The sequence below is a fragment of the Lynx rufus genome, unplaced genomic scaffold, assembly GCF_022079265.1.
Source record: "Lynx rufus isolate CCGP_SWC_20201006 ecotype Redwood Valley unplaced genomic scaffold, mLynRuf1.p SCAF_5, whole genome shotgun sequence".
NCBI classification, from domain to species: domain Eukaryota; kingdom Metazoa; phylum Chordata; class Mammalia; order Carnivora; family Felidae; genus Lynx; species Lynx rufus.
Genome location: NW_025814867.1, coordinates 15,191,601 through 15,318,471, shown reverse-complemented (window position 1 = coordinate 15,318,471; position 126,871 = coordinate 15,191,601). Strand labels below are relative to the sequence as shown.

General features: G+C 38.0%; 1 protein-coding gene across 4 annotated transcripts; it reads right to left on the bottom strand.

The window, feature by feature from the left end:
* Positions 1-6,894: 6,894 nt before the first annotated feature.
* SLC4A7 (solute carrier family 4 member 7) lies at positions 6,895-112,692 on the bottom strand. Of its 4 annotated transcripts, XM_047100007.1 has the most exons (26): positions 112,596-112,692; positions 74,033-74,114; positions 69,670-69,816; positions 62,926-63,064; positions 62,191-62,351; positions 60,060-60,248; positions 57,140-57,508; positions 50,999-51,114; positions 48,861-49,018; positions 47,164-47,251; positions 45,277-45,423; positions 41,011-41,117; positions 38,642-38,816; positions 34,908-35,041; positions 33,486-33,731; positions 31,752-31,857; positions 29,434-29,595; positions 28,929-29,042; positions 25,882-26,043; positions 25,447-25,698; positions 22,026-22,094; positions 20,574-20,747; positions 15,866-15,997; positions 13,272-13,369; positions 10,259-10,366; positions 6,895-8,420 (listed from the first exon to the last, which is right to left on the bottom strand). In XM_047100007.1, exons 1-26 carry the CDS (start codon positions 112,641-112,643, stop codon positions 8,339-8,341), a joined length of 3,765 nt encoding a protein of 1,254 aa, XP_046955963.1. In that variant the 5' UTR covers positions 112,644-112,692; the 3' UTR covers positions 6,895-8,338. The 4 variants fall into 4 exon arrangements, with proteins under 4 accessions (XP_046955963.1, XP_046955960.1, XP_046955961.1 ...); XM_047100004.1 differs by lacking the exon at positions 57,140-57,508; XM_047100005.1 differs by lacking the exons at positions 57,140-57,508; positions 112,596-112,692 and adding an exon at positions 107,970-108,167.
* Positions 112,693-126,871: the final 14,179 nt, after the last annotated feature.

Genomic DNA, 126,871 nt, shown 5'->3' with positions numbered 1-126,871 from the left:
GCTGACAGCTCAGAGCCTGGGGCCTGCTTCAGGTTCTGTGTCTCCCTCTCTCTCTGTTCCTCCCCCACTCGTGCTCTGTCTCTCTCTCTCTCTCTCTCTCTCTCTTTCAAAAATAAAGAAACATTAAAAAAAAAGAAAAGCATCCCACTCTTGATTTCGACTCAGGTCACAATCTCACAGGTTGTGAGTTTGAGCTCCGCATCGGGCTCTGTGATGACAGCTCGGAGCCTGGAGCCTGCTTCGCATTCTGTGTCTCCCCCTCTCCCTCTGCCCCTCCCCTATTCTCTCTTTCTCTGTCTCTTTCTCTCAAAAATATTTATTTTTACACAAACTTTAAAAAAAAATTATTATACACAAACTTTAAAAAAAAAAAAAGAAGAAGAAGAAGCAGCTTGTAAGAGGTTAAGTAATTTGCTGTGGGCCACTTAACTAAAATGCTGAAGCCCGGATTCAATTCCTTGTATCTCTGACTCCAAAGCTTATCTCTTACAACCTATGCTGTAGTCCCTATTTCCCATTTGAAACATACACCATACAATAATAGCGACCATCCTAATGATTATGAAAGACTGTGAGTTGAAACAGTTTCCAATCACCAAGGGTCTTAAAATCTAAGTAAAACCCATCAGCTCAACTTTCGTATTTTGTACACAAAAGCTTCATTGGCCAGAAATCATTTCTGACTATTCTGGAACTCATAGGGATGTCATGAAGAACGGTGCCTTCTCGTTTTAGGGATTCATTCACTTACCCAGTCTTTGTTGAGCCCCCACTCTGTGCATGGGGCTGAGAGAGAGACAACAGTGCTGAGTAAGACAGGCAGAGCCCCTGGCCTCGCAGAGAGGGTCTAGAGAAGGGAGCAGAAAAGTAACGAGGTAACACACAGAGGAAGATTGGGGAGCAAGTGAGAACGGGGTTGGGGAGGCTGCAAAAACTGGAGTCCACCGTGGGCAGTGTGAACAACAGGTGCAATTGCCACACACGGGAGAGAACATGGCGTGTTCTGGGAACGGACAAGACAGAATGGCTGATGGAAGGCCTGACTAAGGAGGCTGCCGTAGGATAATGGAGGGTCTTTGCAGGAAGCAAGCTGGCCTCACGTTATTTAGAAAGGTCACTCTAACACTCATGGGGAAAACGGATTAAAATAGGGCCAGGCTGGAAGCGGGAAAGATGGGACGGCTGCTGAACTTAACCAAGGGACTGGTGAGAATACAGTGAGCATGTTGATGGTGATGTGGGAATTGGTTTGGCAGCTATTTAGAAGATATACCCTTGGGGCACCTGGGTGGTTCAGACGATTGGGCCTCGGACTCCGGATTTCAGCTCAGATCATGATTTCCTGGTTTGTGAGATAGAGCCCCGCATCAGACTCTGTGCTGAGTGTGGAGTCCGCTTGGGATTCTCTCTCCTCTCTCTCTGCCCACAACCCCCCCCCCCGCCCACTCACTCTCTAAATAAATAAATAAATAAATAAATAAATAAGTGTTTTTTAAAAAGGGTACAGACTTGATCATTGATGGAAATGAGGAAGAAGAGGTGATGTCAAAGATACTGCCCAGAATGGGATTTTGGTAATTGAACGGATAGGGCTGCCCAAGATAGGGAATCCAAGGGTGAGGCAGGCTGGTGGGAGTGGAGGGAGGTGGCTTTTAGGGTTACGCACGTGTGGAGTTAACTGGCAGCTGGATTTGGGGGTCTGGGCCTTAATGGAGCAGCCCAGGGCTGGAGATGAAGGGGGGCAGGCATGTGAGGCCTGAAGGCATGGAAGCGGACAGGCTCGCCCCACGTGGCGCAGAAAAGCAGAGGGGCAAAGCAGCATCACAGAAGGGGAAGGCGGAAAAGCGGCACCCATAAAGCCTTTCATGAATGAGGCGGCAGGCGTATCGGGAAAGATCGGAAAACACACACTCAGACGCCACGTAACCAAAATAACTCCTTCCTGGAGCTGGACTGGCCATCCAACACCGTTGATGCACTTGCCCGCCATCCCCCCGCCCGACACCAACCCACCTGCTAGGAGACGGGCTCTCGGCGGCTCGCCTACCCGCGACAGCCCGCACTCTCTGCCCCGAGCCCAAGGCGAGTGGAGCTTGACGCCCGGAGGCTTCGGGGCTGCTCCTCAAGGACCTGCGGGCCTCTCCTTGGAGACCCTGCCTCAAACCGCGCGCCGGCGCAGAGGAACGCCCGCTCCCGCCCCACTCACCGCGCCAGAGGGAGCGTCCCCCCTGTAGGCCAATTTCTAAATCCTCTTCCTCATCGTCCCTGCTGCTGCCACCGGCGGCTCCGGATCGGGGGGTGTCCCGCCCCGCCCACCGCCGGTCCCCTCCACCCGGGGGACTGCACCGCCGGCCGCACCGTTGGCACAATCAAATCCCGCTTTAGGCCACCAACCGGCGCCGGCTGAGCCAATGCCGACACCTCTTCTTCCGCTGCGCCGGTGCGCCTCGGCCAATCAGGAACAGCCGCGCTGCGGCGTACCGAGCGCCATGGCGACGGCATGGCGACGGGTGACACCTGCCCCAGGGTTACCGTAGCAACCATGGAACGCGCAGGTTCTAGCCCCAAGGCTGCAAGCTGGAGAGAGCAGCCAGTCACCGGGACCGAGAGCTACTAGCCTGGGGACAGGCTTCCTCAACTCGGTGGATTTTCCTGGACTTGGCGTGCCCAACCTTTTGCATTTGAAGTAAAATGGGTGAAGTAAAATGGGAAAAGAGCTGCTTCATCTTAGTTTCAAGAAGTGCTATGGACGAAAACCAATTCTCTCCCAAAGCAAAGGGTAGGTTAGTTTGAAAGGATCAACACTACATGCTGTGCATACGGCGGGACACATTTTTGGCTACTCGAGTGCACTGCACACTTCAGGCAATGAGAATAGGGTGTTGTGAAAATTAAAGGGACCTGGCATTCAAAACATCTGTGCCGCTCACCTAGCATAGGCACGTCTCTTCACCTTTTGTGAAGGTCTGAAGCTTCTTGGGGAAAAAACAAAAACAAAAACAAAAACCAATGTCATTAAAGCTTTCAAAAGATGATTCCCATTATCAAGCTTTAAAAAATGAAAAATATTCAGTGCTCCTCTTACACAATTTCACTATTCCACCACATCGTCTGGTAGTCATTATTTTTCATTCTAGTTTAGAAGTGTGAAATGGAGATGTAAGTTTCTTAAGCTGCCCGGCTGGTTACTGGCACAGCTGGCTAAGTGACGCAGGCAGGGTAGAACCTACATGATTCTACACAGTTCTGTGCAGTAGTACCTATACAGTTTGAATCCAGAGCCCAATTTTATCCACACTGACGCTCCATATTTCTTCAAATATAAGACCTACTCAATCTCATGTTAATATTGCTCAAAATGACCAATGAGTCAATTAGTGCAGTGACTACATCTCCCAAAACTTAATATTTAAAAAAAAAATTAAGTTTGAGAGAGAGAGAGAGCAGGGGAGGGGCAGAGATGGAGAGAGAGAATTCCAAGCTGTGCTGACACCACAGAGCCGAATGAAGGACTCGAACTCATGAACCGTGAGATCATGACCTGAGCCAAAACCAAGAGTCGGATGCTTAATGGACTTAGCCACCCAGGCGCCCCCAAAACGCTCATGCGCTGAGCATGGAGCCTGCTTAAGACGTGCGCTCTCTCTCTCTCTCTCTCTCTCTCTCTCTCTCTCCCCCTCTCTCCACCCCCACCACTCATGCCCTCTCTGAAATAATTTTTTTCAAAAATTTTAAGTAAAAAAATGTTTTAAATCATAATTAGCCATTAAAAATAAACAAAAACCTCCAAGTCTTCACTCTGAGAGAGTTCAGAATTTACACACTCACTGCACATCATGAAATGTGACTTGTGTTAATTCCACATCATATTGCAAAATTCTAAACAGATGTGTCTTAAATAATGAACCAGTCTATTCTTAAAGGGATTTAATTTTAATATTTCTTAATAGCAAAAAGCCGTTGTGAAACACATAATATTTTGTTTCACCTTCTTTTCTGTCTCCTTACTGAAATATATGAATATTAGGAAGCAGGAAACAGAAATCACCTATTTTTCCTTCACCCCCATCCCTCCACATGAAGAAGCTATGCAGCAATTCTAATAAACAAAGTACAAAGACAATATCCAACAACTAATTCAGTAGACTTTTATTGCTCTTTCAACTTCAATAACATCTCTAAAAAATAGTTTTCTTCTAACAATTATGAAACAAATTTGAAAGGCAGGATCATTCACATTATAGACTTGGTAGAGACTTGTACTTCATATAAATGAAAAATACCCAGTTCTACGTTTTAAATGTTTGATTTACCTTGGATTTTATTACAAAAGAAAATATTATCATTGTAATTATAAAAGTCATAAAAATTAGAACTGTACTGTGAAATTATACCAAGCTATCAAATATTATATAAATGAACAATAAAATTCAATTTCTATTTATTTAAACATATTAAACATTAGAAGATAACTCCCCTACAAAACAAACAAAACACCCCAAACTTTTAATATTAAAGCAACAAAAGAAAAGCCACAACACAAAAATCAATGCACAAAAATCTGATTAAAAAAACCACTGGGGTTTAACAATTGCTATAAGTCAACTGTAGAAGTCGGTATGTGCTAATTAAAGTTTAAAAATGATCTGTAGATGATTCCATTTCCAACTATATGTTTTCCTATTACTGATACTTATATTACTTTTTGATATGATAGGAAAAAAACCCGACTTTACATTAAAATTGTCAAATTTTGAATTCTGAACACTATTTTAAATTTTCAATGTCCTTACAATCTTTAAGCTTACTTTCTAAAACATAAATAATTGTTGGACTAAACCAAAAGACACTTCACATATCTGTACTGTGTATGATAACAATGATGTAATCTACATAAATAAAATTCAGAACATTAAGTTATTTGATTTAATCATGTTTGAATCACAACGTTATATCAATGGCTTACACATCCAAAATCTGAGCACTTTAAAATGGGATTCACATGTCCAAACTGTTGAGCGCATTTACAGAACTGATGTCCGTGATATGATCCTCGAAAGACAGCAAGCTCCGGTGTAATACCTCAGTTTCAGACACCATTTTATGTTTTACAGGAATTTTGAACCTGTCTTTGTGAAAGGAAAAACTTAGAAAGCTATTATATACATACATAAAGTACGAGGAAGAAACAGAAATGCTGTTTGGATGGAGAAAGCAAAAGTTAATCTTTCTGAATGGTAAAGAAATCTGCTTCATAAACACATGCATTAGCACATAAATTTTGTCCTACATGTTTTACAAAGACTTGGCAAATGTGAACATTGATACGCCACAGCTTTTTTCAACAACTTAAGAGATTTAAGATTTTTAACATCATTTGCGCGCGTGCACACACACACATACACACACACACACACACACACACACCCATTAGAAAGTTTGTATGCTTCACTTCAACATACCTAATATTATTAGAGAACATACAGAATCATCCTCTTATCATAAGGAAGTTAGCTCACTGTTTTCTCAAAAGCTGCTATTTTAGAGTGAAATAGCATTCAAAAGAAAGTAAATTTCAGATGGTCAACATCAGGATTTATTATAGTCTCTGTAAACAGACATCTATAAATAAATAAAACAGGGTGGAGAGAAGAGAATCCTGAGGTGGCTCTGTAGCCAGGATATTCAGTAGCACTAAGTTCCATCCTGGAAACCAAGGCATCTAAGAAAGTGCAGGGCTGTTTATATTAATTTATTTTGTAAATGGAATATGTACAGGTTTAATTATTTTGCACCTTGAGGTAAATCAGTACACTGCAATTACTACTGCTCATTTACACCTATTTAAGGCAACATTTAAAAATCAATATATGTAGTAAATTATATTTTTCACTTGTCTTGCAATGAACACTATCCACGATCGCTATTTTTCAAAAACAGTGGAAAAATATCATAACCATGTAAAACAAGCAGTTAATTACTTAATAAACATGAGTTACCTTTGCTCTTCAATGGAGTAGTCATATCAGATCATTTTGTAAGTCAAGTAGTCAAAAGAAAGCAGAAACCATTGACAATTAGAAACATAGCAAAAAAAACATTTTGAGTGCAACGTATTTTGCAAGTCATGGTTTTTCTGGCACTGGACTATCACTATACATAATTAAATAAAATTACAGAAACACTATGATGCCAGGTAGTTTTCAGTTTACAATTTAAAACCCCTTCCTGTAAAATAAGAACATTTGTGAACCCTATGGTGTCCAGACACAAAGAAATGATGTGAGGAAATCCCCCTTGTTCAGGTCCATCAGGGGAGTTTACAAAATGTAGCAGCAAATACTGGGGTCTTTGGAAATGATTATGCTGCTGTGGATAAACAGGAATCATTTCAGTGCAAGCTCACGAAGAATAACAAGCACCATGGGTAATACTCAATTATCGATTGCCAACAGAGTCTAAAACTCTTCGGCAGGCAGTACCAAATGATGCCGGCTATGTTTTCTAAAGAAACGTAGCTACATTTCCAAATTCCCATGTGAAGCAGAAGTCAAATCCCTTATTTTAACTAGAATCTGACAATATGGTCTCAGATGGGAAATGACATCTGAGTTATTAGTAAGTAGTTTAGAACGGATGAAAAACACTTCAGAATTGCTAAAATATCAGCTTTTGGCATTCCTCATGATCCTCTATAAGATCAACTTTTCATACTTTTGTACCTTAGTTACAAATGATGAAAGGGAGCATTGGAATTTCATTAAAATTTTCATCTTAATATTCATGTCACAATTTTGCTATTTCTCTCTGTGGCTTCTCAATACTCATTTGGTTTTTGTAAATTATCCTCTTGCCAAATCAGTTTCACAACCCCATTCATCCAGTCCTACAGGCTTAACAAGAACAACATTTATTTATTTCATGTAGAGCTAAGAGTATATAAAAGATGGCTAAAAAGATGTGCTAGAAGTTAAAAAGGCAGCTCAGAGAAGCAAAAACAACAAAACTAACACAAACTAGAAAGAATGCCATCAATCTGAGCTATACATAAAATGTCTAAATTCCTTTTAAAATACAAATATGGCAGTGCTTTATATCAAAGATGTAAAATCTGTCAACTGCTTTCAGATAATAAACCATAAATGCAAGTGAGCACCAACTATTTACATTAACAATTTAAATTACTCTGTATTTGTTATCTTTTCAAATGTTTATATAATATTTAAGTATATCAATTAAAATAAATAAAATATTTTAAAATGCAATCACATAACAATCTATTAAATAGTATCTATACAACAGAAATAACAACGTAAACAAGAAAATGAAAGGTAATTCTTTAGAATAAAGTAATACTGATCATAAACCCATTAAGAGAATTCTGACTCCTGATTATTTCCTCATATTACTTGTAATAGAAAAATAATCAAGGACCTGAACCTGATACAAACTAAACCACATTTTAAGTAAAAAACAGCAAAGGCAGAGAACAGAGTGGGCATTCTGGGCTCTGATAAAGCATTAGGATTCAGAAAATATTTCTACAAAGGCAACAAAGTTTAACTATTATAAATTTGCATTTTATAGCTTCTAAAATCCATAAAGTTATGACTGCTATAGGTTAAATTATAAAATCACCTGCAATTTTACTTGTCTATCGGAATATAAACCTCAATGTGGAGTTTTAAGATTTAAAATAAATTTTAAAAACATAAATGTCAAAACTATAGTTCTTAGCTAGAAAATTTCTATTGTTCCACCTTTATAGCCAAGAAATCTCCACTGCTTATGAAACATACAGATTATCTGCATAAATGAAACACACATGCAGAGAAGCCGTGACATGTTACATTTGTCCCACAACACTGGCATAAAGACTCCCTGTTCTTCCCATAAAGAACGAACAGAAGTGAAATAATATGCAAAAATTTTTAGTAACTCAAGTAAAAATTATAAATATATGGACAAAGTACGTCACTTAAGGTTGGTATGAATTACCACTGATGGACAAAGAGATTTCAAGGAAAGCAGATTGAATGCATTTCCCCACATCTTTCTACCGCAGAACACAAAATGTTCTTCCAACAAAATAAATATTTGAAGAGTTAAGAACCATGTACCTCATTTCTAAGAGACTATTTCATCATATACACAGTCTCCATGGTGTTCCTAGCAAACTTCAGACACTACCTCAAAAATCAGTAGTCACGCATTAAATAGCATGACATACAATATTGTTATATATAGTGACATGAAATACACACATTTTATATATATACATATAATAAAATATATATATAGCTGTATAGCTATATATATAGTTCCTCTTGGTTCAATTCTATAATGAAGTTTCAGCATCCATGTATTTCTTTGTTGGTTCATCTTCAAAATTTATTTTCACACTGACAGGCTTTTCAGGGCTGTTTAAAACAAAGAATGAGAATAAATGATTTTGAAATGGATACATACTACATTCTAAACACGGCCAACACTTAGCATCCATAATCACCCTTTTGAGATGACTATAAACACTATAAACTAATGACTTGTTATTTGTTACTTTATTGCTTTCTTTTAGTATCAGTAAATTTGATTGGAAAGACAAATATTAAAAATTCTTAGATTTTTTTCAATGGATATGTTTGCCACTGAAATTAATGTTTTTCTTACAAGTGAAGAGGAGTTTCTTAAAATGGGTCATTTTATGACTAAGTTTATTAGTTTTACTTTATAAATAAACAGTTGTAGCATGTGACATTTCACTGACAAATCCATTAAAAAAGAGTGATCTTTGCTAATATAGATAAGCATCAAATAACTTCCTGCAAAATGTAACACATTTACAAACTTTCTCTTCCCAAATTTGGTTCACAAATATAAGATCAGAACACATCTATTTTATATTTTCAAGTTACTATCAAATACAATGATTCCATGTACACGGATTTAATTGACTAACTCATAAATGAAAATACACTGTGGTTTGCTGCCTTCTCCAGATAAGACTGAAGGAGGACCCCCAAACATTTTTCTGTTAAATGACATAACCCGAACACTGTCTTTCTTTCCCTTTGATTTTGACTTGAGGAACAACCTGAATGAAAGGCAGAAATATAAAAGATACAATAATATTATTGTAAGGTCTTTACATTTATCAAAATAATCTCAGCCACGAGTGCTGACAAGGTGTGAAAATTAAGAGTAAAAAGAATATCAAGCTAAATTCTAGCTGCATGGAATATACAAAATGACAAAGAGTTAAACTTAAAAACTTTTAAGATCAAAGACAGAAGGAAACAGTCCAGCTTAGAGAATCAGAACTCAAGAAATGATTTAAAAAAAAAAAAAAAAAAAAAAAGGATAGAGATTAAGTAGGAGCAAAGCTCTAAGAAGAGGTAAGGAAGGAATGAACAAAACCTAACCAATTATTATCAAAAGACAGTGGTCAGAAAGATAATAGCTAATGAGGAACAGCTAGTGATTATTTGTCTGGAAAAGTTTTGATTGGATATCCAAGCAGAATACACCAACACAAAACGAGTCTGGTACAAAGTGACACAGAATACCTGCTGAGTATGAACGACTGAGTACACTGCTGGATAACACCTCATTTCTCCACAGACCCAAGGGAATCAAGTACCCTTGGGCACCTAACAAAAAATCTAAGGAAGGAGGTATGAAATAGTTATGGAGTCCATGCCCCCTTATAAAACTGAATGACCATTATATCCATGGATTAAATTTCTTCCAACTATCTTCTAGGAAAACATTACCTCACCTGAAGAAATGGCAGGCTAAAACAAAACAAGACAAAACCAAACAAGGAAAACAATCATGTCTGTCTTTTTGCTTGGACCATCAGAAAGAATGACTGAGGGAGCGTCCAATTATAGAATTTATGTAACCCCTAATAATTATCTTTCTGTACATGGTTTCCGATCTTTTATATACTCATTCCATATTACCATAGGTGATATTCACTTTTATTCTAAAATGGCTCAAATTCTTTTTGGAAATAGGCAACCATGAGTTTAAAAAAATAACTTCTTTGGCACTTATATCTGATTTCCAGTATTCAGCGAAATGATGGATAGACAGATGAAAGGAAGAAGGAAAGAAGAGAAGAAGGCTGGTTTTGTTAAGAGAATAAAACTTATGCAGATTGAGTTAAATGTAATGGTTTTATTAAATAGCTATCTAGGCAGAAGTCAACTGAAAATCGGCTACGGTTAGAAAATGCGTAAATAGTTACAGCTACCTCGTGTTAGGCCTGGTTACTTTGGCATTCTCAGTATTCATGGAAAGTGCCTTCCATTGTGCAGTTTTGGCCATTTCATCTGATATGTTAACAACTGAGGGATCAACACTAAAGAACAAATATACTTTTTGGTTAGTATTCAGTACTTGCAAAAGCATTAATATTGTCGCTCTTGACTATATAATATTTGTCTTCATCAACTTAAAACTGAGAAAGCTCTTTGTCTTGCACTTAAACCAAGGTCTAGAAAAACATCAGAATTATGTAGTTCTGTTATAAAGATATCACGAAGCATTGTATCTTTCTGCATAATCAAAGCTAGGAGTTAAGATTATAAATTGGCAATGATGCCCAAAGATGATCATCTTGGCTCTAAACGTATTACTGAAATAACATAAAAGACTACATTAATGTGCTTGTAAATATAAAAAATATAGCCTCAACACACTTAGAAAACTTTCATACCTGGCAAAAATCTCAATCTCATCAAATAAATATCCCCAGTTAAAGAAAGAAAAATTGAGATTATTATTTTTTTAAAAAAACTGATTTTTAATAGCTTTTAAAAAACCTTTAAAAAGAATGGTTGAAAAGGCAATCAAAATCAAAATCAAAAGAACGAAATACTGTCCTTTCATTGGAAGAGAAAAATGTAACCATTCCATGTCTTTATAAAATATTGCAACATTCCTTTGAGATGAATCCAATAATGATCATATCCATAAATAATCTGGGGCTCGAGGTTATCAGTCACAAGTCACAGGAAAGTGCTATGAAGTTAATAAAAATATATTTGCAAGCCCTTTTTCTTCACCAAAAAGTAACATTTCATGCATAGAAGTGACAAACACAAATGTCAAATTAGACCTTAAATTCACAATGTGATGGCAGCTATGTGATAAATGACTAAACAGCAGTCCTTTAGAAAAGTGCTAGCTTTGTTTACACTTTAAATCCAATATCGTTTAAAATAATAAGACTGCAGGGGCGCCTGGGTGGCTCAGTGGATTAAGGGTCCAACTCTTGATTTTGGATCAGGTCATGATCTCAAGCCCTATGTCAGGCTCCAAGCTGAGCATAGAGGCTGCTTGGGATTCTCTTTCCCCCTGCCCTTCCCCCACTCACACTCTGTGTGTCTCTCTCTCAAATAAATAAACATTAAAAAAATAAATAAATAAACTTTATTTAAATAAATAAACGAAGAAATAAGACTGCAGAGAAGTGTAACATGGTCCTTAAAGAATCTCTAGGAAAAGGTGCTTTACCAAGTCAATTTTTTTAAGGTGCAAAAAATTTGAAGGCCCAAATTCACAATGGCAGAGCCATTCCAACTTGAAACTACCTACTGTGACTAAACATTTCTTTGGTTTGTTGCCAACTTCAAATAACTGAAGAGAGACATCCCTGAAGCACTTTCTAGCTTCAAAATGTCCTCCTCTAAGAACTTTCCCATTACTAAAAACTAAGACTTTTCTGAAGACAGTACATGTTTTGTTATTCCCCAAAATAAAACTACATGGGGAAAAAAATCAATTCCTTTCATGTTTAATGGAGTTTTGCAGTTTCCAAATGTTTTCCTGCATTACCTCATTTGATTTTCATGGCAGGTAATCCAAAGCTACTTAAGACTATAAAATATGACAGATAAACAGATCAGCCAATTTCTGGCATTCCTGATGACCAAATTTTAAGCAAAGCAGCATTTATCATGGCCTGTGCCATCACTTAAAGAGACAAAAGTATATGTACAGATAACCATCCTTTTTGTTAAATATCAGACAGTGTAAGTATAGATTCCACTTAAATTTGTCAAGGCCCGTGTATAATCATACTGAGAAAGGGATAATGCAGACTAGAGAGACTAAGTGGCAAATAATTTCAGCAAATTGATGAGTCACTAATAACCATCATGGCAGCTCCTATAGTCTTAAGTCCAACAAAATTAATACACTAATTCATTGAACAAATATTTACAGAACCCAGCAAAGCAGAGCACTATAGCTGCGTGTATCAAGACATCTATACTTGGCATTTAATTTAAAGAACATAAGAAAGATTTGAGGGAAAATCATAAAAGGTGACACAGAGTACTTAATACCAACGATGAAAATTAACAGTAAAAATTATAGAGGGAACATTACTTATGAATTCATCTATCAAAACGAATCAACATGTACAAGTCTAAATACAACATCTATAAAAACTATAAAGATTAATTAAAAATGAAAAAAATCTGAAGTTAATAAATACCAACAAACCTTTTCTATTAAACGGAACCTATATACATTCTATACCTGACTTTTCTACTATCAAGCGCTAATCAGAAATAGAATAAATGTGGAACCAGAAATCAGATATGTGCATAAATAATATAGACTTTTATTCTTTAAAACTACAAAAAAGTACACAGAGTTTAAAGACAGAATTTACCACCATCTTTGGTTCTTAAATTTACATATAAACCACTAAAATCATACATTATAAACTATGTATGAAACGCAACTTGTCCGTGACATGAGCCCTCACTGACAATAGTCAAGTCACACCTTTGCAAAGTAGGAGAGTTCCAGGGCCTCTACACATAGTCACAATTTGGAAGGTTATCAGACAATGGATTACCAACGTTTATCTTTCAGCAAACGCTGACACAGCCCCAATAAAGGACAGAAGGGAAAAACCTATACTACTGAGAGAATGGGACTATTCTGAGTTTCGTGTTCTGACTATAAACTTCATTAAAACAGAAGGAGTGATACAAGACAAGTAGCTCTTGTCTGCTTGGCATGTGAGTTGGTTTAATGTTCTGGTCTAAGTCTGGCCTATCACCTGCGAAGGGAAGGGCCTTGCGACTCCCTTTCGAATTCACGCAGCCCCCGGTTAGTTGATATGCTAGATGCCAGTTTTGTCATCTTTTTAAAAATAAAGATTGCTACTTTAATGAAGCATTACATGGTTTATTCATGTACTTGAAGTGTATACAAAATACATTTTACAAGATAAAGTTTTATCTCACCTATATTTCAGGGCTTTAACCGGAATCTGTAAGAGACTTCCTCCTTCAAATGGAAGGTGCACAGTGTCGTCATCAGCTTGAAGCATCCGTTCGGCTTCCTTCAGGGCACATACACAAAAAGATTACTTTTCCCAGAATATTTCCAGGAGGACCAATTAATATGTAACATCTTCAAGAACTGGAAACCCAAACTGACAATATTATTGAAATATAACATATTTGCCATGGCTGGAAAAGTCCTTTTACTATTAGAAACATATACTTATGGCACAATAGAACACAACCATTTGGAAAGACTAAATTGTAAATGCTTATAACGTTCATTTAAGTTTAACCGTTAATACTATTTTAAAAATAGATTTAGCTACATAAATTTTATTATCAATTGTTAGCACAGAACAAGAGATAAAATTCTGTGAAACCTCATTACAATACACTGTAAGCAAAACTTCATTTGCAAAGGAAGGGTTTCTCGATCTCAGCAATACTGACAGGGCCAAACAGTTCTCTGTAGTAAGGGGCAGTCCTTACTACGACTAGTAAGTAAGTAACACTAGTCCTAGTGTTAAGTAGCATCCTAGGCCTCCACTTACTGGATGCCCCTCCAATTCTGACAATGAAAAATTTCTCAAACATTGAAATACGACCCCAGAGGAGAAACGTCACCCCAGATGGAGAGCAACTTCTATTGGAGACATGACCCAAAATCATGACGTCATAATCACTGGGGGCAGGGCTGGATGGACTGGGAGAGCATTCACACTCTTCTTCTTAACAACAGAAATCCCACTATTTGAAGGTGGCAATATGCCCAGCTTTTAAAAAGTCAGCGTTATGGGGCGCCTGGGTGACTCAGTCGGTTAAGTGTCCGACTTCGGCTCAGGTCACGATCCCACAGTTTGTGAGTTTGAGCCCCGCATCGGGCTCTGTGCGGACAGCTCGGAGCCTGGAGCTTGCTTCGGATTCTGTGTCTCCCTCTCTCTCTGCCCCTCCCCTGCTCGCGCTCTCCCTCTCTCTCTCTCTTTCTCTCAAAAATAAACAGTAAAAAAAAAAATAATTAAAAAGTCATCATCAAAAAAACCCCCAAAACCCAAAGCTCAATTTCCCAGCATCCCTTGCAACTCCATGTGGCCATGAGATGCACAAATAACTTACTGGATGACAGTTCTGGAGAGACTCCTTAAAAACAGGACAGTAAGGGGAGGGCAGGTTTTGCTTTCTCACCTTATCCCCCCTCCTCCTTCCTGCTGTCTCTCATGCTAATATGACAGCTCCAGCTCGGAATCCATTCCGACCTAGGAGGGGATGCTGAGTATGGAAACGGTGCTGAGGACGACAGAGCGCAGCCCAGGAGCGCCCGGACAACACCGTGCAACTGTCACATTAGCTCACCCCTCTTCTAAGACTTCTTCTACCTGAGCCCAGGAGCTCTTTGTGTTTAAGCCCCCTGTACTTTTGTCTCCTGTTATACACACTGACCCTTATTCCGACTTAATACAGAAAATAATACGCAGGCAATTTTAACCTAAGTATTTCATAAATAAATTCTACCGTACTTGAAAATTCACCAAAAGCTCATCAACATTTGCACATATAATATAGTTTTAAAGGAAACAAGAATCTTTAAAAAATTTTGGAGACTCCATTCAAATCAGTATTTCCAATTAGTATCCTGATTAAAGAGTCATGATTTTTCTTAAAAACTAATCATAAAGCCAGCAATTCTGCCATAAATCAGCACTGCATAATCAATCCAAACTATGAAAAAAATACCAACAAGCCTTAAACATATTTGTCCATGAAGTTTAATAAACGCATTTTCGTAAATACTACACAATATAAGGTATATACTACGTTGCTTTCTCTCAAAAATTAGGGGGAAAAAGTAAATTTGAGTTTAATTGTACTTTTCGTACAATGATATTTAAAGTCCTTTTTGTCATTATGTAGATGTCAGATTAAAATGTTAAAATTTAAATGTACGCTAAAATGTACTTATGAATTTAAGATTTCTGTTACCTATGTTTTAACACTGCTAAATTCTGTCACTGTTAATTAAGTCCACATGGGATACGTAATTTTTATTTATTTATTTATTTTTAACGTTTATTTATTTTTGAGACAGAGAGAGACAGAGCATGAACGGGGGAGGGTGAGAGAGAGAGGGAGACACAGAATCCGAAACAGGCTCCAGGCTCTGAGCTGTCAGCACAGAGCCCGACGCGGGGCTCGAACTCACAGACCACGAGATCATGACCTGAGCCGAAGTCGGCCGCTTAACCAACTGAGGCACCCAGGCGCCCCTAGATACGTAATTTTTAAAAGGCTGGTTTTGGGTCAGGGCTTTGAGGGGGCAAGTTGGTAAAATGGGTAAGAACTTATGTTTGGGACGAGTTACCTACTAACCTCCCTCTGCCTCAGTTTCCTTATAGGTAATCTGGGAATGACAAAAGTACCTACACTTCATAATGATAAGGTTCTTAGGAGGATTAAAGGAGCTGATTCCTGTAAAGTGACCATAAGAGTGCCTGCTACTTGGTACGAAGTATTAAGCAACAATGAATAGTGTAAATTTAAAACTCTGGTCTTATTACCTCTTTCTCTTTTTTCTTTTTGTCATCTTCTTTCTTTTTCTTACTTTCTGGCATGAGATCATCAAGCCAACTAAGTTCTCTCTTTGTGAAACACAGATCCATGAGTTTGCGTACAAAAACTAATGCGAGAACCTTAAAAAAGTGGAGGAGAGAATATTAACTAAAAATTAGCTGTATCATTTGAAGAGAAAAAAAGTATCAAATGATAAATAACCAAAAAGTGATGCATATATTTTATTTAAAAATCATTTCATATACCATCTTATTTCAAAGGACGTGAGTTACCTATTTATCTTTCAAACTTCCTGCTCAAAGAAAAGATATTAAAAATACCATTTTTAATATTTTCCTATATAAATCGCTTGCACTCTGCATAAAATTAGAAAGCAAATTAAGCATACATAGTATCTTCACAGTAAAACAAGATTATTAATTTTTATGACTTTAAATTATACACGTTATACAGATAGATACAATTTTAAAAATCTCCTAAGCAATGCATTAGAGAATCCATTTCCCAATATTAGGTTTAAACTTTTCAATTATATAATGTGCTTTCCTTTATTTATTTATTTAAAAAAAATTTTTTTTAATCGTTGTTTATTTTTGAGAGAGAGACTGTGAGCAGGGGAGGAGCAGAGAGAGAGACAGAATCTGAAGCAGGCTCCAGGCTCTGAGCTGTCAGCACAGAGCCCGACGTGGGGCTCGAACCCACGAACCACGAGATCATGATCTGAGCCGAAGTCGGATGCTCAACCGACTGAGCCACCCAGGCGCCCCTAATGTGCTTTCCTTTAACTGCTACTAAGGTTGAAGAAACGTTTGCAAATGTTCATTGACCATTTGGACTTCTTCCCTTTCTTCTTACCATCTTCCTTATTACTGTCTTTTCCCTGTTTTTCAATTGCTTTTTTATGACTTTTATTCATGAATTCGTAAGACCTCTGTGTAGTTTAGATAAAGGCATTTTATTCGCCTTATGTGTTGCAAATACTTTCTCCCAGTTCACAATACGAGTTTACTTACTACATTCATAGAAAACACTTAATTATCATGTGGTTAAATAGATCTTTCTTCCTTTTACAGTTGGGTTTCCCTATCTTGAGAAGTTATCCTCAATCACTGGACTATATAATATTCTTCAAAATCTTCTACTACGTTTTAACACTTACGTCTTGAATTCATTTATGGTTTCTTTCTGAATAAGGTAGTGAGTAAGGAAGCAACCTTAGCTCTCCATTCAGAGTCAAATCATCCACGACTATATACTACATTTTCCCATGTAGATGAGTTATCATCTTTAATGAAATGTCCCACTTATGGTATTCAGGTGGTAAATTCTCACATATATTCTGATAAATTCTATTTTTCTGATTTATGTCTACGCCCATGTCAATTCCATACTATGTTAGCTGCCCTCACCTGACAGCAAATTTTAAATATTTAGTTATCACAACAGTATGGTAGCAGCATAGGAAGAATCAAGTCCCTCCCTCACTCCAGACCCTGCCGGGAATTCTTAATTATCTTTGTTTTGTTATTCCTCTGGTATTTATTACATCTTTACTTTTTTATTAATATGCAACTTACATTAAAATAGAAAAATATCATATGTACAGTTTGATGCTTTTGACACATGTACATATTTGTGAAACCTACACCCGAACAACACACAGAACACTTCTACCATCCATGTTGTTATCTGTGACTCTGGCATTTATTTTTCTCCATAAGCTTTAAAATTACCCAGTTCACACTGACAACAACTTCCCCACATACACACAAACACATGCAAATAAACTCATACAACTCATTCCTGAAGTGACATCTTTACAATACTAAGAATGCAAAATAAAGAACATGGTATATCTTCCTATTTGTTTGGGTCTTAATTTTATGTACTTCCACATTTTATGGGTTGAATTGTGTCCCGCATGAAAGATGTATTGAAATCCTAACCCCCTGTACCTCAGAACGTGACTTTATTTGGAAATAGGGTTGCTGCAGATATAATTAAGAGGTAATACTGGAGTAGGGTGGGCTCCTAATACAGTATGTCCAGTGTCCTCAAAAATGGTCTTATAAAGACACAGTGATACACAGAACACATGACAACGAAGGCAGTTTGGAGTTAGGCAGTTGCAACACGCAGAAGGCCAAAGATTTTCAACAAACTGCCAGAAACTAGGAAGAAGCAAAAAGGATTGCCTCACAGGTTTTAGAGGGCCCCATCCACACCTTGATTTCAGACTTCTAGGATCCACAGCTACCATATAATACATTTCTTTGGTTAAGCCAACGGTTTTCTGGTAACCACCTGCCCTAACAAAATTCTTATTAATTCTATTAGAGCTTTTAGTCTTTTTTTTTTTTAATTTGAGTCGTTTGAGTTAATAAGTATGTAATCACATTACTGACAAATAATGTTATCTCTTCTTTTTACCAATTATTGTATTATTCTTATATCATAGTTAGAACCTTCAATTCATATCAAATAATAATAATAGCTGACTTCCCTATATTAAAACTCATTTATAAATTTTTATTCACAGTGATTGCATTTTATAAAAAGTCTTTTTATCTTTAATTATGTTGATAATTCTTGCTTGCTGCTCAAGTATCCCAGTCTATTTAAACATCATATATTACTTATAGAAACACTATAAATGTATTTATTTGTTAATATCTTCAGATTTTTTACACTTATATTGGTAACTGAGAAGTCACCATCGTTCTTTCATACTTTATTGGGCTTTGGTATTAAGACCTTGCTAGTGTTTCATGACCAAAAAATGCAGAAGTTTCCATCTTTTCCTTTGGTTTAGAATAATTTAAGAAGTACTGAAACTAACTGTTCTTTAAAACTCTGTTGTTAACCCATCTGGGGCCCAGGATCCAAGAGCAGATCTTTAACCATTTTCCCAGTCTTGTGTGCAATTGACTTCTACATATCCACAGATTTTATACTTCTCTTTGGGTTAACTCCCAGAAATGTATGTATAGAACGGAACTAATCCATTTCCTCTAGATCAGTGGTAGGTAAACCACAGCCCTTGGGTAAATCTGGCTCTACCTGTTTTGTATGGACTATGACCTAAGAATAGTTTGTAAAGATGAACATTTGGAATTGATTTGATAATAGGGAACACTAACTTTGAACCTCATTAAATGACAGAAAAATTATCCCAAATGAGAAAGAATTTCATTTTTCTCATTAGTAGTCTTTCATTTAAAAAAACTGGACAATTACTTTTTAGATTTCAACAATAAGAAACTGTGGACATTTCTCTCCTGTTATAGAAGTGCCTATATATCTTATGACCCACAAAGCTGAAGATAATTTACTATCTGACCCTTTACAGAAATAGTTTGTCAACCTCTACTCTGAATGTTCAAACTTATTCCTATAGATTCATGTAGCATTTTCTTAAAGCCCCTCATATCTCCTCCATAGCTATGGTTATGCATCTCTTCTCTCTCTTAATCTTGTATATTTTGCTCTTTTTTTCTTCTTTACTCAAGCTTGGAAGGAATTTATTTATTATCGATATTTACAAATAAAAAAATTGGTAGCGTTTAAGTTCTTCTTTAATAATATATATTGTGAAGGGTATACATTTTTCTACAACTTTAGGTATATCTTAGGTGTATCTCACAGACTTTGTTATAAGTTCTCCATTGAAATACCCACAATGTTTAACTCAATTTTCTACCCAGGGATTATTTCAGCATTTAATTTCTAAATACTTAAGATATCTTTAGTGTTTTTCAATATTCATTTGCAATGTAATTTATTTGTGATCAGGAAATATTTCCTGGATAATTTTTAAGCTTTTTAATTTTTTAAGATTTTCTTTGTGGCCATGTACTAACCAATGTTTACACGGTATTTACAAAAGGATGAATATTCCCCATTTGCAAAATGTGATATTCTATGATAATTTAGTGAACAATACTGTCTTATTAATATGATCTAAAAAAATTTTTTTTAACTTCTAGATCTCTCAATTCCTGAGAAAGATGTACTGAAACATCCTATAAAAGAAATATGTTGTTTTGGTTGCTTTGCTTTTTTATACCTGGCTATCATCTTTGTTCCATAAACATCTTAAATTCTGAAAGTCATTTAAAAAAACAAAACAGGGGGCGCCTGGTGGCTCAGTCGGTTAAGCGACCGACTTCAGCTCAGGTCATGATCTCTCAGTTTGTGAGTTCGAGACCCACGTCGTGCTCTGCGCTGACAGCTTAGACCCTGGAGCCCACTTTGGATCCTGTGTCTCCCTCTCTCTGCCCTTCCCCCGCTCACACTCTGTCTCTCTTTCCTTCAAAAATAAATAAACATTAAAAAAAAAATGTTTTTTTAATTAAAAAAAAAAACAGCATTCTACAGCCCAAAGACTAAAAAAACAAAACAAACAAACTTTAGAAAATAACAAGCGAATTCGGTTTCTAAAGTGACTGGTTTAATAGCTAGAAAGGGCCAATTCATATTTCAAAACACCTATGGTGCTTAAAATGGGCTATTCTCTTTCTCATATGTAAATATTACTAATACATTACTACATTATATTACTAATATAAATGTTAGTAAAATAATTACTGGGGTCAACAGAATTAATGATTAATACATAAATAAGTAAATTGATATGTAATTATTATAAATAGTGACAAAGTCCGAAAAAAACAAACAAAAACAAAACAACCTTACCATCATGGGAAAAACTACCGCAGCGGCTGAAGCTTTTATCACCCACAAAAGAACGAGACAAGTAAGCTGAATGACCGTGAAGATATGGACCTTCCAGAGAGGCACGTAGCGAAGGTATATCAGATCGGGCTGATGCTTAGCAGGCATTCCAAATAATTTTATACGGTCAAAGAACTATGTATTGAATGGAAAACAAAACAAAGCAAGACAATTAGTCAACAAAAATATCATTTCTGTTACTTAGGAAAAGAAATTACACTCAACCTTAAGAGTTTGTGATTTAAGCTAGAACTTCCTTGGTATGTTCTGAGAATATAGGAGAAGTTTCAGTACAGAAGCCCGGGACCCAGCAGGGTGGAATGGGGAAAGGGTATCAACAATCATTTTGAACTAACAGAATTAATTTAATGAGAAAACTCAAACCGAAGTGTCTTAATTTGGAGGATTAAAATATTTAGATAAATGTATCTGCTATAAGCAAATATGCAAGTCACTTAATCTCTTTGAACTTGTTTTCTAATATGTACAATAAAGGTAACAATTTTCAAGGCTCTTTCCAACTCTAACATAATCAAGTCTATGAATACAGCCTAAAGTACAATCACCAATTTTTTACCCATTGGAAAGAAAGCTATGAGCAAATTCCTTGGTCTTTTGGAGCTTTAATTTCCTCATTTATAAATTAGGAGTAAGACCAGACCTATCTACCTCACAAAATTGTTGTAAAGCCGGGGGGAGGCAAGTGAGTTAATGAGATCATTTCTTGACCAGTGGAGGAGGAGATCCAGGACTACTGAAAACAATAAGATGCTGCTGGCAACTTTAGACAACATGCTTTTCATGATAGGAGGTGGGCATGTGGTACTAACAGGGCTTTATGAGCTAAATGTTTTACACAAAGACTGAATTCAAATCTTTAAATTTCATCAGGTTTGTTTTCCAGGAAGTATTATAAACAAGACAGAGTAGGAAAAGCACTGGGTTCCAGTCTTGGTTCTGTTGCTCCTTCAGGGAGTCCCTCTATTTGTGTTTTCTAGTTGGCAAAATTAGTATTTCTTCCTTTCCTACATCCCAGTGTTGTTCCGAGAATCACAGATAATAAGACACACTAGGCTTTACAAACTGTCTCGCACCATACAAACAGCCAGTATTACCATTCTAGTCCTCGACATCCTCCCTCTCACTATACTAATCTTCATCAATAGTTACAAGGCCTTTCATTGGCTTCAATTAAAAATAGGCAAGGACCATATCAGTTCATGACCTCATTCTTGAGGGGAAAATGTGTCGTAAGCAATAATCACTTGGAAAATGTGGATCTGAAGTCACCAGTTAACCTGCCCCCCAAAATATCAGAGTTGAGAATACATCACTACCATCATGAAAACAATCTTTGCAAACTTAAAGTATTTTTAAGCCTTTCAACAAAATCATTAAGTACTTCAGACTTGCCTGGATTCCTTTTAATGAGGAAACTCCCATGTAAAGGAAAACGCCATATAGGACAGGCATGGGAATAAACTGCAAGTAAAACGACCACAGTTAGAATAAGAACTCATGCTACTCAAACAATTTCACAATAATAAATACACAAAAACATAGTGAGTACCTATGCAGACAGAATTAAAAGATCTTTCAGAGGTAAGACCTAACTCTTCTAGAAATAAGGAAAATGCTAGTAAACGGTAGCAACCTTGAAAAACCGTTGGGTCTTCTGCATGTTTCTTCCGGAAACGGGAGTATGTTCAGCGGTTAAGAGCATGAGCACTACAATTGGACTGCTTGGTTTAAAAAGCCAGTTAACCCCTTCTGGAGCCTCAACCTCTCTATGCTTTATTTCTGCAACCGACTGCATTAAGATGAAAGGATTTCAAATACTAAAATACTCAGAAAAGCACTTGGTGAGTACTGATCACTCACAAAGCATTAGCCAGGAATTAAAATAAAAACTTACTTTAAAAAACTAAAAATTAAAAAAGGCAGGAGTTATTATTATTGCTATCACTTCCATATAGTAACTATTATACGACAGTACCATTTACTGATACAATAATTGAACTCCACCCCCAAAAGACAGTCCATATTACTCTGGCAGTCAGAGGCATCCCCAACTGACTACCTGCCGTGCCTAGGCACCCTACAGCAAAGCCATGAACAGGCTCCAGTCATCTACTCAAAAACCACAAGCAGCACTCTCACCAAGACAGAGGCCTGTAAAGAAAAAAGACCTAACAGCTACAGAGGAAAACCACATTCACTTTACTGAACAACCAAGTATTTCCTTCCTAAGAAATGTGGGAGCAAAAAGTACTTCAGAAAGAGAAGAAAACAAGTTAAAAATCTAATAAGTACTAATAAATCCTCAGGAAATTTCAGGAAAATATTTTATCCATAAAGCAACTTCAGAATGCCAGGAAAAATAAATGATCAGAATGAAAGAGGGAAATCTAAAGATATAATTATCAAAATAATTAAAATTAATTTTGTAATGATTTTGATGAGACTAAAGAGATCAATCTAAGGAAAACAGGAAATTTTCATTAACAGTGAGGTGGCAGGACAGGAATGTGAGAACATATTCAGGTCTAGTATCTACCTAAGTGAAGTTGAAGAAATATCTAACAGAGAGAAGACAAAATAAACGGGAATTGGCAGAAAATTCCCGTAAGTTTCCAGAGAACAATGGCCCATCGAAAGACAAGCAGGATAAATGAGTCTTCTATCCATCTATTTACCTAAGTATCCCAGTGAAATTTCAGAACACCAGGAGTAAAAACGAAATTGTGGTAACTTCTAGAAAGGAAAAAAGTGCCTCTGAAGTTACAAAAAACAAAGAGATATCACACATATTATTCAGACCACTGATCTATAGGAAAAGATAATCTCAAAAAAAATTTTTTTGAACACTGAAATGCATGTCTATCAATCAAATATGAGAATAATTTGAAACAAGCAAGAACTCTGAAAGTTTACCACCCATGGCATCACACAGGAAAAAAAAATTACTCCAGGAATTCCTTTAGCAATACAAAGAAGAAATGTAAGAAAAAGTGGCAATTTTCTTTTTCAAAGTAACGGGAAGTTAACAGATACTAAGGAAACACTGGGTCCTAAGGCTTGGGCGCTTACTCTTAAGCAGCAGCGGCAGATTAGTGAAATAGGGTTATTTCTGTCTCCACGCAGGGAGATCACACACTGCTTAGTTCTCAGTGAACATATATATCATACCATCATAATGCTGATTATGTGTTCCCAGAAGGTTTACATTTTTATAATTTAACGTACAGGGAAAAAAGAGCATGGACAGTTTAACTGTAATTACAGCAGAGAAAGTAAATGTTAGTAACCATTACAATAAAGCTAAAAACAGAATCAACCCAACGCAGGTGACAGTTGGGACAGCGGGTAGTGGACACTGAAGTGTGCTAAATCCTCATGAAACATCCACCCCTACGTGACAGACTCCCAGGCTTTTTGGTCTCAGAACCCCCTTTATGTTCTTAACAGGTACTGTGGACATGCTCCCCCCAAACACTTTTGCTTTTGTGAACTCCAAGAGGTCCCTGGACTAAACTTTTGAGATTCACTGTCTTATAGGTAAAGAGATTCAGTATAAAAATAATAAAGCAAAAAGTAAAATTATGAAAGTATATAAAACTAGAATGCTTGTAGCCTCCAAAATAAGAAATAGAGAAGTTAAAAAGAGTTTACCTCTGGAGAGCGGCTTTTAGAAAGTGAGGGAAAACTGGGAGACTAACTTTTCATGTTAGAGCTTTCTTGCTGTTCTATTTGAAATTTTTTTCCTATATGCAGTCAATACTTAAAAAAGTTAAAAGGCAACCTACCTTAATAGGGGACAATATCCCCGTAAGAGGTACTAAGTATTCCTCCTCTTATGCCAAGTACTTCTAACAATACACTTACACTAGGCAGTAACTGCCCATTTACCTGTTTCACCAACTAACTAGACTGCCAAGGTCTTAAAAGCAGACAGTAATGTATCCTGTTTATTATTATTTCCCTAGTCCTAATAGCACAGTAAGTACTCAACAAATATTTGGTGAATTAATTGGTTACTAGAAAGTTCATGAAATGAAGGCCAAAGAATTCTAGTATTTAACTTTTTTTTTTTAGTTAATATGGTAACATACATATATGCTCTAAGTTTCTGCCCTAATGTATAAATGTACACAACTCTTAACTGAGTAATTTTCTTTGCAATAAAAATAACTACAACACCAAGGGAAAAAAAATGGAATTGAGTTCATCCATAATAAACAGAAAATTACAGATTAGGTACTTCACTACACTTGCTATTGTTATTGTTACATTTCTTAAACACTAGATTCAATAAGATATATACAGTAAAAGTCAGATACAAGTAAAAGATATTTAACATAAAGTTTAATTTCTTGCATGCTTCATTTATGTTAGTGGTTTTTGTTTTTCTAACGAGTGCTACTACCTCTATTTCATTTAGTTTATCAGAAATAACGCATTTATTTATTTAACAGCAATATTATTTTCATATTTTGGTCAAAGAATTGTTTCATCCATGTTTCAATATTACTTCCTTTAAGATGCCTATAAAATTCTCTGGGTATATTCTTCTTTTAGATCATAAGCTACACGGACTAACTCCTTCCAAAACTCTATAGTCCTTAATACTATCCTTTTACAATATTTCTAAAATGGATGCATCTAACACTGAAATGCCTACTGTACTAAATACCAGTTGCCAAAATATTATTTTCTAAATAAGTTCCAGAAAATGAAACTAATTTTAGCTATTTTAATGTTCCATTTTCACACAACCACATATACACTTTGTAACAAAGAAGATTTTAAAACACTGCGGTGAAGAGATTTTTACCTTTAGCACTGAAGTCATGAACACAGACAGGCCCATGAGAATAAAAATCATTAGCCCTGTAACTCGCTGTTCACGAATTCCCAAAAACTTGGGTTGTTCCCCTGGAGCAGAACATTCAGATTCAACTTTTAAGCTGTTGACATGACTTATTGACAACACTGTTGCAGCCACAAACCACGGAAGTCCCATGATAGAGCAGACGCCCAACATAACACCAACCATGAGCAAATCAAGGTGATAGCCAGCTCCTTTCTGGAAAGTGAAACGAACATGAATACTTGTAAGTCTAAACTGTTCTTTTGGGTTAAAGGACTAGACTACTTCATAAAGAGAGAAAAAATAATTTCCTTCCACCTCACATCTTTCAATTTTCTAGTTATTATGTAAACACCTCAAACTCTTGAAATAACACCTGACACAAAACGTAAAAATTACCTTCAATTTGTGCTCCTTTCTGTTTATGATGACAGCTGTAATCTGTTGATCCATAAAGATGAGAATGGTACAAAGCAGAGCTGGGATAGCGGCTATTAACAAAGTCCACCAAGGATTTTCTCCCAACGGGCTTATGATCCAGCCCCTACTTGGATCAGTAGGCTGTTAAAAAATTAAAGATGAATAGAAAGAAAGAAGTTTCCTCCTACTGCACAAATTTCCACATCATAGGTTGTGTCTATTCCAAGAAATGCCAAGGAATCAAAAAAGGACTAAATTAAATCTTGGGACATAGGAGGGAATTACTTGCAAAGACGGCCACAAGAATGCTTCCCATCCCTCGATGCAAGTCGCTAGTCCAAGTAATCAGTCTTTCCATCTAGAGGTGGGATCCATTTCCTCCCCTGGGACCTAGGATGTCTCTATGGTTTACTTCAGCCAACAAAATAAAGCCAAAGTGAAATGTGTGATTTCTGAGTCTTGATCTCAAGGGACCTTGCAGCTTCTTCTCTAACTCTCTTGGAAGCCTGAGATCAAGCTGTTGAGTAAGCCTGGATAAGTCCTCTTGAGGATGAGATACAATAAAGTGAGAGAGAGATGGGAGCCAACTACCCCAGCTGTTTCAGCCATCTGAATGGAGTATATTGCCCCATCAAGGCAATGGATGACTGCAGCCGCACAAAAGATCCCAAACCAAGAGACCCTACTCTACCCTACTAGGTTTAAGTACCAAGTGCCACAGATTTATGAACAAATGAGGGATTGTTGTTTTAAAGGCTTAATGTTTGGGGAAGTTTGTTATAGACAAATAGGTAAGTGAAGCAGAGTGTCACTTCAACAGGCTCCTAACCTACTTCAAATAAAGTGAGGTCGATCTACTGCCTAGATCAACCCCTAAACTAAACTGCTTTGAAGATCTTGCAGACTAGTGATCTCAGCAGGGTCGGTACTAAATCAGAACTGGGGCCTCAGGACATACTTTTCCAAAGCATCTACTGACAAAAACCTGGCACTTTAGTAGACACAAATACATTTTGATGCTGAAACATAACATCTGTTTCATAATAAAAATTTTAAAAGATCTTAAGAGAGTTTTAGTTTTCTTGGAGGGCATTGGATATATTGAAATCTAAAAGTGTTTTCACTACCTAAACTTCACCTTAAGCCTGTTTTTTCTTCATGAAAACATCTGTCAACACATAGAGGAAATTCAATATTTTCAAATGCAGGTATTCTAATTTTCCCACACTGATACACATTAAACTGCTTAATATTCAATACTGTACCTGAATAAAAATATTTTACCTATACAATGCACAATTCTTAAGTGTTCCTTGATTTATTTCCCCAATGCATCTTATGACCCTTGAAATCAGTTTGCTACTGGAAAGCTAGATCAATGAACGGATAACAAAAATATATTTAGGAATGAAAATAAGGCACTGTGCCCAGGATTGCAGGAAATTACATCAATATTTCGAACCAGTATTAATTTACAGTTACATTTATTTCTAAGACTTGGTAAAAATAAAATGAGTTCCATATACTCATCTCTTAATTAAGGCCTAAAATCTTTAGTGGTTCAATAGCTATGCTTTTAAATAAAGGTATCCAAATTTTATTATATACTTTCAACAGCAAAATTTTAAAAATTTGAATAAAATTGAGTATATCCAATGGCTCTATACGCATCTATGTGTTATGTTACTAATGGTGCTCCATAGTAAAATTCATATAGTAAATACTATAAAGCTGATTTTCTCTTATTTTTAAATAAAAATATAAGGAGACCTTCTATATAATTTTAGTGGATCATTTTCCACCCATGCACTTGTACTTTGGAGGCCACTCGTTTTAAAAATAATTCTTTCCTCCAGTGAAAGAAAAAACAGACTAAACTTATATTCACTGTATTCCTTATTTCTAATCCCCTTTAAATCTTCTATCTTTAAAAGAAGTCATATAATTTGCTATAAATATAAACATAACCAGTGACACAAATACTCAACTATAAGAAAACCCCAGAAACCTCAAAAGTTACCAACTCCTACTTAGATAGGGAAACAATTCTTGGATGCTGTAATACACTTGTGGTCTGTTATGTACAACATAACTACAGTCTGCCGATGAAAGCAAAGGGTTTCTAATTGGTCAGCTAAGTATCATTTTTCTCCTTGAAGAATACATTTGATTCTCTCCTGATTTTGCTGGAAAACGATACATGCAGAGTTCCATTTCATTATCAAATTCACCACCCTTCTAGAAATTTAGCTAGAATCTCTTTGTTACACTTTTAAATTCAAGTTTGAGTCACTTCCTTATAAAGAAATGAAGAATGTTTCTTCTGCCTGGAAAACACATCACAAACTCCAGCTATGACTGCAGGGTCAAAGTTTTTAAATGACTCCCAACTATTTACCATTAATATTTTCATTCATTTTCCCTCATGGGACTAACTTGGATACCTTCTTGCCTGTTTCCTAAGTAGATTCATTTGTCTCTTCTCATCTTGTCATTTTTTTTTTTCAACGTTTATTTATTTTTGGGACAGAGAGAGACAGAGCATGAATGGGGGAGGGGCAGAGAGAGAGGGACACACAGAATCAGAAACAGGTTCCAGGCTCTGAGCCATCAGCCCAGAGCCTGACGCGGGGCTCGAACTCACGGACCGCGAGATCGTTCATCTTGTCATTTTTTATGTATGTGAGAAATATATATATATTTTTATAAAGTGTCCCACTTTAAGAGGCACCTGGGTGGCTGAGTCAGTTGAGCATCCGACTTCAGCTCAGGTGATGATCTCATGGTTCATGGGTTCGAGCCCCACATTGGGCTCTGTGCTGACAGCTCAGAGCCTGGAGCCTGCTTCAGATTCTGTCTCTCTCTCTCTCTCTCTCTCTCTCTCTCTCTTTCTCTTTCTCTGCCTCTCCCCTGCTTACACTCTGTCCCTCTCTCTCTCTCTCAAAAATAAACAAACATTAAAAAAAAATTTTTTTAAATAATCTGGTATTCCCATGTAACAAATAACCAAATGTTTTAATCCTTACCTCAAATTTTTCAGGAACATGAAGTTTAGGAGATGGAACTCCTACAAGGTAGTCAATTGCAACCATTATTACTATTGTGAGAAATACAGCAAAGTCACTGATTGTCGATCGCACCTATGTTAAAAGGATCAAGTTAAAATAAACACAAAAACTGTGTGTCCTTTCTAAATAATTCATATCTTTCACATTAAAATATGCCACTAGAAAGTGTCAATAAGGTTTTTAATTAGTAATAATGTGTCAATGAAGTACATTTATTTCTAGTATACTTTCAAAAAGATAAAAGACACATTTCACAACTAACCTACCATCCCTCATGATACCATGATCTTCCTACTATTAGTTCAGACATGTAATATGCATCTTTCTCTAGAAGTAATTGCTTTACACCTATTTGACATCAAGTATTAACCTCAAACAATTTATTACATTTTTGAAATAAACCAGAGAAACAAAAACTAAAAACATGAATATTACCAGAACTCCAAAATCACATCCCAATTACCTTGGTAGGAAAATACCGCTTGGTCTTAAATTGCTTGAGGAATGAAGACAGAAAAAATGTTGTGAAAAATAAGATGACACTCCAAAAGAGCACATCTGGAATATAAGGTCCATGAAGACCACAGGCTGACCCTACAAACACACCATGAAAGGTTTTACATTCCTGGGGGGGAGGCGGGGAGGGGGGGAGGGAAGGAGAAAAAAATAGAAAAAGGAGAGAATAAGATTCTCAGATAACCTAATAAATTAGTAATGAACTCTATTGACTCTCAGATGCTAGTGACTGAAGACATGCCATTATTTTATATTTTACTTAGAAAGAAAAAACACTGCCAAGTCAACTTTAACACATCATCAACCGTAAGACATACCCTGAGTTCAGAGATGCTATAGTTTGAAAAATATATGAATCTTAAATCACTGAACGAAAATACAGTATTTTGCCAAGTTACATCACACAGTCCTTTCTTTCAACTCCACATACTCTTTAGTGAAAGCTTCAGAGTGAATAGTAATTTCTGAATACTTTGTATGCATTCTTGATGGTCCACAAGTTTACTATCTTTCCTTTACTTCTAAACAAGTTACTTAAAACAAAAGTGCCAAGTTCAAATGAGGAATAAAAAGTTGTTGGGCTTTTCTGACTTCACTCAAGACTCAGGATTAAAGCATGGGACTAGGAGCAGTAAATCAATCATTCAAACAGTATTTCCATTAAAAAAAATCAGTAACTTAATGATACAGCATAATATAAATGCAATAATAGAAATATTTTGACCAGATTTTCCTTTTGGGGAAAAAAAATAACTCAAAGTCAACCAGAGATTAAAAAGGACATATGCCTCTAACGTCATTTTTCTCTTACTTATATTCTAATGAGACTTGTTTTAACGACACAACTCAGGTTTACCAAGAGAAAAATAGTCTCAGGTTCCATTATTCTCAATTTCTATGTGCTGAAATGAGTAAAGCCTCAAATTTACAATATGGCTCACAAAAATAAAAGCTAAAAGTACAAAAAAAAAAAACCAAAAAAACAAAAAACAAAACCCAGGCCTTTTGAATATTAAGACACCGCAAAAAAGACCTGTATCTATAATATCAAGACCTCCTATTCACCATGGAATGAGATTTTTTTTTTTTAAACAAATCACTTTCATTTGAGCAACTCTGTTAACTCTACCTCTTTCGTAGCAAAAATGACTTTTTAAATAGAAAGCAGTCAAGCATGAATCTAAGTTGATTACTGATATATAATGCTTTAAGTCAGCAGTGTCCAACAGAACTTCCTATGATGATGGTTCAGTGTCTCCACTGGCCAACGTAGCAGTCAGCAGTCACACGAGGTGACCGAGTACTTGAAATGTGGCTAGTGCAACTGAGAATTGAACCTTTAATTAAATGTATTTAACTTCAATTTAAATAGATACACGTGGCCAATGGCTACTATACTGGACCATAGAGACATAAATTATCAATGAGATAAAATTTCAGATATCCTTCCAATGATATAGTTAGGAGTTATATTTAGTGAGAAAAAAATGGCCTACAATTGCTTACATAAAATTGCTTATATGATATAAAAAGCACCACAGAAACTCAGGGGATCTTGGTTTTGATATTGCTACAAGCACTTTATGACTTAATCTCAAATGTCAATCTGGGAAGTGCCCAAAACAGATATTCTACAGCTAGGACAATATACCCCAACAGAATATAAGAACACGTAATAGTATTCAGTACACAGCAGGTGCTCATTACATGTTTTTTGTCCTTCTTCCTTCCTGAGGCGCTTAAGTTATGTTAGTCTCTACAAGTCTCTACAAGTCTACAAGTCTCTGCAAGTCTCTACAAGTCTCTGAACAAGGTTTAGTTTGACACTGAGGCACGAGGAAAGCACTCAGGATCTTCTAAATAAGCTGTTCATGGAGCAGATGAACTGATACAGAGCAAGCAGGACAAGAAGATGTGGGCTGTTCTAAACTGCCAACTCCAGTATGTGCAACCACAGTCATAGCAAACACTTCCCGTGAATTTATCAATCTACGTGGAACGAGAAACCAGAAGTATGTTCACATCTTTTTAATAATTATACCTTGGAAGTCATATTTAGTCCGTTTTTATCCCCCTTACCAGGTTCATTCTTTGCAGCCTACTGTGTGATACATAAAAATGTGGTAACTCCTATCTGGTCAACACAACACTGTGTTCTGAAAACATACCATAACTACTAATCAAGAAGAAAATGTAGGTCTACTCAGAAAAAGCTAAAGAACTAGGTTATTATTTGCAAAATCCTTTATCTCATAATGTACTCACAGAAACAGTGAGATTCTCCCAGGAAATATCATGCGCTGTTAAATTCTTTTCCTTCCACACCTTGAGGGTTTCATTGCTAGGGTTGGAGGGTTCAACACATACACATCTGAGAAATGAGAACAGGGTAAAATTTTAAGGATCCTACATTTCATGTTTAGATTGTATTATATCAATCACCCAATGTGGTAGCTTTTAATCTAACTTTTCTCCCCATGTTGCAATGCATGGAGACTACAAAGTGAAAACACATCAGAAACAATGGAACAGACGAGGTTTGCCTTATATACACAAAATGTAACAAATACAAATATCAATACAATGATATTTTAAAGAATATCTTAATGAAACTTGTTAGATGTATTCCTTGGTGGGGGGGGGGGGGGCAGTGCTATTTTCTTTTAAAACCTGACAAGATACTACCATATTTAGTAAGGCCACTCTACTAAATCTTACCTACTTGACCCCCACGGGAGCAGCTCTGCCTCCCCAGGCACACACAAACAAAGCACAAAGCTCCCAATACAGAGATACTCCTATTTCCGCTTTGTACTCTGACAAGCCCTACCTACTCATGCTCATCCTTTATGGATCTTAAGTTTCATTCTTAAAGAAATAAATGAAAAACAATTTTTCATCAGGATAGAACTAGGAAAGTCATAAGGAGATCGGAAAGTTCAGTTTATATCCCCAGAACTCACTCGCCTAAAGAAAAAGAAACACACACACACACACAAGCAAAGAAATCTCTAACTGTGGATTTAAAAAATAAAAAGGAGAAACACACAGGAATATTCCCAATTAGATTATCAGCTGTTTAAGAACAGGCAAGAGGCTGGACGTTGGATTCATTCCATGCTCTATCATTTCCTAGCTGTGTTTGACCCAAGTTTTAACCTCCATGAGGCTGTTTCTTCATACACAAAAGGGGCTAGGATATGAATAACTAAGTCAAATGTGATATGAATTATGCAACAGCACTACACAGTTGTACCCCAGTATTTTGGTAACCACTTTCTCCTTGCAAGTCAATCAAATGCAGGATCACATTTATACTAAATGCTATATGCTACAGACAGCAAATACAGGCATCTACCTAGATATGTTAGACTTTTAATTGAATATATTTGTCAACCTTCTGTAACTATTATGATCACTTTTCAAATCCTATTTTATTCCAGAGTCTTAAAAGATGTTCAATTCATGCTTTTCTTATCACAAAGCAAACGGTCCACCAAACAGCATCAGAGTGTACTGAAATTACACCGTAAAAACAACTTCAAATAAAAATGATCAGACTTCAAAAATGTTAATGAAAATGCAAACTACGAGGAATATAAAAATCTCTGCGGCTTACATTCAGGACTTGGTTACAGAATACGAGATGGAACACAAGATCTAACAAAATTGCTTGATTCAAATATACAGTGCTTAGTTGCCAAAGAATTGCATTTAAATTGACTGATCCAATTCAAACAGAAGACCAAAAATACACACATTTGAGAAAGTTGTTTCTGGAAATAAAAATGACTGAATTTGTTCAACTGTATTTATGTTCCTACTGAGTGCGGCGGTCAAGTCTCATCTGTTACAAACAAGTCAACCTCCACATGGCTAGTTGGGTAAGTTACAGCTAGATATACCATGACCATCACATGCAAAATAAATGCTTTTAAGGCTCAGACATTGCTGCAAAAAATACATTCTAATAATATTGGGGAAAAGAGAAACACTTACGAGTAGCTGGTCAGTTTATCTAAGTTGTTGTGCATATTAAATGCATATATTTCTCCTAAGTGAAAGAGCTTCTCCAAAGCCTCGTAGATGAATATGATGCAAATAAGAGCTGCAAAAGCCTCCTCTGTAAATCGAGTGATATAGCACACAAGGCTGCTCGCATCTGTTGCAACCAAAACAATGCACAAGAAGGAAGTCCACAGACCAATACTGGTTCTTAAAGACAGATAGGAAAGCTGATAATCTCTGTTTAGGGAAAAAATGTGGACATGATCAACATACACACACAGCAGTGTATATCTGTAATTAAGATTTTCACAACAAGCAATAACAAGAGTCTAAAAACATAAGCTTCCTAAAAAGAGTAAATTACAGAATAACAATAACGACTAAAGAAAGCCCTCGGTATGTCTCTGCTGCAACTGAAGATAACAGAATTATAACAGCTTACTTATATAAAAGATTTACAGTGAAAATCCGCTAGGCAATCAGTATTTCAAAAACAAAGACCTCACTTTAGAAATCAGTTCTGAGGAGTAGAAGACAGACGTGCAGTCTACAGAACTACATGGGACTCTCTAAAGACCCGGAAGCTCTACGTTAACATGGTAACCACACCCCGTCCCCTCCACAGCCATCACTAACATCTCCTCTGCCACCAGTATCGCCACAGAAAGTGACTTCATTTTGTAAATTCAATTTCAAATAAGAAATTACTTTAAGACCACAGAGTCCAGAACACTTCAGGTCATTGCATTCTGTCTTAGTCTGTGCAGCTGGCATGCCAGATTGGAATCAGAATCAGCTTGTTCAGTGAAGAAGCAATCAGAACAAGATGAGTCAGATGAATCAGATATTTTAATAGGATCAAGTGGTTTCAGGCTAAAATATTCAATGGCATTTATCTCACAAAAGGAATAGTATTGGCCACGTCAAATTCCAACTCTACCAGCTACAGTACCCAGAACTCATTCCCACACTGTGAACCCTGCCAATGGAAACTGACATCTCACTCCGACAGCTAAAATTCATTCTGCTAAATAGACCTGATTGGCAAAGTCAGCTACAGCCTCCAAGATCCACCTCTTTTTAAAATTCCTTTAAAAGACCAACATACCAGCTAATCAACAATTAGATTAACTCCTTCTTGCTGGGTTGATACTTGCCAGCACAAAGGATTTTTATTGCACAAGTGATTTGTTGACCAGGACTCAAATCCACTGATTTTATACACACGGTGACGGGGTAGGTACAATAGCAGGGATGGGAGTAGGGTCAACCACACAGTAGCCCCCAAATACTGAAAATATATATACTGTCTTTTTCAGCTACTGAATATATAATGCACTTAACTAAAGTTAATAAACAATATAATTATACACATATGTAGACACATGTGGTAAGTAAATAACTATTACGTACCTGCAGAACTTAAATAAAATTTTTTCAAACACTAAAACTGGACCTGTGCTCCCCAATATTGTTAGAGGTTGCCCAGCAAACAACGAATAGGCAATCCCAGTTAATGATGCTCCAAAAAGAGACTCTATTGCACTCTGTTTAAGGAAAAAAGAAATGAATAGAAGTAATACATCATAAACATTATCTCTGACCTACTGAAATACACATAAGACATCTGAAAAATAAAAACACAAATCAAGTAGTTAAACACACAAAGCAGACACAACTTTTGATTCTTAAATTTCTATTTTAAATATGGACAATTACAAACACATCTTAAATACATAGGGAAAACTGCTTTGTTTTCATATTAAAAGTGAGCTTTTGCAATCAACCTTTATACAGAACTCAGTATTGTGGGAGGCAGGAGGGAGGAGTAAATGGAAGAGAAGCCTAGATTCTAACTCTATCTATACGTATTTTATCTCTTAAGTCTGTAGGGAGTACAAATACACTTGTTATTGTGCATATTTTTATATGTCTGAAATAATTCATTAAAAAAAATAGGAAACATTAAATACTCGATATGGTGTGCTACAAAAAAAGACTCCTTCAGATAGGTAAGTCAGAAATTAACAACTGATCCTATCAGTCGCAAAATGATTTCTAAAGAGCAATTTTCCACACGTTTCAAAGAAATTACTCTTATATGATAGGCTTAACCAACAGACATCAAAAATAAAATGCTTTTGACATAAAATAGATGGAATATCTCCTTTAAAAACTCAGAGCAACCATTCAATGAAGAAGTATGTGACTACTAAAGCTAGGTAAAAAAAAGGTAAAATAAGAAAATCAAAGACTCAAGAAAGTGTAAATCAAAGCTAGTACGTCAGCCTCTACCAATAGGACATCTTAACTCATTAGTTAATTAGATGATAAGGGGTACAGGCTATGCCACTAGACACAGGGGAGGGATCAGAAAGAAAAGAACAGTTCATCACTCACAACATCAAGGTCAACTGGAATGCACTATCAAGAAAGGGGAAAGCCCATCATCATTGGGAAAGGCAAGGAAAAGAAGCTCGTGAGAAGCACCCCGCCTGGACGTGGGAGGCAGCACAGCAGCAGAAGAGCAGGGCTTCAGAACCAGATTGGAGCAGACGACCCTTTACTACCAGATGCTAAGCCACTGGCATTATTCAAACTTTTCGAGCCCAACCCTACTCATTTTTCAGCAGGAGCGGTAAGAGCCAGGGGAACTTAATGAAGCGGTGTTTGAGAAAACACCTAGCCAGCCTACCGGCTGACACACAGAATGCACTCAATAAATGGCAGAGATTCTCATCAGCAGCAATAACAGCATCTTCCAAAATCAAAATCACAAAATAACAGTATGCAGTAAAAGTATTATTCAACTATTAGTATAAAATAGGACCAAACTCACATACATCGGCCAAAACAAAGGGCCCGTATTAACTGCTAAGCCACTATAAAATCCTTGGTTCAATCAGAATACGCATATTTAAGAATGAATTGAAGCAGAGCTCAAGGCAAAGGAAAAAAATGTCTACAGGGTGTCGAGAGAGAGCAAAAAACCGAGAAGAGAAGCAAGCAGATGGCAAATAAAGAAATGCTAACTGGGGGCAAACAGGCACAGAATAATAGTTTCCCTTCCCAACATGGCGTTAAAAAGGCAGAACCTGTCGCAGGAAGCCCTTCCTTTCACCACTGTGTCCACCACTCCTCTCCCAAGCCCTTTACTGGCACATTCACTAGTTCCTTCACCCAGATCTAGTCTTATCCTCATTTGTAAATGGTTTTTATGTTCATTCCCAAGCAGAACGGTCTCTCTCCCTAAGAAACCAGAGCCCTACCACACTGCCTTCCTCTGGCCACAATCAGAAGCCTCCATCTTACCCACCAGAAGCCCTACCAGTGTCTTCCCTGTACCTCTCCACTGCACAGCAGTGACCACTCCATGCTAATCTGTCTTCTTTCTCAGAGCCTCTAGTTTGGCTTTTGCAAACTTACATCATCCTGATTCCTCTTTTCAAGTTCTGGTGGTGCTGTGTCTCATCTGCTGGGCCACTTTCCTCCGTAGTCTCATTCCTCCTCCGGTCCACAAACGTAACTCCGTACTTTTCCCTCTCCCCTCACTATGAATGATCTCCCCTGTCACCGTCACCTATTCCCAACCTTTATTCTTGCTCCTTACAAACTTGCTCCACTGTACAAACTCTGGAACTGTACCTCCTACTTGACGTTCCGACAAAGCACCTGAAAACAAACGCATCATCTCTGTTTCACTTTCCTCGGTAATACTCCGGATTTCCCACTGTGGTCCTTCCACCTGCTACAGCTCCCCCCTGATCTCATTCACATGTGCCACAGCACACCATGACGTATTCCCTAGGTACACACTACCGTATCTTCTTGTCTTGTTTGGAGCCTTGAGGACAGAAGACACATGCTCATCTGACACTTGTCTATGTCCCCCCGATGCCTACAGCACCATCACAGGCACAGGGTATATTAAACAGCAGGATGAGAAAGGCAGGCAATGCAGGAAAGTCCAAAAGCAAAGCAGCATTGTTTCCATGATGGTAACAGGTAAGACACATTTCCAGGGGGACCAGCAGAGTTACATGTATATTTTGCAACAACGCATAAAAAGCAACTTATTAAAAACAGATTTCCTTGATGAAATGATTGAGGGGTAAAAGAATCTAAATAACCAAAAATAAATTGAGTTCAAAGGAAATTTTAGTTGTCAAATTTGTCTCACGTTCAGATCATGAAATAGTTTAACTGAATAATGATCAATTAGCTTCTGGCTATTTTTTTCACCTTTTATCTGGAAAAAAATGAATTTCCTCCTAAGAGTAAATGTAATTAAATAAAATACACTTAAGAACTGCAAATCATCTCATTTAAATTCCATTAAAATTTAAACAAACAAACAAGTCTTTTTCAACATTTTACAAGGCACTGGATACTCTTATCATGCCTCCCACAGCCCCTCATACAGCATTACCAAGAACAAAAAGTCATAAAAACTTTCATTTTAGTCATATCAAAATACGGATGCAGTTTTCAGTTACACTTTCCAATTAAAACGTTGGCTACTTTTACACAAATTTAGTAACAGCAAAATAAACAACACTAGAAATCCACCATTTTTCTACAACTTGCAAAGGCTACTTATCTAGTCTGGGCCTACCCACCAGGGCTGATGAGTTAACATTAATCCCAGGGCTCTAACTAATCCCATGATGCCTTACAGGATATGAAGTAGCCCCACTGATAAATTCACCCACCCTTGACCCACCCAGAACCAGTTCAATTTGTCTCCCACCACCAACCCTTCCCCACACCCCACAACAAAGACAATACAAGCCTTTTACTCAGTTTATAAAACCATTCATCCAGCAGGCCAGGATCAACTTTGTTTTTTCTTTTTCTTGTTTTCTTTCTTTTTTTTTTTCTTTCTTTTTTTTCTTTTTTCTTTTTCTTTTTTTTTTTTTTTTTTTTTTTTTTTTTTTTTTTTTTACCTCAACTGTGCATCTTCTCCTGCTCAAATGGCTTCCCCATGTTTTCCATAGCAATTACCCTTGGGGGAAGTCTGCTTTGGGACAGGTTAATCATGCTGTGGGTAGACTCTTCAAATAAAAGTAGGAATAGTGAGACAAATGCACACAGACACTTGCCTCTGAAGAGCTAAGAGCCTGGCCACTACCAATCTTTGTACTCACTATTCTGCCTTCTGTAGCTTCTCCAAGCAGCCCTCCAAAAGTGATTACAGGAGACATACAGGCACAGTATAGGAAAAGAATCGAGGCCAGGCACTGTAGACTTAATGCATCCTTGAAGTCACTCAAGAAAAAAGGTGCTTTCCTTTTGATGTCAAGTATCAAACCACCAAAAAGCCTAAATAGGTGAGATGAAACTCGTCAAACTGTACACTAGAGGCTTCTAGCTAGTTCAAACTAAATCTATGGGCTACATAAAACTGCTGGTGCCTAGTGTTTTGTCAACAGAAATTAATATCCTAGCTAAATCACGATATAAATTACAGAAGACACACTCATTTAATCTCATCCACTGACAGAGGAAAGGCAGATCTCATTACATTAAACGACACATAAACATCTGTATTTTATGGACTATATACTGAGAAGACTGCAGGCAAATGATTTTATATGAGTAAATGTAATTTCAGACACAAATGTACAAGAAAATATACAATAAAAATAAATAAAACCTAACAGTCCATTCAAGAAAATATGCATAAGCAATTCTATCAGTTAGTATCTACATTATAAATCTTAAAGGCAAGTGTCAGAAATACCAGGAAGGCAATTATAATATAAACCGTAAGTCCTCAAATACCCTTTACTATGAATCCAGTATGCTGTGCTTAGACTCAGTAGCGAATTGAATAATTTTAATTACTTTTAAAATTACTACTTCAATCACATAAATATTTCTGGTCCAGGTAAAAAGCCTAAAAAATTAATGCAGGGTATTTAATTTACTGGATATGTACTCAAGTTCACATGCATGTGGAGAAAACTAAGGTTTAAATTGGTAAATTTAAAATGTGTATTTGCACATCAGAGCCTTAGCATTTCAATGTAGGTGGTTTTTTGTCTTCTTTTTTTTTTTTTTTTTTTTAATTTAACTTTTGGATACATCTAACTTGAAAGCACTCTACTAAAATATAAGCCTCAGTGAGGGGCAGGGACTTTTCCTTGTTCACTGCCATTATCACCAGTGTCTAGAACACTGCCCAGGACATAGTAGGTACTCAGTAAATAGTAACAAATCAGTAATTCAAAAAGGTTTTGTGACTCATAAAACATACATTCTGCAGAAAATACACCAAAAAAGTAATCTTAAGCTTTAAAATGTTTTGGATGTTTCAAGGTTTACCATTCTACCTTTTTAAAAGTTAATATTGCAAACTAAATACTAAATACACATTGACAAGTTGACAGAAGTTACTGTGTAAATAATCTGACAGCGGGGGGAAATCAACTTGCAATAAAAAAAGGTGTCAATGATCATATCGAAAATGAAACCACATCATCAAATCAACAACTGATCAACAGTTTATATGAGGCTCTCATGTGACGGACCGTGAGATCAGTGGGGGCCTGACTTGGTATTTCTCACTGACTAACCCGATCTCAGCCTGAGGTCCGAGGAAGTAACAGTAACTGCTAGTGTTCGGGGATACTTGCAGAGACTAATATATTAGACCATGAACAAATTGTGTGTTCAAGTTTCTCTAAATTTTATGTTCAGTATGCCAGTTGTTCTTTTTCTCTGATAGCGTCCTTTAGGCATATGTCATCAATACCCCTAATAATGTGGCTGTTATCAAGTATCCTGATGTCTTAAACAAATATAGAAGGTTCAAAATCTTAGTTTCACAGCCACCACCTGTGGACAACAGTATCAATATCCACATGCTTTTTTCTACAGTATGGAAATACCGTAACATTTCTCTATTCTACAAAATATTTTCAGACAATGTTTGCACCTAGCAATATTTCTATTTTTTATTCCCAAAATTAACACCTTCAACAGTTTTTCTAACTAGGTTTCCAGGGATCATTACCATGGTTTCATTAGCTTTGCTGTCTCATTTTACACTATCTCATGATACAATGTTCACTTAAGAGTTTTAAATCTATGCACACACACACAAACTATTGGTTGTAATTCCTCTCTGTTCCCATAATTCTGTAACTTTATACGGAGAATTTTAATAGCACTCCACACCTTCTTCAAGAACCTTCTGAATGGGTAATGTAAATTACACTATATTCTATGTAACTGCTCAATATCCTTATCGTATGGGCCATAATATTTTCATTTTAAATTAAAGCCTGATATAAAGAATCCAAGCATCTACTAGTAAAATTATTTTTAAATAATTTTCCTCAACAAAATACACTTACATAATGATGCATTTTAAATATAGAAAAAAAAAAAAAAACACTGTACAAGATTAACTTCCATATACTTGCAAAGAAAAAGACTTTTTATGCCTTCTTCATCAAATCAACCCCTAGTCCTCAAAAGACATCCACACTGAATCAGTATTTGTACCCACCGTCCGGTCCTTTGCAGCTCAGGCCCGGCATGATGACCGGCCTCGTTAGGTGTCTCACCCGAGCTGGGGGCAGATCCATTGGGAAATACAGGAATCTTCCTCTTTTCCTGAATTTCACAAAAAACACATTTTCAGAATTCTGTTTTCAAAAAGTTCAGATGGCACTCCTGAATTAGAGGGAACAGGAGATCTTATGTTGATTGCATTATCTAATCAATGCCCTTGGAAATAATGATACCTCATATAAACGTCCACTTGAAATGAACTGCACATTAGAACAGTTATGTAGTATTTGTCTCCATTAACATTTCAACTTTATGACTGATTGGCTTTTTATATTTTGTATCCTAAACCAAATATACTATATACAAAACATTCATACCCACCATCTCAAATTGTCACTCAGTAATAGGAAAATAAATACCCAAAAGCATCTCTCTAACCAGAATATTTAAAATATTGCTCATACTAATGAAGAATACACTTTATGTTAATAAAAAAGTAAATGCCATTTTCCTTTTACCACAATACTTCCCTGAAGATGAAAGTAGCACAAGAGTTGTCTTTTAAAAACACGTTTTCATAAAAATCAATTTCCTATTACATTTTATTATTACTAATCCAAGACTTGCGTGAGTGATAAAGGCTCCCCCTCCCTTCACTTGAAGATCAAGGAAGTAACTTCTAATCTGTTACCTCCAGAGGTCAGCGGTCAATGGGCTGTGTGTGACACACTGTGAGAAGGAAAGAAAGACAGGGGAAGGGTGTCCATCCCAGGAGATCCCCTTGGTCAAAAACCCTGGGTGAGCTACAAACTTACACTACTTGGTTTATATGTTTGACATTTATAGCGTAGCAAGACTTATCTATAATCATAGGATTAGCGCTTGAAAATGTCAAAATTAAAACTAAATTACATCTTAGCTCAAAGGGGAAAGAAGAGTACAAAACTACAGAATTCCTAAAAAACAAAAGAAATGGAAAACACTACATAACACAATCCATGGGATATAGCAAAACCATCATTCAAGAAAATTGAGCATTTATATTAAGAAAAACAAAAGGATACAAATACATGAATTAAACATCCAGCTCAGGAAATATGAAAACAGATTCTTTCCTGAAGTGAAAGTAATGAAATGAAACCACTAAAAGCAGAAACAGAGTTAGAAAACAAAACGCTTCTTTAAAAAAGGAGAACTGAAACAAGCTGTAAAAGCTGCTCTATTTCAGAAACAGGATAAACCATTAGCTAACACACAGTAAAAGATATGACAAGGAGGCAGCTTCAAACTGAAGGAAATTTTGTACACACACACACACACACACACACACACGTACGTACATACACCACCCTATGCAAATAAATTAAAAACCTTAAAGAAATGGGTAATACAAAGGAACACATAATTTCCCCAAAACTGAAACCAGAAAAACAGGAAATAGGCAATTTTCTAGGAAAATATAATACTGACCCCAGAAAACAGAGAAAGCTTACACAAACCAATCACTGCAGAAGAAACAAGCAAGTTGTAAAGTCCACCATACAACAAAATACTCAGGCTCAGAAAATTTTCCAAAGGAATTCTTCCAGACTTTTAGAACCAAATTACTCTAGCTATTTAAAGTTTTAAAAAAACAGGGAAGGGAAAATTTACAGATATGAAATAAATAGAAGAAAGATATGAAAGCCAGAAGACTGCAAAAAAACTACGGACCAATCTACTTACAGTGATGCAAACAACTTAAAATATTAGATGTAGGCGACCAGCATTCTGAAGCCAAATTTGGGTTCATTCAATGCAAGAGTGTTTTCAAATTAAAGAATCTATTAATATGGTCTACCACAATAAATGATCAAAGGTCATACAATCATCTCCAGAGATGCTACAAAGCCATTTTTTTTTTTTTTTTCAACGTTTATTTATTTTTGGGACAGAGAGAGACAGAGCATGAACGGGGGAGGGGCAGAGAGAGAGGGAGACACAGAGTCGGAAACAGGCTCCAGGCTCTGAGCCATCAGCCCAGAGCCCGACGCGGGGCTCGAACTCACGGACCGCGAGATCGTGACCTGGCTGAAGTCGGACGCTTAACCGACTGCGCCACCCAGGCGCCCCTTTTTTTTTTTTTTTTTTTTTTTTTTTCAAAGCCATTTGAAAAATTTAACATCCACTTACATTAAAAATTTCAATGAAACAGACTTTAATTGGATTCTTTCTGAGCATGATAAAATGTGTATTTTGGCTTCAATGTCAGTAACTTAATGAAAGAAACATTAGGGACACTAACTACAATTGGGAACAAATTAAGAAATGCCCATTTAAAGTCAACTGCCACTCAACATTACTAGAGATTTCAGCCAATACAATCAGACAACAGAAAATACACTAGAGCTGTAAGGAGAAAAGGAGGCATCAAAATATCTTACTGCAGATGACATGGCTGAAAAACTATTACATACAATGAAAGAACTCAGAAAGGGAGGAGAATAAGAAAGAAATACTCAGTAACAAAGAGCCTTTATATATAAAAGTAACAAAGTGAAGATATAACAGAACAAAACCTCATTTACAATACAGACCTTAAAGAGAAAATGCCCAGAATACATTCACCAAGTATATAAAGTGTAGATAAAGGAGAATTTTATGGCATTCCTTAAGGACACAGAAACTAACTTGAAATCGGAAAACAAGTAGGGGGAAACATACCATGTTCTTGAATGACTCAATGTTAAAAGATGTCAACTCTCCCTCAGTTCATTTACAAATTTAACCGCATCACAGTTTTTTAGAAATCAGGTTTTAGCTCTGGAAATTAAAAGCTCATTTTAAAGCTTACATAGAAAAATAAATATACAAAGACAGTCAAGAAAATTCAGGAACGCAAGAGTAACAGAAGGCTCAAGAATGAATCTAGACCTACTGGGTATTAAAATATGCCAAAAAGCCTCAGAAATTAAAGTATGGAATTGGTCCATGAACAGAGAGACCAATGGAATGGAAAAGAAATTCCAGAAGGACTTGAAAGCAAAGGGAAATTTACAAAACGATAAGGCAACAACACCAATCAAGGGGAGTAACGCTCAACTTTTTAATAAACTGGAACAAACTGGCAGCAATGTAGGTAAAAGATAAAGCTAGATGCATATTCCACATGATACACCACGATAAACTCCAAAGGATCAACGAATGATTTAAATGTTAGGAAAAGGTGTGGTTTTTGTGTGTTTCGGGAGCAGGGGGGTTGCAATGAACAAAATATATCCAGGAATATTCGATTTCACTAATTATAGCAATGTAAATGAAAACCACTTTAAAATACCTGACATAGTAGGATAAAGATACCTATCCACCTGACAAGTATCCAAAAGTTTGATAACACGCTGTTAGCGAGGCTGTAGGGAAAGAGGCATTCATCACTGTGGGTGTCCAAAACAGCACAACCCAGTAAGAAGGGATTCTGGTAATATCTACTAAAATTATAAAAAAGGTTCCACGTGAGCCAGCAATCCTATTTCTGGGAACCGACACTACAGATACACCTGCACAAGACTAAATTGGCATACAAATATTGTGATACGGCTTAGAAAAGGAAAAGACTGGGGGCGCCTGGGTGGCGCAGTCGGTTAAGCGTCCGACTTCAGCCAGGTCACGATCTCGCGGTCCGTGAGTTCGAGCCCCGCGTCAGGCTCTGGGCTGATGGCTCGGAGCCTGGAGCCTGTTTCCGATTCTGTGTCTCCCTCTCTCTCTGCCCCTCCCCCGTTCATGCTCTGTCTCTCTCTGTCCCAAAAATAAATAAACGTTGAAAAAAAAAATTTAAAAAAAAAAAAAAGAAAGAAAAGGAAAAGACTGAAGACAACCTGAGCCCAGAAACAGCATAAACTATAGTATATCCATAAATGAAATAAAACAGAGCTGTGAGAAAAATAAGACATATTTCTGTGATGTCTTCTGATCCACATCTCCAGGATATACTGTTACACTAAAAAAAAGCAAGGTGCAGAACAGGACATGTGGTATGTTGGTAAGAAAGGAGGAAACAGGGCTATATTTGCATCCCCTTGCACTGAATACAAACTAGAAGGACAATGATGCTCCACGGGAGGTGGGTACAGGGGTAAGAAGGTAAAGGGAACATGACAGGGACACAACCGCTCTGAGTGTACCTGTTTATACAGTTTTGATTTGTGAATCATAAAAATGTATAACCTATCCAAAGATATTTTAACTAGGACAAAGCAACTCACAGGGTTGTGTGCAATCTTACCTGAGAAGGAACACTTTTTGGTGGCTCTATGCGTATGGAAGGGTCCCACTCTCCTGGAGGTAGGACAGTTACTTGATCTAAAAATTCATCAATTCCAGATAAGAGGTCGTTTCTGTCTTTTGCTTTATAGGCTACATCATGAAAAATCTACAGAAAAAAAAAATTGAGTGAAAGGATTTTAAAGAAGAAAGAAAATTCTACATATAGTAAACCTACTCTAGATATTACAAGTAAATCTGAAACAAAGGTAATTACCTAAACTCTTATCCCAGGCAGGTCTCCATTCCACCCAGGGTAACAACCATAAAAAGTAACCCACTAATTGCGTTATCAGATGAATTAATAACAATCAACCAACAAAAGAAAAGAGTGATGCATTAAGACAGAACAACTTTTTTAAAAAGAGTATTCTGGATGAGAAATGGTTACTAGTCATTACAGAATAAAATAATACTGTAGCATGTCATTTCGATTTCTATGACATTTTAGGGTCATTTATCCTAAGAAATGAGCATGGATCTGCAAAATATTTTACTTAAAAAGTCAGGTACTTGATCACTTACATTTACTGTCTGGCTACCATTTGCTGGGCACAATTTTAAGCACTGTGGATAGTGCACTGGACATAGACAAGGCAAAGTCCCTGCATTCAGAACTCTTTTTTTTTCCCCAGGAGGAAAGACAGCAAAACAAGTAATTACATAAGTATATAACTGCAAGTAATAATAAATACTCTGATAAAAATAAAGCAGGGTTAAGGAAAGAAAGTTGATGGAGAAGAAAAGGGTGACCGAGGAAGGTCTAAGAGGAAGTAACACTCTAGGAGAAACCTGAATGAAATGAGACAAAAACGGTGCAAATGGTGGGATGGGGTGATGGAAGGACACCTGGGCAAAGGGAAGAGCAACTGTATTTGTTCAGAGGCAGAAATGAGCATAAATCATCAGAACTAATAGGAAGCTAATGTGGCCAGGAAAAAAATGGGGGAGGAAGGGTGAGTAGTGGTAGTAGGATAAAAGTTTCAAGAAATATGCAGAGGCTTGATCAGGGAAACCCTTTGAAGACAATGGTCAAGAATTAAAAAGAAACATACATATACAGCAAGATACATCTGGATATTAACGATATACTCAAATCTGCATGTTATTAGCAGTGTAGAGGAAAATACTGTAAGAGAAATATCCATAAAGTCCAAGTTAATTGCCAAAGAAAAAAGGGTGAGAGCATCCAAGCCAAAGAAATGGCCGTGGAGATGGAAAGGAGATGGCAGACTAAATGCAAAACACATTGAGGTAAATCAGTAGAATCTGGTGACTAAGTGGTTGAGACAGGACAGAGAAAGGAGGTCAGGTTCAGATATGTGGAATTTCAGATGCTTTAGGGACATAAGGCAGACATGTCTAACACCTGATTACAAAGCTCTCCCCCAAAGAGAAACAAAAGTCCTGGTCAATATAGGCAAAGCTCAATGAAGGGGCTCAAAAATGGGAGAGAGAAATTATGGAGAAAAAAAAGCAGGAAAAGGGGAAAAGACAAAGTCCTGAGCAAAACCCAAATAAATGATATCCTGAAATTCAAGATGGAGAAAATTTCAAGAAGGTAGTCAATAATCTCAGATGTGGAGGGGCTGGGGGACAAAGAGTATCCAGTGATCTTGACAGAAAGGTCTTGAAGATCTTACCAAAGGTAAATGGTTGAAGAGTGAATAAAAGAGTACAGACAGCAAGGACAATTTTTTAAGCTTCACTATGAACAAAAAGAGAACTGTAATTGACATATATGTCTTACATTCAGTGCCCATTTCGAAAGGATTGAAATTCCACTTCAAAGGGATTTTATATTATATACCACGTAAACAGTGTCCACCTCATAGGGCATTTTAATTACCTCATCTGTCATGAGAGTGGCTATTGATCTTCCAATTTCATGGTACTGTGGTGCCTTGCCTGCTGGACCCAATAACAGAAACAAAAACCTAAAGAAACATTAAAATACACAGACTTCAATACAAATAACATACAAACCTAAACACAGGCAGTCATAAAGAAATCATTCCAATGTAAACACGGAAAACACATTCAGCCCTCTTTTCCATCCCCGCACACCAATCACCAGAAAAAAAAATGACAACAATTCTACTCACACTAAAGCAGATGTCAAAACTAGGCAAGGCACTCATAAACTTTCTACCGACCTCCTGCTCCCCATCCTCCTTACGGTAAACGAGTGATTCAAGAAGTGAGTGTTCTACATTACAAGTTCCCATTCCCTTTACCTTTTTGAATTTGAGTAAATAATTTGATCTAATCTGTATTGAAAAAAGGTAAATGAGTAAATTGAGTAAATACCAATCCTATTAAATACTTACAAGTAAGGTTTGCCTAGTAAATTCAGTGTGTACAAATAAACAGTCACAACCCCTCAAACCACAGTCTGGATAAAGACTCTAATGAGTAAACAAGGGACTATGGAAAGAAAAATAATTTTTATGTATAGCTCCACAAATTTAACATCAAACCTCACATTTTATTTTTTTATTTATTTGTAAGTGTCTAAATAAAAAAGCATTTAGCTGCCTACCACATTCTCATGAACACCACAGTAAAATATTAATATTCACACTTGTCCAAATTGGAAGCATTCACCTTCTTGTTTTATGAGAATTTAAGTGTGAATCTATGGAATTATTTTTTCTCACTTACCTTAACACTGCACCACTAATGCAACTCAGGAAAGCATACTAAAAATAGGCACACGTATTCCAATCAAATGGCAATACATTCTTCATATTTAATATTATATGAATGATTTTTTAAAGATTTTAAAAATTACTCTTATTTACAATTAAGTTTATAATTAAAGCAGTTAACTAACAAACTGATCATCCTCTATAACACAACTTGCTAATTCTTATGGATATTCCCCCTTTTTAAATTACATATATTGAACAGAAAATTTTGGTCAGGTCAGAACAAAGCATTTTGCTTAATTCAGAGGTACTTATCAATAATCAATGAGGAAGTAATCATATCCTCATTCTATAAATGAAAAATTAAGTCAGACTTGACCTTTCCGGATTCAACTCCATTCTGACTCCACAGGGCATAATACATCTGTCTGAATCTGAGCCATTGTCTTTTAAACCAAAGCTCCTAAAACACCAAACTTCTTATAAAGGTACAAATGCTAAGTATTATTTTTTAAATGTCTATTTATTTATTTTGAGAAAGAGAGAGACAGAGTGCAGGGGAGGCGCACAGAGAGAGTATCCCAAGCAGGCTCCCCACCGTCAGCCCAGAGCCCGACACAGGCCTCGATCTCACGACCTGAGATCACGACCCGAACTGAAATCAAAAGTCGGACACCTAACCGACTGAGCCACCCAGGCGCCCCCAGCTAAGTATTTTTCAAAGGATGCTTTCTTTTTGTTTTTGTTTTTTTTTTAATTCCAGAAAGAAAGAGAACTCTTTTATGCTCTACTAGTCAAAGCATCCAGTGCAATGAAAATATTAATTAAAGTAAGCTTTTATCCCTTTTATCGATAGATAAAACTTTTCAGATTTTGGACATGCTGAGAACATTACCTGGTAGGAACAGGGACCTCAGTCAACCCCGAGAGGAGAACAGCAGGGGCCAGTCTCACAAATGCAATTATAGGTCTTTCCAAAAAGTCTACTTCTCCCACCAGAACATTGGATGCCTCGGCTCCTGAAGGAATTTTTCTCATGAAATTCATATCAACCTATTGACAAATAAATAATAATTAAAAATCAAATCTGCATGGCATTTATAACTCTATTTTGAGGGAAATAAGAAAGAAAAAAAATGCTTTCAAGACTATTTGCTAATCAAAACTGGTGATCTAATGGATAAACACCAAAATCCCCACCCATGTAAAGAATGGAGTAGACAAATACAAAAAAGCAAGCAAAACACATCTATCAAACAATGCTCCCAACCGTTTTAATTGTCATAATCTTTACTACTTCAGAGATCTAAGTTATCAAACATACAAACTAGAGAAAATTTTCAGTGATTATAGCACTATTCATTAAAAACTACTATGGACAAAAATACAGCTCACAAACTAACAATGGTTCATGAAATTATACACAGTGCTAAAAAATATTCATTTCATGATTATTTTTACTTAATCTTAGAAATGAATTAGCCCCTTTGTATTTTATACATATTTTTTATAAGTCCTTTTTATTTTAGAGCGTTCTGTGTATTCCCCAGTATTTTCATTAAGTGGAAAAAGTTCTTTTTATTTTTATTTAAAACTAAAATAAATAGCCATTTATCGCTATAGACATAGGACAGTGCTATAACATCAAATTTAGTCGTCTGTGTATAATTACAAAGAAAAGGCTATAAACAGAATATCAAAGTATGGGAATTTCATTTATATGCAGTTTCACACACATCACTAAACAACCACTTACAGGGCTATCTATTAAAAATAAAAGCAGCACTTACAGCGGGCCTCTTGAGTCCCACACCCAGTGTGCCACAACTACAGTGCCAGGAGGCAGACTCCTGCCCGACAGGAGACAAGGTGTACACAAGGATAGGCCAAGTAAAAAAAAGTAAAACTGTGACAGAGGAACAAAAATAAACGGCACCTGCCATGTCTAGAGGAGATCTATAATGTAAGTTACATTTAATCCATTTAACAAGGATAAATTGCAGTATAGTTACGGAACACTCCTCACTCATTTGAAGCAACAGAAGCACCAGTCAAAATATGATCAAGTTAGACCGGAAGAATTAAAAATACGGTAGCCTTTCTGCATAAGTTAGTGTACCTTATGCAAGGCCTTTTGTAATTTTAGAACTGGTAGCTCAAGCAAAGCTACAATGCAAACCATCATTTGCACTCCTCTTCTGCAAAATGCGATTTACAGGTTTTGCACCATAAAATAAAAAGCCTAAGAAAAAGGAATCTTACTTGAAATAATCGTATTTAATTAAAAGTCTTAAATTGGATACAACAATGTTAACATAGAGAGCATCTTATAGCAAGCAAACTGATACTATCAAAAAACTGTAACAGCCACACAGAATCAACGATTCAGAAGCAGTACTCAGAGAGTATGCTTTATAGTCCACTGTAATTTGAGCTTGGGAGTTTCTTGCCCTGCTCTTTTGAAATTTTGAAGTTTTCTTTTTCTATTTCATCTAAATACTCATCTACCAAAACAAAAAATCATAGTTCAGATAGGGGAGTTGTTTTTAAATCCATGCCTTTACCTACCCATGGGCAAACGCCGATTATGTCAACCAGGGACATTCCAGAAAGTACTGACACCCTAAGACAGTAATTCTGGGATCTTATTACAGCCAAGAAAAGGCTGAATCGCCAGTGTTATAACATTCCCAAAATTAATCTTTCCAGTGGGGGGCAGCCCCAGAACAAATGAGTGTAATTCAAAAGATATTGAAGTTTCATCTATGGGTAGGTATAGATGGAAATCCCGTATTATTCAGATAGTCTTTTGTCAAGATTCCTGAAACTAGTAAACAAAGTCATTCAAATGCTCTTGGACTATTACCCTTCTCATAATTTCTGAACTTAAGTTACGTATCACAAGCATCACATGCAGGCTTATAAACACCAATCTATTAAAAAATTATCATAATCAGCACTAATAAAGCCACATTGCCAGTGATTTTCTCAATAAGGATGATTATGAAGATTTACAGTGAGTGACAGAATTACCTTGCTGAAGTCAACAGTACTATTTTCTCTGCTTCCTCCACTTCCATTACCTTTAATTTCTCCACTTTTACTATTATCCAAGTTTCCAGGTGCAGACTGTGGAGAGGCCAAAACACCTGAATTTGAATTTAAGAACAACAACAAAATCCAAATTAGTAAGGAGGAAATTCACTTTCTAGATGGACTCTGCTCATATCCTGAAAGTGATAATTTATCAAAAGCAAATGTGCAAGGTTAAAAAAAAAAAAAAAGTGCCAGGTGTTAGTACCGTACGAGCAAGACCAGAGTAAAATTTTAAGCAACAATGAGGCTGTTTATTTCAACATTTAAAATAACTGGAATGTACGAAAACGGTGGTCTTTTGCCAACAAGAAAAAAAAATGTGAGTAGGTGAGGAGCACAGAAGATGGAAAATCTGGGTCAGCTCACACTACGAGTACCTGGGGAACGCGCTTCTAACACATCTAACATACACGCGAATCGCACTACATGTGGCACACTGACGTGAGTGACATCGTTTACTTTCTGAGAAACCCTAGATGCGACTCAGAAATCCACCATAACAACTTCCTCAACAATTTCATTTCTCAGGTAGTATTTATGTGCTGCCTCCTGCCATTATTCCTAAGAAACAGAACTTGGAAAGATAGTAGCAATGTTTTTACAATATAAATACAAAGACTAAGGGTTTTATAGTCAAACATATCTGTGTTGAAATCACTCTCTGGGGCGCCTGGGTGGCTCAGTCCGCTAAGAGTCCGACTCTGGCTCAGGTCATGATCTCACAGTTTGTGGGTTAGAGCCCCACCATCGGGCTCTGTGCTGTTGGTTCAGAGCCTGGAGCCTGCTTTGGATTCTGTGTCTCCTCTCTCCACCCCTCCGCCGCTCGCACTCTGTCTCTCAAAAAACGAACATTTAAAAAAATTAAAAAACAAAAAAGAAAGCAGCACTCTCTGCCACTTGGTAGCCATGTGACTTCAACTCACTAAAACTAAGACTCAGACAAACCTATAAAATTAGCTTGTTTGGATTACAAACAGTAGATAAATGTGCAATCATTAGAATGCTCACTTCAAGTAACATTCAGCAGCAATATTTCACAATAAAATAACCTAAAAATAACGTGTAGCCTATACCCAATCATTACCACTATGAATTTTGCAAAAAGTTCCAATCTCAGTATTTATCAAGTATGTAACACAGATTTCTACCATTAAATGTATCTCATTTTTTCAAAAACACCCAGGATATTCTAGTTCAAGAATATATAATCTTGCCCCAAACACAGAGTACCACAGGAGAAAAGGTGCTGGAGTGAATTACAACAGACTTGACTTAACTTTAACTCTGCCACTCACCACAATCCAGTGATCCACAGAAATCCAGTTAAGCAGTTTGTGCTTAAATCCTATAAACTTTAAAGTCAGTATTAGTGAAGCGCCTGAACTGTAAGCACACGGGCTACATCTGATGCATCTAATGGAATTTTCATTTTTCTGAAACACACTGTAACTAATAACTGAAACCAAGTCATCTGGGCCTACTGCTTAACCTCAATGACCAAAGACGTTTCTTGATACCCCCTTCTCTGTCGCAGAATGTTGCCGTGACCCAAAACCGTAAGTATAAAAAGCATATGCAAACTATTGGGGCACCTGACTGGCTCAGTAGGTGGAGTGTGTGATGCTTGATCTTGGGGACGTGGGTTCCAGCTCCCCACTCAGTGTAGAGATTATTTAAAAATAAAACCTTAAAAAAAAAGGCATATGCAAACTATTTAGCTAGATGCTCTGGAAGTGTTAAACAATTCTGAAATAAACGCTATTTCCTAAAACTTAGCTCCTTTCTCACCACCTTAGCTGAGCCAAGTTATTATGATCCCTCTTCTTTGACCTTTGTCTCTAAACTTCCAGAACAAGGTCCGTTCCTCTATTAATTCCTTTATTAAAATATACTGCCCAAGTGGAGAAAAAAAAGCTGCCCGTAGTTTTCAGTGGCTTCCACTGACTTCCATACAGGAAAATGAAGAATACCATTAAGGCCTTGGCGGCAGCTGCACATAAACATCAGTACATATACTTCTAACTACTAAATGTATTATATCCACAGATGCATAATCAAAAGAAAACATGTGCAATTCCCCAGAATTGCCTCAGCCACCGGCTTCCGGAGAGAAGAGCAGGATAAGACCATGGGGGGAACGTAAGGACACAGTGGGAAGGGGAAGAAGAAATGAGGAGGAACCCATACTGATAAAGCCAGAACATGATCCGAAGTCATTCGGCTAGGTTAACCTGGTCATCCGGAACCTATTAAAATGGGCATGCCAAGTACAAGTTAGAGCTGTTCACCATGATCTTGTCTACATGGTCCTTCACAGTCTCAGCTAAGATAAAGCTGTTTCCTCAATCAGTAAAGGAAGTCTCCCCATCTGTGCAGTAAATTTCTGGTGCTCAGGATTACGTGAGTAAATTCCCCAAAGTTAAAAGTATCATTAGCGCAGATAGACTGAATTTCTTTGTATTTTCTTAAAAGAAGAAGCAATGGGGGCGCCTGGGTGGCTCGGTCGGTTGAGCGTCCGACTTTGGCTCAGGTCATGATCTCACGGTCCGTGAGCTCGAGCCTCGAGACAGGCTCTGTGCTGACCGCTCAGAGCCTGGAGCCTGTTTCAGATTCTGTGTCTCCCTCTCTCTCTGCCCCCCTCCCCTGTTCATGCTCTGTCTCTCTCTGTCTCAAAAATAAATAAACGTTAAAAAAAAAAAAAAGCAGCAATGTATGTACATATAAAATCAATACTCGGATTTAAAAATCATAGTTTGGTAAATCTATTATTTTGCCCTTACATTTTTTTCTCACGACAGCATATCTAACTAGAGAAAGATAAATCAAAGATATTAGAGTCTTCTGTCACTAAAGGTTTGAAAATAAAAGTAGTGGGGGGGGCACCTGGGGGGCTCAGCCGGTGAAACATGCTGACATCTCAGAGCCTGGAGCCTGCTTAGGATTCTGTGTCTCCGTCTCTCTTTCTGTCCCTCCCCTGCTCATGCTGTTTCTCTCTCAAAAATAAACATTTTAAAAACTTAAAAAAAAAAAAAAAAAAAGGAGTTGGAGCAGAGGTGCTCAAAGTGAGAAGGTTTTGTCTGCCGGGACACATCTGGCAAGATGTAGGGACATTTTTGGTCATCACAACTAGGGAGTGTAACTGGCGGCTAGTGAACAGAGGCCCGTGATGGTGTCAGACATCCTACACTGCACAGGACAGCCCCTTATGACAAAGGCATGTCCAGCCCAAAATGTCAATAGCGCCACGGCTGAAAGTCAGAAGACTGTTGCAAATACTACAAAACAGCTTAACTCTTTTACATGTAGTTAGTCTCTAAAATGGAACTGTTAGGAAAATAACTTCGTTCCCTGTCCAAAATGATACTGAGGCCACCTTCCTCCTGTAACATAACATCAGACTTCAAGGACACTCAACCAGAGTTTCTAGGTGCTTGAAGCACCAAAGGCAATTAAACAAGGGAATAACATATAGCTGTCCCTATTATTTTAATTACATACCTTCTGTAGATGTCTTCTTAAACAGTAATTAGGAGCTTTTTCTTACCTTTAGAAATTCCCTCTTTTCCCTCCTTTCTACTTTATTTTCTTTAAATCTCATGGCATACTTTTAGCAAAGGAGGAAAAGCAGCTTAATAATGTTCCTCGATTTTCAGGTAATTGCTACTTTTATCCCGTTAACAATATGGCCTAACAAGCCACTGTGAACTCATATGTCACCTCCTAGTTACTATAGAGAATTTATAGCTCCCCATAGAAGCTGGTAAAACAAGAAATGCTGAGTGTTAATGCCTAGATACAGGTAAAAACAAATGCAAGGAATTAACTTTAAAATCACTTTTGTTCAAGGTGCCTGGGTGGCTCAGTCAGTTAAGCATCTGACTCTTGATTTTGGCTCAGGTCATGATCTCATGGTTTGTGAGATCGAGCCCTGCATGAGGCTCTGCACTGACAGTGTCCATGGAATCTGCTGGTTCCTTGTAATTAAAAGTGCTGATAAACATTTTTTGAAAGAAATTTATTTATTTATTTATTTATTTATTTAGAGAGAAAGAGAGACAGCACAAGCAGGGGAGGGGCAGAGAGAGAGGGAAACACAGAATCCAAAGCAGGCTCCAGGCTCTGAGCTGTCAGCACAGAGCCCAATGTGGGGCTCGAACTCACAGACTGTGAGATCATGACCTGAGCCGAAGTCAGATGGTTAATCAACTGAGCCACCCAGGTGTCCCCCAAAATTTTATTTTTTTAAAAAAGCAGTGCCTGGGAGGCTCAGTTGGTTAAGCGTCCGACTTCCGCTCAGGTCATGATCTCACGGTTCATGAGTTCGAGCCCCGCCCTGGGCTCTGTGCTGACAGCTCAGAGCCTGGAGCCTGCTTCGGATTCTACGTCTCTCTCTCTCTCTCTGCCCCTCCCCACTCGCACTGTGTCTCTGTCTCTCAAAAATAAAAAAAAGTCAAAAAAGATTTTTTTAAGGAAAAATAAAAAAGAGTGCTAATTATTTCCAAATAAATAATTCTAGTTATTTCCTTCTTTTTGTTCAGTTCCCTCATTATATATTTTCCATGAAGTACCAAAATCTACAATGAAATATTATAGATCTGAGTTCAATTCCTTACTCTGGTCATTTATGGTATGATCTTAATACCTTTAATGTCTTTGTTTTCTTCATTTGTAAAACAGGGATGAACCTCATCAAATTGTTAGAATTATAAATATGATATATTTAATATATCATTATGCCACTGTGTGTGGAACAATATTAAACAATAGTAGCTGTAACTGTCATCAAAATTAATGTTACAATGATTTATCCACCTTACTTCCATCTTTTTATTTCTAAAAGTATATACATTTTGGCAACTACAATGAGCCTTGATGAAACATACTTGGTATGTTTGGGGAAATTCAATACAGAGAAGTCTGTCATCTAGTGGTAGGACCATGAGGATTTTGTCGGAGGACTTAGGCTTGTCACTTACTAGTTGCATGACTCGGGAAGTTATTTAACTTTTCTGAGTCTGAAGTCTCTGAAGATGGGTGTATCCACCTAACTTACACCACTTTGCCTAGACATTAAGTAGGCCAATATAATAAACGTAAGCTATCAGTGAAGTGTTAGGTGTTCTCAGTATTATGGAAAAATGCAGTAATTAATATCTGTGTGATGAAAACCAGTAGCTAGCATTCCTATGTCATACGCTTAGCTGTCAGTAAAAAGTAGTTACTAAAGAAGACTTCTTTATATAAACTGGGTGGAAAGATATAGATGTTTAAACATATGTATAACCAATATATTACAGAGAGCCAATATTACCATAATATATAACCGTAGATGAATTATGCCCCTTTTACCCACTAAGAAATAATTTTTCTAATTCACAGACAAAAAGAGATCCTCGCTATGACTACAGGATCGCTATAGCCACGACTACAGGTCCTGAAAATTTCAAGGTGAATTTGGATTAAAGATAGATACGGCATTCAACAGAGAACAATTAAAGTCTATTCCAAATATAAAACTAGCCTTAAAATCATGATGATTCCAGGTAGCCACTGGAGAACTTCAATCTTCTCAGAGACAAAATGAGGAAGAGAACATTCGATCCTATTTGTGTCAGGAAGGTTAAAATACACCGCACTCTTTGGATAAAAGCACGGAACAGTAGATTAAGAGGCATATCACCTCATGCAACTTATGTCTGACATGCGTTCATCACATCATGAATGAAGCGCACAAGAAGAAAAGCCACTGTTTTTTAAAAATCACGGCAAATCGAAAGATCGCTTCTAAAAATTCCTACGTTTTTCTGAACTATCCAAATGCCCTGACCTATAAAACGTCTGAAAATTCTTGAAAGGGCTACATTATGTGTATCTTCTTTGGAGTCGCTTTGGAGGTTAAAATTTTCTAAGAATTACGCTCCCTTCTACCATACGCTATAAGGAAAACAAACCATGCACAAGTCAAAGAAGTTGTAAGCATGAGGTACATTTGCTGCTAAAGCTCCGTGCTGAGAGGCATTCCGCGTGCAAGAGAGGCAGCGGCAGGGGGCACCGCACACGGAGGGTGTGAATAGTTGCCTGGAGTCATGCCAACATTGTCCTCAGCCTTCTGCTCCTGGCCTGTGGGCGCTGCCGAGTCTTCCTCGGGCGGATGAATTACTACTGTGGGGACAGCATCACTGGCAGGTGAGACCAGCAGCTCTGGGGCCTGAGGCTGACTCTGCTGGGAACTTCTGGAGGTCGGGCGACTGACGCTAGGGCTGGAAGGAGGGCTGTGCTGAGGGGTGGGTACTGGGGTTGGACACCTTGAGCCTGCAGGGCTTCCAGCTCTTGAAGAAGGAAGAAGATGACTGAGAAGAAGGGAGAAAGGCGACTCTCCTCTCAGGGAAAGGTTTGAGGCGGACAGGCCTGTTCGCAAAGAGTGGCGGGAGGCTGACAGGCCTTCCCCTGAGACAAAACAAATAAATGAAACACGATGAAGTTCGCTGCAGAAGGCAAATTGAGACACACACACACACACACACACACACACTCACACTCACACTCACAAAATCAATTTACAATGTAAACTGCAAGCTCCGAAGCCCCAAATTTGAAATCCATGCTATCAGAGTTAGCATGGCAATGAGATTTCTAAATGTGAGAAAGTCACTGAAAAGTTGCTGAAATTACCATTCATTCCCTGAAGGTGTATCCAAAAAAACAAAACAAAAAATACAAAACAATGCAAATGACAGACTGGGCAGGGGAATATTCTGTTAGTAATTACAATGCCCAATCATATAGCTTTTAAAAAAAAAAACATTATCAATGCAAAGTTGATAAATAATAAACAGCAAATGAGAATACGATTTAAGAATAATCCAAGAAATAAAACCTTAAACAAAACTTACAAGTACTGATAGCTTATATTCAGTATATTTTTCCTAAACTGTACTGAACTGCTACAGACAATTATCTCTCACAATAAAAGTCGACATTAGCTAATAACTCTTAACTTAAAGTTGATATCAAATCTTCATATTAGTAGAGCATCATCTACTGGTAGTGCTCCCAGGTAAAATTCTAAAACATAAGACAAATTATAGGAATTTTTTAAAAATAAAAATATAGTGTCGATTTGAAAGGATATTCTTGCGCTCTCTAAAGATATTAACACATGTCCTGAAATATGCCTCCATTTCTAATACAGCAGATAAAATTAAATAATACAATTGTTTAATCCAGCTAGATAATAAAGTATTTTTCACCAACAATGGCAATAACGAAATAAGTCTAGCATACTTCCAAAGGTCATATATATTTATATTTCAAACACCTCGTGTTCTATGACATGTACCTTAGTAAAATAACACTGATTTTAGGAAAAATATGGTATGACAGACAATCCCATATGATCTAAGTTATCAAAGCCAAATACTCAAGAGATCTCAAGACACATGAATCAACAAACCACCACCATTTAGTTTAAAACAAAAGCTACATGCAGAAAAACTGTTAGCTTACAGCTATAACACAACAAAATAACAGAATGTCCATGCTAAAACGGCATTTAAAAGAAAACAGCCATTGTGTTACAATTAAAAGGAACCAAATGACAATCAGGGAATCATCAGGAACCATCCACATGAGCAAAAAAGATTCAATAGGGTCTCTCTGAGTAAATGAACTCATTTCCCAAAAGCTGAGAGTATACACTACATGAAAGATGAAAACGAGAGGTAAAATGTGACACAGGTGGCTTGCTTTAAAATTACACTTACGCCCCGAAGTAAGTGTAATTCTTTCTTTTATTCTTAGGGTCACTTACGTATACAGAGGCATAACCTTAAACAGATTAAAAAGAGTTCTAATGGTCAAACGCTCAGAAGATGGTCTTGAGTATGTTTACACTGAGCTGCAAAAGACGATTACTGTCGAACTTCAGATGTGTTAAATCCCATCACCAATGGCTGTTTGGAGAACACTTAAAAGCCATACTATTACTGCCGGGACAGAAAGGAGGAGCAGAAAGACACTGTGACCCATCTTGCACTCCTCTTCACTCTAATCCTTTTAGGCCTTGAGTAATGGCAGCAGCTAGAGGCAAGAATGACCCTCATAAGCAACTCCAACCCTTTGTATGTAGGTTTTGCAGACTCACTGTCTTCAGAGCTCTCTTCTGAGAGCCAAAATAGAACCCCAGGGCTGTATTCTTCTACTTTAAAAAGAGGGAGGCAAAGCCTCCGGGCGCTCCAGTCTTAAAACAGGGACAGAGGTAACCGGCTACAAGAACACTGCTGTATCCCCACATGACCACTACCAGACCACGAGTGAGGGCGGAGAGCTGGAACATGTGGGTCCGTGCCACTCTCAGAGGTTAGGAGGACATCGGGGAGGTCATCCCTAGCATAAGAACAAAACATCCATAAAAACTTGCACAAACTGTATAAATAAAGGGCAGTGAAATCATCAAAACAATGCCAGAACACTTGTATTCTGTGCAGCAAATAAAGTAAACTCAGGAAACGAAGAGAAAAATCACTATGAAAAACTCGAATACAGATAATAAAAGTTTAAACCCAAGACTTGGAATTTTAGGAAGATTAAACTTACAGATCATAATCTATGCCTCCTTCATTTATTATACGAGAATTCTTGACAAAAACAAAAAAGCAAAATAAATAGGAAGAAGGAATTCAGGATTAGCTATAGTGACAGTGTTCTGTATGTCACCAATACTTAAATGTGCCATTTTAACTAGAGTGGATTTTAAATTTTTTCATCTAAACGATTTCTACAGATTAATGGTCACGTTGTCAAGAATGGTATTTTAGAAATGATATGTTTTAAATACAAAGATAACATTATTTTTTAAAAAGAATAAAAGGGATACTAAAATGACCCACAGAATTATCTGTAAGAAATATCTTTCTTCTCCCAAATGCTAACTGTGCTAGACTGGAATGCTGTTAGAGCGGAAGGGTTAGCGAAAATTGGATGCCACAACTTATCTCACCATTCCTTTCAAGCAAGTGAGGGTCAGAATGTTTCTTGCCTATATCTGCAAAAGATCGCACAAGGGGAATCCGACTGGTGAATCTTTTCTCATTCTGATGATGATGTCTCTTCAAAAGAGCTTCTCTGACATTTTCTCTTATGGACTCATCCAGTTGGCCAGAGGCTATCATGTTGTCCAATACCATATCTATTGAAAGAAAAATAAATAGATAGCAGCCATTGTTACTAAAGAAGCTAACACTTGGATGACTGTAACACAGAGTAAGCAATAAATTGTAAGTGAAACCTTACTGAAAAATAAGATCTTTAAATAGTTCTAGAAAGTATTATTCTCTTCTGATATTGTATAATGTACACGTAAGATAAATATGAACATTATCTAAGGAAAATAAACAAGTTACAAGGAGACCCTTATTTTTTTTTTTTTTTCAACGTTTATTTATTTTTGGGACAGAGAGAGACAGAGCATGAACGGGGGAGGAGCAGAGAGAGAGGGAGACACAGAATCGGAAACAGGCTCCAGGCTCTGAGCCATCAGCCCAGAGCCTGACGCGGGGCTCGAACTCCCGGACCGCGAGATCGTAACCTGGCTGAAGTCGGACGCTTAACCGACTGCGCCACCCAGGCGCCCCGAGACCCTTATTTTTTATTTTTTTTTATTTTTTTTTTCAACGTTTACTTATTTTTTTGGGACACAGAGAGACAGAGCATGAACGGAGGAGGGGCAGAGAGAGAGGGAGACACAGAATCGGAAACAGGCTCCAGGCTCTGAGCCATCAGCCCAGCACCTGACGCGGGGCTCGAACTCACGGACCGCGAGATCGTGACCTGGCTGAAGTCGGACGCCCAACCGACTGCGCCACCCAGGCGCCCCTGAGGCCCTTATTTTAATAAGTCCTGTTATTTATTTATAAAGGGGCCCTTTATAAAGGGGCCACACTAATAGCTTCCCTGTAGTTGCAAGTGCTTTCCTGCTATGGACACAATAAATTCTATTAAAGTGAATATTCAATAATACTGGCTTCCTAAAACATGAAGTATTTTATTGCTTCACTTCATATTTTTCATCAAAACTATAGATGGATATCTGGACTCCTTCATTCGGTAATTAACTATTTGCCTATTATGTGTTGGAAATATAGCATTTAACTAAGCAGATCAAGTTTCTGCTCTCACTCCTCCAGAGGTAGAAATACGAGTGAGCAAATGAAAAGGTAAAATATCATGAAGTAATAAATTCTAGGAAGATGAGTACATCGGGGTGTGAAGGGGGTGGGGGGAATTGATGTAATGCCATATGATACATTATTGTAGGGGCTGGACTATTTTTATAACTGTATTTGTAACTACTTTTAACCTATAAATAAATAAATATATATCTATATCTTTTTTTTTTTAAACAGTGCCACTAATTTGAGATAAAGAGTCAAGTTTTGAAACCTGTAAGAGTCCTCTAACAGAAAACTGGAATCAACCTACCTAGCAGGTAAACTGTAACATTAACACAATGACTAGAGACTGGCATACAAGTGGACCCTGGATTATAAAACATTACATTGTAAATAATGAAAATATTACATTGTATTATGCGATCACTGCAAAGCCAAAGTAAATGTCTCCTACTCAAGAAATCTGTACATTCACAGGGAACTGACTTTGATATGAAATTCATACCTCTCTATACTTTCTAGACCTTTCTTCCTTTTCTTCCTCCTCCTTAGATTACTTTCTTTTTCCTTGTACCACCTGTTCCTTGTTCCCATGTGTTCAGTCTAAAAATAGGTAATACATTTAATGTACTCGTGGATCCTCCCCAGATACCTTCGTCCAAAACTTGAAGAAACAAAAGCTCTTTTCTCTACATTTCCCGAAACAGACCGCATATCCCACTTATGGCACTAGTACTTTCTTGCTGGTACTGTAGTTGGGACTGTCTAACTCAATCTCCTAAACTCTGTTAAAGACAAAAGGTGTTCTTTATATGTGTACTCCTCATGTGGTCCCACACAGGATGGAAACTCAACACAGAGCTATTAAATCAAGGGTCTAAAATTCCACCACATTTCCCTAACTTAAATACCCCTAATTGCAGTGCAAATTAAATATTAAAAAAGGCAGACTACTATAACCTGCTATTTCATCTAGAGTGCTTGCTCTCATATCCAGCATGACTGTTCCATTTAAGATGCAACTTCTGAGTTCAAAAAGACTATGCAAAGAGAGAGTTGCCACATAAGGTTTACTCCACCGGTCACCGCCATCTTCAACATCCTCTTCAAATTTCAGCCATCTGAAATGTGTAATACATAAAAAATATTTTATCAATAATGAGGATTATAAGTAATGAAATCCTTATTATTTGCTTCTTTTAATATGAAACACATAAACCTGTTCTTTTAAAGATAAACAAAGATCACCACCACCAACCACAAAATTTGGCTACAGACACATCTTTGCAAATCAAACTAATAGTCCACAGTATCTATCCTCCCAGGTTACCTTACAGCTCCTCCTCCTACTCTATCACAACGGTGACCCGCTGTGGAATTTCCATAGTTTCCACTTCTAATTCTCTTTGAAACTGAAAATATGCAGCAGGATCATGACTTTTTCAAATGTATTTCTCTAGTCAAAGACATTAGAAAGTACAATTCACATAATTGCCTTCTGTGCTGTATTAAAGTACTCCTTAGGAAAACGAATTTTGAGAATTAAGAGATACACTCTGAAGATGTAACTTCTAGACACGAGGAAATTCTCTGCTCGGTATTTCAAAGCACCAGGTAGCTCATAAATTCATTATATTTACATTACAAGAAGAAATCAAGAAAAGCCAACTAAATACTGAGACTCAGTATTACTACCTGGCGGTTTCTTTCCATTCGTACTCTTCTCCATCTCTGTAACACAGTTCATCCATTTCCGTAAAGAGGTCATGCGGAATGTGCTCTTCATCATCATCTTCAGTGCCAAGAATGAACTGAACTCTTTGGGATGGTGTGTCTTAACAAAAGAATTTAAATACGCTCAAAAATTGCCACAATTCATTCAAAGATAAACTCAGTTTGAAAGTGACATGTTTTTGTGATAAATAAAGAAAGAAAGAAAGAAATATACTCTGTTATTAAAATACTATAAATTTTGAAGGAAACGAGGACCAACAACCTGGAAATAAGAGTCTCACACAGAGGTCACCTCCACAGACAAAAAAAGAGAAACTGTATGGTAAAAATAAACAAATGAGGGATGCCTGGCTGGCTCAGCTGGTAGAGCATTTGACCCCTGAATCTCAGGGCTGTAAGTTCGAGTTGCACGTTGGGTTTAGAGATTACTTAAAAATAAAATCTTTAAAAAAAGATAAACAAGTGAAACTAATCTCATAACTGATGTAAAAACAAATAAAAAAAGCAACTTCCAAAACCATGGAACACTGTGCTCAAAGACAGGACTTTTTTATCACTCAAAATACAAGAACATGCTGGAGAAAACAGAATTTGTAGAAATTTCTAATATGTAGCTAAATTCAAGAGTGAAAAAGGAAAATCTCCAAGGTCCAAAAAATGATGAGAAAAAGCAAAGCTAGGGGTCTACAGAAAGTGGCCTTTCCTGCTATCGTAGAGAAGTAAAACTCTTGTCAGCTGAGGTTAGGGAGGCAGGACAAGTCACTGTTAAGAAAGATACCGCACTTGTGGCATCTGAATTTAAACTACACGGTACAGGCTCTCAAGAGAAATCAGTATAAATCCTAGTCCAGGACAGTTGAAAGCCCTGTGGCCACCAAACAACCAAAAGCACCAATTGAAAACAAAACCGAATCCTGCTGAATAAGAGACAGGAAGTCAAACTCAAAATTTACACCAAAGTAAACAAAACCTCCAGGCACTTACACATGCAATGAACAGGTTAAAGAGTAGAAGGAATTCACATAGGAAAAGACAGATCTGAAGAAATTAGACAGACTGCATCGATGACAAATAAAACGATGGGAAACAGAAGGTTCAGAGATGTAGAGAACAGAGTAAGAAAGTCGACCAGGGGGCACCTGGGTAGTGCAGTGGGTTACGCTCTTGGTTTCACCTCAGGTTCATGGGTCTGAGCCCTACATCACATTCTACGCTGGAGCCAGGGCCTGCTTGGGATTCTCTCTCCCTCTCTCTCTCTCTCTCTCCCTCCCTCCCTGCTCACACTCTCTCTCTCAAAACAAATAAACTTGAAAAAGAAAAAGAAAAAGACAATCAAACAGGAAGAACCCCAGAATGAAGAAAATACAAAGAATGGGGAAAAAGCAATAAAAACTGTATTAGAAAATTTTCCAGTATGTATATCACATGGATCTTCATATAAAAGGACTACCCTTGGACCTATGCAGGACAAACTAAAACATACTGTGACTGAAGTTACTGATGTTTTGAAATTTTCAACATTTTTAGGTCTTGCAATTCCCTCATCACAGTTATCCCCAAGCAGTATTTCTGGTGCTACTGTAAGTGGCAATTTCTGGCTGTTCTTTGCTACTAGAGAAATATATGGAAAGATAATTGATTCTGTAGAGTACAACCTTCCTAAACTCACATAGTTCTGTAGTTTCATAGACTGCTCAGGATTTACTAGATACATGATCCTGTATGTGTAAATAAAAACAGCTTTACTTCTTCCTTTGCAAGCTGTAGGCCTTTAATTTCTTTCTTGCCTTATTACACAGGCTAGGTCCTCCAGTACTATGTTCTGTAGAAGCAGCACAGAACAACCTTGCCTCTCTCTCTCCAAATCAGAAGGAGAAAGCACTACATCTCTTCAGCACTAAATGTGACATTAAAGAAGTTTCTTTAATAGATGCTCTGTATCGGTCTGAGGAAGTTTTCTCTTATTCCTTGTTTGCTGAGAGTTTTATCATAAATGAGGATGGAATTTTGTCAAAGGCTTTTTCTGCACCTACTGAGATAATTATATGGCTTTTCTCCTTTATAGTATAAATATGATTATTTATATTGATAGTTAAACTTTATACCAACTCTGCTTTTCCACAGGTTATCACACTAATTTCCTATTGCTGTTGTAACAAATTACCACAAGCCTGGTGGCATAAACACAAATTTATTCTCTTATATATAATTCTGGAGTCTTACAGTACTAACATCATGGGGCTGGTTCTTCTGCAGGCTCTAGGGGAAAATCCATTTCCTTACCTTTTCTCGCTTCTGGAAGCTGCCTACATTCTTTGGGTCTGAACACTTCCCCCTTACTACAGCACTTGCTTCTGTGGTCACATCCACTACTTCTTTGATCTTTGGACTGCCTCTTACTAAGGACCCCTGTGATTGTAACTGGCCAACCTGTATTATCCACTATAACTTCCCTATCTCAAAATCCTTAACTTAATCACATCTGTAAATTCAAATTTGCTGTAAGATTAACATTCACAAGTTCCAGGCATTAGGAATTGGGACATCTTGGTAGGCATTATTCCCCCTAACACAGTCATAGTATCCTCTTTAGATACTGCTGTATAAAATATGTTTTTAGTTTGTTAAGAATTTCTGAAACTACATTCATGGGAAATATTTAGTTTGTAATTTCATTTTCTTATAATATCTGTATCTAATTTTTGTATCAAGGTAATGCTGGGTTCATAAAAATGAATTAGGAAGTGTTCCTTCATCTTCAATTGTCTGGAAGTCTGTGTAATTTCTTCCTTACATGTTTGATGGAATTCATCCATGAGCTCTGTGGGAGTAAATTTCCACTGCTGAACTGTTTTAGACTACAAATTTAATTTCTTTATACATATAGGGTAATTTAGGTTATCAATTTTTAGTAGCTTTTATTCTTAATGAATTTCCCCATCTCATCTACATTATCAATTTTGCTGGCATAACATCATTCATAATATTCCCTCATTAGTCTTTTAATATCTGTAGTGTATGTACAGAAATATTCTGCTACTGGTAATTTATATCTTTTTTTTTTTCCTCCTAATCACTCTAGCTACAAGTTTATCAATTTTACTGGTTTTTTCAAAGAATCAGATTTCAGTCTGATTTCTGCTATTGTTTTTCTGAGTTTTATTTTATTCATTTCTGCTTTGGTTTATATTTTCCCTTTGTTTTCCTTACTTTGGTTTACTATGCTCTATGTTTTCTCTTAGTTTCTTAAGTTAGAAATGTAAGTCACTCATTTCAGATCTTCCTTTTCTAATATAAGGGTTAAGTGCTATAAATATTCCTCTATGCATTGCTTTGGCTGCATCTAACAATTCTCAATATATATGGGCAGTCTAACTTTGCACAGTACCATGCTAAAGGAACCTGCACATCAGAAGCATGTTCTCACTTCACAAGATTTTATCTCAATTATTGCCAGTACTGTGTTTTATTTTTATGAGTTCAAAATATTTCCTAATTTCTGCTGTGACTGCTTTTAATACATGGGCTATTGGGAAGCATCTTGTTTAATTTCCAAACATCTGGGGATTTTTCTTGATGTTATTGTAGTTTAATTCTACTGTGGTCAGAGAATACACTTTCAATCTTTTAAATGTATTAAGACTTGTTTATGGACTAGAATATTCTGCTTTTCTTGGGTGGAGGGCTCAATGAATGTGAATATCAATCCATCTGATAATGTTATTTAAGTATTCTATATCCTTATTGATTTTTTAACTTGTTCTATCCATTACTGACAAAAGAGAGTTGAAATCTACAACCTTATAAATGTATCCAACAACAATACATTTGTCTATCTTTTCAATTTTATCAGTTTTGCTTCATGTATTTTGAAGCTTTTACTACACGCATATTCATTTAAGATTGTTACACCCCGGTTTCAGCGATTTAATTTTTATATGCCTTTGTGGGGTTCTCTTCATATTTCTTCTTAAGTTTTGTTGAACTCTTTGAACCTGTGTGTTCAGCGTTTTCACTAAATTTAGAAATTTTTCAACTAGTATTTCTTCAAATTTCTTTTCTGCCACCCTCCTTTCTGGCACTCCAATTATACATATATTAGACTAACTGATATTGGTCTACAAATTATTGATGCTCTATTCACTCTAGGCTTTTCTGTTTCACTTTGGGGTAGTTTCTATCACTATTGTCTTCAAAAATCACTGATCCTTTTTTTCTGTTGAGTCAAATCCTCTGTTAATCTTACCTAGGGTATTTTTAATTTAAGATACCTTATTTTTCATCTCTAGAAGTTCCATTTGGGCTTTCTTACATTTCCAAATTCTCTGTTCATCACAGTTACATCTTCCTGTATCTTGTTGAACATTCAAAGTAAACAGTGTAGTTGCTTTAACATGCTGTTTTCTAATTCTATCAATTCTGTCATTTCTGGATCTGTTTCTACTGATTTATTTCTCTTGGTTATGGCTCATATCTTCCTATTTTTCATATTTCAAGTAATTTGTAGATATCAGATAGTGTGAACTTTACATGTTTAAGTGCTAGATTTTACAGTATTTCTTTTAGTAGTATTATACTTTGTTCTGGCAAAGACCTTTAATTTAATTTAATTCTTTCAAGACCTGCTTTAAAAATTTTTGGAGATCTACTGCAGTTTTTAGTGCAAAACTAATTAAGACCTGCTATTATGGCAATACCCTTCTGAGAACTCTACACAATGCCCTGTATGTCAAGGTCTTTCCACTCTGACTGATGGGAACACACCCTATTCCCAGTCTTACGTGAAATCCAAGAACTAGTTAGCCTACTGCCTTCTGATGGTTACTTCTCAGGCCTCAAGTAGTTTCCTTTGGCTTAAACTAGTACTCCACCAAAGATTCAAAGGATCCTTCTTCAACCTTTGGAACCGTCTCTGTGTATAGCTCTCTATTCTCTGGCACTCCACACCTGACTAGCTTCTTTGGCCTTCCCAAATTCCAAACTCCATCTCAATTCTGAGAGCCTTCAAGGAAGATTCTGTTCCAGATTCCCTTCCTGTGCCGTGGCCTGGAAAAACTGTCTCTAGGTAATATGCTCAGACAAGCACAAGGCTCATCTTGCTTCCCCTCTCTCAGAGGTCAGAGTCCCATACTGCCTGTTGTCCAATGTCTGCAAATTACTGTTTTATATATGTACTATCTTTTAGTACAGCTTTTTAAGAGATTCCCATCACACTTAGTCTCTCTAAGCTGAAGTGTCTCCATCTACACACTGAAAACAATATCTGTCTTTTAAAAAGTGCAGAGAGGATTAAAAAAGATGTGGTATATATATACAATGGAACATTATTGGGCCATAAAAAAGAATGATATTTTGCCATTTGCAATGACATGGATGGAGTCAGAGTATAATGCTAAGTGAAATAAGTCAATCAAAGACAAATACCATATGATTTCACTCATAGGTGGAATTTAAGAAACAAAACAAGCAAAGGGAAAAAGACAGAGAGACAAACCAAGAAACTGACTCTTAGTTACAGAGAACAAACTGATGGTCACCAGAAGGGAAAGGATTAGGGGGATGAGTTAGATATGATGAGGATTAAGGAGTGTATTTGTCATGATAAACACTGGGTAATGTGTGGAACTGAATCATTATATCACACACCTGGAACTAGAATAACACTGCATGTTAACTAACTGGAATTAAAATAAAAACGAAAAATAAATAAAATTAGATTAAAAGTGCAGAGAGGATTAAATCAAAGGGTGTATGTCAAGAGCTTGGTGGAATGCTTAGCACAGAATTGGCAAGGCATAACATACATGCTGTAGCTGTATTACACATAGGCATCGTTCCCTCTTCTTCACAAAAATGGTCCTTTGGCATAGCACACAAGTGCCTACAGGGTACTGCTCACGTAACTTTTCTAGAATGCTCATAGGACCCGTGTAGAGATGGCCATGCAGGCCCATGATGTCCTAAAAAAATAATGATGCCTTCGATGTCCACTACCTGCAATATCTTAAGAGTCCTCCTCAGGCTGCACAGCTGTTTTTTCTGGCTCTCACCATACGCATTTCTCAGGGCCACTTAAATCAGTACCATTAATATTTATTATAACATTCTCTTTCCTCTACACTATGCCTTTTTTTTTTCCTGATTTCCTGTCTATTGGCACTTCTATATTTGTCTACTTTCAAACAAAAATCTTGTCCTTTCATAGACAATACTATCAACTCAGAGCATTCTTATTTGCACAGATAACCGAGTAGTTCAACTTAGTGGATAAAATTTTCTAGCCAAAAAAATGTATTTAAAAATGAAAAAAAAAGTTAATCTTGTCCAGGAGCCTGAAGATTCCAGATATTTGTTCCCTGCATATATAAATGATGAGATAGGTAATAGAGAAAAGAAATAAAACCCCATCAAACTGAAGTGTACATATCAAGACTCAACTATTATGATTCCAAAGCTGGAATACAATGAAGAAAACAAAGGCCCTTCCTTTTTTCACTTCTCCTTAAGTAGACCTTAGCCTATAAACTAAGTATCTTTCTTGTAGAAAAAATATTACTTCAATTAGTATTCTTCAAGACTCATAAAATATGTATGTCTAAATTACAGCAGACATAAAATTTAAGAAAGAAAATATTCCACTTTTTTGACAAAGCTTTCCAGGAGAGAATTTTAAAGTGTTAACAGAGAACTACTGTCTTCTCTTACCATAGGAAGGAGACTCCCGTCCATCTTCTTTATCTGATTCTTTATCTTTTCTCCTCCGGTGGTGATGTTTGTGTCCCCGGTGCCTGTGACGCCGACGACTCTCTTTACTAAACGGGACGTGAACACCAATATAAACAGCTCGATGACCTAGCCAAAAGTTCAGAAACATTACTGGTTTTCCAAAAGGGACAAAGGTAATATACACAATAGTATACCAAATTTTGCTTTGATAAAAAAGAATTATATATAAGTTCATGTAATTAACACTGTTATTTCCTGTTATTTTATTTTACAGAGCACTAAACAGAATGTTACATCATGGGTTAACACCACTGACTGATAAACATACTAGATAAACAGGTTACTTGTGTAAGCATTAGTTTGCAAGGCTAAAAACGTATTTTGAGAAAGAAATCATACTATGCAGACATAAATTTATTCCATCTACATTTAATGTCAACCCTAGGTGATAGAGATTCTTAAGAGATATGTCTTAATGATAATACTTTATAATCAATATTCACAAACGGACATTTATAAATATTTATTAAAGTTTTGAAAATCCCAAATCAGTAAGGTCCAAATTCCTGAAAGCTACATTAAATGTAAATGGTCCAAATATTCCAATTAAAGGGCATGAATTGTCAGATGGGGGGGGGGCAGTACAATAAGGTTATCATATGCTTCTGGAATATAAAAGGCCACTGCTGATGTTGCATTATTCTGAGTTTGTATTGTAACCAACAAAACAGTTATAAAAGGCAGTCTCTGCTTTTGCCCACTAAATAAAACTTAATCAGGGAACTAGGACAACTAGCAGCACTATATCAAATACTGAGGCATGAAACTGATTTCTTAAATAGTTTAAGTAAAGTTCCTATCTAAGCTGTGTGAAGTGAAAGGGGTGGTGGGCTACAAATTTAACTAACTTGCAACCATGCAAAAGCCTTCTGACACACAGCTGCTATTTGCCATTATGTACATTTAAAAATTAACACGCTAAAATATGAATAGTCAAGGACACTCTTTTCCTAACAAATTTCATTAAAATGGCCAGAAAATAAATACTTCAAGAAACTCAAGATCTTCATCTTTACATGAGATTTGAATATACAGCCAATCCTCATTATTTGTGAATTCTTTATTTTCCAGTTTGCCAACTTGCTAAAATTTATTTGTAACCCCAAAATCAATACTCCTAGCAATTCTGCAGTCATTTACAAATATCCAGAGCAGCAAAAAATGTGAATTGCCCAAAACACACATACCCAGCTAAGTTTGAAAAAGGTGACACTCTTGATTTGTTTCAGTTACCAATATATTACTATCAGTAAACTAAATAATCACATTCAAAGTAAAAGAGAACTAGACCTATAGAAATACAATGAATTAAAATTATCTGCTTAAACATCTTCCAGGACCTAGTACTCTGCCTAATATATGGTAGGCCCTAGATTTAAAAAAAAAAAAAAAATTGTAGAAATTAACTACCAATTTTTTTTAATGTTACCAGAGAATCCCAAAATTAAAAATCATTTATATAGCACTGGGGTGGGGGTGGGGGGGGGAAGCAATGATGAAAATGTTCTGGAATTAGTGTGATGATGGCTACGCAATACAGTGAACATACTCTAAGAAATTAATTACACACTTTATTTTTTTAATGTTTATGTATTTATTTTGAAAGAGAGAGAGAGAGGGAGTGAGCACAAGCAGGGGAAGGGTACAGAGAGAGATGGAGACAGAGAATCCCAAGAAGGCTCCACACTCAGACCAGACCCCGACCATGAGATCATGACCTGAGCTGAAATCATGAGCTGGATGCAGGGGCACCTGGGTGGTTCAGTCAGTTGAGCGTCTGACTTTGGCTCGGGTCATGATCTCGTGGTTTGTGGGTTCAAGCCCCGAGCTGGGCTCTGTGCTGACAGCTCAGAGCCTGGAGCCTGCTTCAGATTCTGTGTCTCCCTCTATCTCTCTGCCCCCACCCCCACCCCACATACACTCTGTCTCTTTCTCCTTCAAAAATAAATAAACATAAAAAAAAAAAAAAAAGAGTTGGACACTTAACCACCTGAACCACCCAGTCACCACTAATTTATACACTGTAAGATGATAAAATTTACGTTAAATAAATTGTACTTCAGTAAGTAAAAAAAAAATTATAACAAAACTCATGATTACTATCTAATTTTAGTGAAACTATTTTCTTTTGAACACTACGGAAAAATGTCAATTAAAGAGTCACATTCTCATCACTGTGCCCTGGGAATTACAAAGTTGTACTCAAATTAGTATTAATGGGTTCTGGCACATAGCTCCAGTACACCAAAGTGAAAATAAATTATAGGAGTTTCCAATTTAGAAAGAATAGATAAACGGGAATATGCCAGAATCCGAAGCTTGGGAGCTCAAGCCTTATCATTTATTTGGCTCTTATTATCACCCTTGGTGTCCTCTGTTATAACTTTTTCTTTCCTTTTTCTTTAACCTTTAACTTTATTCTGTCAAAGACCTATTCAGACAAACTCTGAGATAAACTTAATCTCTCCCTCAAACTTGATACTGAAATTTAGATACATACAAGGTGCGTAAAGCTAAAGGCTCTGGGATAAACAAGGGAAGCAAAAGAACAAACATATAGCTAAGTCTGCTCTTCACGTTCTGGGTCACACATATTTGAGGGGTGACATTAAATGCTAAACGACGGATTCACCACACATTTTAATTGATAAAATTACTGCTAAACATTTCAACTGCCCTAGTCCCTGGAATTCACAAAATCTAACCCTAAACTTATAGATAGCAGAGGTTCCTTCTAGAAGCCCTAGTAAGCCTAGACTTTCAAAGTCAATTTTAGGGGCGTCTGGGTGGCTCACTTGATTGAGTGTCCGACTTCGGCTTAGGTCATGATCTCACAACTCATGGGTTTGAGCCCCACGTAGGGCTCTATGCTGACAGCTCAGAGCCTGGAGCCTGCTTCAAATTCTGTGTTTCCTTCTCTGCCCCTCCCCTGCTCATGCTCTGTCTCTCTCTCTCTTTCAAAAATTAATAAACATTAAAAAATAAAAAATAAAGTCAATTTTAATAAACAGGGCTTTCTTTCATCTCATAATATGGAGAAGACTTATTTGCCTCTTTCCATGTCCTTTTTAAGAGCAACAGATTAAGGCCCCCATATGGTACCAGCTTTCACAAAAAGCTGTAACTTAAAAATGTAGTTCCCAAAAAGACCCCAAAATAAATCTATCAAAACATTTGCCACAAACACCACCCTAACCAAGTATTCAAGGTTAACGTCACCAGTAGGTCACGTTGATATGCGTCCTCTGACATGATACCTTGAAAAGAGCACGTCACTTCTGTGGTTTGTTCCCCAAATATCTATCATCTCAGTCTGTTCATATAACATTAGACAAACCCAAACTTAGAGACATTCTCTAATCACTACCCTTCAAATATGCTGAGGTCATGAAAAACAAGGAGAGACCAAGAAACCGTCCTAGAGAAGACCAAGGAGATGGGACAACTACATGTACTACCAGATCCTGAACTGTTCAACTGGATCCTGGAACAGAAAATGCACATCAGTACAAAAACTGGTGAAATCCGAATAAAATTTGTACTCTAGTTAACAGAAATATACCAATATCTTTCTTCATTTTCATTAACTTATGATGGTCATGCTAAAATTTAAAAAAGCTGAGTGAAGGGTATACAGGAACACTCTGTACTATCTTTGCAACTCTTCTGTAAATCCAAAATTATTTCAAAAGGAAAAAAAAAAAAAGAAACCATTTGCCAAGACTTGTTCCTGGAAGACAGACTAGCAAATAATTCATTTGCTCCATAATTCTATGCTGAGGTTATTACAGCACTTCAAAAGGCTGATGTAACAGACCTAGAATATGAACGTCTAGATGACAACTAGTGATAACTGTAGCTTATTAGTCTGGCACTCTAGTTTGCTAAAAACACATATTACGTAGCTTGCTAGAAATGAAAAAAAAAAAAAAAAAGAATCAACTGATTTTGCAACTGTGGTATTTCAATTTCCCAAGGCAAGTAATGGTAACCACCAATGAAGTCTGAAAACCATAGATTCTGAAATCTACGTTATCTCAATACTTTCAACAAAGATAATCAAGGAATGTTCTATTAACAGATATGAGTATGGTTACATGGGTGTTTGCTGTATTATCCCTTAAACTATATTTAGAAAAGCGTTAAAACATTCTCCCAAATTGTATGCTCTACCTCACAAAAACGAAAAGTTCCACAAATAGCAGGTAAAGTTTAAAGAACAGTAACAAACTTTCATTAGTAATTTATCCTGCTATACACAGGGTATTTTAAACAAACTTACTTTCTAGTTCTTCTTTTTCAAACTTGGTGTTCACAGTTGAGCTGGTTTTGCCAAGATCCACAACGGCTTCTTCATCAGGACCCTAAAATGAAATTATTCTCATTTACTCATGACATCAATATACACCAAGGACCTTCTACTAATAGGGGCATTATTTGAAATAGTTAAAAAACAGATAACAGATTACCTTCCTCGCAAAGAACCTCGCAAATAATTCAATTCTTATTATAGCTAACTGCATTCTTTTAAAATTATTCCTCTAGGCTTTTCTCCCCCTCCAATCCACAGAAGATTATTTCAAAATTTCTTGGTAAGAATTGAGGTGACAATTTTTCACTGGTCCTTCTATGGCAGTTTACTAAGTAACTGGTATGTATATTCACTTCAACAGAAAGACCATCCAGATCAGAAATGAGAGAAAACTGGGGCTGAGGGGTGACCCTTAGATATCAATATGGAATGTTTTCTTTATTGTTCTTTGCTCTTAGGTCCTCTAGTTAAAAGTGAACACTGAATGCAGCTATACTGGGTTGTATTATGGTCCCACATAAAATGATCAAAAATGAGTCTATAGATTAAATATGTAGCACCACTTCCACTTGCAAATTAATCAAGAGCCAGTCAAAATTAGAAGAACTTTTCATTTCTCTGCAAAGAAAAAGCTGTGACAAAATTTAACCTTTAAGGAGATCCTAACTTTGAGTTGTCTGAGTCTCCCTTCATATTTGTTCCCTTCCTCAGTTCAACAAAAAGAAACATCTATATTGTAAAATATTGCAGAGACTGTTTTTAAGAGAATACAATTTTAGCTTTAACTTCCCTTCTGAAGCTTCTAACTTAACTTTGAAAGAAACGTTATGACGCTCGAGATTCTGTGCCACAGACAGAGACAGATGAGCAAATGCCCTTCCCTCAAAAAGTCTTCAATTTGAGCTGTACCCTCCATGGACCCTGGCCCGGCATGGGTCAACTGCAGCTGTGCAAGGAAATATTCAGCCTGGCCAACGTTTCCCAACGCTCGGAGGCCTTGCACCTTGTCTAACACGACTACCACAGGGGCACCCAGACTGGGCGGGCAAGGAGGACGCCACCACTTGCAGTTCCTCAGCAAAGTCTATTCCATTTTAATACTAGAGAACAGTGTACAAGGAGGCAACAGTGGACAAGGACTCTGCTATGTCCAACCAAGCCTGGGACCAGGGAGACACGCTGAAGGAAGACTTTCAAGAGTTTGCAAAGATATGCCAAGGATCTGAGGAAGAGCTGGCCGATATTGAACAAGCCCGGCTGAACTTCGAGAGGAACATGGGGCAGCCCACAGAATCTGTGCTGCATACGCGGCCCACTGAGGAACCCAGGATACGAAACGTCATTCAGCAAACCAATCACACCGGAGAGGGCCCAGCCTATGATGCTTTTGCCAAAGAATCAAAGCAAAAGATGAACGCAAGGAAAAGGATGGTCAGGGAAGAGGCTAAGGACCCAGAAATGACCTGGAAGGGGCTGGGGGCTTGATGAAGACACAGGTGGGATACTCGGGATCCAGTTGTTCAAAGCAGGCAAAAGGATGGGCAACAGGAAATGGACACTGTTCTGACTCAGATGGAATCGAAGTATTACAAACCTTCCAAAAGCAGGAGTAAAGAGCTTTCAAGAAAGAAAATGAATCTAATTCATTCTCTTTGAAGGTCCTTATGCTATGATTGGTACTTTTGCAGGCAACAGAGACCACTGGAGTTATAGAAGAGAATTAAATAATAATAATAATAATAATAATAATAATAATAGCAACATTAATTACAACATTAATGGTCCACTGAGTATTACTTTTCAAGAATACTTTTTTATCCATCCAATTATAGTACTTTTCAAGTTTTGCAAGACACATTTTCAGCCATTCCCATTTTTATGGGTGATCTTATAGTCCAGGATCTCCTCTAACACTCAGAATAAACCAGAAAGAACCGTTGACACAGTTAGCTTCTAACCACTGTCAATGTCCAAGCATAAACTGAAAGACTACTTTAAGAAAGAATCAAATAGGAGGTTGGTTAAAATGATCTTCTGAAATCCCCTCCTACTTCTGATCTACAATATCACACTTTTGTGTATACCTTTTTTCAATGTATACACTAGATTCATACACAACTGTTCCTTATTATCTAAACTCTGTGTCTAAGTTCTCTTATCTGAAAATTCAGAAACTGAAACAATTTGATTAAGTTTTTAAACAAATCCCTTGCTACCCAAACCCTCAATTATATGCTTCCCAAAACTTCCCCGAAACCCAGAAACAGTACATTAAGGCAATGCAGATCTTGATATCCAAACTTACTTTCTGAAGGTTAGATAATATATATATTATATATATATTATATATATATTATATATAATATATATATATAGATAATATATATATAATATATAACATATATATATAATCAGATAGATTTGGCTATCAAGAGGTTGTTGTATAGGACTTTGAAGGACTGGTGTTCAATTTAATACAGAAAACTCAGAGAAGCTAAACGACTTACTAAGGTTCCATATCTAAAGGAGTGGGAAGCAGGCTGTGTAGACTCCAAGATATTTTCATATAATGGACTAACAAAGAAGACCAAAAACAAACACGATTTACGGTTCTTCAAACTGCCTCACAACAATCATACACCCTTAGTAATGAGGAAAGGCTAGAGTAGAAAGTATAGGAATACACACACACACACACACACACACACACACACACACACACACAGTACAAGAAAGAGTAGTTAGTAATTACCACCCATTAAGCATGTCACACTCTAAAATTTGTAGCTCTCCTCCAGTGATTTCATGCCCAGGTACAAAACACAAGCAGTCTCCTAAAGGACAATTATCCAAGAGGTAGCATACTGTGTATTCTTAAAGGGATTAGCTGCTCCCATTCCAAACTTTCATTAGCAGGAACAATTGCCAAGATAGAAAGCTAGGAAGCAAAACATTTTTCTCTTACCCCTAACCAAAAAAAACCTCTTTTCTTTCTACACAGATACACTTACATGTTTAGATGTATTACCAACACGATTAGCTAACACTCAAAAATAGCTTAAGTTGGACACCTAAACATCTATCATACAAAAATCCTCCCAATATGTCCAAAAAGTGGCATGTTGAAAAAAGGGTGCCATCAGCATATCCCCTCCTGACCCACCCAGCTTTGCTCCCGTTCCATAGTGTCTGTGAAGCCTTAACTAAGTCACTTAACTTAAAGCCAGGTAAGAAGATCATTTTATTGTGACTGGGCTTTCAACAAGAATGTTTTCATGTGTAACTTGCAAAACAAACTAAAGTTCAAACTTTTAAAGTCTAAAAATTTACAATACTAGTTCTGTAAAGACAGGGTTGGGGGGAGGGTTCGTCTTCATTTCTCCCTTCTCTTAAAAATTTCTCATAGCTTTTCGACAGCTGTGCAACATGAATCAAAAAGGCAACCTGCTATAATGCATTTACATTAAGGAAGCCACACAAATTGGTTAACTTGACATATTACGAGTAATACAACAAAGTATTCAGGCTGCATAAGGCTAAATACTGAAAATCGCTAAGAACAAAGCCATCAATGCTTCAAGGGGGTAATACATTCCTGAATTAAATAGACTGCATTTTAAATCCTATCATTTTAGGATAATGCTTCAAATATGTAACATAAAGTATGTTAATATACCGTATAAACTACATTTGCGTTAACATATATACAAAAAAATGCACGTACGTAATAAATCTTCGGAAGGCTAACTTTGAAACTGCTAACACTGTCTCACACTAATGATTAGGAAAGCAATTACACACAAATGTCGTGTGTAGTTTTTTTTGTTACAAACATGTTTAATTTTAGTCATTTAAAAAGACAATGAATTCAAATTTCTATCTGTTAAAATATCACTTATTTTTACATTAGCATCTAGAAAAAAACTCTTCCTCATTTTTTAACTCCAAGAATATAGTGGAAAACTAAAACCAGTAACAGCAAAGAGCAACCCCTGACATCAAAATGTTCTTAACATCAGATAAGTGACATAGGCCGATGCCTATGAAGTCTTCCTAAAAAGAAATAATGCTAAGGCATTGAGAAAATTCAAATACACAGAAGAATTAAAAAAGCACCCAAAGTATGTCAATGTAAGACTGACTCACTCTAATCTTAAAAAAATTATTTTGCCTTAATGTCGAATTTCTATCCCATTTCTATTTATAAAATAAGGTAACTATTCAGAGTACCAGTGTTCCATAATAAAGAAGACAATAGATTTAAGAATTAGCCATAAAAGATCATAATGAAAATTTAAATTCTCTATGTATGAAAGGACACATGCACAAGGTTATTTATTTATTGCAGCTTATAACGGGAAAAGACTGGACACAACCCAAGAGTCCCTTAATAGAGGTATGGCTACACACCAATGGAATACCAAGCTACTGGGGGGAAGAAAAAAAAAAAAACGAGGACAGTCTATGTATGGGCATGAAAAAATATCTAAGATCTATTATAAAATGAAATACACCAAGGTAGAGAACAATATATATGGTCTGCCACTTTCTGTGTAAGAAAACCCCCAGAATAGGAACATCTGATTTTGCATAACAAAACACTGGGAAGGACATACAAGAAAAAGAAAAACTTATTACCCATGGCAGTAGAGACAGACTTCTGAATTCATTATTGTTTACATTGCTTTGATTTATTTTAACTGTGTGAATACAGAGGCTTAAGTACGCCATGTTCTGAAAGTCATTTACCTATCTATCTTGGTGCACAGTGGGAGGAGATACTACATGAAAATGCCAAGCACAGGGCATAACCCACCCAAAAGGCTCCCATTTTTACTGAACTAAATGAGGAAACTATTCTGTGTTTCTACAAAAAATGCTTCCCTAGATTAGATAAGCCTTATGAGTTACAAACAAGTATCTATTAGTTTCCTAATTAAAAGTGAAGTGAAGGCTTAAAATGTATCCTGAACAGTATTATGGTCATATAGAATTATTCACAGGAAATGCCTACATAAGTATCTAGGAGAAAATGCCAAGATGCTGCAACTAACTTTCATAACAATATAAAACTATTACTTTAAGGGATTGCAGTGGGGGGCGAGGGCAGGGGGGGGGGGCGGCGGCACCTGGGTGGCTCAGTGGGTTAAGCGTCCAACTTCGGCTCAGGTCATGATCTCACAGTTTGTGAGTTCAAGCCCCACGTCGGGCTCTGTGCTGACAGCTCGGAGCCTGGAGCCTGCTTCCGATTCCATGTTTCCCTCTCTCTCTGCTCCTCTCCCACTTACTCTCTCTCCCTCCCTCAAAAACAAATAAACATTAAACAAAATTTTTTAAGAGTTTTTTTTAACATATTGTAAATTCAGACATACCTAAAGAACTTGTTAAAATTCACCTGCCGTTGCTCTACATTAGACATGCTGATTCAGGAGGCTGAGATGAAGAACGAGTGTGTCTATGTATAATGACCTCCTTATGTGATTCTGATGCACACCGAAGTTTGAATACCAAGTCCTTGGGTTATGATTCAGACTGAAGTCCTACATATTTAAACTGCTCTTCACTAAAGACTGCTTCGTGCCTTAATCATTTTAGTAGGCCTGCCTGGGACCACTGCCAGCTTCATGTACATGGTTTTGATCCTTCAGAAAATGAAAAGTACATTCCAATTCACAATACTGTAAAATTATTATACACTTTCTTTTTTTTTTAATTTTTTTTTTCAACGTTTATTTATTTTTGGGACAGAGAGAGACAGAGCATGAACGGGGGAGGGGCAGAGAGAGAGGGAGACACAGAATCGGAAACAGGCTCCAGGCTCTGAGCCATCAGCCCAGAGCCTGACGCAGGGCTCGAACTCACGCACCGCGAGATCGTGACCTGGCTGAAGTCGGACGCTTAACTGACTGCGCCACCCAGGCACCCCTACACTTTCATTGTAATACACAGAACCCCAAATCTATTAGTAGAGTTCTAAAAGTTGATTTGTATGTTAGAAGATTACCCCCAAAATGTGCAAGGTAATTTACCAGAGTATATATAAATAACAATGTTGTCCCCCAAAATACAGATTTCCTCCAAATAATTCCAATTCCCAACCATATCCCCAACTACCACCAAGAGGTGAACTTAATTAGAAAATTTTAAATTTATGGCCAAAAAGCTTAAGAGTAAGGCAAATAATCTTTCCTAATCCAGTTAAAGGGAGATCAATAATCAATGACCACCATTTCATAAAATAAAAAGCCAAAGAATGATATTCATAGTTTCTAAAGAACTCATTTAGTATTTTTTAATTCATTCATTACTCTAAAAAAAAAAAAGCAGAAAAGAAATAAAAGGTATATGGGAAATTATTGCAAATTAAAAATTGCAAATATTATTTTTATTTTTTTAATGTTTATTAATTTGAGAGAGAGAGAGAGAGAGAGAGCGTGCACATGCAAGCAGGGGAGGGGCAGAGAGAGGGAGACAGAGAATCCCAAGTAGGCTCTGCGCAGTCAGAACAGAGCCAAAGCAGGCATCAATCTCACGAACCCCAAGATCATGACCTCAGCCAAAATCAAGAGTCAGACACTTAACACACTTAACTGACTGAGCCACCCAGGCACCTGTAACTAAAAATTTTAAACTCAGGCAATCATGCAATCCCCACAGGAAAAAAAAAAAAAAAAAAAAGAAAATTTTGAAGCCTTGAGAAAAATGCTTTGTCCCCAGACACAGGAGGAACTAGGCAGATTCAAACACTGTAACAAAAAGCCTTCAGAAATTTATTTCAAATACCACCGTTAAAACTAAAGACAATGAGTTTTAAAAGAAAAATTTCAAAAGAAAAAAGTGAAGAAATGGAAGAATGTAGGGGCGCCTGGGTGGCTCGGTCGGTTAAGTGTCCGACTTTGGCTCAGGTCATGATCTCACAGTCCGTGAGTTCGAGCCCCGCGTCGGGCTCTGTGCTGACAGCTCAGAGCCTGGAGCCTGCTTCCGATTCTGTATCTCCCTCTCTCTCTGCCCCTCCCCTGTTCATGCTCTGTCTCTCTCTGTCTCAAAAATAAATAAACGTTAAAAAAACAAAATTAAAAAAAAAAAAAAAGAAATGGAAGAATGTAAGAGTAAGAAAACTGAAAGAGGTATGGGGCAATAAAAACTGGCAATTAATGGCCTCCAACAGTAAAGAGGATCACTGGAGACACTCTACTGTCACACGCTTCATTACAAGGCACAAGAGTCATGGGCAAATGGAAAGCCTCATCAGGGTTCTACTTGAAATTATAAATCACAAATATTTGTTACTTTATTTCTACGAGGAGATGCATTCATTCCAAGTTCTAATTCAGTACATCACACCAAAAAAACATATAGAAATCGCTTATTTTAGGGTTATCAAATATGTATATAGTTATTGACAGAAATAAGCATAGTAACAAAATCCATTTCCAAAACAGGTTTTTAAAGAAACAATGTAGACTTCATTGGTGGTATAAATGCATAGAAAGGCACAGGCATTCTGCACCAAAGGGAAGAAACCATGCACACACAAAGATCCAATAGATGTTTTTCAGCAAAAGAAGGCCCAGTAGGTTTCCTATCATGATTCCCCATCTTCAGTCAGCATGGGGTTCTCATTACCTAGGTATTTTTAGAGTTCCATTGCATTTTTCTAGTGAAAACCCAACAGGAGACAGGCAGGAAATCCCTCAGCAATATGGTCTGTTTGCCTCTTCTTCCCCTGGATAATACCCCTGGATCCCCATAAATCCAACAGATGATGAAAGAAATCTCATTCATTTAAAGACTAGCAATTAAGGAACTCATCCATTCATTCAACAAATATTTAGTGAGTGTATACTGTGTGCCAAGCATTATGCCAGGTACCAGGGATATATCAGAGAATGAAAAGCTAATACAGTCAAATGTCCAGCTCAACAATTACTTTATAGCTGCGCGGCTCCCAGTGATGAGAAATCCAGAGGTAAATGAATTGTCTTTTCCGTTCCTAATGAATAAATGAGACCTCATAGGTATCGACAGGTTTTACTTTTTTGGTTCAATTTTCTGATTTTATATGTACATTTTACACACACACACATGCACGCGCACACACACACGCACAAAGCTTAAGTGACTTAAGATCACACTGAGCTGGTCAAAGAACTAAAATTAAACGCCAGGTCTCTAGTCCCAATTAGATGGGTTCTTTATCCACTAGACAACAGACCAAGGTCACTAAAACATATGTTGAGGACACATAGTACTTTTTCTTTACACTGTTTCTCAAAACTTATAATCACATATTTGTGTAACTACTTCTTTGGCTTTCTTTACATGTTTATGCAACTACTCATTTAACTTCTTTCTACTATCTTCCAGTAGAAAAATAAGTTCCAAGATGCGGGAAATCGTGTCTGTTTTCCTCACCACTATATCCTAACATTGAGCAGGACTCTTAGTTAAGTTCTCTAATAAATACCTGAATGTCGAGTATGTTTCAAAGGACAAGACACTCGGCTAAAAATTTATACTGGATTCACTCAAAAACTCCTTACGAACACAATTAAAGCTCAAACATACAAAGGTACTCAATATTTTGAAATTTAGTAAATTGGTTTAAAAACAAAAAAGCCCATCATCGACACATGATAAAACCTAAATTCAATTCACAAGCAGGAATTTGCAGCATAATCAAACAAATGAGGTTTTATTTGAAACAGATTTTATAACTACATAACACATTTCACTAATTCTTCGCCTAAGTCATTTTCCTACCTGCAAAAGCAAAATCTGTGATGTGTATTTTCTTGGCAAAATGATCAAAAGTCAAACTTTAACATGTCAAAGGCATAATATTGAGGAAAAAAGAAAGGCAAAGATTAACAATATATTCATAAATCTAGTCACATCCTTTTTTGACACTTGAGATTTACAAAATCTGTTATTAAAACAGCATCAGAAGATGCCTACCACAAATTAATCTCTTTCCCAACAGCCTGGCCAAAAAGAATTTTTAAAAGCCTTATTCAAGTAATATTAACTGATCAAAAACCAAATTTCATAGAATAATAAAGATGCTACAATCATTGCTAACTTTTCACAAGGAGTTACTCTTTTCAGCAGATGACTTCCACAGCCAAGGACACAGAGGATGATACTATTCTAAGCCAGTGCTAATAAGCCTGACATTTCTTCAAGCTTCACTATTAAACTGAAAAAGCCAAATCTGTTTGTAAATAAAACACAAGATCACAACTAGATACATACAGGTAACTTCTTCTCCAGGCGAAATCTTTCCATGGTAACGTATAAATGCCTTGTCTTTGACAACGTAATGCTGTTAAGTCCCTTGAAGATTCCAGGGACAGTGAGTACATATCTGATTTAGGTCACTGTGCTTTGCACAGATGAACTCTTCTAAGTTGCTCTCATGGTACAGCCAATCACAGTCTTCTACGTTACCTAATCTTCCAAGCTAATAACTTATACAGGGTCACAGAAGAGACTCCGAGTATAATACACACATTTAGTTGTAACTGAAAACACCAAAAGAGAAACAAAGCAATCAGTTTTCAACGGAAACCTTTCTGCAAGGTTAGTTCAAAAGACAACATACTCTAAAGCTATATGGGGATGACTGGAGGGAGGGAAGGAAAAACTGCCAACAACATTGCTGGTTAAATCTAGCCCTTTCACTTAATTTCAGTTAAGACCCAAAGATGTTTTCATCGAAAAAAAAGTCTTGTCTTATCATTACCACATTTATGCCAACTTGGTGTAACTATATTAATAGCAAGACGAGGAAATCATATTATGGTTTATAATTATTCTAACCAAAATGAAGTATTCATATGGATAACAGCTAAATGAGAAAAAAGGAAATGAGAAGCACTGCTCCAACTTTCAGACTCAAAATCTTACACTCTAAAAATGACAGAAGACCTCAAAGGGCCTTTGTTTACACAAGTTTAACACCTGTATTTATCATAGTGGAAGTAAAACTGAGAAAGCTTTAAAATATTTAAATTCAACTTAAAACAATAAAATCATTGCATGTTAACGTAAATAACATTATTGAAACATAATCATTTCCAAAAATAAAATATTTAGTGAGAAAAAAGGCTTTTACATTTTTGGTCATATCTAATATCTGACTTATTAGAAGACAACTAGATTTTCACATCCACTTCTCTAATCGAGGATACGATTTATTTGATTGAATTATATAAAAAATCCCGGGTTGGGGAGCCTGGGTGGCTCAGTCACTTAAGCGTCCAACTCTTCATTTCTGCTCAAACACGATCTCGCAGTTCATGAGATCGATCCTCGTGTCACGCTCTGCATGGACAGCATGGGGTCAGCCTGGGATTCTCTCTCTCCTCTCTGCTCCTCCCCTACTCGCTCGTGTGTGTGTGTGTGTGTGTGTGTGTGTGTGTGTGTGCACGCCCGTGTATGTGTGTGCATGCACGCGAGCTCTCTCTCAAAATACACAACTAAAAAAAAAAATTCCCGGTTCACATAATACTGTTGGAAAGGGGAAGAGTGTTTTAATATTCTTTTCAAGTAAGGTGGATATTCGTCTTTGATACCTATCACCAAACTTAAGAACTAGTCTTTTTTTCCTTATTTATTTGTTTGTTTGTTTATTTATAAGTAAGCTTTACACCCAAGGTAGAGATCAGGACCCTGAAATTGAGTCACATGGCTCTACTGAGCCAGCCAGGCATCCCAAAAGTAGTCATTGCTTAAATGTCAGTTTGCAAGGTGGAATCTAAAACAGTTTCAAATGATGGGGCACCTGGGTGGCTCAATCAGTTAAGCGACCAACTTCGGCTCAGGTCATGATCTCACAGTTTTTGAGTTCGAGCCCCGCAGCAGGCTCTGTGCTGACAGCTCAGAGCCTGGAGCCTGTTTCAGATTCTGTGTCTCCCTCTCTCTCTGCACCTCCCTCTCTCTCTGCACCTCCCCCTCTCACACTCTGTCTCTCTTAAAAATAAAGAAATATATTAAAACAAAACAAATGAGTGTTGTTACACATTGTATACTGAAATCCACTGGTCTATCATGCACTTTGAATGGCTCACCCATTTGCAAAATATGTTTTCACTGGGTACTAGAAACTTTCCAAACTTCACATTTCATTATGCAATTTTTAAAAAATTACACTTAATATCAGTAATCTTATCAGAGACATTCAACCACTAAGAAACTGACAAGGTCAGGCTGGCAGACACGTTTTCCAAATTTCCTTTTTTATCATGAAAGCTAGATTTATTATCACTGGTAACAAATATTACCAGCTGTTTTTCCTGAAGTGGCAGGTTCACTCATTTCATAGCTTTTTAAAGAAATATCTGCCAAATGTGAAGTCTGAATAAACCACAGTTTAGTCTGCAGTTTTTCTTTCAAGTAAAAAGGCAGCTAGTTTGAACTCACATTTCAAGCAATCACACCAGTGTTTTTTACTCCAGACAATTACTGGTACTTCAGTATGTAGCAGAAAGTGTTTTCATGCATACTTCCTATTTTCTCATTCAGAATATTAAAGCAATGTGCACTCAAAGGTTCAGATTTACTAAAATAGTTTTTACTGCTTCATCAGGACATCCTTAAGTGAAAAATTCATTTCCCTTTTTAAACAGAGAATGCCTCCCAGTGCTGTTTGGTACCTCTGCCTTGTGTTGGGCTAAGAGACCCATCATTTCACTCATCATTGTGTCTGCACCATCAATACAAATTCCAAAACAGTGGAAAAAGCAAATAATGTCTTAGCACTACTATAAAAATAGTTTTGACCTTACAGATCCCCTGATCTCAGGGACTGGCAGGGGTCCATGGACAGCACTGCTAAAGTACTGGAAAAGGCTTTATGTTTAAAATATAGAATTAAAGACTTGTGGGTGAGGGGGCACCTGGCTGGCTCGGTCTGTGCAGCATGTGACTCTTGGTCTTGGGGTCATGAGTTGAAGCCCCACACGGAGCACAGCGTTGACTTAAAAATAGATAAGTAAATAATGAATAAGTAAATAAAGTGTTGTGAGAGGATTATATTCTTTTTAGTTTCTCTATGATGTTGTGTAACATTTTATTTATTTTTTTTAAGAATTGTAAAAAGTTTTTTTTTTAATATTTTTTTATTTTTGAGAGAGAGAAAGAGAACAGAAGACAGGGAGGGACAGAGAGAGGGGAACAGAGGATCTGAAGCAGGCTCTGTACTGACAGCAACAGCCCTAGGACTCGAACTCACGAACTGTGAGATCATGACCTGAGCTGAAGTCAGACACTTACCCAGTTGAGTCACCCGGGCGCCCCCAACAAACATTTTAAAGAACGAAGACTAAAAAGTATCTTTCTGTTATTCTGGGTTTCTAGAAAATAATAAAAATACTTATTGAGCACCTATTATGTGCCAAAACTATGCTAAACACGATTGCATATATCCTATTTTTCTATAGCACATTTAACCTTCAGATATTTCATTAAATCCTCCCAACTCTAACTAAAGCTCAGAGATGTTAAATTACTTCTGCAAAGTCACAGATCTGGTAAGCAGTAGGTTTAGGATTCAAAACTAGTCTTTCTCGGCCCATGCTTTTCCTCTACTCCAACTATGCATAAAGAAATGTAAGGAAGGGGCGCCTGGGTGGCTCAGTTGGTTAAGTGTCCGACTTCAGCTCAGGTCATGATCTCACACTCTGTGAGTTCGGGCCCCGCGTCAGGCTCTGTGCTGACAGCTCAGAGCCTGGAGCCTGTTTCAGATTCTGTGTCTCCCTCTCTCTCTGCCCCTTCCCCACTCATGCTCTCTCTCTGTCTCAAAAATAAATAAAAACATTTAAAGAAAAAAAAAAAGAAATGTAAGGAAAAAAATTTCCAACCAGAAATGATTAAAACAAAATTCTAACTGAACATGAATGAAAAAATGTCTACCAAATTCATATAAAATATAATCTCAATTAAATTAAACACATTCTTTTTGGATAGACACATTTGCTCCCCGGTACCATCAAAGTCTTTACTTTAACAAAGCAAATAAATGGCATTTTCTATAGAAATATCTATTTCCCAAAATGTAATCTTAAATTCACTGAAGACCTATCCCAGATTAAGAATTAGAAGCCCCCCCAGGGGCGCCTGGGTGGCGCAGTCGGTTAAGCGTCCGACTTCAGCCAGGTCACGATCTCGCGGTCTGTGAGTTCGAGCCCCGCGTCGGGCTCTGGGCTGATGGCTCAGAGCCTGGAGCCTGTTTCTGATTCTGTGTCTCCTTCTCTCTCTGCCCCTCGCCCGTTCATGCTCTGTCTCTCTCTGTCCCAAAAATAAATAAACGTTGAAAAAAAAATTAAAAAAAAAAAAAAAAAAAAAGAATTTGAAGCCCCCAATGGCATCAAGTTACACTAAAGCATATAATTTATCATATTTTTTTAAATTGTTTTTTAATGTTTATTTATTTTTGAGACAGAGAGAGACAGAGCATGAACGGGGGAGGGTTAGAGAGAGAGGGAGACACAGAATCTGAAACAGGCCCCGGGCTCTGAGCTGTCAGCACAGAGCCCGATGCGGGGCTCGAACTCACAGACTGTGAGATCATGACCCAAGCTGAAGTCGGACGCTCAACCGACTGAGCCACCCAGGCGCCCCTATCATATTTTAAAAATATTCAACCTTTCTGTGATTTATACTTGGCAAATAAACATAAATTTTAAAAAAGCAAATAGAAATCAGAAAAACTGATTTCAAAAATTCTCAATACATCACACCCAGAATAAAAAGCATCTGCAAACAATCAGGTTCAATACCAATTCCTACAATAGCCTCTTGAAATTTACCTCCTATAGAAAATCTTGGCCCTCCCCACTAGTATTTAAGAGCTTAAAACCCTGGTCAGGCATAGGTCTCCCCCAACTGGATTATAAAACCCTGAGCACAGGGATTTAGGTAGAAGAAGGGGGAGGAGGATGGGCAGGGGAAGAGAAAAGGAAGGTTAAGAGCTCGCAGGGAGACAAGAAGGAATCACATACATAGATTTTTAATTTCCAAAATTGCAAAACAAAATTAACTCTTCATCAAAATACAAAAGATTCATTTCTCCAACATGCTCCCTGTTGTGATGGTATCCTGGGCACTACTAAAGCCAATATTCAAATTAAATGTTAAAAATCAAGTTTACAGATTAAATAGAAAGGTAAAGTTTTATTCCACTACTCTCGATAAAAAGCTATTAACTCAATATATAAGCTCAGGAATTTTAACCTGGCTATTTCTTTAAAGATTTTTCAGTTTTATGTAATAGCAATCCTTATTTTTTAAGGTGATCTACTGAGATATGGTCGACATGTAGAAATCTGTACATATGAAATACATACAACTTGATGAGTTTGGGAATAAACACACACCCATAAAACCACCACCACCACCAAGGCCAAAGACTTGCCTGTCACCTCCCCAATTTATTACTACTACCACTACTACTACTATTATTATTATTATTATTATTATTGTTATTATTATTATGTGTTTATGTGTGGTAAGAACACTTGTCTTAGTCTGTTAAAAAAATGTAAGTATATTGTTAGCTGTATGCTGTTACTGTGTAGTGTATAACACATATCCAGAACTTAATCATCTTGTGTAACTGAAACTTTGTACCCTTTGACCATCACCCCCCTCATTTCGTCCTGACAATCATCCATTCTACTCTCCACTTCTATAAGTCTGCAATAAGTGAGATCCCACTGTATTTGTTATTCTGTATCAGGCTTCTTTCATTTAGCCATACACTTATGTAAATCAAAACAGTCTCCTTTATTCCCTTGTTTTCTCTGCTCCATTTTCAACCTTGTCTCCATTTCTGTAATGCAAACAGAAGTATATACATGCCTACAAAAAAAGGTAGCCACGTTACAAGTCACTGTTATGTACATAACAATTTAAAAACACATCCTAAAGATTTTTCGGTATGAGTACACAGCAACTACATTTTGAAGTAAATTATTAAATTAACCCGTATGTGGTGGAAGAAATCAAGTCTTAACACAAGACTCCCCAAAGAAGTATTCCTCGCATACCACAGCCACTCACCAGACAGAGGTACTTTCTGTTTCCATCTTGTAACTGTTCTCTCATAACGAGAGTCGCCATCATAACTTTAAATAATATCTCGTTTTAGGCAGTATCTGCTAATTTTACAAAAAGAAAAACAAGGATTTTTCACACACCACTCCCCTGACATACACACATACACACACACGCACACACACACCTTTTTCACGTACAATCTCTTCAATATCTCTGTTTTGAATTAGATTTTTATTTTTATATCAAGACTGATTAACATTTACATTCTGTGCAATATTTATAATAAGCTAAGCTGTGTCCTCTGGTGAATTCTAAAATTTTGAAATCCATGTTAAAAAACATTTAGAGTATAAGGATCACTTAAACATTACTATCTAGTTCCAGAATCAAGATTTATGATCGGACCATTAGAAAATGTCACTAAACCTCTGACATTCAAGAAACTCGCAAGTATTAAAGTAGATCTCTTTCAATGTGACTTCAATATAATGAGAATAAAAAGAATCTGCCTAAAAATGATAAAATTATTGACTAGATACCAAAAGCAATCCTTAAAATGCAAAATACTGAAGACTTCACTCTTTATACAAGTCATAAGACTCCACTATCTCTAAGATAATCGATTCCCAATAAAATCATGAAAAAAGTTGGGGGAGGGGGAGCACTTTGCCTAACATTCCAGTATACTATAAAACTATGATAATGAAGACTATGGTATCAGCACAGAAATAATAGATATATTAAATATTTTGTAAGACAAAAGAGAGTCACGAAACAGAAAGGAATGCATTTATTAAATGCAAAGACTTCTTTGGTTTTCCATTTTGTTGAAATACAGCTGTCTACAGCAAACCAGAGGTAAAAATTAATTCTAGGTGGATTAAAGATAATTAGAAGGGTAGGGGTGCCTGGGTGGCTCAGTCGGTTGAGTGTCCGACTTCAGCTCAGGTCATGATCTCACAGCTCGTGAATTCAAGCCCTGAATCAGGCTCTGTGCTGACAGCTCAGAGCCTGGAGCCTGCTTTGGATTCTGTGTCTCCCTCTTTCTCTCTGCCCCTAACCCACTCACATTCTGTCTCTGTCTCTCTCAAAAATAAATAAACATGAAAAAAAATTTTTTAAGATAATTAGAAGGGTAATATCTGGAATTTAAAACAGTATTTTATATTATTGGAGTTAGGATATATTCTTAGGCAAGATGAGAAATCTAGAAGCCATAAAGAAAAAGAAAGACTGACACAGATTTATTTCAGTCTATTAAAAAAAAAAAATCAGGGGTGTCTGGGTGGCTCAGTCAGTTAAGTGTTCGACTTCAGCTCAGGTCATGATCTCGTGGTCCATGAGTTCAAGCCCTGCGTCGGGCTCTGTGCTGACAGCTCAGAGCCTGGAGCTTGCGTCGGATTCTGTATGTCCCTCTCTCTCTCTGCCCCTCCCCTGCTCAAGCTCTGTCTCTCTCTCTCTCTCAAAACTAAACATTAAAAAAAAAAATCAAACATTTCTCTAAAGCAAAGAACATCACAAAGAGACAAGGTAGGACACAAGGAAATATATGTAGACATGACAGACATGGCATTAAATATCTCTAATACCAGAAACTTCTTGATGTAAAAAAGAAGTAAAAGGAATACGAAAATGGACAAAGAATATGAACCAAGTAATTCCCTTAAGAGAAAATACAAATGACCAATAACCATATGATAAGATGGACACTCTCACTAGAGGTTAAGCAAATTTTACTCAGCAGATTAGCAAAAAAAAAAAAAAAAATTGTAATTAGCATCTACAGCTGATGAAGGTAAAGAGACACAGACATTCTCATAATTCTCAGTGGGAATATAAATTTCTCAACTTATATTTTTGGAGAATAAGCTAGCGAGAATCCATTTTATTTTAATCTTTAAGAATATTCCTTGTGCAGCAATATAACTTCTGAGTATCTACCCCACAGAAATAAAAGCACCAAAATATTTAGATAAGATCAAGCATGCTTACTGTTCAAACTAGCAAAAACAAAACACAACCTGAAAGTAAACAAACAGAAATAGTTAATTGCCATTACACAGTAGTAGAATAGAAAGAATGAGACGGAACTAGGAGGTTGTACTCAATAAATATCAATTAATATGTTAAGAAAAAAGCAAACTGCAGAATTATTATGTTTAATACGATCACATTTTCATGTTTTACAGAGGGTAAAACATATTTGTGAGTAACTGTTTCTATGAACATAGACAAAGTATAGGGGATAATACATTGGTCTGTTTCAACAAAGATGATGGTTCTCTAAAGATGTTAAGTATACGGTATATAGTATAAGTATATAGTATAAAATTTAATACCAAAGATAAACATTAAAAAGTCACTAAAAATGAAAAATTATCAGTTTAGTCAATTCTTCAAAACTATGACCAATTCATGTTTTAATAAATACAACTTTGATACGAAGGCAAGTAACATTATGAAAGCATATTTCACAAGGTCAGAAGACGGTTCAAGATTTTCCTCAACACATTCCCATTTTTTTTTTAATTTTTTTTACCGTTTATTTGTTTTTGAGACAGAGAGAGCATGAACGGGGGAGGGTCAGAGAGAGAGAGGGAGACACAGAATCTGAAACAGGCTCCAGGCTCTGAGCTGTCAGCACAGAGCCCCACGCGGGGCTCGAACTCACGAACCGCGAGATCATGACTTGAGCCGAAGTCAGACGCTTAACCAACTGAGCCACCCAGGCGCCCCGCCATTTTTTTTTTTTTTTTTAATGAATTTGTAGTTAAGAGTCTGTTTCTTGGTTTGCCTCTCTTTTTTATTCCTTTGCTCATTTGTGATGGGTTACCAGGTGGGAGGTGGGTGGGAGGTGGGTGGGAGAATGGGTAAAATAGGGGATGGGGATTAAGGACAGCACTTGTGGTGAGCACAGGGTCTTGTATGGAAGTGCTGAATCACTGTATCGTACACCTGAAACTAATACTGCACTGTATGTTAACTATACTAGAATTTAAATAGAAACTTACAAAAAAAGAATAAATTTGTAGGCACCGTGGGAAGAAACTAGCATTTTCTCAGCATCCTGGTCAGAAAATTACATAATCACATAACTGATTTTTTTATCATCTTAAATTCAGGAAAAAATAATACAAAAACAGAATTCTAATTGTGAATTTTAATCAGCCAAAGGGGAAAAAATCTAGAAACGTTAAGTGTGGTGTAGAATTGTACAGGAATTAAAATGATTTTAAAAACATGAAATCTGCATTTAAGTTCCCTTTACAAATGTGAAGTCACTTTTCCAGTACAGCAGTCCCCTGACAGCGGGGGATTCGTTCCAACACCCCCAGGGGATGCCTGAAACCACGGATGGTACCAAACCCTGTATATGTCCTTCCTGTGCATATAGCTATGTATAACTTACATACACAGGACATTAACAACAATGATAAAATAGAACAATCAGAACTACATACTATAATAAGTTATGTGAATGCAGTCTGTCTCCCTCAAAGTATCTCACGGTACTCACCCTTCTTCTTGGGATGATGTGAGATAATAAAATGCCCCCATGAGGAGATGAAGTGAGGTGCATGACAGAGGCACTATGATGTGTGTTAGGCTGCACTGGCCTTGTGACAACAGTCAGAAGGAGGATCATCTGCTTCTAGACCTCCCTCATGGCAAGTGAAACTACAGACGGGGCAAGGACGACCACAGAGGAACACAATACAGGCATGATGGCTAACGATGTAAAGGATGCTGCTGACATAAAGCAAAGGACCCAGTGAAGTTTCTTTATCTGCCCAGGAAAAAGGAGGGGGGGGGGGGGAGCCGCATTTTTTCTTAATTAAAAGAAAAACATGTTTTAAATTCTTTAACTTAAATTGCTACATTCTCATATTTTCCTAAACTCTTAAAAAAAAGAGACATGGGAAGAACAATCTCCCTTAACAGCAATGGACAGGAATTTAGTTGTATTTCTTACTACACATAGACCTACACTGGGGTCATTACTAGCTTGTATGGTATCAGAGGACAAAAGTAACAGATATTATTTATTAAAACTTTCTCTATGCCTTACATGCATTCTTTCATTTACTACCCTAAACATTTCTAGGAGGAGGTATTACTATCCCAAATATATAAAAGAAGAAACTTAGGCTCTAAAAAGTTAAGTCATTTTCCCAAGGTCCCACCGGGTACACTGGAAGAAGCTAAAATTTTAAATCACATCCATTTGCCTCCAGGGAGAATGCACTTTTCAGAGAGCCACTTACAAGCCTTATTTTCAATCCTCACAAGAACTCTGCAAGGTAACACAACTGATCATTTTCCGATCCAGGGCCATCTGACTTCAAAGCCTATGCTCTTTCCACCAGGCCACACACCTTCCCCGAAGTTGAACTACATATAGTTTTATTTGTTCTACATATAACTTTAGTTGCTTCTATGCCTCATTTAGGGAATTGTAAGTAAAATGTACTGAATCACAAAAACACTACCTAATTACTTTGAAATACTACTTTAAATCTATCAGAAATTTGGTAACAGCCATAAAATAACTACCATCAAAAGCAAAAACTTTAACACAATAAATTAGCATCAGTATTATAATAAAGTTATGGGGATATTATTTTACTTTGGTTTCCCATAGATAAATGTGAACCGAAGAGCCAAGAAAAGAAAAAACCCTCCAAAACAAATGAAAACATGCCTCATTTTAAAACATGTTTCAGAGGGAAGCATAGCGAGTCCACACCCTTCACCATTGCTAAATACCACTGCTGAGTTCACATGGCTTAATTTGGGCAACCAATTCAGTTTTCACCAAGGATCCGGCTTTATCAACGTATAAGATCACCATCTGGTGGCGATCGTCAGACATGCAGGATGTCCAATGATAATGGAGAGTTCACGTTTCAGGCAGGAAATTCAGGGTTTGAAAAAACTTCTGTAGGAGCTGCTTTAAGAAGCCTGAACATTATTAACGTCATTCAGATCAGACGGTACAGAGCTACTGAATAAATTGTTCCATTTATATATTAGAATATTTAGGAAATGACAGCTATATTTTTATATGGGCATTTTACAGTGCATACTGAATAATCAATGTGTTATAGTGAAGCAGACTTACAGTCTTTTTTTTTTTTTTTAATTTCTTTAGTTTTACAGAGAGCGCACATGAGTGGAGGAGAGACAGAGAGAGGTGGGGGAGAGAGAAAATCCCAACCAGGCTTCACACTGTCAGTATACAGCCCGAGGCAGGGCTTGATCTCACGAACTGTGAGATCATGGCCTGAGCCAAAATCAAGAGTTGGACGCTTAACTGACTGAGCCACTCAGGCAACCCTACAGTCATTTTTTTTTTTTTAATGTTTACTTATTTTTGAGAGAAAGAGACACAGAGTGCGAGCTGGGAAGGGGCAGAAAGAGAGGGAGACACAGAATCCGAAGCAGGCTCCAGGCTCTGAGCTGTCAGCACGGAGTCCAACGCGGGGCTCAAACTCACGAACTGTGAGATCATGACCTAAGCCGAAGTCAGATGCTTAACCAACTGAGCCACCCAGCACCTCCCCCACCCACACACAGTCATTTTTTTTTTTTAAGTATTTCAAATACCTATAGCCTTTCAGGAATTTTGTTTTTCAAAATATTTTGAGATTTATCTACAATTTCATGAGAACTAAAGAACTGAAGAATCTAGTTCACAAATATATTTCACTATAAAGTAAAAATTGTTTTATCAAAAAACTTTCTGGGGTACCTGGCTGGCTCAGTCGGTGGAGCATGTGACTCTTGATCTCCAGGTCATGAGTTCAAGCCCCATGTTGGGTGCTGAGATTACTCAAATAAATAAATCTTAAAAAAAAAAAAAAAACTTTCAAGAAAAAAATACATCATTATAAAAAGTAGCAACTGTTCTTGGGAAAGCATCTTTTTCTCAGTTAATACTTCACATGTAAATGCTAGGGATGAAGGAGATGTAGTTCAATTCATATTTGCACTAAGAAAATACTCATTTATAGTACTCCTAAATGTCAATTACAAAGAATTTTTCATTCTTGTAGGTCTCATCTTGGACTACCATTAGGAAAACATACCTATGAAATTAAAAAGTAGTATGACTGGTAAGAATTAAAATGTAACTAAAACTGGTTTAAATATAGTACAATTACCAAAGTCAAAATGCAGATTAATGTAGTAAACTCAGATATATTTACACACAGGCTTTTGGTAGAAATGATCTCCTCTCTCACTTCCCCTAAGGCATTCAAAACCAGTGCTTAACTCCAAAATCGTGTCTCTTTTGAACCTTGTAACCTTTTTTTGGCTCTATGATCCTTGACTCCGGACAAGAGAGCTTCTCAACTTGGGCACCACTGACATTTGGGGCTGGATGCTTCTTTGTTGTAGGGGGAGGTCCCGTGCACTGCAGGCTGTTCAGTTGCATATCTGTCTTCTTCTCCCTACTAGGTGCCAGTAGCACACAAACCCCCTCTCCCCAGTTGCGATAAGCAAAAATGTCTCCGGGAACACCAGAGGTCCTAAGGGACGAAACACACCCCAACACGCAGACCCACTGAGGAACCGCTGCTCTAGAAACACCTGAGCACTACTACTTATCTCTAGTATTTTAAGATCAGTAAAACAAACAAAACCTACCAGCTTCTTCCTCAGAAGTCAGCATGGATGCCCACCAAGGCGAACATAAAGTGAAGCCTTCCTCCTTATATGAAAGTTGCATTTAGCAATGAACTCTACAGACAGAAATGCATCTTGAGCTTGAAGGGTTTTACTGAAAGGTACTTGTTCTCAGTGTACAGGAATCCCAAGGATGTCATATGGATAATTTTACTGTATACACTATCCCTACTGTAGTTTTAATAGTAGCTCTTAGAGAAATAAAGGCAGGATGGAAATCTTTTTACATATGTGTACCTTTAAGACATTGTAAAACAAGTCCTCGGGCCTTACTTATTCACCTATAAACCTTCCCCTCTCAAAGTGGTTTTTGAAATACAGAGCATCTCTACGTTAACTCCTCCAATCGACTGAATGAATCCACTAGAAAAACCATCACAACTTGTCCCTGTATGCATTTCACCACAAGGGAGTTATCTGGTTAATCTGGTAAATTAAAAGTCATAGACTCAACCTTGCTTAGAAGAATCCAGACTAGAGACTGTCAGTTTGACAACAAAAAACTGGGGAAATTGAAGCAGATGAGGACAAAAGACACAAGTGACTTCAAGGGGCACTTCATAAAGAAGCCACGTGTCAGAGATGAGGAAGAGGAAGATTAGAGAGGTTGTGCTCTGAAGCCATCTTCCCTTTCTGAAGCTTGCGTTCAGCTTTTCCTGGATCCCAGCAAAAACTCTACATACTTGCAATAAAGATCTCTTTAACTGTATCAAGTTTAAATAGATTTCTGATCCCAGGCAACCAAAAGAATCCTGCCTGGACTATTCAAAACCATTATAAAACAGTAGTAGTTTAAAAATCTAAGATTAAAAGTTGCCAAATTTAATTGTTGTGCAGATAAACTAGCAAATTCTAACCATTACAACAAATGGTTGTTGCTATTTCCTCTGATACTAGTTCTTTTATGGATTCAAGATAATATTTATCTTCCAAATGGCCCAAATTTGAATGAAATTAATTCATCAGGCAATTATCTTCAAGTTGAAAAGCACATCATCTAACTTTAAGTATCTTCAGCAACTAACTCAATTGAATTCAAACAAATGGTCGTTTTATTTCACGTTCTTCCAATATTTTCCATATTTGTTCTCTAACAGAAGACACATTTTTTAACATTTATTTATCTTTGAGAGAGAGAGACAGAGAGAGGGTGCAGGTGAGGGGCAGAGAGAGAGGGAGACAGAGAATCCAAAGCAGGCTCCAGGCTCCGAGCTGTCAGCACAGAGTCTGACGCAGGGCTCAAACTCATGAACTGTGAGATCATGACCTGAGCCAAAGTCGGATGCTTAACTGACTGAGCCACCCAGGCACCCCAGAAGACACATTTTTATCTGAAAAAAAATAAATAAATAAAGGTTTCTTCCAATAGTAATTCACTTTATGCTTACAAAAGGCAAGGAAGTAAAGAAAAATGACTTGGGTCATCAAGGAGCATGACAGATCAAAGACTGGGTTTGGGTTTACCTCTTCTCCCTCCCAAAATTCACTAACTTGATAGTAATTTTTAATTTTTTTACTGTTTATTTATTTTTTGAGACAGAGAGAGTGCAATCCAGGGAGGGGCAGAGGGAGAGGGAGAGAGAAATCCCAAGCAGGCTCCGTGCTGTCAGTGCAAAGCCCCACACGGGACTCAAACTCATGAACTGTAAGATCACAGCCTGAGCCAAAACCAAAAGCTGGAAGCTTAACCGAGTCACCCAGGTGCCCCGATACTAATTTTTTAAAAGATAAACTGACAAGTACAAAGAGAAAGAAGAAACCACAACAAACAAGAAACACAGTATCTTTGGAAGACAAAAAGTACATGTTGCAGTGGTCAGAGCATCTGGAAAATAACAGCAACATTAGAATATGTGGCTAAGGAAGAAATAAAATAGGACTCAGAAAGCAAAATCATGTTTAAATAATGAAACACTGCATAAAATTCATTAATGAAAATGACTTACATATATTTGAGAAACAGCTTCTAATTAATGACCTAATCCAGCAAATTATCTCCATAAATTACATTAGATATAAAATTAACACTAAATACTACGGAAAACAGTGCCTATATATACGTAATGCAACCCGTCAACAAGTTTACTCTGGCTACAGATAAAACATTAATTACATTAATGAATATAGATTCTAGACTCAGATTACCTCAATTCAAATCCCAGCTCTACTACTCGCTAGGCAAAACTGGACAAATTACTTAATCTCACTGAATCTCAGTGTCCTCTATCTGTAGTATGTATTACAACTGATAAATTATAACAATGTAACAAGATAATGAAGGTAATGAGCTCAGAAAAGTTCCTGGCACAAAACAATTAAATATTAGGTATTAGAACCATCCTATCATGTGACCGTCTTCACTGGTCATCCTATGTTAATTTTACATTTTATATTTAAGTGAAATTGAATTTATTCTTTACGTATTCACCACTATTTCCCACCTAATTTTAAGCTCCTTGAAAATATAATTTTCTTCACACAGAATTATTAACTTTGTATGTGTACAACAGATCCTTACTGGTAAAAACGAAATACTCCTTTCTAGACAGGTTTGATGCAAGTCACATAGGGCTTTTTTATCTTTTTTTTTTTTTTTTTTTTGCTTTCATTTAAAAACATGGATATTTTGAAAGGTTTAAAAAAAAAACTGGTTTCAGCATAGGTAAAGCACTTACTGTCACTAGTCTTTCCAGGTGTTAATGGTTTCATACTCACTTAAATGGCGACTTAAGTCATGAATTCTAGGAGACAGAAGAGGCAGTCAATAATGTAGCCAGCAGATAGTATTCAAACCTAAATCTAAGGAAATGGGAGCGCCATCCTTTAGATCAAGGGTTTCTTCAATGCAAATGATTTTCCATTCATTTTATACAAATTTGCATCTTACTGAAAGCACTATTGTAACTATCCAAAATGCCCCTACATTATTAAGAAATTCTCCATTTGGATATGTGATTTTATTTTTTTTTTTAATTTTTTTTTTCAACGTTTATTTATTTTTGGGACAGAGAGAGACAGAGCATGAACGGGGGAGGGGCAGAGAGAGAGGGAGACACAGAATCGGAAACAGGCTCCAGGCTCCGAGCCATCAGCCCAGAGCCTGACGCGGGGCTCAAACTCACGGACCGCGAGATCGTGACCTGGCTGAAGTCGGACGCTTAACCGACTGCGCCACCCAGGCGCCCCTGGATATGTGATTTTAAGTGTATCTTTTCACTACCTCAATCATTTGGATATCTATGTATTTTTTTCAGAGATTTTAATATCTATCCTTATACAAGATACTTTCATTTATTCCTTTATTCACTTAATCATCTAACAGATATTTACTGAGTGCCTACTATGTGTCAGGAACTATGCTAGGAGTAGGGATTTAATATACCCAGACCCAGAGATGAGAAAGTCCAGTGTGTTCAAATAACTAAACGAATTTGACAATGGTTGAAATACAAGAAAGAGGAAAGAGCAGACAAGGCAGAAAAAAGGTAGAGAAAGGGAAACGGGCCAGACCTTCCAGGGCACAGATAAGTTTTAGATTCATCCTTAGAGCAAGAGGCTTTAAAAAGGGAACTATAATCACTGGTACCAAGATCCCCTAGCAAGGTGACAATGTAGAAACTGGTGACAAAGACTCTCTCCTTTGACCAAACTTGAATCAGGCTTCTCTGAGCAGACCTTGGGTTCCCTCTCTGTCCTTGTGGAATCCAGTGGCTAATACACTCAATATTCACCACTTAACCTTTCAAACCCATTTATTGCCTAACTCTATGCAATTAGGACATGATAGCAAAATTAATTAACATCTAAAAACTGAGTATTAAATGCAATTATGTAAAACATGCAATTTGTATTTTTCAATTGTGATCTAAAATGATGAAATTTAACCTGAAAATTCTTTCCCTCACTCCCTTTATGACCTTATCTCCCACCTCTCCCTAACACACTTCCAATATGATTCTAATTCTGGGTGAGCCCACACGTTGCTATAACAACTATGTTATTACAGCAAAATACTGTTTTGACTTTTAATCAATAAAATTATTTATCTATATCTTACCTCTACCAAAACTGTTTTTTTTTTCTTGAAAGAAAGCGAGCACGTGAGCTGAGGAGGGGCAGAGAGGGAGAGAGAATCCCAAGCAAGCTCCACATTCAGCGCAGAGCCCCACGTGGGGTTTGATCTTATGACTATGAGATCATGACCTGAGCCAAAATCAAGAGTTGGACACTTAACCGACTGAGCCATCCAGGCACCCTAAAACTGTTTTTAAAAAAGATTTGAAGTAGCTTGAAAAATGGAGGTAAGAAAACATCAACCTCAAAACAAAACAAAACAAAAAATGCAAATGACAATGGTCTATGACCTCCTTTTTTTTCTTTTTTAATATTTATATTTACTTTTCAGAGACAGAGGCAGAGACAGAGCACCAGCAGGGAAGGGGCAGAGAGAAGGAGACACAGAACCCAAAGCAGGCTCCAGGCTCCGAGGTATCAGCACAGAGCCCAACCCCATGAACCTGAAGTCAGATGTTTAACCAACTGAGCCACCACGTGCCCCCTTACATGACCTCCTTAAAACAAACTGCATTACCTTAAAATTCCTACAATAAGGACCTTTCGAGAAATCACATTTTTGTGGTAGAATGGTATCTTGACTAATATAACCCATTAAAATTCAATGCTACGGGTAATCTGAAAATTCCTAAATATCTCTAAATTGTTTAGTGATCCAATGGTTCAGATTAACACATACTCATGTATATGAGAGTGTATGTGTACCTATATATGTACATGTGTACACATATATGCAAAATTCAGAAGCCTCACTTTATCCAATTAAGTACACTTGTACTTAAATAATTCTTGTTATTTCAGATTACAGAAAAAATATAAATGACAATTAAATTTAAGATGAAACTATAAACTCATAAAATTTCTTGTCACTAAGCCTTAGCAGAATAACAATTAGGAACTATCATACCTACTCTGCCAAGCAGTGTGCTAAATTCTTCTATACTGCAATACCCTACAGACTAAATTCTGAAAATCTAACACTAATAAGATACAACAAGATCTCCTGAAAACAGAATTAAGCAATCTAGTAACCTCAACTATCTATAACAAGTCAAGAATCAGAAGACCATCTGAAGAGGCAAGATTTGTATATCACAGAGTGACACAACACAAAACCCTTCTTCTCCCCACCCACATTTAAATGACTCTGTGACTTCCTCTGTTATCTTTAAAACACGTTAAGAAATTCAATGACAAAAGAAAATAATTAAAATAAGATTTTAACAGACCACAACAGCCTAATACTAGCGATCAGTACTCATTTTTAAAAGGAGACACACATATCACATTTCAAATGTTCTGTCAAATGGTTAAAATTATTTAAATCAAAAAATCGTATTATGCTTTAAACGTCTAAACGTTTTGTCAAAATATCTTAAGTTTGGTGCTTAAGGCAATAAACTACCACCTAACCTGTGAGGTAGCAGAACAAAATATATACTAGTCTCTGTCCCTGGTTCCTGGCACAGAGCTCCTAAATCCCTCATAATCTTGTAAGTGATAAGGGCACCAGAGGCATCTTTCGTTCTAACATTTGGTCTCTGTCTCTGGTTCCTGACACAGAAGTCTTAAATCCCTTGGAATTTCCTGCATGACAGTAGGGTCTTTTGTTCTAACGAGGTAACTCTTGGTGGCTCCTGGATGGGGGCTGGTCACCAGAAAGCCCAAGCCATGATGAGAGGCTTGGAATTCAGCCCCAACCCACTCTCCAGAAGGGGGAGAGAAGCTGGAAATGGAGTTAATGATTGTCATGTCAACGCGATGAAGCCTCCATAAAACTCCCCAAGTACGGGGTCTGGAGAGTTTCTGGGTGGCCAAACACGTGGGTGGAGGTGCCGGGAGAGTGGCAGTGGCACTCTTAATGGACAGAAGCTCCACCAGCCCTTGCCGCACCCCTCGCTCTATGCATCTCCTCCATCTGGATGTTCATCTGGGTCCTCTACCATATACCCTTTCAGAATAATCTGGCAAAAGTGAACAAACTTTTCCTGAGTTCTGTAAGCTGCTCCAGCAAGTCAATGGAATCCAAGAAGGGGTCATGGGAACCTCCACCGTACAGCTGATCGGTCAGAAGGACAGGTGACAACCTGGACTGGCAACTGACATCAGAAGGGGCAGCTGTGAGTCAGACTGCTTAACTTGTGGGGTCTGATGCTATCTCCCAGTAGACAGTGCCAGAATGGAGTTAAATTGTAACACCCAGCTAGGGCCACAACATTGACTGGTAGGAGGAACCGCCCCCCCACACACACACACACACACATCTGTCGTCAGAAGTGTTGTAAGTGTGGCAGTCATGTGAGAGAAAAGGAAAAATACAGGAAGAGGACTGAGTTTTTCCCAATACATAATTCCTTCCCACAGAGCTATCTAGAAGATCTCAATGCCAGAAGTTAAGGATAGTTAAGACTTTGTTTTCTATTTCTTCAATCAATATGGAGACTAATTCTTTTAGAATTCTGTTACATGAGACATTTCATAAAAATATACGATGGTTACTAATTACAAGTTTCCACAGGCACATTCAGCATTTTATGCACACTATATGCTTTTCCCTGATCCTGAAGAAGCCCTGTAAGTATTATAATTTCAATTTTATAGATGAGAAAAATGAGATTCAAAGATGTTAGTTGCCCAAGGCCACCTGGTGGCAGATGACGATGTATGGGAACCCGACGTGTGTCTCAAACCCAAGCGTGTACTTGTCACACCAGGGTCTAAGGTTAGGCTACATCCAAATTTTACTTTGTCTTAAAAATAAGGCTTGGGACTTGTGGTTATTTCGTGAATTTCCTATTACTGAATAAAAACAGTTCAATAAGCTAAAATGTAAGACCACATAAAGGCCAATTTTGGTCTGAATGAATCCCTTATTCCTAACAAAAGGGAGGCCAACTGCCCAGATTTAAACAGGCTCACAGCAGAACCCTATCCTGAGGATACTGCTAATGGTACGCGCATAAACGGATAAAGAAACTCCTCCTCAACGTGTTAGAAGGTCATCTGGGAACAATTATAAACAAAACAAAACTAAGTACAGAATATTACTGAAAGGACTCTATTGAGCCAGGGCACTGGCCAGTTATGGCACCTGTGCAAACACGGATGCACAGACTGGGAAGTCAGGAAGGTGGACCGGGAAGTCAGGAAGGCGGGGTCCAGGAAGGAAGGCGTGGACTGGGAAGTCAGGAAGGTGGGATCCAGGAAGGAAGAAAGCCCACAAACCACAAAATCATAAAATTTAAAGCAAATGAACAGAACAAAAATTCTTTTATGTAAGTAATAATTCTAAAGAATTTAGAGAAACAGCACAATTTCGAACCAATATATATAGCAGCTGACATTGTATCCGGGCTTGAAGATCCCTTTTCTTGCTACTGGTCCTTTTGTAATTGTATACATGAAATGTCACAGATTTTCATAAAGCAAATATTACACAAGTGTTACTATACAAGTAAAATACCAATGCACTCTTTTCCAACAATCCATTTAAATGTATTTAGAACTTGTGAAAATATACTGAGCCATAAAATTTTCATTTTAACGTGCTTAACACTCACTTGCCTGAAATTGTATCTCAGGGTAAAAAAAAATATTAAGTACTCTTACTCTGGGATCACTCCAAACTGTATTTATTCAATATCTCCACCCCCCCACCCCCATCCACCACAACAGAACAAAGGCAAAAAACATTTTCTTCTACTGGCAAAGTAAGAGTCTTTTGCTTCATGGTAACACCACCAGACAGAAGCTATATAATTTCTTAACTGACTGATTGAACAACTCACTAGGAGCATATTCAGCTTCAAATCTTAAGAGTTCATGACATTATCCTTATATTCATTCACTGAACAGTCACTGAACATTTTCTACACGTTAAACCACAGAACAGACCTAATTGTGGGAAGAGACCTAAAGGAGGATTCATTCAACAATGATCCAGAAAAATTCAGATTTCCTGAATCTGGAGGCAAAGAGGCAAATTTCTTTTAAATACTTAATTTCTATAATATTAGCAACAAATTCACAAAAGTTACAGTAATAAAAGCTGTTAACTATAAAACTCGGCTCAATTATCTAAGGCTTTCAAAGTATCATCCATGTAAAATTATCTAATGTGATTAATGTTAAATGGCATTGACAAACAGGGATCACGGATTACTCTAGAATAATGAGATACGGAACACGAGTGATTTCGCATCGACCATGAGTTCAAATCTCAGCTTAGCCTCCTACTAATTGTATGGACTGGGAAATTTCAGAAAATCTCTCTGCCCAGGAGTTCCCATCTGTAAGAGGGATAATAAGTGATTAAAAGATGCCTAATAAGATGCACGGCTCAAAGCAGGCTTTCTCTAAAGAGTCAGTTACCGGTTCTTCCCTTGCCCCCAGAGCAAAGGACAAAACCCCCAAGTCCTCGATTAGCAATTCCCAACGTGAAAATCACAGCATTCCTCCTCCTTATCCAGCGTGCCCACTGGAAGAGGTTTCATTATTCCATCTCAGGTGCTGGGAAGTCTAGGAATACCACGGAGGTTTACGCTCAAATAGAAAAATACTTTCAAGAGAAGAAAAGAAAAGATTTTTTCCAAGTTACTGACTTCTAAAACCTGGCTCAACAGAAGAGCCCCCAGGGTGGCTCAGTCGGTTAAGCATCTGACTCTTGGTTTTGGCTCAGGTCATGATCTCAGGGTTCCTGGGACTGAACCCGGCATCGGGCTCTGTGCTGACAGCACCGACCCTGCTTAGGATTCTCTCTCTCTCCCTCTCTCTTTGCCCCTCTCTTGCTCATCCTCTCTCTCTCTCTCTCTCTCTCTCTCTCAAAGTAAATAAACTTTAAAAAAGTTTTAAAAAAATGAAAAACCTAGCTAACCAGAAATCATTTTAGTCTTATGTTTAACTAGCTTTTTTAACTAATTAAAATTAGTTAATTAGTGAATTAATCAATGCAGCCTGAGGATCAGCACTTCCCACGTGAGGAAGGCACAGTCACAGAGTTGTCCTCCCACAGCACTTCCAGGTCACACAGCTCTGTGGGGAAGCAGCTGTACCACTCTCAGCGTAAATGGTGCCTTCTGGAGCAAAACCAGGAAAACAGCCTGAATGGTGCCCCCTGCCACTGCACCACTGTAATCTCAACGATTCATTGTAATTAGTCTGGGTGATTTTTTTTTTTTTTAACGTTTATGATCCTCGACTGAAGGTAAGTATAAAACTGCAAAGGCAAATTCTAGGTTTGAACAAATACACAACCAAACAGCTCTCTTCCTATGCCTAAGGCATCTCACGTGCAACAGCATCCTCAGTGTCTTCCCACTGGCTCCTACTGGCTCTTCCACAGTCTAAGTCCCTGGACGGAAATGAGGTGAAAGTGAGAGGACAATCAGGACATCGGCAACATGCAACCCCAAAGGTGCCAAAGGACTCGGACATTCGGTAACACCAGGAGGCATGTAGCATGTGATTTACCGAGTCGTGTGCTCACGACTCCCTTTCTAAGTTAAAGTTAAGCAGTCCGTAACATACTAGACTACATCAAGCCATATGTCTCTCACGAAATATGTTAACCCACGACATAAAGTGACATAAGAAACCATCCCCTCTTTTACCGAATAGCTGCTATGTTTGCGAGGTTCAAAATCCAAAATTACACAGAAAGGGGCACACTGGTTTTGTCCCTACCCCTGCCTCGGGTCCTGTTCCCTCATACTCTCTATGGCAACCATTTCTTGTTAGTTTTTTTTATTTACCTTTCCAGTGTATTTATAAAAATCCTGGTAAATACAACTATACGTTCTTATTATCCCCCTTAAAGAAAAGGCGCTGTATAGTGCCCTCTGTCCCTCACGTCGCTTCTTTCCATCAATTTACCCTAGAGATCTGCCACATCAGTACAAAGACATCTTCCCCCCACCTTTTAAGAGCCGTAGTACCCCACTCTGTGTATATACCATAATGTATTCAACCAGACCCTATCAGGTTGCTTCCAAAACATCTCTTAAGTGATACATTTTTTTTTTTTCAAATCTCTCCTGCCACTGTAACCAAGTGAATTATCCCTCTCACAGGACTTGTAATAAAACAGATGAGTGACCTACTGTTCATATTTTGTAATAACCATCAGAAATTTCCACTTCACATGGCTGCATTCTCTCCCCAAAGTTTAATGTATTTATTAGAGGATTTCACAGAGCCTTTAATATACCATTATGCATTATGAATCTCCAAAATGTATACTGTGTGACATTTCCCAAACTTATCTGGCTACAGAGTAGTTCTTTGGCCAAACCTGCTATAGATGAAGTATTCCACAAAACAAACTTTAGCAAATACTGGGGCATACATAATTACTGTCATCTATTTAAACAAAATGTAAGACTACTATGAACGTTAAAGAAACCAGCTAAGCCAATTTTTAGACTACGTATTCCTTAGCTATTTTTTGGATTATAAACCCCTTTGAGATCTCGATGTAAAGCTACCTGATCCTCGCCTACAAAGAATGCATACAAGCATAAAATTTTCCAGTGTCTGGGAATTCATGGACCACAGTCCCCATGGTCTTATCTATTTTAAAAGTAATTTTGAATAGAAGTGCTATATTATCTGTGGCCTCACTGATATTTCAAATGCTAGGACAGAACCCAGAGCTAATGAAAAAACAGCACAGAATTCACCACGAAGTGTACCTTCATGTAAAGCAAATAAAGCACCCTCAAAAGGGATCATGTTTAACAATTAATGATATCACACAAAGTAAATCCTATTAAATAACTGTGGAAACGGTTACGAGGGGTTGTAGTCTTATTTTTACACAGGTGGCTCCCATTTTAAACAAATACATTAGATTCTTACAGGATTAAGAAAGTTGGTCTTTAATTCATTTTGTACAATATGATCTCAAGATCAAGGATTTTCAGAATGAAATGCATTTCTCATCAGACAGCAGTATCTACCAGAAATATAATTCTGCTGCAGATCTGAATGTGACAATGTGAATGCCCAGGGGAGGAAAAAATTCCAGGAGTTTTAAATGTAGAACAAAAAATCCCCAAGCATGATTACAGTCTAGCAGGTGAAATGATTAGGAGAGAGAGAGAAGTATTAAATCGAAAACTGACAAACGCAGGACTACCACATCTGATTTGGGACTGGTACCCTACAGGAAGGCAAAAGGGCAGAAAGGCATTCCAAGGAGAGGGCCAGTGGGGGCTGAAGCCCAGACCAGGCTCCTCTCATGGAGCCTTGTGCTGAAGTTTGAATCTGCTTACAAGGGGCATCTGTTGTAATTCAAACAAAGAGTTCAGTAATACCCTTCTTCCCTCTCTTCCCAGACAACTTCCTTCCCCCCAAAACCCCATCCACCCATGGCAAACGTTAAAAAGTACTACAATTTTTAAAAAGGAAAGATGTTTTCTAGATCATGATGGTATCCCAGCAGCCAAACTATAATAGAATGGAAATTTCTAATTTGAATTCTTATCAAAAATGGTATTTTTTTATTTTACAGAGAGAGAGAAAGAGAAAGAGAGAGAGCACGCGTATGTGAGCGGGGGAGAGGGGCAGAGGGAGAGAGACAGAAAGAATCTCAGGTAGGCTCCAAGCTCAGTGCAGAGCCCAACACAGGGCTGAATCCCACCACCTTGGGATGATGACCTGAGCAGAAATCAAGAGTCGGACGGTCAACCGACTGAGCCACCCAGGTGCTCCCCAAAATTTGTTGCTTGACAGAACTTTTTTTTTTTTTTTAATGAAAACATCTCCAATACTTCCATGGAACTCAATGGGAATACAGTCTATTATATATGAATTTGCTTTATTCCTATCTTTGTTGAGTACATCAATTCCCAAGGTAAGAATCTGCGTGAGTATCTTCAGTATTTTTCCAGAATAAAGAATGGTATCAGGCTGAAAACACCCTATATATACAAGAACATGCACCAAACATACAAGCACCGAGTGTTAATTATATGCTACGGCAAATTCTGAGAAAGAGATTATACGTATCATGTTTACCCTTCTCATGCTCTTCTGAGAAACCATTCCACACTCTTGTCTATGATATAAAATAAAGTATAGCCACCTTACACATGTGAATCCATTTCCAAAGGTACATCCAATTCCCAAGTTCCTAGTCAGAGACGATACAGAATTCAACAGCTTCTCCAAATCGGGCAATCTGACAAAAAAGAAGCAGTATAGTCCAGGAATATAGAAAGAGAAGACAATTCTACACTGACATGTGAACAAAATGAAAACCAAATGACACTAATATACATATTCCCTACAAAAGAAAAAGAAATAGGTAAAATATTAAAGTATTTTTCCTACTTCATTATGAAAGGCAGACTACGCTTTACCCTTCACTTGGATATTATTCCAAAAAAAAAAAAAAAAAAAACCCTGCTTAAACTTACTAAAATCCAAACTATGGCTTAATAAAAATTAAAATATTTAAAAATATCCTCTTTGGAGTAAATATGAAAATCTGCTTGGAATAGCCCATCTACAGCCTTTCTGCACTGGCAAATCAGCTCCAGATAAAAATGCACATTTACATCATAATCACATTATCTTCATAAACAAAGCATTGACAAAAAGTTTTGGCCACTCTCATCCTCCATCAGTCATTTAAAAATGTCTAGCCCAGGGAGGCAAAGAGTCACTAATTTCGAAACCTAGCACTACTCCAGGCTAAGTCCTCTGCCCTCAGGAAGACTTAACAGCAACACTACCAAACACTATCTTAGCACCATGCCAACCATAGACCCCTTCACGGTTTATCATCATAGTTACAAATAATCATCAAAGTCTCCCCAAGTTATGTAATTCAATGAGTATCACTCAACAAAATACATGAAGTTGCTTGCTAAACAAAACCAGAGGCAAACTTCACTACAAGCTAGAATACTGGAATAGCTACCTGCTTTGTACAGGAACCAAGTTCTCTTGTTTCAAAAGGAGGTTTAAAAAGGGGCGGGGGAGTGAGTCGCTGCACCCTTACACATACATACACAGATCTTTATTACTAATACGTGCTTATTGCAAAATTTGAAATACTGTATCCATAAAACTGGTAACTATAGGAGACTCCACAATCAATAAGAGAAAGCTACAATATGAATCAAAAACCACACTGCCTAATGTGTAACACTAACCCTTAGACTCACCTGTATGTTCCTTTATGTAAATGGCCCATTTTGTGAACTGCAGATTCTATCCACTTTAACATCATATTTGTGATGAAATATAGTAAGAAAGAAGGGGAAGGAAAGAGGAAGAAAAACAACCCATTACAGGATGTTGACAAGTTTAACTACTAAGGCTTTAGAATATATTGGTTCATACCCACATACCACTAAAATAAACCAGGTTCCTCTAACAACAGGTTACTTTGGCTTTCGATTTTAACCTACTCAAGTAACAGGAGTCTAGTGTAACAAAATATTCTAATTTTCATACCCTAAGCTCCCTTAGAAGAAAACCTGTGTACTTCTCGGTCTCAATTACCAAATAAAGCAATTCTTCAATCCAACTCAATTGTCCTACAGCTTAATTTGAATGGATGAGATTTCCTATCTCTCCCTTTATTACAACTCCATAGATTGTGGTGCAGAGAAACAAACCAACTACAGGCCGAAAGGTAACGAAAATTCTGATAATATGCGTGGGGTACATATGATCTCTAGAGCTATCAATACCTAACCACAGATCCCAAAGGGTATGCTTACTTACAGACCTACCGAAAAAACCTTCTACTTGCCAATCACCACTGAATTCATCCTGGTTTGTTAGTATCTTTTATTTATTCTAATGACTACTTTTTTAAAAGTGTCTCTAATGGACTCAGGAAAATGTTTTAACTGGCACTCACAAATGGAATTAGCAGGAATGCAAATGGCTATCACTGTGTTCACTAACACACGCCAAAGTAAACTCAATGAGGTTAGGACTCTGTCTACCTTGTGTGCCCATACCCCAGTGCCTGGCACCTAGGAGATATCACAATACCCATGAAATGAATGAAATTGTGTACCAACAAAATTCACGGAGCAGCCTGAAAATTTCAGTGGTAACAGAACTGTATTAAATAATGTACTGCCTAAAAGAACGAACAATTGTCAAAACTTGGGAACCTTCTAACCAGTGCTGTCTGTTGTAACAGAGTATTTAACCTATATGAGAAAATACGACTGATGGTTCAAGTCAATTCCAAAGAGAAGCCTGCAATACGTTTTTGTAATAAAGCAAACAAAAGTTGCTTTTTTATAAGATAAATGACTTTCCTCCTATCCCAAAACCATGATCAATGAAAATTACAAAATTTTAGAAGCAGAAGAAACCTGAGAGCCGAAATTATGGAACAGATGAACTTGGTTCAGAGTCATATATACTGCCACCAATTTATTCAAAAATTTTGCATAATCACATACCCAAGATAGCATTTGATGAATATTAATTTTATTCTACTTTTTTGGCTATGCTAAGTAGTTGCCAGTTGGAGAAGTAATGACTGATGAGTATCATACTCTTCCATTCTTCTGACTTTATTTACCAGGGGAAAACTGATGAGAAAATATAACTTTATTGATACAAATAGTTCCTCTCTTCCCAGTTTTCAAGTTACAGTGTTCGTACTCCATAAACCACAGTTCTACGGTTCTCTTATTCTATTTTTAGACTGTGTGATAGTTTATTACATTTGATTTCTATTACTGACTTGTATGTTTACTGTGGCCAAGTCTTATTTTCCCAAAAATTTTGGAAAGTATACCCTTCCAAAGTGCTCCCCTGCCATGCCATTATTAAGTGCTTGATAATTTCTTTGTCATTCATTTGGATGTAAGTTTCATTAGTGCAGAGTTGGTTCTGTCTTGTTGGATATTACACAATAGGTTCTAAGTGTTAGTACAATGAGGAATGAATGAATGATTTGGAAGGCAATAGCATTATCATGCCTTTTTTTTTTTTAACGTTTATTGATTTTAGACAGAGAGAGACACAGTGCGAGCTGGGCAGGGGCAGAGACAGAGGGAGACACAGAATCTGAAACAGGCTAAAGGCTCTGAGCTGTCAGCACAGAGCCTGATTCGGGGCTCAAACACAGGAACCATGGGGTCATGACCTGAACTGAAGTCGGAGGCTTAACAGACTGAGCTACCCAGATGCCCCTAGCATGCTTCTTTTGATAGCTAAGCAGCCAATATCTGAGAAGACATCATAATTTCTATCCAGTTTTATGAAAACTAGAATGTTCTTGAACTGCTCTAAGCTGAAAATTTGCAAACAAATCTAAGAACAGACAACACTGTATTTGATACACATTAGTAGAGAAAGTGCTAAAAGAAAGAAAGAAAGAAAGAAAGAAAGACCTCCAAAATGCAGTTTATTCAAATGTCACACAAAGAATTACGGAAGATTCCTTAGAACGAGTTTCCAGTATTCCATTACCACCACTGTGACTTGATCCTCCCCAAAACCACTGCTAAATGACTTCACTGTCTGGAGACTCCCTTTTCCTCCATGATTTGAGAATTTGTAAGTGAACATACTGAAGTAATAATCAACGACTACTCTCCAGGGCCTTACAATAATCTTTAAAAAAAGATTGGGGGGGGGGGGCGGCTGGTTAAAAACGCGAATAAAAACACACAAAAAGCAATTTTCCTGTTAGTTGTGAAAGACTGGAAAATTTTCACTGCATCCTTCCCTCCTGTGCTGGTCACAGAGTAAGAATTGGAAGCGGAAAATTTACAACACTTCCATGCCGTTTGAGTCAGGAACTACGAAGAGAGAGGAGAATCACAAGTGTGGGGACACATGTATTCTACATGAGAGCAGGAAGTCAGTTTGTCGAGCATGGGCCGCCCGTCCAGCATCCTAAATGGGAACGCTGGCCTTCTGCAAGCCCACCCCCAGTCCCCTCTCACCCTGAAGCGAAAGCCACCGGGATACGGGATTTTGCTAGGCTGATTGAAAAAGGAGCAGCTCGCAGAGCTCAGGACACTTTCCTCTTTCTATTTGGCCTGCGGCAGGAGGCTACTCCCCTGGTTCTCGCCCAAAGAGGAGGCGGACCAGGCAGAGTCAGCAGCGAAAAGCAGCCTTGGCTGCGAAGGCAGCTCGTCCACGCGGCCGGAGAACTCACCGAACAAAAGCAAACCGCGCGGACCGGGTGGGGAGACGCGCAAGAAGGGAAAAGATCCACCCCAACTCTTCACCACCGCCTGGGGCTAGAAACAGGTGGAGCCGCGCTTAGAGGGACAAGAAAGATGGATTTTCGAGGGGCTAATCTGAACTCCAGCGCCAAGGCAACCGGAACCGAGACCCCCGGCCGGGGAGCACGCCCGGGAATAAGGGAGGCGAGCGCTGCGGAGAGAAAGGAAGAGATGGTCGGGGTCAAGGGCTGACGGACGGCCCCGCAGGGCGCCGAGGATGCGGGTGGCGAGGATGCCCGCGGCGCGCTGCCGGCTGCCCCCACTCGGGCCTCCTGGGCGCCGCCGCCGCCCCCTCGCCCCCGCGCCCTGGGCGGCCACACAAAGGGGATGGCGAGGCGCGCCGGCTGCGGGGCGGCGGAGGGGCGCCGGGCCCGGGACGAGGTGGCCGGACCGCGACGGCCGCCGCGCCCCCGCCTTTGTCTGCCTCGTTCCGCGCTTCCCCCACCCCCGCCGAGCAGCCCTGCCGCCCGCGGCGCCCTCACCCCGCTCATTACCCGGGTGAGTAGCGGTCTCATCTGCTCGCCGGCCCCATCCGCCTCCATGGCCCGCCGGCCAGCCCGCGGCGGCCGCTACGGAGCTGCCCCGCGCGGTCCGCCCGCCGCCGCCGCCGCTGCCGCCGCCGCCGCAGCCGCCGAGACCCGGGCGCGCGAAGGGAAACGAACGTGCGTCCGTGAGCGAGGCGCGCGCGTGGGGAGAGCCGTGCGCGGGAGACGCGGGGCGGCGGGTGCGCGCGGCGGCCGCAGGGCTGGCTCTCGCCGGGGGAGCGAGGCCGCGGCGTGGAACGTGGAGCGAGAACTGAGCGAGCGGGAGGACGAGGCGGGGGAGGAGGAGTGAGCCGCGTAGGGCCCGGGGGCGGGGCCGCAGGCCGTGACGCGCGCGGCGCCCGGGGCCCGCCCCGACACGCCCCCTCCCCGCCTCCCTCGTCACGCCCCCTGCCAGTCTGGCACCGCCAGCCCGCTCTGCGCGCCTGCGGGCCCCGCCGCGAGGCCACCCGGAGACGGGGCGGGAGGGAAGCGGGACGGGCGTCCGTCCCAGCCAATCGGCGGCTCGCGGCGTTCCGCGTGCACCGCCACCGCCACCGCCGCCCCGCCTCCTCAGGAGGCTCCGCCCCTCTTTGTAAAATCGTAACTGACCCAAACAGATTGTCTAACTCGTTCTGCAGGTGCGAGACTCGCCTGAGGTTTCGAAGTGCGGTGGAGGGTTACAGTGGCCCCTACCTCCTAACCAGGTTCCTTACAGAGTCGCAGGAGGGTAGGAGGACGGCTCCCTTTTCCAGGACGCTCACGGGAACCCCAAAGGAGCTAACGGGTCTTCACGACTCCTCCAAGTTGTTTTGTTTTTTTTTTTAATCTCTCAGTTCTGTAGGTGTGAACCCCAACTCTGAAAACAGTATCCTCGCGTGCTTGCCGCCTTGACCAGGCACCACAGCGGCTCCCACACTCTTGAGTCCACCCTCAAATATCCACACCTCGAGGTCGGCTCTCAAATATCTACACCCTCACTGGGAATGATGATGGGATCGGCCGCACAGGGTCGCGGGTGGGTTAAGTGTATTTCTATCCGCAAACGTGCCTGACACTTAGCATGCTTCTTATGAGCATCACTGTTCACAAGCTTATCGTGAGTGTTTTTAAAAGATAACAAAATGTTAGCTGAGAGGAGCGACATCAATGCTTTGGAGGGAAACTGTATGTTACACCGGGTCTGGAGCACACGTCGTCGTAACCGTCTCTAGCAGTAAAGCCCTTTGTCAGAAAGTTAAGGATGCTGCATGCCTCGTCCTTGTTTGGGTCCTAGTCCCCTTTTGTTCTCAATTTCCCAGAGTTACTTCAAGGCTAGCACACATTATTCACTTACTTGTATAAGAGCATATGTGTTTCTATTAATAATAGCTACCGTTTAAAGAGGCCAGCAATTAGAGACTGCGATGTTTTGTAAACATGGTTCATCTCTAATCCTCACAACACTACAAAATATGTTTTATTATCCCCATTTTACAGGTGAGGAAGCAGAGGCTCATAAAGATAACTAGCTTTAGGTCCTGGTCAGTAGACCTGCTCTTTCAGTTGCACCATTCCAATGCCTCATTAAAGATAGTTGAACAACAATAAGAAAAGGGGAAGAAAAGGTGCAACAAGAATGAAACAAGGAGGGGCGCCTGGGTGGCGCAGTCGGTTAAGCGTCCGACTTCAACCAGGTCACGATCTCGCGGTCCTGGGAGTTCGAGCCCCGCGTCAGGCTCTGGGCTGATGGCTCAGAGCCTGGAGCCTGTTTCCGATTCTGTGTCTCCCTCTCTCTCTGCCCCTCCCCCGTTCATGCTCTGTCTCTCTCTGTCCCAAAAAAATAAATAAACGTTGAAAAAATAAATAAATAAATAAATAAACATTGAAAAAAATTTAAAAAAAAAATGAAACAAGGAATATGGAGAAATTTAAAAAGCACCTCCTAAAATTGTTGAAGGCATCAATCACTTGTACCCATCACTCTCTAAGGTGAATGGATTCATATTGAAGAATTAGTTCTGGACTCTCTTACAATGTAGCCATAAAACTGTAATTAGTGTGTGCAGAATACCCTCCACCCCCCTTCTCTGCCTTGTTTTTCTGTACAGCACTTACCCTCTTATAACACTTTGTATATTTTATGTTTTATTATGCTTTGTCTATACACATACATTAACATAGTAATGTGTGTTCCATGTATGATCCATGCAAGCAATGAAAGCAGTGATTTTTTTTTTTGTCTGTTTGCTGTTAAATTCCTAGTGCGCCTAGAAGAGTGCTTGGCCTTTGTAAACTCTCTGTTAATTGAATGAAGTGGAGGTGGAGGGGAAGGGGGGCATCCGTTAAGACCCAAGAGCATCCTGGGTGACAGCTGAGGTTGCAGTCAAAGTAGTAACAGGAACAAAGTAGGAACCAAGACCCTTGGTGCAAGAGTTGAAAGAGCTAAGTAGTCAACTTCAAGAAGGCTTGAACATATATACTCGGGAGACCATGCTAGAAAAATTGAGTTTCTCCTCACCCATCTTGCAAAAGGAAAAAATAAGCCCCTGGTTTATTTAATCCACAATTGTTTTTTGAGTGACTTCTGTTTTCCATTTCTCACTTGGTCCCAACTGCTAAAACAATAATTGTAGTAAAAGTCTGAATTATAGAATTTATTACTCTCAACTTCCCACTTAATTCTGGTTTGGCCAGGGTTCATCCTGAGGTGATGGCTGTAGTGAGTAAAGAAGGTAATGTGTTAAAATTACGTTCATCAAATGTAAATGACTATGAAATGCTCCAAGGTGCTGAAAGGCAAATTATTATCTGAAGTCTTTTAAATATTCATCCAAAATGTAGCACAGGGACACAACTGCTAAACAAAAGTGAATGTGAACCTAAATTCATCACTAACAATGAATTCGTAGCACCTAAAATTAATGACATTCAGCTGTAGCCCAGGACACTTCCTGGGTTCCTGAAACAGTAGGTAATAGTAGCAGGGTCCTGGATGCAAACTCTTGGCAAGAGCTTCACCTTGAGGAGCGAATAATCTCCTCCCAACGGCTCTCTAAAAGTCAGAGCATATTTTGTAAAGACAAATAGCAGCTTCTTTGTCATTTTGAAAAACCTGGAACCATCCTTAACCTTTAACAGAAGATCCTTTGACAGTTATGTATCACTTCATTGCCTCTTCTTGGTCATAGCTGAGATCTAAATGTTCCCAAGCAGCTGATCTTATAAGGAAAACTAAATTCTTTGGAATAGTGTTTACAAGATCGCCGGGGCAGCTGCAATGGGAGAAAGACAAAAGGAAGATGATTGAAAAAAATTGTGGCTCTTCTGATAAATTTAAAAGCCAAAACCAAGGGGTTGCCTGGGTGGCTCAGACAGTTGAATGTCTGACCCTTGATTTCAGCTCAGGTCATGATTGATCTCAGGGTTGTGAGATCTAGCCCCTCGTCAGGCTCCACACTGAGCTTTGGAACCTGCTGAAGATTCTCTCTCCTTCTCTCTCTGCCCCATCCCCCACTTTCTCCCTCTCTAAACAACAGCAACGAAAACTGAAAGACCTAATCCCTGGTTTCATGGAGTTCAAGATGAAAGACATCAATATGTAGACAAATGCGAACGATGCAGTGTGTGCAGCTCTAATGCAGTCACGGGAATCTCAATGGGAAACAATGGGATCAACTTTTTTTTAAGTCTGTTTTGAGAGAGAGAACGTGCCCAAGTGGGAGAGGGGCAGAGAGAGATGGAGAGAGAGAATCCCAAGCGGGCTCCTCACTGCCAGCACGGAGCCCGATGCATGGCTCAAACCCTGGAACCTGGACATCATGACCTGAGGAGACATCAAGAGTCAGAGGCTCAACCAACGGAGCCACCCAGGCAGGCGCCCCCAGAATGGGATGCTTTTTGAGGCAGGAGAGGAATGAGGACTACCAGTTGTGGGGAAAGGACATATGTGCAGGTGTTTGGAAAAGTTAACGATAGTAGACTTAAACTGAGTTATGAATGATAATGGTAAAACTTGATCACATTGGGGAGAGGGGGAGGAAAGAGAGCATTACAAGCAGAGGTAACAGCAGGATCAAGGGCACTGGAAGAAAACATCAGAAACAGACTCATAAATACAAAGAACCAACTGGTGGTTGCCAGAGGGGATGGGAGAAATAGGTGAGGGGATCAAGAGGTAGAAAGTTGCAGTCATAAAATAAGTAAGGCATAAGGGTGAAGGGTACAGCACAGTCAATAATATTGTAATAACATTTTACGATCTGTTAAAAAAACAAAATTCAGCTGAGTAAACCTGAAGATCTAAATGGCCTTATTAAAGGATTCATGAATCTGGCAGCGTCCCATCCAGCATGTGGAGGGAGGCTCTGAGGAGTTGTACCAAATGGAAGATTTTAATAGAAAGCAGCGTGGAGCAAGAATGCTAGAGGCAAAAGAAAAGAATGGATTGTTTTAGGCAAGATCACCTTCCCTTATGGGGAACGCAAAGGGGTCTTATCGTGAAGATTACTTCATCTTCCTGTAGGGGATGGAGAGGGTCCAAGTGACAGATTACCTCGTTGACACGGATCAGAAAATTCCTGACTGACTGGTTAAAACTACATTTCTGGGGGCTATTGAAACTTCAACCGGATTAGGTAGTAAGCCCCTGTTTGGTGACTTGGCCTGGCCCAAGTGACACCATTTTGGACCGATGGTTTTCTTTTTGGCAGGTGGCAGATGGTAACTTCACTGAATCGTGGTGAGCATTGTGAGCATATAATTGTCAATTCACTATGGTGTGCACTTGAAACTAATATAACATCGTGTGTCAACTCTACTTCGATAATAAACATTTTTAGAAAAGATCAAGGTGATTGATCCGAAGAAGCAGGGTAACCAAGTGCTGAAGCATCCCTTCTCACCCAGGCAGATTCCCTGGACGGGTTCCCTTTGTTCTCATTCTCTGTGTTTTTAGGCAAGTGACTTCATATGGCCAGCCTCCTTTTTGAGACTGTAAATTGGAGATAATCGTGGTATTATCCTCATGGGTTTGCAATGATGAAAATGAAATGAGGCCGTCTAGCACAACACCGAACGTATAGGACAATGAGAATACCGCCTGATACCGTAATGATGGCTACATGTCATTATACATTTGTCTAAACCCAAAGAATGGCCACCACCAAGAGTGAATTGAAATGCGATCTATGAACTTTGGATGATTATGATGTGTCAGTGTACGTTCGTCGGTTGTATGTAACAAATGTATCCCTCCGGTGGACACTGCTGATCATAGAGGAGGCTATGCTTGTACGGGGGCACAGGGTATAGGTAAAATCTCTGTACCTTCCCTCAGTTTTGCTGTGAAACTAAAACTGCACTAAAAGAAATAGTCATTAAAAAGATCCTGGGGTGCCTGGGTGGCTCAGTTGGTTATGCATCCAACTTCGTCTGAGGTCATGATCTCATGGTTTGTGGGTTCGAGCCCCGCATCAGGCTCTGTGCTGACAGCTCAGAGCCTGGAGCCTGCTTCAGATTCTGTGTCTCCCTCTCTCTCTATACCTACCCTGTTTGCACTCCGTCTCTCTCTCTCTTTCTCTCAAAAATAAACATTAAAAAAATAAAAAGAACTCAGTCATTATTGTAGGGCACCTGGGTGGCTCAGTCAGTCAAGCATGCAACTCTGGCTCAGGTCATGATTTCGCGGTTTGTGAGTTCGAGCCCCAAGTCAAGCTCTATGTGGACAGCTCAGAGCCTGGAGCCTGCTTCAGATTCTGTGTCTCCCTCTCTCTCTGCCCCTCCCCTGTTCACACACTGTCTCTTTCTCAAAAATAAATAAACATTAAAAAAGTCCTAAAGAACAAAGTTTAAGTTGGTGCCACAGGAAAAAGGTTAAAAGCATTTTAATCTGCTTTCACTAATAAAAATGGTAGGTAAAGTATATGTTCAGGTATGTTCATTGATACATTATTGATAGAAAAAACTTGGCAATAATATGTCAATGACGGGGAATTGGTTAAATATATTTTGGTAATCCAAATGATGAAATACGATTTAGCACCAAAATAATGAGTTATGTAAATGTGCCAATAAGGAATGGGCTTCAAGATATATTATTAATATTAAGTTACCAAAAAAAAAAAATGCAAAGTAAGTGGGTATGCTACGATGCTTTGTGTAAGAAAAAAACCCAATTATATATTTACATCAATATATCTATTTCCTCTTGGAAACATATACCAAACTATTTGTATGCCCACTTCTGATTGTTTTATGCACATGTATACTCAGAAGGAACTACGATTATTGTACAATTATGTTGAAGTCTGTAAGCCCTATCATGATCAAATAACATAGCAAGTTAAGAACTGAATTCTATACTGACTAACACTCAGCTCCTTGTTTCTTTAACAATGCTGATTTTTTCCAAGTCAGTTCGAAGTCATTGGTCACCACCTAGTTTGCTCAGACATTAGGTGAAATACTATAATCTACCATTGAGTAGCAGGTGGCAAGTAAGTACAGAATAGTATCCATTGGCACTTGAGATGGGCCAGCAAACTTCTTTTAAAGATTGTTACACACTTGGACTTAGTGTTCTTTAAAAGTCAGAGTCCATTTTGGTAACACCTAAGTACACTTGGGTGTGGCTTATGTTTTGGTTGCTTTCCAAGGACCATTCCTCCTAGTACTTGGGCTACGGAAGCACTGGAAGATTCTTGCTCATTTTTTTTTTCTTCTTAGCACCATTCTTTACATATGGTTAAATTTCCATAAATACATACCCCTTTCATGAAAGCAATCCCTTCGACCAGGTCCATGACTGAAACCACAACGAATTTTGGAAAAGGACTGATCTGAGCCAAAGGGGAAATCTAAAATCTCAAGGTCCCAGGGTGCCTGGGTGGCTCAGGTGGTGAGCATCTGATTCTTGATTTTGACTCAGGTCATGATCCCAGGGTAGTGACATCAATCCCCCTGTTGGGCTCTGTGCTGATTCTCTCCCTCTTCCTCTCCCCCTCTCAGGCTGTCTCTCTCTAAAATAAAAATATAAAATAAAACAAACGAATCAATAATAAAATCCCAAGGTCCCATCTTGAGAAAGGTTTAAAAAACATATAAGGAGGCAGAGATGGAAGAAAACAGTTGTTGCCATGGATGGAATCAAATTTCGTAAAAGGTTACCATGCACTAATGGATTTTTTTTTAAGATTTTATTTTTAAATAACCTCTACACCCAACGTGGGCCCAAACCCACAACCCCGAGATCAAAAGTTGCACACCTCAATGACTGAGCCAGCCAGCCATCCCATACCATGCATTAATATTAATATAAGTACTTGGGTTGGTTTAGATCAACTTGGAATATTCATGATCATCCCATTTTATGATAATCTAGAACTGACAGGAAAAAGGAGACTTAATTTCTGCCTAACATTGCACATATCACTTAACGTCTCTGGACTTCTGTTCCCTCATCTGTCAAATGGGGATAATTGAGGCCACAATCCTTTACCCCCACTTGCAAACTCCATAAATCTCTGAGAAACTAAATGATTTTTGTAACTCATTTGGCTGCAAAAACCTAACCCAAACTGCAATGTAGTGTTTATAGTCTTTCTCTCCTTATTGTGAATATCCATTTGTCTCACTGCCTACATAATGTGTCTGATAACGGGACGATGTCCCAGACCCTGTTTAAGGGTGTTTCATAGCATACACAATTGGCATTATGTCATTTGTCTGAATTCTGAAAACTTCTCAAATCTAAAATGCCTGGCCCTAAGGGTTTCAAATAAAGGATTGCAGGGGCGCCTGGGTGGCGCAGTCGGTTAAGCGTCCGACTTCAGCCAGGTCACGATCTCACGGTCTGTGAGTTCGAGCCCCGCGTCGGGCTCTGGGCTGATGGCTCGGAGCCTGGAGCCTGTTTCCGATTCTGTGTCTCCCTCTCTCTCTGCCCCTCCCCCGTTCATGCTCTGTCTCTGTCTGTCCCAAAAATAAATAAAAACGTTGAAAAAAAAAATTAAAAAAAAAAAAAAAAAGGATTGCACATCTAGAATACTTGTTCTGTTTATTTCAAAGATGTAGCAAAAGCCAAATAAGGTGATAGGTAATAAAACACTTGGACAGAATGAGTGTTGTATCTTTTTTTTAACCATAGGGAGCCCTGGAGATCCTACGTTTTAGAACTTCTTCAGTACGGATGATCTCGCCTCCTATGCTAGAAGCAGCTTTGAGCTTCTGCCTGTCTTACAGTTTCTCCTGGTCCACTTTCATGCTGTCCCTCTCCGTAACAATCTCTCCTAAAAACAGCTCTCTATGATTAGGGGTTCATTTCCCAACCAGGACCAGTCTGGATATCTCTTACTGTTCTGTAGTTTTGCTAAATTCAGACTGTTAATGAAGTGCCATTAGACAGTGGAAAGAAATCAAATCAAATGGAAATTTAAGCCCTTGGGGTGCTTCCAAATGCTATCTAGACATCCTGGGGACTTCTGCAATCTTTACTGCTTGAAGCCAGAAACCAGCATATGGTAACCTGTGCCAGTATGTGAAAGAGTAGATCTACTTTCTTCCTCTCTCTCTCTCTCTTTCTATCTCTCTCTCTCTCACACACACACACACAAGCAACATAAGCTGTAGTCTTATAAATTATGGTCCTAATCAAATAAATCGTGGTTCCTTTCTTACACCAACTGATTCATTTGGTGGAAAATAGCCATTTCATCACATGTCACTGGGCACACTAACCCACATGACAACTCCACTTAAATAAGTGTGTCCTGTAACTTGGGGTCAATGAGGACTGAAAAGTAGTAAGCTTTCCTTTTACTTGTTTTTCATAGCTGAGATCCATTGAGGCATTACAGTTGAAAGCTGAGAATGGGAAGGGAAAGAAGAAAAAGATATTTTACAAAGTATGAAGCTACAAGCACCAGCATTTCCTCTTTTCCTAAAGACAGTTAATGGGAAAAAGCACCAAGAATTTGGAAATGTTTCCACTGGAGGGCTGAGTATATATCCCCTATAAATGATAATACTAGCATTATCATTTACCAATGACTCACTAGCGAATATCTCCTATTTATTTATTTATTTATTTATTTATTTATTTATTTATTTTAGAGAGAGATAGCATGAGCAGGGGGAGAGGGGCAAAGGGAGAGAGAGAGAATTTCAAGCCGGTTCCATGCTCAGTGCAGAGCCCGATACAGGGCTTGAACCCATGACTCCAGGATCATGACCTGAGCCAAAATCAGGAGTCGCACACTCAACCAACTGAGCCACCCAAGGGCCCCCATATGTCCTCTTTCAATGCCAATTTACAATAATGCTTATAATATGAGTAGAGACCAGACCATGGTTTCACTGATAAGCTGCCCTTTGTATATAAAGATGGCCTGACTATTCATCATCAGGAACATATATTCTACGAGACTTTGGTACAATAGCAGAGGTAGGTTGATAAGGTTCTTTCCACATCCTACTTATGATATTCATTTGTGAAACTATGTTGTCTGAGTTAGGAATACAAGTCTAGGATCACAGAGCACAAGGAGTCTAACTGGTGTGTCCATAAATCACAGCCATTTCCTAGTGCTTATGGGTCCCAGTGGATCCATCTAGTCAAGGGTACTTTCTAGCCTCTCCCTCTAAAGACACCCTCTGGGCCTAAATTGGTACAATCTTCCTGAAAAGCAATTTGGCAACATGTATTAACAATCTCAAAAAACAGCACGTCCTTCAACCCAGTAATATCATGACTAGGAATGTCTTGAAAGATGGATCATAGATATAGACATATATTTAATTATGTACAAAGAGGTTCATGCCAATGTTATGAAACGTTAGGTTATATGTATGAAAGTGAAAAATTAAAAACCACCTAAAATTGAACAATGAAAACATTTTTAAATAAATGCTTGCATATCTACGTGATGGAATGCAATATACTCATGAAGACATTCTAAGTTTTAAGGGAAATATGCTCATTGTATAAAGTTTTGTTAGGAGATCTGGATACAAACTTGACATAAGTATAACCCTAATTATAACTACTTATCAATGAATGATCAATTGAAAGTAACATATTAAAAATTAACAATAAAATGATTAAAAGGAAATAGACTAAAATGCCGATAGTTATTATTACTGGGCAGTAGGAATACAGGTGATTTTTAAATTTTATTCTTTTTAGGTTTCTACAATGAATAAATTACTTTTATACTAAGAAAAAACCCTGTAAACATTTTTCAGGCAAAATAGTCTACATGAGAAATTTTTGCAGTGGCTTATAATAAGAATACTGGAAAGTTAAATACTACTTTAAAAAAGCCAATGGGAACGCAAGCTGGTGCAGCCACTCTGGAAAACAGTATGGAGATTCCTCAAAAAAACTAAAAATAGAACTACCCTATGACCCAGCAATTGCACTTCTAGGTATTTATCCAAGGGATACAGGTGTGCTGTTTTGAAGGGACACATGCACCCCCATGTTTATAGCAGCACTATCAACAATAGCCAAAGTATGGAAAGAGCCCAAATGTCCATCGATGGATGAATGGATAAAGAAAATGTGGTGTGTGTGTATGTAGTGTATGTACACACACACACACACACACACACACATATATATATGTACATACACACACACACACACACACACACACACACACAATGGAGTATTACTTGGCAATCAAAAAGAATGAAATGTTGCCATTTGCAACTACATGGATGGAACTGGAGGATATTATGCTAAGTAAAATTAGCCAGTCAGAGAAAGACAAATATCATATGATTTCACTAATATGAAGACTTCAAGAGACAAAACAGATGAACATAAGGGCAGGGAAACAAAAATAATATAAAAACAGGGAGGGGGACAAAACATAAGAGACTCATAAATAGGGAGAACAAACAGAGGGTTACTGGAAGGGGGTGGGAGGCGGGGATGGGCTAAATGGGTAAGGGGCATTAAGGAATCTACTCCTGAAATCATTGTTGCACTATATGGTAACTAATTCAGATATAAATTTAAAAAAATAAAATTAAAAAAAAAAGCCAAACAGTAATTTGTAGTAAGTAAATAGTAGTAACTAAAACTAAACACTGTAATTACAGTACAAGAATATTCATAACATATTAAGAGGGATCACTTCTTTCATTGAGACCAAGGCAAAAATTCAATGGGTTAAACTAAAGCCTTCCATGAGGTCTATAGAGTATGCTGTGAGGGTCCAAAAGGAGAAGAATGTTAAGTTTTTAGAGTAAATATTCTCAATGGCATCATTTCTGGATAAATATATATATATATATATATATATATATATATATATATATATACATTTTTTTTAACAGAGAGAAAGAAAACAAAGAAGTTTCAGAAAGTCTCATGTCCAGGAAACTAAACCCAGTCCATAGAGAGAGTACTCATTGCCTAGCAACCTAATGAGGGTTTCATAAAGGTGGCATTTAAGTCCATAGGTCATCAGCATCAGCAAACACAAGTTTGACATGGAAGTTTTCTGCCAATTATGACAACAAATCTTCAAAGACCTGCCTAATAATCCTTCTTTAGAATGAAAGCTTCTAAGATTACTGCCTGGTTGGAAGCTAGAGTTTTTGTCTTTGTTTTAAATTCTATTAGACCAGGGTTTCCCAACTTTGCTTGTTCCTAAGTATCATCTGGAGTACTTGTGAAATATGCAGATTTCCCTAGAGATTACAATTCAGCAGGTCCTGGACGGAACCAAGTATTCCCTAATTTTCCTGAGGGTCCTGGATGATTCTTCCAACCAGTAAATTTGAGAAATATGATGACAAACTTTCATTTCCCTTCTAGCACTTCTGGCTCATTCTAATAACATGCTGCCCTTACCTGTTCCCTGACTTGTATCACCAAACAGTAAATTCCATGAGAGCAGAAAGTCACCCCTGGAAACCTCCAAGAACCAGTATGGTGTGTGGTACATATGATTAGGAGCTGAGTAAATATTTCTTGAACCAACCAATCAACAAATCAAAATTTCTTTTGTTGTATCAAATGAGAGCCCAATTGAAGTCTGGGTCACCCTCCAGCTTGTAGGAAAAGCTGTGCCCCTGGAAAGCACAACGTAAATGTAGAATATGCTCTGGCAGGTACCTTTTGTTGCCTTAAGGAGAGTGCCCATGCAAAACTGGAAGAATATTGCAAAAGAGTGCATGCTGCCTACCAGGCACATTAAGACATCAAGTTCATAAAGAAAACAAATATCCTCTCCATATCTACCTATCTCTCTAGATAATATCTGTTATTTAGGCAAGCATATTGCATGCTGATCTGATATGGAAAAACAACAACAACACAAGACTTCACTCCCCGGCTCCTTTGAGGTCACTCACTCCGGGGGAAGTGATTGCCAAGCAGGTCAGGGGTTCCACTTTCTCATAATATTTAGGCTCACTGATTACTTTAAGGGCAAAGGATGTTATAGAAATCTGGGGTCTGCAAAGTGGCCCCTCAAAGAAACCTATTCTCTAGTCTTTAAAAAGATTAAATTCCAGATGGCTTCTGAACATTCACTGGATGACACGTCGCATCCGTGTAGATACATAGAGCATACGATAGGCCTGCTGTGAGAGTACAGTAAACCTTTGCATACGCAGCCCTGAACAAGGGTCTCTAAAATGCTCATGGACTCCATTTGCCAGGACAAAACTGATTCTGGTGAGTGAAATCCATGGAGTTTTCCGGTTGTAGCCTCCCTACTCCACGATGGCCACCAGCCCCAGATGCACTTCCAAGGACATGCCACCCAGCCCTCGCTTTGGGCCATCCTATCTATAGAAGCCTGCGACTACTGTGACCTGGGCTTCAGATGCGTCAAGTCACCATGGCTCCACTCCTGACTCGTGGCTAAGCCTTCACCAGCCATTCACACTCAAACCCATCAAAAAGGCCCAGACGAGGGGTAGCAAATGAATTACCCACACACCGGATCTGACCAGCCACTTGTTATTATAATTAAAGTTTTATTGGAAGACAGTCATGCCCATCCATTTATGTATGGTTTACCACTGAGTTTGGCATTACGGTTTACCACTGAGTTTGGCATTACAACAGCCTTGAGCAGTTGTGACAGAGATCATCTGACCCACAAAGCCCTAAATATCTACTGTCTGCCCCTTTAGAGAAAAAGTTTGCCTGTTCCTGGCCTAGATGCATAAGGCCAGATAATAATAATTATTGTAATAAAAATCTTAATGTGGCATTTACCATATGCTAGGTAGTATTCTAAGGTCTTTGCGTATGTTAATTTATTTAGTCCCCACTACAATTCTATGAGGAAACCAAGGCACAAGGAGGTTAAGATAACACTGCTAATAAGGGCCAGCCTACATAGGAAAGGTATTATAAAATAAGTAGGTTATCACTGGGTTCCAAAGATGATGAACAAAACCATAATTTAGAAGTTGTAACAAAGCAGCGAACAATTCATGGTAAAGATCGTAAGAACAATGTCATCATAGAAGCAGGTTATTACTAATAACCACATTCAGATCACCTGCAAATTCCTTTTGCATGCGAAACTAGATGAAAAAGGATGTTTAAGAAAATAAAAAAAAATAGAAATTACCAAAAACAATACTTTCTTGGAAAAAAATGTATTAATTCCAGAGCTTCTACATTTATTTATTTTATTTATTTATTTATTTATTTACCCAGAGCTTTCATGTGTAAATCGTAATTGCTGCTTCAAGATAGTCACTGGGGCAGGATTGGGGCAGGGCGGAGGGGGGGTGGTGCCCCAGTGGCTCAGTTGGTTGAGGTTGAGCGTCCCACTTCCGCTCAGGTCATGCTCTCACAGTTCCTGAGTTCAAGCCCCACATTGGCTCACTGTTGTCAGCGCAGAGACCTCTTTGGATCCCCTGTCCCCCACTCTCTCTCTGCCCCTCCCCGCTTGTTCTCACTCACTCTCTCTCTCTCTCTCTCTCTCTCTCTCAAAATAAATACATAAACTTTAAAAAAAATTAGCAAGTCAAATCCAGCAATATGTAAAAAGGATAATATATCATGACCAAGCGGGATTATCCCAAGACTGCTAGGTTGAGTTGACATTTAAACATCAGTCAATGTAAATTTATGACATTAATAGAATAAAAGAGAAAAATTGTATAACCATTTTAGTAGATGCATAAAAAGCATTTGAAAAAAATACTCATTTAGAGTGCCTGGATGGCTCAGTTGGTTAAGCATCTCTTGACTCTTGATCTCAGGTCATGATCTCATGGTACCGGATCTCTGGGCG

Excerpts from the sequence above, each read along its gene's own strand:
- SLC4A7 (XM_047100007.1), bottom strand. The coding sequence starts at position 112,643 with ATGGAGGCGGATGGGGCCGGCGAGCAGATGAGACCGCTACTCACCCGG. Across the intron at positions 74,115-112,595 it reads TGAGACCGCTACTCACCCGG|GGTCCTGATGAAGAAGCCGT; the intron begins GTAATGAGCGGG and ends ATTTCATTTTAG. Across the intron at positions 51,115-57,139 it reads CAATGTTGGCATGACTCCAG|GTGTTTTGGCCTCTCCACAG; the intron begins GCAACTATTCAC and ends ATTCAAATTCAG.